Source organism: Oncorhynchus masou, chromosome 13 (genome assembly GCF_036934945.1).
Source record: "Oncorhynchus masou masou isolate Uvic2021 chromosome 13, UVic_Omas_1.1, whole genome shotgun sequence".
NCBI lineage: Eukaryota > Metazoa > Chordata > Actinopteri > Salmoniformes > Salmonidae > Oncorhynchus > Oncorhynchus masou.
The window spans coordinates 9122307-9265534 of NC_088224.1; the positions used below are offsets into that span (position 1 = coordinate 9122307).

General features: G+C 45.6%; 6 protein-coding genes across 7 annotated transcripts; 4 read left to right on the forward strand and 2 right to left on the reverse strand.

Annotated features, from left to right (window-relative positions):
• Nucleotides 1-5390: 5390 nt before the first annotated feature.
• On the reverse strand, nt 5391-8558 carry ppp1r11 (protein phosphatase 1, regulatory (inhibitor) subunit 11). Its single transcript, XM_064982884.1, has 3 exons — nt 8269-8558; nt 7783-7891; nt 5391-7600 (listed from the first exon to the last, which is right to left on the reverse strand). The coding sequence occupies exons 1-3, from the start codon at nt 8344-8346 to the stop codon at nt 7416-7418; spliced, it is 372 nt and encodes a 123-aa protein (XP_064838956.1). The 5' UTR covers nt 8347-8558; the 3' UTR covers nt 5391-7415.
• Nucleotides 8559-8563: 5 nt separating this feature from the next.
• Nucleotides 8564-40070, forward strand: vars2 (valyl-tRNA synthetase 2, mitochondrial). Its single transcript, XM_064982885.1, has 30 exons — nt 8564-8831; nt 9226-9414; nt 9510-9591; nt 10184-10284; nt 10929-11050; nt 11266-11332; nt 11433-11530; nt 12285-12366; nt 12830-12949; nt 13387-13495; nt 13687-13779; nt 14029-14115; nt 14924-15051; nt 15152-15255; nt 17062-17143; nt 17631-17707; nt 18057-18147; nt 18265-18358; nt 25489-25559; nt 25815-25940; nt 26709-26813; nt 31522-31590; nt 31825-31903; nt 32792-32922; nt 34771-34923; nt 35120-35392; nt 37406-37517; nt 38255-38457; nt 38543-38692; nt 39943-40070. Exons 2-30 carry the CDS (start codon nt 9229-9231, stop codon nt 40030-40032), a joined length of 3285 nt encoding a protein of 1094 aa, XP_064838957.1. The 5' UTR covers nt 8564-8831; nt 9226-9228; the 3' UTR covers nt 40033-40070.
• Nucleotides 40071-43547: 3477 nt separating this feature from the next.
• On the forward strand, nt 43548-61843 carry mgat1b (alpha-1,3-mannosyl-glycoprotein 2-beta-N-acetylglucosaminyltransferase b). 2 transcript variants are annotated; one of them, XM_064982886.1, is made up of 3 exons: nt 43548-43935; nt 52201-53494; nt 59971-61843. In XM_064982886.1, the coding sequence occupies exons 2-3, from the start codon at nt 52628-52630 to the stop codon at nt 60670-60672; spliced, it is 1569 nt and encodes a 522-aa protein (XP_064838958.1). In that variant the 5' UTR covers nt 43548-43935; nt 52201-52627; the 3' UTR covers nt 60673-61843. The 2 variants fall into 2 exon arrangements, with proteins under 2 accessions (XP_064838958.1, XP_064838959.1); XM_064982887.1 differs by lacking the exon at nt 43548-43935 and adding an exon at nt 44452-44524.
• Nucleotides 61844-64080: 2237 nt separating this feature from the next.
• On the reverse strand, nt 64081-82028 carry ddx39b (DEAD (Asp-Glu-Ala-Asp) box polypeptide 39B). The gene is made up of 11 exons (XM_064982888.1): nt 81945-82028; nt 78033-78244; nt 74804-74931; nt 74508-74600; nt 74223-74406; nt 73988-74106; nt 68308-68439; nt 67253-67362; nt 66983-67127; nt 64852-64999; nt 64081-64617 (listed from the first exon to the last, which is right to left on the reverse strand). The coding sequence occupies exons 2-11, from the start codon at nt 78241-78243 to the stop codon at nt 64601-64603; spliced, it is 1287 nt and encodes a 428-aa protein (XP_064838960.1). The 5' UTR covers nt 78244; nt 81945-82028; the 3' UTR covers nt 64081-64600.
• Nucleotides 82014-85421, forward strand: polr1h (RNA polymerase I subunit H). The gene is made up of 5 exons (XM_064982889.1): nt 82014-82113; nt 82362-82485; nt 83292-83392; nt 83700-83809; nt 84005-85421. Exons 2-5 carry the CDS (start codon nt 82368-82370, stop codon nt 84027-84029), a joined length of 354 nt encoding a protein of 117 aa, XP_064838961.1. The 5' UTR covers nt 82014-82113; nt 82362-82367; the 3' UTR covers nt 84030-85421.
• An 8421-nt stretch (nt 85422-93842) lies between these two features.
• Nucleotides 93843-119894, forward strand: sh3bp5lb (SH3-binding domain protein 5-like, b). The gene is made up of 6 exons (XM_064982890.1): nt 93843-95156; nt 95548-95610; nt 96584-96712; nt 112531-112692; nt 117916-118089; nt 118572-119894. Exons 1-6 carry the CDS (start codon nt 94863-94865, stop codon nt 119205-119207), a joined length of 1458 nt encoding a protein of 485 aa, XP_064838962.1. The 5' UTR covers nt 93843-94862; the 3' UTR covers nt 119208-119894.
• Nucleotides 119895-143228: the final 23334 nt, after the last annotated feature.

Below are 143228 nucleotides of genomic sequence, written 5' to 3' on the forward strand. Positions count from 1 at the left end.
AGTGATACCACCGTTGTCGTCTAGGGCCCAGTGATACCACTGTTGTCGTCTAGGGCCCAGTGATACCACTGTTGTCGTCTAGGGCCCAGTGATACCACCGTTGTCGTCTAGGGCCCAGTGATACCACTGTTGTCGTCTAGGGCCCAGTGATACCACCGTTGTCGTCTAGGGCCCAGTGATACCACCGTTGTCGTCTAGGGCCCAGTGATACCACCGTTGTCGTCTAGGGCCCAGTGATACCACCGTTGTCGTCTGGGGCCCAGTGATACCACCGTTGTCGTCTGGGGCCCAGTGATACCACCGTTGTCGTCTGGGGCCCAGTGATACCACCGTTGTCGCCTGGGGCCCAGTGATACCACCGTTGTCGTCTGGGGCCCAGTGATACCACCGTTGTCGCCTGGGGCCCAGTGATACCACCGTTGTCGTCTGGGGCCCAGTGATACCACCGTTGATCCTGGGGCCCAGTGATACCACCGTTGTCGCCTGGGGCCCAGTGATACCACCGTTGTCGTCTGGGGCCCAGTGATACCACCGTTGTCGTCTAGGGCCCAGTGATACCACCGTTGTCGTCTAGGGCCCAGTGATACCACCGTTGTCGCCTGGGGCCCAGTGATACCACCGTTGTCGTCTGGGGCCCAGTGATACCACCGTTGTCGTCTGGGGCCCAGTGATACCACCGTTGTCGTCTAGGGCAGTTCTATTCACAGTTCTATTGTTACAGAATCCTGTTTCCCTCGAGTTAGACTTCTTTTACATTAATTTTGTTTTGTTCAGACGAACTTTTGAATATCTACTTGACAGATACCAGCACCTTTTTTTTCAGGTTTCTTTCAAAGCTTATATTGATTGTGTTGTTGTTAGTTTTGGGACATAAGGTTTATTTGCCTTGTATTTAATTTCCTGTGCCTTAATATTTAGTAGTATGCCTTATTATATTATTCCTGTCTTTCTCCATCATAATCAGTGTTAATTGCATTGTAAGTAAACTACACATTGAACATGTATTTATCTGTTTTGTCACACGTATGTTCCTGTTTGAAAGGTACGCTACAGTCTTAGAAACACAACCGGTTAAAAAAATATATATATTTATCTTTATAATTGACCTTACAATTGTCCAGTAGCAAGTTTTGCACAATCACATAGAAACCAACAGTGATGCTCAGGAACACTAATTCTACCTGCAAGATTTTTGTCTCAGCATGTCACAATCTGTAGTATGCATGTGTAGGAAGAGGATTCTAACCAGTGGAGTCTGGTGGGAGGAGCTGTAGGGGGGCGGGCTCATTGAAACGGAATAAATGGAACGTATAGAAACCACATTTGACTCCATTCCACAATTCCATTTCTGCCATGACAATGAGCCCGTTCTCCTAGAGCTCCTCCCATTGGTTCTCACCCACAATGCCCCTGTATTCTAAAAGCTTTGAAGAACATTTCTCGTTTCTACAATGGCCTTTCCCAGATATTTTTGTATTTGTAATATAACATACAGCTATCACAACTTCACAGTGATGCGGAAAGTTATGAGAGATATATATATATATATATATATATATATATATATATACTCATTGTGTGCTGATAATGGGACCTGTAAACAGTGATACCACATCGGTGATTCCTCTCTGCCTTTTATCTCTTGTGTTTAAATGTCATGTTTTGACTTGTTACTCCACATGTTCTTTACAAAGAAAGATGTCCCCACCCCCCAAAGACAAGTGCTGGATCACTGTCAAAATGATAAGGCAGCAACACTTCAACATGAAAACCCACCAGGGCCACGTTCAGTTGATCAAACGTTGCAGGTAGAAATGTGACGAATAGAGCCGCCAAGGATTCCTTGTTCTACGTTTCAGAGAGGCGTGTTTGTTCGACATGTATTTCTATCGTAACGTTCCACGACGGGTCATTCTGAACGCATCCCATGTCAACGTTGTGTTTTGTAAAGGGAACAGATGTGTAATGTAAACAATGTGTTGAGAAAATTAACTTTGGACCTGATACTGTCCTAGATGTCTATACCCATTACTGTACTGTATACTGACTCAGCCTGAAATATTTCCACTGGGTAAATAAATAAAGATGTGGCATTTTTTTTTTTTTTAAAGGTTGCATTGCTGAATCTCAGAATTTATTTAATTGGCTATGCCATGTGTGTGCTAATTTAGCTTTTAATACGCATGGTTCTCATTCCATAACACATTTGTAACTATAGGGATCTCCTATCTAATAAACAAGGTGTACGTCCCAAAATACACCCTATTATCTATATAGTGTACCAGAGACCTGGTCAAAAGTAGTGCACAATAGGGAATAGGGTGCTATTTGGGATACACTATAGGGAATGCGGTGCTATTTGGGATACACTATAAGGCATATGGTGCTATTTGGGATACACTTGGGAATACGGTGCTTTTGGGATACTCTATAGGGAATAGGGTGCTATTTGGGATACACTAAGGCATACGGTGCTATTTGGGATACACTAGGGAATACGGTGCTATTTGGGTTACACTAGGGAATAGGGTGCTATTTGGGATACACTATAGGGAATACAGTGCTATTAAGGATACACTAGGGAATAGGGTGCTATTTGGGATACACTATAGGGAATACGGTGCTATTTGGGATAAACTATAGTGCATACGGTGCTATTTGGGATACACTATAGGGAATACGGTGCTATTTGGGATACACTATAGGGTATACGGTGCTATTTGGGATACACTATAGGGTATACGGTGCTATTTGGGATACACTATAGGGAATACGGTGCTATTTGGGATACACTATAGTGTATACGGTGCTATTTGGGATACACTATAGGGAATACGGTGCTATTTGGGATACACTATAGGGTATACGGTGCTATTTGGGATACACTATAGGGAATACGGTGCTATTTGGGATACACTATAGGGTATACGGTGCTATTTGGGATACACTATAGGGAATACGGTGCTATTTGGGATACACTATAGTGTATACGGTGCTATTTGGGATACACTATAGGGAATACGGTGCTATTTGGGATACACTATAGGGTATACGGTGCTATTTGGGATACACTATAGGGAATACGGTGCTATTTGGGATACACTATAGGGAATACGGTGCTATTTGGGATACAATATAGTGTATACGGTGCTATTTGGGATACACTATAGGGAATACGGTGCTATTTGGGATACACTATAGGGTATACGGTGCTATTTGGGATACACTATAGGGAATACGGTGCTATTTGGGATACACTATAGGGAATACGGTGCTATTTGGGATACACTATAGGGAATACGGTGCTATTTGGGATACACTATAGGGTATACGGTGCTATTTGGGATACACTATAGGGAATACGGTGCTATTTGGGATACAATAAGGTGTATACGGTGCTATTTTGGATACACTATAGGGAATACGGTGCTATTTTGGATACACTATAGGGAATACGGTGCTATTTTGGATACACTATAGGGTATACGGTGCTATTTTGGATACACTATAGGGAAAACGGTGCTATTTTGGATACACTATAGGGTATACGGTGCTATTTGGGATACACTATAGGGTATACGGTGCTATTTCGGATACACTATAGGGAATATGGTGCTATTTGGGATAAACTATAGATAATAGGGTGCTATATGCATCCAAGGCCATGTGTCAGGTATTGGGAGCGCTGTGTCAATAGGATTCAGACTTTTAGCAGCAGGACAGAGAAACACCAGAATAACCTCACTGATGCCATCAGAACAGGTCCCTGAATGTGACCTGATTATATTACTTATTTTTACTACTGTCTCCATGGCCACCAACCACTAATTCAGTCTTCCTCTGTGTTGACCTACTTTGTGAACTACAGTGAGATGAAGTAACTAAGGTACAGTACTGGAAACCTGAACTATCTTGTAGGTGGCGTTGATGGGAGATGTATTCATTAGTGCTCACTGTAGCAAAACATGTTGCAATGAAAGTGAGCGTTTCTTACTGAACATGTTCTGGTAGTCTCTCCTTCTTTCGGCCTGTTTGCTCCCATTTGGTTCCTAGTGAATATACCCCTGGCCTGAAATATCTCAGGTGGGGTTGTTGGGAGATGGTCCACAACTAATAGAATAATAAACCCATGTTGACATTTCCATGCAGTCTTGAAGAATCAATAACATGCACAAACATCTCATGTTCATCTCATGTAAGACACTTGGACAAAGTGATTTCAACACAGTTCAAACCTTGTTTTTATTCACATTAAATCTGCTCTCATATGATTTATTTTATGTACAGAAAGGTGCTTCACCAATACAGTAACATTGTACGTGTGTATCTGTTATAGAAAATGGTGGCTGTGGTGGGATAGTGTGTAATGCTTTATACATAGAGGTTATGTTGTCACAGATCAAGCACAGTAGTAGTAGTATCGTGTTTGGAACAACGGAGGATGAAGCCCTACACAGTGAAATGTTGTCAGTGGAGACATGAACACAGCCTGAGTGAGCAATTCATCATGCACCTTCTCCCTATTCATTAAAATACTATCTCTCCCATGCCTTTAGTTGAACTGTCTGATCCGGACTACTGTATACACGGTTCTCCAACATGTTATCATTTAAGGGCATGTTTTGTTCTTGATTGCAGGAAATGGCAGTTACAGGTGTTCAAAAAAAAAGTTACTCAGCAGCACCACTTAATCCCGGGGAGAACCTTGCCTGTATACCATGTGTTGTCCGACTTACTCGATTCTCAGTGTAGTACTGAATGTACGCAGCAGCACCAAATAAATGTAATTTCTCTCATCTCGTTGAAAAAAATATTTTTCTTCTGCTGATCACAGCAGATAAAGTGCCAATAGGTATGATGCAAAAGCCTAGAACTTCCAAAGGCAACTTTCTTTCCATAAACCAATCAGCATGCAGCTTTAGTTAGTGCCAACATTGCCCTAGTGCATTCCTTCTCAGAGGGGGATAATTCATTAAATGACCAAAAAAAAAGGATGTGTGATTTGTGAGCTTTTTTTCTGATTCTTATAAGTTGACATCTCTCATCTCAAACCTCATAAATACAAAATAAATATTTTTATCCTTTCAATATCTTCTCTTGAAACATTATTAGAAAGAATGTTTGACATCTCAGAATTTAAGGCAATTTGCCACCAATTCTGTTCTTATTTGAAGTGCCGAGACTGATGTACTCAACCCTCCTGAGGATTGTCCGTAAAGGATGGACAGACTACACTGCATCAACACATTTTGCACTCAACTAAAAGGTGATACGTAATGACTACAGCAATTTCACGTGAAAATAAGAATAACAAGACCAGCTTATCTCAAAACTTCTCCTGAAAACGGTGTCCCACAAAAAACATATACAAAAATAAAACCGGTCCTAAATACTCCCTAAAAATCTTTAATGTTTACTGATAGTTTATGTAAAACAATGTGTCCATAAAACAAGAAGTGATTGCTGTTTAAGTATTATTGTAGGTTTTTAAAACCATTACTTTGAAACAGAGATAAAAATAATAATTATAAAGCTTGTGAAAGTATTCATCCCCTTGTGCATTTTTCCTATTTTGTTGCCTTACAACCTGGAATTAAAATGGATTTTGGGGGGGGGGGGGTTTGTATCCTTTGATTTACACAACATGTCTTCCACGTTAAAGATGCAAAATATTTTTGGGTGTGAAACAAACAAGAAATAAGACAAAAAAAAATGAAAACTTCAGCGTGCATAACTATTCACCCCCCCCCAAAGTCAATACTTTGTAGAGCCACCTTTTGCAGCAACTACAGCTGCAAGTCTCTTGGGGTATGTCTCTATAAACTTGGCACATCTAGCCACTGGGATTTTTGCCCATTCTTCAAGGCAAAACTGCTCCAGCTCCTTCAAGTTGGATGGGTTCCGCTGGTGTAGAGTAATCTTTAAGTCACACCACAGATTCTCAATTAGATTGAGGTCTGGGCTTTGACTAGGCCATTCAAAGACATTTAAATGTTTCCCCTTAAACCACTCGAGTGTTGCTTTAGCGGTATGCTTAGGGTCATTGTCCTCCTTGGATGGTGAACCTTCGTCCCAGTCTCAAATGTCTTCAAGACTGAAACAGGTTTCCCTCAAGAATTTCCCTGTATTTAGCGCCATCCACCATTCCTTCAATTCTGGCCAGATTCCCCAGTCTCAGCCGATGGAAAACATCCCCACAGCATGATGCTGCCACCACCATGCTTCACTGTGGGGATGTTGTTCTCGGAGTGATGAGGTGTTGGGTTTGCGCAAGACGTAGCATTTTCTTTGATGGCCAAAAAGCTAAATTTTTGTCTCATCTAACCAGAGTACATTCTTCCATATGTTTGGGGAGTCTCCCACATGACTTTTGGGTTATCTTTGGTCTCCTTGTTGCCTGTCTGAATAATGCCCTCCTTGCCTGGTCTGTGAGTTTTGGTGCGTGGCCCTGTCTTGGCAGGTTTGTTGTGGTGCCATATTCTTTCAATTTTTTAATGATTTTAATGGTGCTTCGTGGGATGTTCAAAGTTTCTGATATTTAAAAAAAATACTTTGTACTTCTCCACAACTATGTCCCTGACCTGTTTGGATCGCTCCTTGGTCTTCATGGTGCCGCTTGTTTGGTGGTGTTGCAGACTCTGGGGCCTTTTAGAACAGATGTATGATCTCAGTAGATATATGACAGATCATTTGACACTTAGATTGCACACAGGTGGACTTTATTTAACTAATTATGTGACTTCTGAAGGTAAATTGGTTGCACCAGATCTTATTTAGGGGCTTCATAGTAAAGGGGGTGAATACATATGCACCACTTTCACGTTTTTTGTTTTTGAAACAAGTATTTTTTTTTTCATTTCACTTCATCAATTCGGACCATTCTGTGTCTGTCCATTACATGAAATCCAAATAAAAATACATTTAAAATGTCAGGTTATAATGGAACAAAATAGAAAAAATGCCAAGAGGGGTGAATACTTCTGACCAGGGCCGTATATAGGGAACAGGGTGTCACTTGGGACCCAGACCTAGTGGTAGCCTGGGTACTACACTATATGCACTCTACAATGTTACATAATGATATTTCCAAATCCTTGTTTGACAAGAAGGAACACTGTCTGGCACTCAGGCTAAGATACTGACACATAATTAAGTAAAATCAAGTATTACGACAAATCAATAAATAAGGATAATTATTATTTATAAAAATAAGGAAAATGATTGATAAGAAAAAGGGGTACAGGCAGAAATATAGGCTCTCTCCCTCCCTCAGTTTTATCTTCTTCTTGTCCTTTTCCTCTCAGTACTGCAGTGACTGAACTAAATGAGTGTGTGTGTGTAGCAGTATAATGTGTCATTGTCATCGACTGAAGAATCCCTATGCTCCATTCCCACCTCAGCACCATTCCTAATCATTAGTGGGCATGTGATCCCCCAGAGCTTGGAGGAATCGTACTCCCCCCACCCCCTCCTCTGTGTCCATGCCTGCCGTCTTTCCCATGTCCCAGAATGCAGTGTGCACTTCCACAGCCCTCGTCATCTCCCTCACTCTCAGAGGAGGACTCCCCAAACTGTTTGGGCTTCTCGTAGACGCAGCAACCTGGGGGAGGGGTCAAGAATACTCAGTCATCAGCCACCAATAATATCTAGAACTGCAGCATGCACAGGCCTGTGTAAATAACATCACCCTCAGGTATCTATTGCAGAGAGCCAGCTGGGACGATGACAGAACAGGTGACTGCATCTGAACAGTCGGGAAACAGGTGGGAAATGGACACTCACACTTGGAGGACCTCCTTCCCAGATGCTCGTTGTCCACTGTGTCGCTGGACCACTCCACCTTCTTGTCAGTCTTTCTCTTCCTCAGCTTGATGGTCAGGCTACGTCCCTCCTGAGAGACACGCAGAGAGGAGCCTGTTTTTGAGATTCACCTTCATACACATAACAGGCAATGGGTGTTTCTCTTGTCAACAGGGCCGTGTAGCCAGTCAACATCATATTTACGTGTACAACTGGCAATGTACTAAACTTGACAGCTAGGCTAGATCAAGTGAAGTAAGATAAAATAATTTCGTCATGATTCTATGAGCGAGCTAACGGTTATTATGACTGTGGTGCTAATGTTAACTAGCTAACTGTAGTTAGTTAAAATACCTAGCTAACGTTAGCTCCAATCTTTGGTGCGGCCACATGATGCATATCTACCTAGTTATTATCCTTCTTCATCATATTATTCGCTAATTATAGCAGTTTCTATAGCTAGCTTACCTGCTGGGGCGGTGGCGGTGTGTCAACTTGAACGGTCTCCGTTATCGTCTCGCTAGAAGTACCTGGCGCCTCCGCCATCCTGATATTAACCTGTCGGTTCTGAACTCGCACCAGCTGTCAACAAGCGAAATGTCAACTGACGTTATTTTATGAACAACAATCACTCTGTTTCTTCAATCCGACACGTTGAGTCGAATTAATCGTGATCAACCCTGTCGAGATACTCTGACTCCTCGTTGGACGTTCGACGAGAAGATTTTTGGGGGAAGGAATTTCCAGACGGACCACTTCCAGTTGCTCCCCGCACAAACGAGTCCGGTGGGGAACATTGAGCTTGATGCACTTTTGCTATGGTTGGGACACGAAAGACATAGCTAGTCAATAAGAAATTGTAAAATCTGTTTAGGCTATCAGTTCTACATAATTCATAAAGTGTTTGATAAAGTGTCAAACAAATTACAATTAAGATATAGTGAACAAATGAGTATATTCTCCGTTCGGTCGTAGTTGAAAGGTCGCAGCTTGTTTAACATGTCTGCGCCCACGAGCACGTCATCTTGAAGGTAGAGCACATATTATTTATCATTCATTGGAATAATGTAGTCAACAGCGCTCAATCAATATATATTATTATGAGTATGACTATAAAACAGCAATGTAGCAAAGTGACAGAAGTCTCTGAAGAGGTGCATTTAAAATATTATTCTCTTGAGTCTGTTTTACCCCAATGTATCACCTAGCTTCAATCATCATTCATGCACTTATCCAGGCAGCGTAATTCGCAAACAGAAAGCAAATGCCTAGACCCATGGCATGTTTGAAATGGATGATTGGAATAGATTTGAAAATGTCTTTAACATTTTTCCAATGAAGGGTCTCCTAGACTCACGTCGTCTATGGGAAATCACTGGCTGCCTTATTTGCTTTGCTTTCATTTTCTCTTGATTTGTTTTGCAGGAGATGTGGAGGTCCGCTTGTGGCCTCTCTGTGAGGGCAGCAGAGAGGGCAATACACAGACAATGTTCACGTAGGCTCTATTCTCACAATGCGGAAAAACCTCCTCCTCAATCTACTCCCAGGACCCAGGCGGAGAAAGAGAGGCGGAGGAGAGATAAGGAGGAGGCCATACTGAGCAGTCAACACAACGTAGGTGACCTCACTCCTAGTTAGTGGACTCTTACACATAACAAACAAAGACATAGACTTGTTTTGTTTTACATGAAAGTTAAATCCATTTTCAGAATGTTGAAGATCAAGGAATGAAATGGAGTGAGAAAGAGAGGATATCGTACAGTGTTTCAACACCTCCTGGAGAGAAGAAAGGTAATGAATGTCCCAAAGACTTTAGTGATGGAGGACAAAATGGATACAGTTACATATCAGCATATTATTTTTGAAGATATATATTGTATCGTTTTGACAATATCGCAATAATATTTTTTACGCTAGTTGGCAATACTCCCGGATTTTTCCTTCATAGTTTGTTTTCCATCTTCTTTCTAAATAGGGAGCCAATGTGTTTTCAGCACTTTATTTCTGTGACTGATCAAAACTCGTTCTCATGTCTCTGTCTTGTCCCTCTGCAGCAGACATATGGTGAGCAATATGTTTGTAACATCAAATCTCAATAAAAATCACAGTATCGAATTGTAATACATACAGAATCAGGAGAATCGCAATACATATTGTTTCGGCACCAAAGTATCGTGATAATATCGTATCGTGAGGTCCCTGGCAATTCCTAGTCCTAAAAGACTTCCACCCACCCTTACGTCCTGTCATGAACGCAGAGATCAGGCTGGTTTCACTGGGATAATACAACAAGTGGTCTATTGACGCACTCGCCTTGCTCCCGTGTGGCAACACTCTCTCGCTAAATAAATTCCTCTCTTGTTCCTCACCGTCCCTTGTTTAGACACCACCCTGCCCTTCCCTTCGTCCTACAGCCCGGAGTATGTGGAGACCAGTTGGTACCCGTGGTGGGAGAAGGAAGGCTTCTTCACCCCAGAGATCAATGTAAGAGAATAGAGCATCATAATAAGCCATATTTCAAACTGCCTGATGATGCTCCCGTGTTAGGAACAATCCATCCAGATAACACAGCTCTAATAACAATCCATCCAGATAACACAGCTCTAATAACAATCCATCCAGATAACACAGCTCTAATAACAATCTATCCAGATAACACAGCTCTAATAACAATCTATCCAGATAACACAGCTCTAATAACAATCTATCCAGATAACACAGCTCTAATAACAATCTATCCAGATAACACAGTTCTAATAACTATCTATCCAGATAACACAGCTCTAATAACAATCTATCCAGATAACACAGCTCTAATAACAATCTATCCAGATAACACAGCTCTAATAACAATCTATCCAGATAACACAGCTCTAATAACAATCTATCCAGATAACACAGCTCTAATAACAATCTATCCAGATAACACAGTTCTAATAACTATCTATCCAGATAACACAGCTCTAATAACAATCCATCCAGATAACACAGCTCTAATAACAATCTATCCAGATAACACAGCTCTAATAACAATCTATCCAGATAACACAGCTCTAATAACAATCTATCCAGATAACACAGCTCTACAATGCCCATGTTGTTATTTTTGTTGTTGTATCAACGTTTAGGATGGACTGCCACATGCTGTGAATCGCTCCTTCTCAATGTGTATCCCTCCGCCTAATGTGACTGGCACGCTGCACCTCGGCCATGCACTCACAGTGGCCGTAGAGGATGCATTGGTCCGCTGGTAACTATTTCTCACGGACAATAATAGAATCAGTCGGTTTAGAGATGTTTATTTTTTTGGCTGAAATGAAATGGCACCGCATCAAATTCCTATCTGTCGTATGAGATCTCTCAGAGCTGAAATGTGTTACTTTTTGAATGGCTAATGTATTTGACATGTTTTAGGAGATGTGATGAAGTGTATTGTTGTACTGATTGAATGTGTGGTTGTATCAGGAGGAGGATGCAGGGCTACAAAGTTGTCTGGGTACCAGGCTGTGACCATGCAGGCATCGCTACACAGGTATGTCTCCCTGACCTGACTATCCATATTATCTTTCACATTTGCTTCTCTTTCAAGCTAAATGTAAAACCCGTGTCCAACCTTCTGGTCTTAATCTCAGACGGTGGTGGAGAGGAGGTTGTTTAGGGAACGAGGGAAGCGAAGACAGGACCTCAGCAGGGAGGAGTTTCTAAAGGAGGTGTGGACGTGGAAGAAAGAGTGAGTATGAGGTCCCTTTCTGTCCTCTTGTTATTCATCTCTCTCTCCTTTTTTCTCTCTCTTTTTCTCTTTTTCTCTCTTTCTCTCTCTTTTTCTCTCTCTCTTTTTCTCTCTCTTTTTCTCTCTCTTTTTTCTCTCTTTTTCTCTCTCTTTCTCTCTCTTTTCTCTCTCTTTTTCTCTCTTTTTCTCTCTCTCTTTTTCTCTCTTCTCTCTCTCTCTCTTTTTTTCTCTCTCTCTTTTTCTCTCTTTTTCTCTCTCTTTTTCTCTCTCTCTCTTTTTTTCTTTCTCTCTCTCTTTCTTCTTTTTCTCTCTCTCATTTTCTCTCTTCTCTCGATCCTTTTCTCTCACTCTCTCTCTCTCTTTTTCTCTTTTTCTCTCTTTCTCCTTTTCTCTCTCTCTCTCTTTTTCTTTTTCTCTCTCTCTCCTCTGCCTGCTGTTCTCTGACACTGCTTTCCACTGTCATTAGTAGAATCCTATAACTATCCATCTTCTTAATGAGATAAAGCAAGATGATTCTATTTTCACATTTGGTTCTGTCTGTGTGTTCTAGTAAGGGTTCTGTCTGTGTGTTCCAGTACGGGTTCTGTCTGTCTGTGTGTTCCAGTACGGGTTCTGTCTGTGTTCCAGTACGGGTTCTGTCTGTGTTCTAGTATGGGTTCTGTCTGTGTTCTAGTATGGGTTCTGTCTGTCTGTGTGTTCTAGTAAGGGTTCTGTCTGTGTTCTAGTATGGGTTCTGTCTGTGTGTGTGTTCCAGGAAGGGAGAGGAGATCTATCACCAGCTGAGGAAACTTGGTGCGTCTCTGGACTGGAGCAGAGCCTGCTTCACCATGGATCCAGTAAGACAGTAATATTACACTACATCATCACAGACTCACTGGCCTTGTGGTTAGAATGTCCGCCCTGACATTGGATGGTTGGGAGTTCGATCCCCGGCCAAGTCCTACCAAAGACAGTAAAAATGGGACCCTATGAGTCTCTGCTCAGCACTCAGAATTAAGGAAATAGATTGGAGATACGGCACTGTCCAGGGGGTGTTCATCAGAAACAGGAGATAGACTAGTGTCCTGTCCAGGGGGTGTTCATCAGAAACAGGAGATAGACTAGTGTCCTGTCCAGGGGGTGTTCATCAGAAACAGAAAGCAAGTCTTGTCTACTTATATACCACACTGTTATAGTATTGTTATTGTAGTATGTTATGTTATTGATGTCGTTATCACATACAGGTTATGTTATTGTCCGTTCTTCTGCTCAGCTCTTTCTTCCCGTGTGTACGTACCTTTTGTGTGTGGGTGTTTTCAGGGCTTCAGCAGTGCTGTGACCGAGGCCTTTGTAAGGCTGTGTGACTCTGGTCTGATCTATCGCTCAGAGGGGCTGGTCAACTGGAGCTGTGCTTTGGAGTCGGCCATCTCTGATATAGAGGTTAGTCTATCATCTCTGATATAGTCTATCATCTCTGATATAGTTTATCATCTCTGAGATAGTATATCATCTCTGATATAGTATATCATCTCTGAGATAGTATATCATCTCTGAGATAGTCTATCATCTCTGAGATAGTATATCATCTCTGAGATAGTATATCATCTCTGAGATAGTCTATCATCTCTGAGATAGTCTATCATCTCCGAGATAGAGGTTAGTCTTAACTATTAGACGAGACCCTCTACTCTCTTAGTGTTAGCATGTCACTTTAGCAACAACATCATCTTTGCTATGTGCTACAGAAAATGATGTACAGCTTCAGTTTGTACAAATTATTGTCTGCAGTTAAATAAGATGTTATTTTCAAATTGTTAACTTGAGATGATGAATCATCGTGGTGTTTTATATGAGAGATGTATTGACGCTTCCTGCAGGTTGACTCCAAGCAGCTGTCTGGCAGAACCATGTTGTCTGTCCCTGGCTACCAGAACAGGGTGGAGTTTGGGACCATGGTCACCTTCAGCTACCCTATAGACGGCCAGGGTGAGTGGTTGGGTTGAGTCCCAAATGGCACCCTATTTAGGGCTCTGGACAAAAGTAGTGCACTGTGTAGGGAATAGGGTGCCATTTGAGATGTAATCTCAGTATCTGGGTTGTGATCCTCCTGTATGTCTGCTGTTGTCTGGGATTTCTCCCATCTTTCCTGTTGTTTATACTCTCTTTCTCTTTATTAGATGGAGAGGTGGCAGTGTCGACCACTCGTCCTGAGACCATGTTGGGTGATGTGGCCATCGCTGTGCATCCTGAGGACCCTCGATATCAGGCTAGTATACTTCAGATTAAATCCTGAGGACCCTCGATATCAGGCTAGTATACTTCAGATTAAATCCTGAGGACCCTCGATATCAGGCTAGTATACTTCAGATTAAATCCTGAGGACCCTCGATATCAGGCTAGTATTCTTCAGATTAAATCCTGAGGACCCTCGATATCTTTATTGTACCACTGTGTATGATTACTAGTTGTCTTTTAGCTGAGACTTCTAAATGTTTCACTCCTATTTGTCTTGCAGGCAGTTCATGGTAAACAGTGCAGACACCCATTCGCTGACCGACTCTTACCCATCATCACTGACACTATGGTGGACATGGAGCTGGGTACAGGTACAGGAACGGTCTTGATGGAATTTGAACAGCAATGTGTCAGGAACAAGAACAAGCTAGTTATGCTAAAGGCTGTTATGGTACAAAACAAAGATCATTCTGAAAACCATTCCTTCTTTATTGTTCTCTCTGTCCTGTCTGTGTCTCTCTCTCTGTCTGTGTCTCTGTCTCTCTCTCTCTCTCTCTGTCTGTCCTATCTGCCTGTCTGTCTCTCTGTCTGTCTCTGTCCTGTCTGTCTGTCTCTCTCCCTCTCTTTCTCTCTGGCTGTCTCTCTCTCTCTCTGTCCTGTCCGTCTGTCTCTCTCTCTGTCCTGTCTATCTGTCTCTCTCTCTCTCTCTCTCTCTCTCTGTCTGTCCTATCTGCCTGTCTGTCTCTCTGTCTGTCTCTGTCCTGTCTGTCTGTCTCTCTCCCTCTCTTTCTCTCTGGCTGTCTCTCTCTCTCTCTGTCCTGTCTGTCTGTCTCTCTCCCTCTCTTTCTCTCTGGCTGTCTCTCTCTCTCTCTGTCCTGTCCGTCTGTCTCTCTCTCTGTCCTGTCTATCTGTCTCTCTCGCTCTCTTTCTCTGTCTGTGTCTCTCTCTCTGTCTGTGTCTCTGTCTCTCTCTCTCTCTCTCTGTCTGTCCTATCTGCCTGTCTGTCTCTGTCCTGTCTGTCTGTCTCTCTCCCTCTCTTTCTCTCTGGCTGTCTCTCTCTCTCTCTGTCCTGTCCGTCTGTCTCTCTCTCTGTCCTGTCTATCTGTCTCTCTCGCTCTCTTTCTCTGTCCATCTGCGTCTGTCTCTGTCTGTCCGTTTGTTTCTGTCTGTGTTTCTCAGGTGCTGTAAAAGTTACTCCAGCTCACGACCACACTGACTTCCTGCTTTCCCAGCGGCACTCTCTTCCTCGCCTCACTGTGATTGGAGGAGACGGCACAATGACCCCTCTCTGTGGCCAATGGCTGGAGGTACACTATCTCATCCAGAGATTGTTGCTGTCGGTTACTGTGATTTGTCTGGCAGTTGCGTAACATCTGAGAGATATCTAATCTTTCCCTCCCATCACAGGGAGTGAAGCGTTTTGATGCCAGAGAACAAGTGATCGATGCGCTGACAGAGAAGATGCTGTTCAGAGGGAAAAGGGATCATGCCATGTCTTTACCTGTCTGCAGGTAGAGGGAGACATTCACTGTCTGTTCCCTCTCTCTTGAGACAGAAAGGGTGTTCGAATCACATCGTGTAGTGCCCTGATAATGTAGCGCCCTGATAATGTAGTGCCCTGATAATGTAGTGCCCTGATAATGTAGCGCCCTGATAATGTAGTGCCCTGATAATGTAGTGCCCCGATAATGTAGCGCCCTGATAATGTAGCGCCCTGATAATGTAGTGCCCTGATAATGTAGTGCCCTGATAATGTAGCGCCCTGATAATGTAGTGCCCTGATAATGTAGTGCCCTGATAATGTAGCGCCCTGATAATGTAGTGCCCGATAATGTAGTGCCCCGATAATGTAGTGCCCTGATAATGTAGCGCCCTGATAATGTAGCGCCCTGATAATGTAGTGCCCTGATAATGTAGCGCCCTGATAATGTAGTGCCCTGATAATGTAGTGCCCTGATAATGTAGAGCCCTGATAATGTAGAGCCCTGATAATGTAGCGCCCTGATAATGTAGTGCCCTGATAATGTAGTGCCCTGATAATGTAGTGCCCCGATAATGTAGTGCCCTGATAATGTAGTGCCCTGATAATGTAGTGCCCTGATAATGTAGCGCCCTGATAATGTAGCGCCCTGATAATGTAGCGCCCTGATAATGTAGCGCCCTGATAATGTAGCGCCCTGATAAGGTAGTGCCCTGATAAATCAAACCCAGATTATGGGATAAATTAAAAAGATGATTACTTTTGCAGTGAAAGACAGTATGTTTACAAGTGACATATAGGACAGAGGGTTTTTTCAGTTATCCCAGAAGCTGTTTTGATTTAGTCAGTAATCTATATGTGGACAGAAGCTGTTTTGACTTAGTCAGTAATCTAATATGTGTACAGAAGAGATATGGGTTTGATGTGGTTACCTGCTGTTCATCCAGAATGCCCACCTCCTGCAATTTCACATAGAAATCCAATCAGTTTCCCAAAATGAACTGAATAACAGAACGGGTAACACGCCAGGATAACATGCCAGGGGAACACGTAACACGTCAGGGTAACACGTCAGGGTAACACATAACACGTCAGGGTAACACGTCAGGGTAACACATCAGGGTAACACGTAACACGTCAGGGTAACACGTCAGGGTAACACGTAACATGTCAGGGTAACACGTCAGGGTAACACGTAACACGTCAGGGTAACACGTAACACGTCAGGGTAACACGTAACACGTCAGGGTAACACGTCAGGGTAACACATAACACGTCAGGGTAACACGTCAGGGTAACACATCAGGGTAACACGTAACACGTCAGGGTAACACGTCAGGGTAACACGTCGGGGTAACACGTAACACGTCAGGGTAACACGTAACACGTCAGGGTAACACGTAACACGTCGGGGTAACACGTCGGGGTAACACGTCGGGGTAACACGTCGGGGTAACACGTCGGGGTAACACGTCGGGTAACACGTAACACGTCAGGGTAACACGTAACACGTCAGGGTAACACGTAACACGTCAGGGTAACACGTCAGGGTAACACGTAACACGTCAGGGTAACACGTCAGGGTAACACGTCAGGGTAACACGTCAGGGTAACACGTAACACATAACACGTAACACGTCAGGGTAACACGTAACACATCAGGGTAACACGTCAGGGTAACATGTCAGGGTAACACGTCAGGATCGTCAGCATCTTGTTTACTATCCTACTGACCTCACCATAGAGTTAAGGCCACACCCAGTTGCTATGTTAAAGCTTTTTTTGTCTTATTCTGCTAATTATTTCTCTTGTCCTCTTTCCCCCTCCTGTGTGTCAGTCGTTCTGGGGATGTCATTGAACCTTTGTTGAAGAAGCAGTGGTTTGTGCGTTGTGGAGAGATGGCCCAGAGAGCCATACAGGTGATTGGACTGTCTCTTTGTGTTGTAGTATTTGCTGTAGGTCACCTCAGCCTGTCTGCTTCAGTGGCACCCTATTCGCTACATAGTGCACTGCTTTTAACCACTGCCCTGTGTAGGTGAGAGGGTCTGTTTATCATTTGAACATGTCAATGAAGAGGATGTAATGCATGGCGCTGACTCTCTCTCCCCTTCTTTCTCTCTCTCTCCCCTTCTTTCTCTCTCTCTCCCCTTCTTTCTCTCTCTCTCCCCCTCTTTCTCTCTCTCTCCCCCTCTTTCTCTCTCTCTCCACCCTCTTTCTCTCTCTCCCCCTCTTTCTCTCTCTCCACCCTCTTTCTCTCTCCCCCTCTTTCTCTCCTTTTCTTTCTCTCTCTCTCTCCACCCTCTTTCTCTCTCTCCCCCTCTTTCTCTCTCTCTCCTCTCTCTCCCTCTCTTTCTGTCTCTCTCCCTCTCTGTGTGTGTCTCTCTCTCTCTCTCTCCTCTCCCTCAGGCAGTAGATGAGGGACAGTTAGAGATCATTCCTCACTTCTACGCCAAAACATGGAGTAGCTGGCTCTCCAACATCAGGTCAGTAAGAGTGGAGAAAGTATAACTTTTCTAAATATCAAAAGGTCCCCCCCACTGGACCTAGCTGCAAGATTCTCAGCAGGAGAGAGAAATAAGCAGGACATCTGGAATCTTCCAACTAGGATGTCAGTCACAATTATATTCCAAACTGAACTGAACAATAGCGTGACGTGTGAGAGAAGCAACAACCTGTCTGTTTGTTTGTCTTCCTGTTGGACTAGCAACACCGGGCCCCGACATCTTCATTGTTTTATTGTTGCTTTTTCACCCCTTAGTGTTATTAAAATAGTCCTTGTTATGACTTACGTGGTTTTAACAATGTGATGCCTGTTTGTGTTTTCCACGTCAGTGATTGGTGCATATCCAGGCAGCTTTGGTGGGGTCATCAGATTCCAGCCTATCGAGTGACTCTCTCAGATTCCACTGACATTCAGGAGGAGGTGCACTGCATGTTTCAGGCTGGATTTCACGCTCTCACAGTCACACTTATCAACGAATTGCAGTCATATTTTTGTATTGTAAACAACGTTATTTATTGTGTGTGTTATTTTCCTCAGGAGCTCTGGGTCTGGGGCAGGAGTGAGGAGGAGGCCAGAGAGCGGGCTGCTGGAAAATATGGAGTGACTGCTGACACCATTACACTGACTCAGGGTGACTGCTGACACCATTACACTGACTCAGGGTGACTGTTGACACCATTACACTGACTCAGGGTGACTGCTGACACCATTACACTGACTCAGGGTGACTGCTGACACCATTACACTGACTCAGGGTGACTGCTGACACCATTACACTGACTCGGGGTGACTGCTGACACCATTACACTGACTCAGGGTGACTGCTGACACCGTTTCACTGACTCAGGGTGACTGCTGACCCCATTACACTGACACCATTACACTGACTCGGGGTGACTGCTGACCCCATTACACTGACTCAGGGTGACTGCTGACACCATTACACTGACTCAGGGTGACTGCTGACACCATTACACTGACTCAGGGTGACTGCTGACACCATTACACTGACTCAGGGTGACTGCTGACACCATTACACTGACTCAGGGTGACTGCTGACACCATTACACTGACTCGGGGTGAATGCTGACACCATTTCACTGACTCGGGGTGACTGCTGACACCATTACACTGACTCGGGGTGACTGCTGACCCCATTACACTGACTGCTTGACTGCTGACCCCATTACACTGGCCCCATTACACTGACTCGGGGTGACTGCTGACCCCATTACACTGACTCAGGGTGACTGCTGACACCATTACACTGACTCAGGGTGACTGGTGACACCATTACACTGACTCGGGGTGACTGCTGACACCATTACACTGACTCAGGGTGACTGCTGACACCATTACACTGACTCAGGGTGACTGCTGACACCATTACACTGACTCATGGTGACTGCTGACACCATTACACTGACTCAGGGTGACTGCTGACACCATTACACTGACACCATTACACTGACTCGGGGTGAATGCTGACACCATTACACTGACTCGGGGTGACTGCTGACACCATTACACTGACTCGGGGTGACTGCTGACACCATTACACTGACTCAGGGTGACGGCTGACCCCATTACACTGACTCGGGGTGACTGCTGACCCCATTACACTGACTCAGGGTGACTGCTGACACCATTACACTGACTCAGGGTGACTGCTGACACCATTACACTGACTCGGGGTGACTGCTGACACCATTACACTGACACCATTACACTGACTCGGGGTGAATGCTGACACCATTACACTGACTCGGGGTGACTGCTGACACCATTACACTGACTCGGGGTGACTGCTGACACCATTACACTGACACCATTACATTGACTCGGGGTGACTGCTGACCCCATTACACTGACTCAGGGTGACTGCTGACACCATTACATTGACTCGGGGTGACTGCTGACACACCATTACACTGACTCAGGGTGACTGCTGACCCCATTACACTGACTCGGGGTGACTGCTGACCCCATTACACTGACTCAGGGTGACTGTTGACACCATTACACTGACTCAGGGTGACTGCTGACACCATTGCACTGACTCAGGGTGACTGCTGACCCCATTACACTGACACCATTACACCGACTCAGGGTGACTGCTGACACCATTACACTGACTCAGGGTGACTGCTGACACCATTACACTGACTCAGGGTGACTGCTGACACCATTACACTGACTCAGGGTGACTGCTGACACTATTAAACTGACTCAGGGTGACTGCTGACACCATTACACTGACTCAGGGTGACTGCTGACACCATTACACTGACACCATTACACTGACTCGGGGTGAATGCTGACACCATTACACTGACTCGGGGTGACTGCTGACACCATTACACTGACTCAGGGTGACTACTGACCCCATTACACTGACCCCATTACACTGACTCGGGGTGACTGCTGACCCCATTACACTGACTCGGGGTGACTGCTGACCCCATTACACTGACTCAGGGTGACTGCTGACACCATTACATTGACTCGGGGTGACTGCTGACCCCATTACACTGACTCGGGGTGACTGCTGACACACCATTACACTGACTCAGGGTGACTGCTGACCCCATTACACTGACTCGGGGTGACTGCTGACCCCATTACACTGACTCGGGGTGACAGCTGACACCATTACACTGACTCGCGGTGACTGCTGACACCATTACACTGACTCAGGGTGACTGCTGACACCATTACACTGACTCAGGGTGACTGCTGACACCATTACACTGACTCAGGGTGACTGCTGACACCATTACACTGACTCAGGGTGACTGCTGACACCATTACACTGACACCATTACACCGACTCAGGGTGACTGCTGACACCATTACACTGACTCAGGGTGACTGCTGACACCATTACACTGACTCAGGGTGACTGCTGACACCATTACACTGACACCATTACACTGACTCGGGGTGAATGCTGACACCATTACACTGACTCGGGGTGACTGCTGACACCATTACACTGACTCAGGGTGACTGCTGACCCCATTACACTGACTCGGGGTGACTGCTGACACCATTACACTGACTCAGGGTGACTGCTGACACCATTACACTGACTCAGGGTGACTGCTGACACCATTATACTGACTCAGGGTGACTGCTGACACCATTACACTGACTCAGGGTGACTGCTGACACCATTACACTGACTCAGGGTGACTGCTGACACCATTACACTGACTCAGGGTGAATGCTGACACCATTACACTGACTCAGGGTGACTGCTGACACCATTACACTGACTCAGGGTGACTGCTGACACCATTACACTGACTCAGGGTGACTGCTGACACCATTTCACTGACTCAGGGTGACTGCTGACACCATTACACTGACTCAGGGTGACTGCTGACACCATTACACTGACTCAGGGTGACTGCTGACACCATTACACTGACTCAGGGTGACTGTTGACACCATTACACTGACTCTGGGTGACTGCTGACACCATTACACTGACTCAGGGTGACTGCTGACACCATTACACTGACTCAGGGTGACTGTTGACACCATTACACTGACTCAGGGTGACTGCTGACACCATTACACTGACTCAGGGTGACTGCTGACACCATTACACTGACTCAGGGTGACTGCTGACACCATTACACTGACTCAGGGTGACTGCTGACACCATTACACTGACTCGGGGTGACTGCTGACACCATTACACTGACTCAGGGTGACTGTTGACACCATTACACTGACTCAGGGTGACTGTTGACACCATTACACTGACTCAGGGTGACTGCTGACACCATTACACTGACTCAGGGTGACTGCTGACACCATTACACTGACTCAGGGTGACTGCTGACCCCATTACACTGACCCCATTACACTGACTCAGGGTGACTGCTGACACCATTACACTGACACCATTACACTGACTCGGGGTGAATGCTGACACCATTACACTGACTCGGGGTGAATGCTGACACCATTACACTGACTCGGGGTGACTGCTGACCCCATTACACTGACTCAGGGTGACTGCTGACACCATTACACTGACTCAGGGTGACTGCTGACACCATTACACTGACTCAGGGTGACTGCTGACACCATTACACTGACTCAGGGTGACTGCTGACACCATTACACTGACTCAGGGTGACTGCTGACACCATTACACTGACTCAGGGTGACTGCTGACACCATTACACTGACTCAGGGTGACTGCTGACACCATTACACTGACTCAGGGTGACTGCTGACACCATTACACTGACTCGGGGTGAATGCTGACACCATTTCACTGACTCGGGGTGACTGCTGACACCATTACACTGACTCGGGGTGACTGCTGACCCCATTACACTGACTGCTTGACTGCTGACCCCATTACACTGGCCCCATTACACTGACTCGGGGTGACTGCTGACCCCATTACACTGACTCAGGGTGACTGCTGACACCATTACACTGACTCAGGGTGACTGGTGACACCATTACACTGACTCGGGGTGACTGCTGACACCATTACACTGACTCAGGGTGACTGCTGACACCAATACACTGACTCAGGGTGACTGCTGACACCATTACACTGACTCATGGTGACTGCTGACACCATTACACTGACTCATGGTGACTGCTGACACCATTACACTGACACCATTACACTGACTCGGGGTGAATGCTGACACCATTACACTGACTCGGGGTGACTGCTGACACCATTACACTGACTCGGGGTGACTGCTGACACCATTACACTGACTCAGGGTGACGGCTGACCCCATTACACTGACTCGGGGTGACTGCTGACCCCATTACACTGACTCAGGGTGACTGCTGACACCATTACACTGACTCAGGGTGACTGCTGACACCATTACACTGACTCGGGGTGACTGCTGACACCATTACACTGACACCATTACACTGACTCGGGGTGAATGCTGACACCATTACACTGACTCGGGGTGACTGCTGACACCATTACACTGACTCGGGGTGACTGCTGACACCATTACACTGACACCATTACATTGACTCGGGGTGACTGCTGACCCCATTACACTGACTCAGGGTGACTGCTGACACCATTACATTGACTCGGGGTGACTGCTGACACACCATTACACTGACTCAGGGTGACTGCTGACCCCATTACACTGACTCGGGGTGACTGCTGACCCCATTACACTGACTCAGGGTGACTGTTGACACCATTACACTGACTCAGGGTGACTGCTGACACCATTGCACTGACTCAGGGTGACTGCTGACCCCATTACACTGACACCATTACACCGACTCAGGGTGACTGCTGACACCATTACACTGACTCAGGGTGACTGCTGACACCATTACACTGACTCAGGGTGACTGCTGACACCATTACACTGACTCAGGGTGACTGCTGACACTATTAAACTGACTCAGGGTGACTGCTGACACCATTACACTGACTCAGGGTGACTGCTGACACCATTACACTGACACCATTACACTGACTCGGGGTGAATGCTGACACCATTACACTGACTCGGGGTGACTGCTGACACCATTACACTGACTCAGGGTGACTACTGACCCCATTACACTGACCCCATTACACTGACTCGGGGTGACTGCTGACCCCATTACATTGACTCGGGGTGACTGCTGACCCCATTACACTGACTCAGGGTGACTGCTGACACCATTACATTGACTCGGGGTGACTGCTGACCCCATTACACTGACTCGGGGTGACTGCTGACACACCATTACACTGACTCAGGGTGACTGCTGACCCCATTACACTGACTCGGGGTGACTGCTGACCCCATTACACTGACTCGGGGTGACAGCTGACACCATTACACTGACTCAGGGTGACTGCTGACACCATTACACTGACTCAGGGTGACTGCTGACACCATTACACTGACTCAGGGTGACTGCTGACACCATTACACTGACACCATTACACTGACTCAGGGTGACTGCTGACACCATTACACTGACTCAGGGTGACTGCTGACACCATTACACTGACACCATTACACTGACTCGGGGTGAATGCTGACACCATTACACTGACTCGGGGTGACTGCTGACACCATTACACTGACTCAGGGTGACTGCTGACCCCATTACACTGACTCGGGGTGACTGCTGACACCATTACACTGACTCAGGGTGACTGCTGACACCATTACACTGACTCAGGGTGACTGCTGACACCATTATACTGACTCAGGGTGACTGCTGACACCATTACACTGACTCAGGGTGACTGCTGACACCATTACACTGACTCAGGGTGACTGCTGACACCATTACACTGACTCAGGGTGACTGCTGACACCATTTCACTGACTCAGGGTGACTGCTGACACCATTACACTGACTCAGGGTGACTGCTGACACCATTACACTGACTCAGGGTGACTGCTGACACCATTACACTGACTCAGGGTGACTGTTGACACCATTACACTGACTCAGGGTGACTGTTGACACCATTACACTGACTCTGGGTGACTGCTGACACCATTACACTGACTCAGGGTGACTGCTGACACCATTACACTGACTCAGGGTGACTGTTGACACCATTACACTGACTCAGGGTGACTGCTGACACCATTACACTGACTCAGGGTGACTGCTGACACCATTACACTGACTCAGGATGACTGCTGACACCATTACACTGACTCAGGGTGACTGCTGACCCCATTACACTGACTCGGGGTGACTGCTGACACCATTACACTGACTCAGGGTGACTGTTGACACCATTACACTGACTCAGGGTGACTGCTGACACCATTACACTGACTCAGGGTGACTGTTGACACCATTACACTGACTCTGGGTGGCTGCTGACACCATTACACTGACTCAGGGTGACTGCTGACACCATTACACTGACTCAGGGTGACTGTTGACACCATTACACTGACTCAGGGTGACTGCTGACACCATTACACTGACTCAGGGTGACTGCTGACACCATTACACTGACTCAGGATGACTGCTGACACCATTACACTGACTCAGGGTGACTGCTGACCCCATTACACTGACTCGGGGTGACTGCTGACACCATTACACTGACTCAGGGTGACTGTTGACACCATTACACTGACTCAGGGTGACTGTTGACACCATTACACTGACTCAGGGTGACTGCTGACACCATTACACTGACTCAGGGTGACTGCTGACACCATTACACTGACTCAGGGTGACTGCTGACCCCATTACACTGACACCATTACACTGACTCAGGGTGACTGCTGACACCATTACACTGACTCGGGGTGACTGCTGACCCCATTACACTGACTCGGGGTGACTGCTGACCCCATTACACTGACTCGGGGTGACAGCTGACACCATTACACTGACTCAGGGTGACTGCTGACACCATTACACTGACTCATGGTGACTGCTGACACCATTACACTGACTCAGGGTGACTGCTGACCCCATTACACTGACTCAGGGTGACTGCTGACACCATTACACTGACTCAGGGTGACTGCTGACACCATTACACTGACTCAGGGTGACTGCTGACACCATTACACTGACTCGGGGTGACTCACCTTAATAAGTCTGTCTGTCAGGAGATCTGCTTTGCTGCCGTCACATAAACCCATTTAATCGTTTGTAGCCCAACAATGACTCAGAGTCCCTGTGGTGCCACACTATCACAAGCCTGTTCTGTTGTTGTTGTTTTTTTCGATTGGCTCGTTTACACCCTCTCTCTCTCCATGTCAGACCCTGATGTATTGGACACCTGGTTCTCCTCAGGGCTCTTCCCATTTGCCATGTTGGGCTGGCCACAGCAGGTACTTGACTTGCATTTCCTCCCCATATGTTTCACTTTTCACAAACAAAGAAAAATCTGTGTCCCAATTGGCACCTTTTCCCCATAGGGCTATGGTCTAAAGTAGTGCACTATGTAGGGAATAGGGTGCCTTTTCAGGCATCCATTGTATTGTCTAGGACTCATGACATCAACCAGTAAAATATGCCCCATATAGTGCCCACACTTCCTCATGCTTACTTGACGTGTTGTGTCCCCTACAAATATGCCCCCACAGACAAGTGACCTGAGGCAATTCTACCCCAACACTATCCTGGAAACAGGAAGTGACCTCATCTTCTTCTGGGTGGCCAGGATGGTGATGCTTGGCACAGAACTGACTGGGCAGCTACCCTTCAAACAGGTAGCGATACTAACATCAACGTGGTCCGACATTAACGACAACGTGGTCCGACATTAACGACAACGGGGTCCGATACTAACGACAACGGGGTCTGACATTAACGACAACGGGGTCTGACACTAACGACAACGGGGTCTGACATAAACGACAACGGGGTCTGACATAAACGACAACGGGGTCTGACATTAACGACAACGGGGTCTGACATTAACGACAACGGGGTCTGACATTAACGACAACGGGGTCTGACATTAACGACAACGGGGTCTGACACTAACCACAACGGGGTCCGACGTTAACGACAACGGGGTCTGACATTAACGACAACGGGGTCCGATACTAACGACAACGGGGTCTGATATTAACGACAACGGGGTCCGATACTAACAACAACAGGGTCTGATACTAACGACAACGGGGTCTGACATTAACGACAACGGGGTCTGACACTAACCACAACGGGGTCCGACATTAGCGACAACGGGGTCCGATACTAACGACAACGGGGTCTGACATTAACGACAACGGGGTCTGACATTAACAACAACGGGGTCTGACATTAACGACAACGGGGTCTGACATTAACGACAACGGGGTCTGACATTAACGACAACGGGGTCTGACACTAACCACAACGGGGTCTGACATTAACAGTGCTTGATAACAACAACAGAGTATAAATTAGAGCCCCTATTCTTACTCTCTCTCTGTCTCCCTCCCCATCTCTCTATTTCTCTCTCCCTCCCTCTTTCTCTCTCTCTCTCCCAGGTGCTCCTCCACTCTCTGGTGAGGGATAAGCATGGCAGGAAGATGAGTAAATCTCTGGGAAATGTCATCGACCCTTTAGATGTTATCTCTGGCATCTCTCTGGAGGTACACACACGGTCAGACCTGTTCAGCCTGGCCGGGAGACAGAGGACTTGTTAGGAGTAACGACAGAGGACTTGTTAGGAGTAACGACAGAGGACTTGTTAGGAGTAACGACAGAGGACTTGTTAGGAGTAACGACAGAGGACTTGTTAGGAGTAACGACAGAGGACCTGTTTGGAGTAACGACAGAGGACTTGTTAGACAGAGGACTTGTTAGGAGTAACGACAGAGGACTTGTTAGGAGTAACGACAGAGGACTTGTTAGGAGTAACGACAGAGGACTTGTTAGGAGTAACGACAGAGGACTTGTTAGGAGTAACGACAGAGGACTTGTTAGGAGTAATGACAGAGGACTTGTTAGGAGTAACGACAGAGGACCTGTTAGGAGTAACGACAGAGGACTTGTTAGGAGTAACGACAGAGGACTTGTTAGGAGTAACGACAGAGGACTTGCTACGAGTAACGACAGAGGACCTGTTAGGAGTAACGACAGAGGACCTGTTTGGAGTAACGACAGAGGACTTGTTAGACAGAGGACTTGTTAGGAGTAACGACAGAGGACTTGTTAGGAGTAACGACCGAGGACTTGTTAGGAGTAACGACCGAGGACTTGTTAGGAGTAACGACCGAGGACTTGTTAGGAGTAACGACAGAGGACTTGTTAGGAGTAACGACAGAGGACTTGTTAGGAGTAACGACAGAGGACTTGTTAGGAGTAACGACAGAGGACTTGTTAGGAGTAACGACAGAGGACTTGTTAGGAGTAACGACAGAGGACTTGTTTGGAGTAACGACAGAGGACTTGTTAGGAGTAACGACAGAGGACTTGTTAGGAGTAACGACAGAGGACTTGTTAGGAGTAACGACAGAGGACTTGTTAGGAGTAACGACAGAGGACTTGTTAGGAGTAACGACAGAGGACTTGTTAGGAGTAACGACAGAGGACTTGTTAGGAGTAACGACAGAGGACTTGCTACGAGTAACGACAGAGGACCTGTTTGGAGTAGCGACAGAGGACTTGTTAGGAGTAACGACAGAGGACTTGTTAGGAGTAACGACAGAGGACTTGCTACGAGTAACGACAGAGGACTTGTTAGGAGTAACGACAGAGGACTTGTTAGGAGTAACGACAGAGGACTTGTTAGGAGTAACGACAGAGGACTTGTTAGGAGTAACGACAGAGGACTTGTTAGGAGTAACGACAGAGGACTTGTTAGGAATAACGACAGAGGACTTGTTTGGAGTAACGACAGAGGACTTGTTAGGAGTAACGACAGAGGACTTGTTAGGAGTAACGACAGAGGACTTGCTAGGAGTAACGACAGAGGACTTGTTAGGAATAACGACAGAGGACTTGCTAGGAGTAACGACAGAGGACTTGTTAGGAATAACGACAGAGGACTTGCTACGAGTAACGACAGAGGACCTGTTTGGAGTAGCGACAGAGGACTTGTTAGGAGTAACGACAGAGGACTTGTTTGGAGTAGCGACATCTATTAGAACACTAAATCATGGTGGTGGAAGGACATTACTGCCACAGAATTGATCATCTTGTTCTGGGCTGTAAAAACAACAGGGAGAGAGAGAGAGAGGAGGGTGAGGAGAGTAGAGGATGTCTTGCTGCAGTGGAAATATGCTCTTGGCAATCTGCCCTGTAGTGGGGGCTCTCCCACTCTAAAATTTTACTTAGCATGATTAAAAAGTAATGACGTATTACAAAAGCTCACTGTCTCTCCCACTATTTATGTCTTCTCTCTCTCCCACTATTTGTCTTCTCTCTCTCTCTCCCACTATTTATGTCTTCTCTCTCTCTCCCACTATTTATGTCTTCTCTTGCTCTCTCTCCCACTATTTGTCTTCTCTCTCTCTCCCACTATTTGTCTTCTCTCGCTCTCTCTCTCTCTCTCTCTCTCTCTCTCTCTCTCTCTCTCTCTCTCTCTCTCTCTCTCCCACTATTTGTCTTCTCTCGTTCTCTCTCCCACTGTATTTGTCTTCTCTCTCTCTCTCTCTCTCTCTCTCTCCCTCTATTTATGTCTTCTCTTGCTCTCTCTCTCTCCCACTATTTGTCTTTTCTCTCTCTCTCTCCCACTATTTATGTCTTCTCTCTCTCTCCCACTATTTATGTCTTCTCTCTCTCTCCCACTATTTATGTCTTCTCTCTCTCTCTCTCCCGCTATTTGTCTTCTCTCTCTCTCTCTCTCCCACTATTTATGTCTTCTCTTACTCTCTCTCTCTCCCACTATTTATGTCTTCTCTTGCTCTCTCTCTCCCACTATTTATGTCTTCTCTTGCTCTCTCTCTCTCCCACTATTTATGTCTTCTCTTGCTCTCTCTCTCTCCCACTATTTATCTTCTCTCTCTCTCCCACTATTTGTCTTCTCTCGCTCTCTCTCCCACTATTTGTCTTCTCTCGCTCTCTCTCCCACTATTTATGTCTTCTCTCTCTCTCTCTCCCACTATTTATGTCTTCTCTCTCTCTCTCCCACTATTTATGTCTTCTCTTGCTCTCTCTCTCTCCCACTATTTGTCTTCTCTCTCTCTCCCACTATTTGTCTTCTCTTGCTCTCTCTCTCTCCCACTATTTATGTCTTCTCTCTCTCTCTCTCTCTCTCTCTCTCTCTCTCTCTCTCTCTCTCTCCCACTATTTGTCTTCTCTCGTTCTCTCTCCCACTGTATTTGTCTTCTCTCTCTCTCTCTCTCTCTCTCTCCCTCTATTTACGTCTTCTCTTGCTCTCTCTCTCTCCCTCTATTTATGTCTTCTCTTGCTCTCTCTCTCTCCCACTATTTGTCTTCTCTTGCTCTCTCTCCCACTATTTGTCTTCTCTCTCTCTCTCTCCCACTATTTGTCTTCTCTTGCTCTCTCTCTCTCCCACTATTTATGTCTTCTCTTGCTCTCTCTCTCTCCCACTATTTATGTCTTCTCTCTCTCCAACTATTTGTCTTCTCTCTCTCGCTCTCTCTCCCACTATTTGTCTTCTCTCGCTCTCTCTCCCACTATTTGTCTTCTCTCTTTCTCTCCCACTATTTATGTCTTCTCTTGCTCTCTCTCTCTCCCACTATTTGTCTTCTCTTGCTCTCTCTCTCCCACTATTTGTCTTCTCTTGCTCTCTCTCTCTCCCACTATTTGTCTTCTCTTGCTCTCTCTCTCTCCCACTATTTGTCTTCTCTCTCTCTCCCACTATTTGTCTTCTCTCTCTCTCCCACTATTTGTCTTCTCTTGCTCTCTCTCTCTCCCACTATTTATGTCTTCTCTTGCTCTCTCTCAAATTCAATTCAGGGGGCTTTATTGGCATGGGAAACATGTTTACATTGCCGAAGCAAGTTGAGTAAATAATAAACAAAAGTGAAATAAACAGAATATGAACAGCAAACATTACACTCCAAAAGAATCAAGACATTTCAAATGTCATATTATGTATATATACAGTGTTGTAACGATGTGCAAATAGTTATTAAAGTACAAAAGGGAAAATAAATAAACATAAATATGGGTTGTATTTACAATGGTGTTTGTTCTTCACTGGTTGCCCTTTTCTTGTGGCAACAGGTCACAAATCTTGCTGCTGTGATGGAACACTGTGGTATTTTACCCAGTAGATATGGGAGTTTATCAAAATTGGATTTGTTTTCGAATTCTTTGTGGATCTGTGTAATCTGAGGGAATTATGTGTCTCTAATATGGTCATACAATTGGCAGGAGGTTAGGAAGTGCAGTTCAGTGTCCACCTCATTTTGTGGGCAGTGTGCACATAGCCTGTCTTCTCTTGAGGCTACCGTAGGCAGACATGGCTCTATCTCAGCAAGGCTACTGAGTCTGTACATAGTCAAAGCTTTCCTTAAGTTTGGGTCAGTCACAGTGGTCAGGTATTCTGCCAATGTCTACTCTCTGTTTAGGGCCAAATAGCATCCTAGTTTGCTCTGTTTTTTTGTTGATACTTTCCAATGTAGCTTTTTGTTTTCTCATTATTTGATTGGGTCTAATTGTGCTGCTGTCCTGGGGCTCTGTGGGGTGTGTTTGTGTTTGTGAACAGAGCCCCAGGACCAGCTTGCTTAGGGGACTCTTCTCCAGGTTCATCTCGCTGTAGGTGATGGCTTTGTTATGGAAGGTTTGGGAATCGCTTCCTTTTAGGTGGTTGTAGAATTTAATGGCTCTGTTCTTGGTTTTTATAATTAGCGGGTATCGGCCTAATTCTGCTCATTATTTGGTGTTTTACGTTGTACACTGAGGATATTTTGGCAGAATTTTGGTGTTTGTCCCATTTTGTGAATTCTTGGTTGGTGAGCGGACCCCAGACCTAACAACCATAAAGGGCAATGGGCTCTATGACTGATTCAAGTATTTTTAGCCAGATTCTAATTGGCATGATGAATTATATGTTCATTTTGAGGCCATAGAAGGCCTTTCTTGCCTTGTCTCTCGGATCGTTCACAGCTTTGTGGAAGTTGTGCAGAAGGTCTAGGTGCTGCTGTAGGCCCTCCTTGGTTGGTGACAGAAGCACCAGATCATCAGAAAACAGTAGACATTTGACTTCAGATTCTCGTAGGGTGAGGCCGGGTGCTGCAGACTATTCTAGTTCCCTCGCCAATTCGTTGATATATATGTTGAAGAGATTGGGGCTTAAGCTGCATCCCTGTCTCACCCTACAACCTTGTGTTTGTGTGTTTTTTTCCTCCAATTTTAAACCACACATTTGTTCTCCCCCCTCCTCAGAGGCTCCAAGAGAAAGTGGAGGAGGGCAACCTTGATCCCCGTGAGAGCATGGTCGCCATGGAAGCGCAGGTCAGTCAGTTGCCCACCGCCGTCCCTCGACCCCCCTCCTCTCAGTCATTTGTTCCGTCTGAGTGGGGCATGTTCATTGACTTCCTCTGTGCTCTCTCTCTGACTGTGTCCCGAATGGCACCCTGTTCCACATGACCAAAGCCCTAAAGTAGTGTGCTGAATAAGGGACTTAAGGGTGCCATTTTGGGATACACAGCCCCTGACTCCTGTCTCTCTGTCCCCTATGGCGTCCAGAGGAAAGACTTCCCTAAGGGGATCCCAGAGTGTGGTACTGACGCGCTCCGCTTCGCACTCTGCTCTTACAAGGCCCAGGGTGAGTGACTCTGCTCTTACAAGGCCCGGGGTGAGTGACTCTGCTCTTACAAGGCCCGGGGTGAGTGACTCTGCTCTTACAAGGCCCGGGGTGAATCACTCTGCTCTTACAAGGCCCAGGGTGAGTGACTCTGCTCTTACAAGGCCCAGGGTGAGTGACTCTGCTCTTACAAGGCCCAGTGTGAGTGACTCTGCTCTTACAAGGCCCAGTGTGAGTGACTCTGCTCTTACAAGGCCCAGGGTGAGTGACTCTGCTCTTACAAGGCCCAGGGTGAGTGACTCTGCTCTTACAAGGCCCAGGGTGAGTGACTCTGCTCTTACAAGGCCCGGGGTGAGTGACTCTGCTCATACAAGGCCCAGGGTGAGTGACTCTGCTCTTACAAGGCCCGGGGTGAGTGACTCTGCTCTTACAAGGCCCGGGGTGAGTGACTCTGCTCTTACAAGGCCCGGGGTGAATCACTCTGCTCTTACAAGGCCCAGGGTGAGTGACTCTGCTCTTACAAGGCCCAGGGTGAGTGACTCTGCTCTTACAAGGCCCGGGGTGAGTGACTCTGCTCTTACAAGGCCCAGGGTGAGTGACTGCTCTTACAAGGCCCAGGGTGAATGACTCTGCTCTTACAAGGCCCAGGGTGAGTGACTCTGCTCTTACAAGGCCCAGGGTGAGTGACTCTGCTCTTACAAGGCCCAGGGTGAGTGACTCCCTGAGTCTCCCTCACGTCAGGTGTTTTATCTGAGGAAAGAGGTCTATTTGTCAAACTCCAGGTCTCTTTGTAGTTTTTTTTCTTGAGAATAGCCGAGGTCGTCTTCCAAAGTCCTGACAACAAATAACAACAGTTTGTTTCCATAGCAACAATTTCACTGTCTCTCTCTCTCTCTGTCCGTCCATCAGGTGAGGACATCAGTCTATCCGTGTCCCAGGTGCTGAGCTGTAGACACTTCTGTAACAAGATGTGGCAGACAGTGAGATTCACGCTGGGTGTCCTGGAGGACCGAGGGGCTGAACTGGGAACAGTGGAACAGGTAATGGGTTAGATTTATACCGTAGCGGAACACCAACAGACATGACAATATTATATCGCTGTTGCTGTCACATTAATGTCACTGGGAGACTAAAGTGAAAATGTGACTGTGGAAGTTAAGATTCTCTCTGTAATAATCACTGATTTTTCCAGTCATTTATATTCCTTAATTCCTGTTTGTTATAAACTAGGTTTCCATCCATTGGTTGAGGGGCATAAAGATGGCAGCCATCTTAACACAAATTCCTCGTTTTGCTCGTTCTCTCCGTATCGTTCATTTCTCTCCGTTACTCTTCTTTTTTTTTGTCGGGTCATTAACATGATCCCTTATTTTTAGCTTCCAGATGCCAGGCAATTAGAAGAAGAATAAAAAAACGAAACTGTAGATTTTTTTGATTGGCACATTGAACCATGTCGCATGCCATAGTTTAAACAGTCAATGGGTAGTGCTTTTAAACAATTACGTCATATCTTTTAATTCTGACATTTGTATGCACTTTCACCATTGGCCGACGGATTTTCATGCATATATATTCTAAAATCCGCATAAAAACAGTACATATCTTCCCAGCAGAGATTTTTTTATTTTTTTTTAAACCTTTATTTAACTAGGCAAGTCAGTTAAGAACAAATTCTCATTTTCAATGACGGCCTAGGAACAGTGGGTTAACTGCCTGTTCAGGGGCAGAACGACAGATTTGTACCTTGTCAGCTTGGGGGTTTGAACTTGCATCCTTCCGGTTACTAGTCTAACGCTCTAACCACTAGGCTACCCTGCCTCCCCATTAAATGAACTGGTTGCAGATAACAGGATGTGATGACGGAGAGCACATACATTCCCATGTAACGAATAAAGAAAATACAAGTTAAATGGCTTTCCATCTCATTTATAACCCTTCTGATCATTTTGTTCCAAAACAAATGGCTCACTCTGGTCTCGGTACGTGTTCTCTAGCCAACAGCTCACAGATACAGGCTACCTACACGAAGACATTATTACGGACAAAAGAGAAAGATGACTTCTATTGTCAAAAGGCAGGCAAGCATCGACTCATCGTAACTTATTTCATCTGTAGCCTCGTCAACTGCATGGTTTCCCGAGTCGTAGTGGGAGGACAACACAACATATCGTTGTGTGACTACAAGTTTACTTTGATGTGATGGTTATGATATCAATATTTGCGCATAAAGGAATTTCCACCGCCATTTCCTTCATTTTATAGATGCAAAAAGATCCCACGTTGTTTAGCGTATTTTGTTTTGTTGACATTTGAAAAGTTTACTGACACATGTTCTGTTTCCATCAGGCCTGTTGTGACATTTTCTATCAGACATTTTTACTAGCATAAAAAGGTGGGATGGAAACCTGGTAATAGCTGGAAATATATATTGTAAATATGACTCTCTCTCCCTCTCTCTCCTTCCCTCCGTCTCTATCTCTCTCTCTGTCTCTTTCCCTCTCTCTCTCTCCCGCTGTCTCTCTCTCCCTCTCTCTCATTCCCTCTCTTTCTCTCCCTTCCTCTCTCTCTCTCTGTCTCTTTCCCTCTCTCTCTCTCCCCCTCTCTCTCTCCCGCTGTCTCTCTCTCTCTTTCCCTCTCTCTCCTTCCCTCTGTCTCTCCCTCTCTCTCATTCCCTCTCTTTCTCTCCCTTCCTCTATCTCTCTCTCTTTCCCTCTCTCTCTCTCCCCCTCTCTCTCTCCCGCTGTCTCTCTCCCTCTCTCTCTTTCCCTCTCTCTCTCCCCCTCTCTCTCTCCCGCTGTCTCTCTCCCTCTCTCTCTCCCTCCCTCTGTCTCTCCCTCTCTCTCCTTCCCACTCTTTCTCTCCCTTCCTCTATCTCTCTTTCTGTCCAGACCTCTCCTCTGAACAGTATGGACCAGTGGGTTTGTTCTCGGCTCTATAGCACGGTGCTCCAGTGTGAGCAGGGCTTTGAGAGATATGAACTCCACTCTGTTACCGCTGCCCTGCACTCCTTCTGGCTGCACAGCCTCTGTGACATCTACCTGGTGAGGAGAATCTGTCATGGACTGTAGTTTAGTAACGGACATCAAGGACTGAGGAGAAACTCTCTGTCTTCTCTCTAACTGTGTCTTCCCCTGATCTCTACAACTCTTTCTATCTAACTTCCTCTCTCTCTCTCTGTCTCTCTCTCTCTCTCTGTCTCTCTCTCTCTCTCTCTCGCTCTCTCTGTGTGTGGTGTAGGAGTGCATCAAGCCAGTGCTGAGCCAGGACTCTGGCGCCGGGGCGTTGGGTCTGATCGACACAGTGCACACTGGGAGAGGTAGCCAGAGAGAGAAGCAGGTGGTCAGGGCTGTTCTCTACCACTGTGTGTCTGTCTCTCTGGCCCTCCTCTCTCCCTTCATGCCCTTCCTCACTGAGGAGCTGTGGCAGAGGCTCTACCTTCTCAGGGGAGAGGGTGGTGATAGCGCCGGAGCTAGCTTGTGTCTACAGCCATACCCACAGTCTTCACAACTGGTAAGAGAGTAGTAGGGGGGAAAGAGGTGTCCTAGTCAGTTGCACAACTGAAATGTAAACTCAGCAAAAAAAGAAACGTCCTCACTGTCAACTGGGTTTTATTTTCAGCAAACTGAACATAAGATTCAATAACTGAGACATAAACTGAACAAGTTCCACAGACATGTGACTAACAGAAATGGAATAATGTGTCCCTGAACAAAGGGGGGGTCAAAATCAAAAGTAACAGTCAGTATCTGGTGTGGCCACCAGCTGCATTAAGTACTGCAGTGCATCTCCTCCTCATAGACTGCACCAGATTTGCCAGTTCTTGCTACTTTTCCACCAAGGCACCTGCAAGTTCCCGGACATTGCTGGGGGGGAATGGCCCGAGCCCTCACCCTTCGATCCAACAGGTCCCAGACGTGCTCAATGGGATTGAGATCCAGGCTCTTCCCTGGCCATGGCAGAACACTGACATTCCTGTCTTGCAGGAAATCACACACAGAACGAGCAGTACGGCTGGTGGCGTTGTCATGCTGGAGGGTCATGTCAGGATGAGCCTGCAGGAAGGGTACCACATGAGGGAGGAGGATGTCTTCCCTGTAACGCACAGCGTTGAGACTGCCTGCAATGACAACAAGCTCAGTCCGATGATGCTGTGACACACTGCGCCAGATCATGACGGACCCTCCACCTCCAAATCGATCCCGCTCCAGAGTACAGGCCTCAGTGTAGCGCTCATTCCTTCGACGACCATCACCCCTGGTGAGACAAAACCGCGATGTGTCAGTGAAGAGCACTTTTTTTCCAGTCCTGTCTGGTCCAGCGACAGAGAGGACTGGTGAGGACCTGCCTTACAACAGGCCTACAAGCCCTCAGTCCAGCCTCTCGCAGCCTATTGCGGACAGTCTGAGCACTGATGGAGGGATTGTGCGTCCCTGGTGTAACACGGGCAGTTGTTGCCATTCTTTACCTGTTCGGCAGGTGTGATGTTCAGATGTACCGATCCTGTGCAGGTGTTGTTACAAGTGGTCTGCCACTGCGAGGATGATCAGCTGTCCATCCTGTCTCCCTTTAGCGCTGTCTTAGGCGTCTCACAGTACGGACATTGCAATTTATTGCCCTGGCCACATCTGCAGTCCTCATGCCTCCTTGCAGCATGCCTAAGGCACGTTCACGCAGATGAGCAGGGACCCTGGGCATCTTTCTTTTGGTGTTTTTCAGAGTCAGTAGAAAGGTCTCTTTAGTGTCCTAAGTTGTCATAACTGTGACCTTAATTGCCTACCGTCTGTAAGCTGTTAGTGTCTTAACGACCGTTCCACAGGTGCATGTTCACTAATTGTTTATGGTTCATTGAACCAGCATGGGAAACGTGTTTAAACCCTTTAAAATGAAGATCTGTGAAGTTATTTGGATTTTTTACGAATTATCTTAGAAAGACAGAGTCCTGAAAAAGGGACGTTTCTTTTTTTGCTGAGTTTATGTAGATACTAATATATACACATGCGCACACACCCACACACACTCACTTTATACCCATTTATGTCCATACTGGTGTGGGGTTTATAGCACTTGTATAACTATAAAACTACTGACTAGAAAGCTGAATGAAATCCTATTGGCTATAGAGCTGTGAGGATCATTACACTTATGAGGCTTGGACACTTAGAAAAAAAGTTGCTATTTAGAACCTAAAATGGTTCTTTGGGCTGTCCCCATAGGAGAACCTTTTGAAGAACCCAATTTTGTGTACAGGTAGAACCCTTTTGGATTCCATGTAGAACCCTTTGTGTAAAGGGTTCTACCTGGAACAAAAAAAGGTTCTATTATGGGGACAGCCGGAGAACCATCTTAGGTTCTAAATAGCACGTTTTTTTCTAGGAGTGTACTATGGTAATGTCATTAGTGCTGAGAAACTAATGGTCACATCTGTGGTTTTGGTTTCTCTTCTTCCTTGGTTTGTTTTTTTACCTCTCTCTCGCTCCCATCTATCTCGCTCCCTCTTGTTATTTCTGCTCAACTTCCTGCCAGGCACACTGGCACTTCCCCCAGGAGGAAGCAGACTTCACTCTGGTCCAGGAAGTGGTGAGAGTAGCCAGGTCCCTCAGGGCCCAGTGTGGCATGACCAAGGAGAAGCCTGACAGTACGTCACAGTCACATCAATGTCACAACTGAACTCAACTGGATAGAGAAATGTTGTCTATTGGCCTGGTATTGGATAAGTTGTTGTCTCACAGATTTAGTAGTCGACCACACAGAGATTTGACAGGTGAACTGTAACGGTGCTTCAATGTGACCATTGCATGGCCTACGTGGTTATATAAGCCGAGGTGTAAACTCCAGAGATCCTGATCGAAATCTGATCTATGATATGTAGCATCCCTCTGAAAAACTCATTCTGCCTTGTTCCACTGGATGTCAGAAGGTGAATTCACCAATTTGTAAGTCGCTCTGGATAAGAGCGTCTGCTAAATGACTTAAATGTAAATGTAATGTAAATGTGAACGTTATAATTATCATGTAAACAGTGTTCTCTCTCTCTCTCTCTCTCCGTCTGAGCATCACAGTGGACTGTATGTGTTAGTTCTAGATGAACCAGTGTATTCACCCTGGCTGGGCCATTTCATTCCGACTGTACGTCATAACAGTGTCATCAACATGACAAAGCCTTCTACACATAAATGATTATGTTTCCTATCTGTTCTCGTGAAGGCTGGACAAAAAAACCTGATCTAAATATATGTTTACGATATGGACCATCTTTCTGCCAGGCTATTTCATGGCATGATTCTTTTTTGGAATGTATATGAATATCATAATAATGATTATTATTATTTATAATCATGTATACTAATAAATCGCATTTCCTCTGTGTTCCAGTGTGGGCTGTGTGTTCGCCCAGCCAAGCCCAGATCCTGGTCCACTTTGGCCCTGCTGTACGGACCCTGGGCCGAATCACCAAGCTCCACCTCCACTGTCCTCAGGGGGCCGGCTCCCTGTCCTTCCCGTCGGCTCCCCCTCCCCCTAAAGGCAGTGCTGTGGGTGTGGTCGACCACTCCTGTCAGTTACACCTCAATGTTCAGGTAATCATTCGGCTTCAGTGTAATCTCACAGATTTCTAGAAATGGTGGATTGTAATATGGTGCTGAGTTGTTTGCCTTCTTCCAGGGCGGTGTGAATGTGAGCAAACTTAGTCTCCAGCTCTCCCAACGCAGAGAGAAGCTCCTGTCTAAACTGGAACAGTCCCTCTCTCGAACCCGTGTGCCAAACTACTTACAGAAGGTTCCAGAGCGAGTGAGGATAGAGACAGAGAACAGAGTAAGATATAAAAACTGGGAAGTGTGTGCATGAAATGTGGCAAGGGTGTGTGTTTTGTGAGATAAAACGGGCCGATGACAGAATTCCTCACACACTCACTTTATTTTATTATTTATTTTACCTTTATTTAACTAGGCAAGTCAGTTAAGAACAAATTCTTATTTTCAATGACGGCCTAGGAACAGTGGGTTAACTGCCTGTTCAGGGGCAGAACGACAGATGTACCTTGTCAGCTCGGGGGTACTTGCAACCTTCCGGTTACTAGTCCAACACTCTAACCACTAGGCTACACTTGCCACAGTCCCCTGTGACCAACACAACAGAATGAGCTATATGGCATGTTGGGAGATCTCCCTGGACGATGGGACTTTTAACTCTCATAGTTTGCTCGTGTTATTGATCCTTGTCTTTGTAATCATTGCTGATGTTTGTGATGATAAAGTACTACTGACTCTAGTTTATTTATTTATTTATTTAACCTTTTTATTTAACCAGGTAGGAAAGTTCAGAACAAGTTCTCATTTTACAATTGCGACCTGGCCAAGATAAAGCAAAGCAGTTCGACACATACAATAACACAGAGTTACACATGGAGTAAAACAAACATACAGTCAATAATACAGTATAAACAAGTCTATATACGATGTGAGCAAATGAGGTGAGATAAGGGAGGTAAAGAAAGAAAAAAAAAGGCCATTTTGGCGAAGTAAATACAATATAGTAAGTAAAACACTAGAATGGGAGATTTTCAGTGGAAGAATGTGCAAAGTAGAAATAAAAATAATGAGTTGACGGACCTCTCAATATTAAATAGATTTACCATTTTAATTCAGGCATGGAAATCACGAATTCGGTAGCCTAGCAATACATTTTTAGTATGCGTAGTATTGGGACATTAGATAGTCCAGTATTTGCATACCATAGAAAAATAAACATGTGCACGATCTCACAATAACAACCTTTTTGTATTTGTCACGTGAGCAACCTTGCTTTCATCCTGTGATCAAATGGTGTTGATGTAAACTGGAGCAAAATGGCCGACATACCAGCATGTCTACTGTTTACATCCAAAATGGCATCCTATCACCTCATAAGGCTCTGCTCAAAAGTAGTGCACTATATAGGAAATAGGGTGCCATTTGGGATGTAAACCATTTGATGAAGATGTTCTTGAAAGAGACTTTGCTTTTGTATTTCTGTTAAATGATCTGCCTTCATTCCCTCCCCCACAATGGAATGTATCTGTTTAGATCTCAGCTTTGGAGCAGGAGCTGAGGAACATGGAGGAGCAGCTGTCAGCACTACAGGGACCTCCAAAACACAACTCTGGTCAAAAGTAGTGTACTATGTAGGGTTCCCACAGTCAAAGTTAAATAAATTTTTTTTAAAAAAGAACATTTTTTGTTTTCATTCATTTTTTTAAAATTGGGGTTAGGAATAAGGTTAGCAGTGTGGTTAAGTTTAAAATCAGATTTTAAGAAGATACATTTTAGAACTAGGCGTGGTTAACTAGTGATGATCACTGTGAGGAATAGGACCCTGGTCCAAAGTAGTGCACAACGTAGGGAATAGGGTGCCATTTGAAACACAATCACATGGACATGGACAACTTGACTGTCTACAGTGTCTGTCTGCAGGGATTCAACTCTGGATCGGACATGGATTATATCAATCATGGACTACCAGGTTTTCTTCCATTGAACACCAAGAACTGCAGGCCCTGGAATAATTACAGTGGTCACCCTACCCCTAACTACAGTGGTCACCCTACCCCTAACTACAGTGGTCACCCTACCCCTAACTACAGTGGTCACCCTACCCCTAACTACAGTGGTCACCCTACCCCTAACGACAGTGGTCACCCTACCCCTAACGACAGTGGTGACCCTTGCTTGGAGTCAAGCCATATAGGCATGAATGTAAAACAATACATTATTCAAATAATACCACTTGTCTGTCATCAAAAAACAGCATACTCTATCCCAGGGTTCCCCAGCCGAATTTGGCCCGCTGGTGATTTTTTTTTGGCCCCCCCAGATTCCAAGCAAAAGTGTTTAAATGTTGTTGTTTTTTTGTTTTTTTTACATAAAAGGCTATAAAACATTTACATTTACATTTAAGTCATTTAGCAGACGCTCTTATCCAAAGCGACTTACAAATTGAAAAAAACACCAGAACATCAGCTCCAAGTTATATTAATTTTGGAAATGTGTTAAAGTATTCCCACGTATAACAGAGATGTTATCAAATACAAATGTAAGCAAAGGTTTGACATGATTGTTTTAGTCAAATATTACACAGAACAAAAAGAATGTATGCAACATGTAGTGTACCAACAAAGTGTTGGTTTCATGAACTGAAATAAAATATCCCTGAAATTTTCCATATGTACAGAAAGCTTATTTCTTTAGAATTTCGTGCACAAATTTGTTTACATCCCTGTTAGTGAGCATTTCTCCTTTGCCAAGATAATCCATCCATCTGACAGCTGTGGCATATCAAGAAGCTGATGAAACATTATGATCATTATACAGGTGCACCTTGTGCTGGGGACAATAAAAGCCCACTCTAAAATGTGCAGTTTTGTCACAACACAATGCCACAGATGTCTCACATTTTGACGGATCGTACAATTGGCATGCTGACTGCAGGAATGTCCACCAGAGCTGTTGCCAGATAATTTAATGTTCCTTTCTCTACCAGAAGCTCCGTCCAACATCGTTTTAAAGAATTTGGCAGTACGTCCAACCGGCCTCACAACCGCAGACCACGTGTAACCACGCCAGCCCAGGACCTCCACATCCGGCTTCTTCACTTGCGGGATCGTCTGAGACCAGCCACTCGGACAGCTGATGAAACTGTGGGTTTGCGCAACTGAATTTCCTAGTTCCGACTAGCACGTGAACGCGGGATCTCATGGCGTGGACGAGATTGGTCGACAGTCTGCTGGGAGGAGCGTTGTACGTTACTCCATACATTTTCCACAGAGATTCTTATCTCCTTTTCTAAAATCTCCGTCAAAGCTCCTTTGAATTCAATTAAATTCAAAGTGCTTTATTGACATGTGAAACATATGTTTACATTGCCAAAGCTGTATCTGTCTGTTTCCCAATTTCACTAGTTGCACAGTCAAAATTTGACGTATAGTAAACATTCATGAAAACAAAAAATGTGCCTTTTGGTCTTCATTTAAGGTTAGGGTAAGGCATAAACTAGCAGTGTGGTGGAGGTTAGGTTATAGTCCCCTTGTCTTAAGGGTAAAAAAATTATCCACCTTCACTAGACCCCCAAAATAAAGCAGCTTAAAATCACATATTAAGAAGATCAATAGTCGAAATGGGTGGGGTTTATGACTAGCAACGTTTTTTTTTAGAATATATACTATGGACAATTGAGCTAGATGGTACAATAGCATATTACACAAGGACCTTAAGGGACATACATACACTTATAATTCTATTCTGTGGGCAGTTTTGGCAACTCCGTTGACAGTTTCTGAACTCAAGAGGCACAACATCGCGAGACTTCCGGAAATGTTTGCGAAACAGGGTTTGAGAAGAGAACAATTCTTTCTTAGTTAATTTTCTCGAAATCTAAAGGCATAACCTATAGATTCAAGCCAATGTCTTAAGTAGTTGGACATGTTATTACTCCAACTTCGTGAAAGTGTCACAGGTTTTAATTTCCGTCAAAAACAACTATCTCGAATGCGTGGCTTTGGTTTGACGGCATGCACAGTTTCGGCCTGAGACGACCTTCAGACCCTGCTGTGTTTGTACGCATGAGCTCAGCGAGATAATTTCGTGTGTGATAGGCAGAAACTGCTTCTCCAATAGAAATCCCCCATCTTCGAACTGTACTGTCAAGGATTTGTATAACTAAACCAAGATAGATCACAGCTTGTCGTTTCCAAAGGGAACAGATGAGTCATAGTGGGCAGATCAAGCAAGGCAGAGCGAGCGAGATCCAAATGTCCCGTTCTAGAAAATATCTGCATATTTCCATGAGAAAACACTCCTGAAATTCGCGTGTGCAATATTTCAATTCGTCTTTGAACTCCTAAACAACGCGCTTTTAAAAAACTTTGACAAAGGCGGAAGTTTACAAATCTTAGTCCACTATATGCATAACAGATTCTAGTTTGGGAAACAGAACTGTATTGAGATCAAATGTTTCATCGTTGAGAAAATTTTGCAGAATGTAGGACAGAATCCAACTTCTCCGACTGGGCGCCAGTTGGCTTCCTCTCACTACCATATTTGGCAGTGAGTGGAAACGCCAAACGGATGCTTCATATTTATACATCTAGTGAAATCTGTCTCGTTGTTCTGTGGTACTGTCTTTGGCCTACTTGCTTGCTGACCATAGTCACAACAGGGGTGTATTCATTACGCCAATGACGTTACAAAACGTTCCGTCTGTTGAAAAATGTTCAAAGTGAAAACATTTTCCAACTATAAAAAGGTAGGTCTCTCCCCGTTTTACTTTCTTGCTGTTTGGTTCTTAAACGGTAAACGGTTTCCGTTGCAAGACGTAATGAATACACCCCAGATAGCAGAAAAATTGCCAATTTCGCGGGAGCGCCACCGCCCTTATGACGGTTGTCATGGCACTTTGTTGCTAGGGAAAATTGTACAGGGGACGAGGATGAAAGCGGAAGTTAGAAAGGATAAAGCTTTTAGTCAGATTAACGTCAAATTTGACTTTTCGCAGCAGGTTAGAATTTACGCAGCAGGTAAAGATAATTAAGGTAAGGAAAAGGGTTGGGGTTATGTAAAATTAAAAACAATAAGACACTTTTACCGTTCATTTGACAAAAGCTGGATCCCTTCTTGCCATGACCAGGGGGCGTGGCCTTGCTTAACGAGTCAATCCGGAAGTAGTATGGAGCGTGTAAAATTCGGTGGTGTCAAATGAAAAATACCGTCAAGAGCCAGTGAAACACACATACTGGCTTGGACGGATTGGTAGGAGAACAGTGGTGAAAAGGACGATGCATATCGCAAGTCTCGGTGAATTCCTATGTTGATAAATAAATCAATTGAACACATCCAGCTAAATGTCAGATCCAAGAAAGAGGGGAGGAAATGTGGACTGGACATGCAGTGAGGCACTGACACCGGTGGGCAAAACGTTGAGGAATTAAAGTGAGAGTGAAGCCGATCAACTGAAACCATTCTTCGACATCCAAACTGGCTTTCCAGATAGCAAGCAACACGTCCTACCGGGGCAAATTACAAAAGGTGAGGTGGAAATTGTACTCTTTGCTTAGCTAACGTTAGCTGTCTGAAGCTAGCTTGATCAAGTTGACTTGATTTACCTAGCCGTGAGCTCGGTCGTTATGGAATAAGCTCGCTAACATTTGATTTATGAAAAGGTCAATTGCTTGCTTGGCTAGCTAGGATGTAAGCTAACTAACGTCATTGATATGGACATCTTCAAGTATTGCAATTTCCAAACATTTAACTCAACCACGGATACAGTTCAGTTGTCTTGACTGGCTTCAACTTGCTTTTCTTAAATACCGATGACCAGTTTAGTTTAGTAGGCAACTCTTCTCCAATACACATTTACTTTAATAACAAACCTGATTCCAGGAAGGCTAGTCCTTTTTAGTTGAACTTCGACCTTCTAATTTTAGTTTTAACCTACCAGGTACTTACACGTTTCAGAGAGGGAGGGAAGGGAGGTTGGCGTTTCAAATGGCTCTGTTCGTGACGATGAGCAACAATTCCCCCCCCAACTCATTTTCTCCCACCCCCTTCGTTGTCCTTTAAACTTTCTGATGTGTTGAGAGAGAGCAACTGGGAGAACGAGACAGCTCTGCTTCAGGTACCGAGTAGAACAATACTTTTCACACCCTTTGGCACCTCCTTTCAAACCTGACTTTCTCCTTGGGCTTTTGTGTAACTTGTCTCTTACAATGCTACCATAGATTGTCAAGTTATTACCCTCTTAACTGTTTGTCTACCCACAAGTCTATGCTGTCTACTCATCTGTCCCCGAACCCCAACACCTCTAGTGCAGTACCTCCTTTTTTCTCTCTTTTCGTTTTTCCCTAAACTACTTAATTCAGTCGTTCACTCACCCTATAACTGTCTACGTGTTTAAAGCCATGTGTTTCTGATGTAATGTTAACATTGTGTGTGTGTTCTCGTGAGGATCAACTGGATTAGATTTACTGTAGCTCTTGGTGTCCCAGGGTGAGATGGGTAGATTAGCCTCTTCAACTCTGTTGAATTTGTTCTCGTTTTTGAGCACCCAGGAAATGAGGCTCACCAATTACCTCAACGATATACATTTCCTGAAAGTCAAAAGTAAATGTAGTCCTTTTTAGCCTAGCTTTTCAACCATGAATATATGGAGTACAGATTTTAAAGTTGGTGTAGGATTCAGTAGCACATTACTCAACCAGACCAGGACATCTCCTCTAAATTAGTTTGTACTTAGTCCGATTGCAATGCTTACAAGATTATTGTTATCACCTGTAACTGGTTTAGACACCTTGAAAGTCTCCTGTTAGGATATACAGTGTACTGTTGGGGGGGCTACCCCCACCCTACCCTGGACTCAATCGATCCCCTTATCCAAATTGATACCCTCTTCCCTATGTCTATCCGTCTGCTTAGATGCAATGTTTTCGGTAACTGTTGCGCGTCATTTCTACCCATGTCAAAACTTGGCGTAAAACACGCCCACGGGTAACCTAGCAACAGTCAAAGCCGCGCTGATTGGTCAGAGTTCGGGACGTTCGCTGTGAGCGAGGGAACAACGCTCAAGATAAATTCCCCACGAACCGAGCGGTTTGTTATACCGACCGCGGTTACCTGTTTCTTGGCCTCGTTTTGAATTAAGTTCAACTAAAAAGGTCACGTACCTCTCTAAAAGATAGCTCCATTGAGTCACTATTACTGACAATCAATGTAATGTTAGATATATCTTTGCCCATTCAGCGAAAGCTAGTTGTACAACATCTCATTCAGTACAGCATCTCATTCAACTACCACAAATGTCATTAAGGTAAGTATCTCAAAACCCTTTAGATAACTTAGTGTGGTTAGGCTGGCTGAAATTAATTTGGTATTTTATTTAACCAGTCACTAAAAAGCTACATAGTTTAATGCAACTTCGTAACCAAATTCGGTAAAATGGCGAAGTATGGATGGCAATGTAGTACCATGGCAGGGTAGCCGAGTGGTGAGAGCGTTGGACTAGTAACCGGAAGGTTGCAAGTTCAAATCCCCGAGCTGACAAGGTACAAATCTGTTAACCCACTGTTCCTAGGCCGTCATTGAAAATAAGAATTTGTTCTTAACTTCTTGAAACTCCCCATCCCGGATCCGGGTTTGTGACTAAAGCCTCAGGCTCATTAGCATAACGCAACGTTAACGATTTCTGAAAATCGCAAATAAAATGAAAATAATGCGTCTGCTCTCAAGCTTAGCCTTTTCTTAACAACACTGTCATCTCAGATTTTCAAAATATGCTTTTGAACCATAGAAATTGACTAATTTGTGTAAGAGTAGGCAAAGCTAGCATAGCATTTTGAGTAGCATTTAGCACGCAACATTTTCACAAAAACCAGATAACCAAATAAATAAAATCATTTACCTTTGAAGAGCTTCTGATGTTTTCAATGAGGAGACTCTCAGTTACATACCAAATGCGCAGTTTTTCCTGAAAGCGTCTGTGTGTAGGAGAAATCGTTCCGTTTTCTACATTGCATCTGGCTACCGAAACGAACCGAAAATTCAGTCACCTACAACGTAAAACTTTTTCCGAATTAACTACATAATATCGACCGAAACATGGCAAACGTTGTTTGGAATCAATCCTCAAGGTGTTTTTTCACATATCTCTTCATTGATATATCGTTCGTGGAAGCTTGCTTTCCTCTCTGAATCCCATGGAATAATACTGGCAGCTGACTTTTGCGCACCAATTTCGGCGCAGGACACCGGGCGGACACCTGGTAAATGTGATCTCTTATGGTCAATCTTCCAATGATCTGCCTACAAATACGTCACAATGCTGCAGACACCTTGGGGAAACGACAGAAAGGGTTGACTCACTCCTCTCGCGTTCACAGCCATATAAGGAGACAATGGAAAACAGAGCTTCAAAAATCCTGCTCTTTTCCCGGATGCCGTCTCATCTTGGTTTTGCCTGAAGCTCACGTTCTAGGGCACGCACAGAAAATATCTTGGTAGTTCTGGACACGTCAGAGTGTTTTCTTTCGAAAGCTATCAATTATATGCATAGTCGAGCATCTTTTTGTGACAAAATATCTTGTTTAAAACGGGAACGTTTTTCATCCAAAAATGAAATAGCGCCCCCAGAGCATCAACAGGTTAACTGACTTGCATAGTAAAATAAAGGTAAAATAAAATGTTTCTCTGTTTTTGGTGGGGATTCCCTCTCTGGCGTTCTTCCTCCTTTACTTCTCACTCTGACCAATCAGCACGGCTTTGAATGTTGCTAGGTTACCCGTGGGCGTGGTTTAGCACCAAGTTTGACGTGAATAGAAAAGCACGCACCTGTTCCCTCATGTCGCTATGTCTGCTAGATACAGTGTTCTCAGTTCTCAGGACCAAGGCCTGTTGAAAGGATTCTCTTGGATGCATTAAATTGTCAAATGTTTTCTGTGATATTTAGGCCTTATTTGATTGGATTTGACTTCTCAGTCATTTGAAAGCTGTCCAAATATGATCCCTGACCTGGTTATGAGGCTTGGATATTATTTGGACAGCTTGTTGCCATTGAAATGCTCACTCCGTGAGTATTTACAACATTCTAAAACCAAATGCAAATGGTGCCATGTTTGTCTGAGGCTCTTTAAATCTTCAGCATATTGATTGTGTGCAGTGCTCTCTTCTCACATTAGGTTGATTGTCATAATATTTGACTGAATAATAGTGAGTAATGAATCGCATAGCCTATTTCCTCACTTCAATTTATTTGACCTTTTATTAAACTAGACAAGTCAGTTGAGAACAAATTCTTATTTGCAATGACGGCCTACCCCGGCCAAACCCTAACCCGGACGATGTTTGTCCAATTGTACGCCGCCCCTTGGGACTCCCAATGATGGCCGGTTGCGATACAGCCTGGAATCGAACCAGGGTCTGTAGTGACACCTCTAGCACTGAGATGCAGTACCTTAGACTACTGCGGCACTCGGGAGCCCCAATAATCTCAGTACCTTTTTTTTTTCTTCTCTAAGCTTTAACAGCTAGTAAGTACCAGGGGTGCGACACGTGTTCTCTGCCTATCATACCATCTGGTATGTTGGTTTATGACCTCGTGATCAGTTATTGACAACAAACCCTGTTCAAACAGAAATACTTAAAAAAAATCACAAAAAAAATCAATCTGAATACAACTTTAAAGCTTTGTAAATCTATGCCAATAATCAGAGTGATATAGACCCAGTCATACAGGAGCTGGGTATTGGGATTTACCATGCTACCTAAGACTATTGAAATCCATCAAATGTATTGATAAAGCCCTTTTTTTACATCAGCACATGTCATAAAGCGCTGTATAGAAACCCAGCCTAAAAGAGATGCACCCTAAGCTCATCCACTGAAACGGTGCACATTCTGTCCCTCTGGTCCCGAACTCTGTCCCTGAAGACTGCATAGGCAGGTTTAATATATTATTAGGGGGATTCTTAGGTAGGAAACTCCTTACATTGTTTTATTTTTTTTATTTTTTTTGTGGGGGGGGGGGGTGCATCCCAAATTGCACCCTATTCCCTATTATGTGCACTACTTTACACCAAGGCCTATAGGGTAGTAGTAAACTACTTTAAACCAAGGCTCATATATTAAATATAGGACATTTGCAGGGTTTGGTGGCAACAGCAGCAGGGTGGAGTTATAGAGGTGTTATGAATCTTTGTTTACGTCGTCAAGATACGTTGTTAATCTAGTTTATGCTCCTCATCTGGAGAAATCTGCTGGTGGTGGACCATAACGAGAGGTCCTCCAGTGTCCCTCATCTGGAGAAACCTGCTGGTGGTGAACCACAAGGAGAGGTCCTCCAGTGTCCCTCATCTGGAGAAACCTGCTGGTGGTGAACCACAAGGAGAGGTCCTACAGTGTCTGATTCCCAGATTGCATCATATTCCCTATATAATGCACCACTTTTGACCGGGGACCATAGGACTCTGGTCAAAGCAGTACCATCTGGGACACAGTGTGTTTTGTCTTTCCCAGAAGGCTGAAACTGCCATCTCTTTCGTGTTGTTTGTTTCCAGCAACAAAGACATGAGAGGGACCAAAGTGATATTTATTAAGCGCCGTGCATTAGCTTTGACTGTGATCCAATCAAATCTTAGTTGTCACATGCGCCGAATACAACCTTACCGAGAAATGATTACTTCAGTCAGCTCCTCAGTCAGGACTACTGTTGCTACGGATGCTGGCTGGTATACACTATATGAGTATGTGGACACCTGCCTGTGGAACGTCTCATTCTAAAATCATGGGCATTCATATGGAGTTGGTTCCCGCTTTGCTGCTATAACAGCCTCCACTCTTCTGGGAAGGCTTTCCACTAGATGTTGGAACATTGCTGCTATAACAGTGTCCACTCTTCTGGGAAGACTTTCCACTAGATGTTGGAACATTGCTGCTATAACAGCCTCCACTCTTCTGGGAAGACTTTCCACTAGATGTTGGAACATTGCTGCGGGGACTTGCTTCTATTCAGCCAAGAGCATTAGTGAGGTCGGGCACTGATGTTGGGCGATTAGGCCTGGCTCGCAGTCAGCGTTCCAATTCAACCCAAAAGGTGTCCGATGGGGTTGAGGTCAGGTCTCTGTGCAGGCCAATCAAGTTCTTCCACACCAACCTCAACAAACCATTTCTGTATGGACCTCTTTTTTTTCACCTTTATTTAACTCGGCATGTCAGTTAAGAACAAATTCTTATTGTCAATGAACAGTGGGTTAACTGCCTGTTCACGGGCAGAACGACAGATTTGTACCTTGTCAGCTTGAGGATTTGAACTTGCAACCTTTCAGTTACTAGTCCAACGCTCTAACCACTAGGCTACCCTGCCGCCTCTACACTCTAACCACTAGGCTACCCTGCCGCCTCTACACTCTAACCACTAGGCTACCCTGCCGCCTCTACACTCTAACCACTAGGCTACCCTGCCGCAACCTTTCTCTACACTCTAACCACTAGGCTACCCTGCCGCCTCTACACTCTAACCACTAGGCTACCCTGCCGCCTCTACACTCTAACCACTAGGCTACCCTGCAAGGGGGTATTGTCATGCTGAAAGGATGGTGCATAGTCAGTAGTACAACTGAAATGTGTCTTCCGCATTTAACCCAACCCCTCAGAGTGGTGTGGGAGGCTGCCTTAATCGACATCCACGTCTTCGGCACCCGGGGAACAGTGGGTTAACTGCCTTGCTCAGGAGCAGAATGACAGATTATTACCTTGTCGGGGATTCGATCCAGCAACCTTTCAGTTACTGGCCCAATGCTCTAACCACAAGGGTCTTCCCCCAAACTGTTGCCACAAAGTTTGAAGCTCAGAATCATCTAGAATGTCATTGTATGTTGTCGCGTTATTATTTCCCTTCGCTGGAACGAAGGGGCCTGAACCATGAAAAACCACCCCAGACCATTATTCCTCCTCCACTTAACTTTACAGTTGGTGTTTTGCATTCGGGCAGGTAGAGTTCTCCTGGCATCTGCCAAACCCAGATTTAGTTTGTCGGACTACTAGATCGTGATTAATCACTCCAGAGAACGCGTTTCCACTGCTCCAGTTCAATGGTGGCGAGCTTTACACCACTCCAGCCAACGGTTGGCATTGCGCATGCTTATCTTAGGCTTGTGTGCGGGTGCTCGGCTATGGAAACCCATTTCATGACGCTCCCGACGAACAGTTCTTGTGCTGATGTTGCTTCCAGAGGCAGTTGGGAATTCAGTAGTGAGTTTTGCTTCAGCAATCGGCATTCCCCTTCGGTGAGTTTGTGTGGCCTACCACTTCGCGGCTGAACCGTTGTTGCTCCTAGACGTTTCCTCTTCACAATAACAGCCCTTACAGTTGACCGGGGGCAGCTCTAGCAGGGCAGCAATATGACAACTGTCCTGTTGGAAAGGTGGCATCCTATGACAGTGCCACATTGAAAGTCACCGAGCTCTTCAGTGAGGTCATTTTACTGCCAGTGTTTGTCTATGGAGATTGCATGGCGGTGTGGTTGATTTTTTTTATACACCTTCAGCCACACCCGTTTATGAAACCACTTATTTGAGGGATATCCACATACTTGCGTGTGTATATGTCCATCCTATATATTAGTGTGTGTGTGTTATCCCATGTTAAATGATTTGAAAAGGGATCCTCTGGTTACTGTTAACAGGCTTTTAAAATCTCTATTGAATAGAAAAGGATGGTTTTAGCCTAGGTTTCTGGACATTAGGCTAACAGTTTGGTTCAACACCGAACGCCACAACGACAGTCTGCAGAAGTACTTCAGCTTGAATTTGTGCCGACAGGATGTCCTGTGATACTCGGGCCGACGGGGTCCCGTTCCCCCTGTGATACTCGGGCCGACGGGGTCCCGTTCCCCCCGTGATACTCGGGCCGACGGGGTCCCGTTCCCCCTGTGATACTCGGGCCGACGGGGTCCCGTTCCCCCCGTGATACTCGGGCCGACGGGGTCCCGTTCCCCCTGTGATACTCGGGCCGACGGGGTCCCGTTCCCCCTGTGATACTCGGGCCGACGGGGTCCCGTTCCCCCTGTGATACTCGGGCCGACGGGGTCCCGTTCCCCCTGTGATACTCGGGCCGACGGGGTCCCGTTCCCCCTGTGATACTCGGGCCGACGGGGTCCCGTTCCCCCGTGATACTCTGGCCGACGGGGTCCCGTTCCCCCGTGATACTGGGCCGACGGGGTCCCGTTCCCCCGTGATACTCGGGCCGACGGGGTCCCGTTCCCCCGTGATACTCGGGCCGACGGGGTCCCGTTCCCCCTGTGATACTCGGGCCGACGGGGTCCCGTTCCCCCTGTGATACTCGGGCCGACGGGGTCCCGTTCCCCCTGTGATACTCGGGCCGACGGGGTCCCGTTCCCCGACGGGTACATAACATGTTTGATACGTTCAGCTGTACAGTGATCTTAAGAAGGGCAGTGAAAATGAAGCTGTTCCCGTACTCAACCTCACAGGGTGATTCATTAGCACAGCTTGATTCGTAGGCTCAACACACAAAATAGTTTTATGGTGACACTGGTGAGCGATGAGGCAACAGCCGCAAGATTCGTGGTTGGCCCATCCCCTAATGAACAGTTTGGGTCTTGTTCTGATTCTGCTCAACGACAGTCAGCGATTTCTAGATGATAGAACTCCAGTAATAACCCAATCTGTCCAGAAATACACTCGTTTTAGTCTAGGAGGCACTGATGTCTTGGATCATATCGTGCTTGTTTATTTCAGAAATGTACTAAATTGATGCTAACAGTTTCTCTGTCCTCTGTTTCAGGATGATGGTTGAGGGATAACGTCAAGGACTGTCAGCCCCTCCACCCCAACGTGACCCTGGTTATCTTATCCAAACACCCCTTTTCCCCCTGTTTTTCTCAATTTCCTCTTGCCCCAACTCATTCTCCAGTCCCGCTGTTTCATGGAGGAGAGCCAAACCGATACAACAACACACCGGGTTAATACTCACGTCTCTGCAATAGAGGTTCTGGATCATTCTCCTGTCATGTTATCGATCAGACTCAATGATTGGATGAGCAGTAAGGATCACGTGATCAGACCACTGTTCTCTCCACCTCTATTGGACATCTTCTCTTTCTCATCTTTGTGATTGATTTGGACCCCATTGGCTGTTGTCATTTCAACTCTGTCCCCCCTCCGCTGTTTTCTTTTCCTCACTGCAGTCTATCCTCTGATGTCATTGGGCCATGGTTCGCAAGAGAGGTTCCCTTATCTTGTGTGGAGCTTTCCTATTCGTCGCCTGCAATGGCTTGCTTCTCCTTTTCCTTTGGGGACGGCCTCCCATTGGTCGACTTGGGGAGGGGGGAGGGGCTGAGCCAGGGGGAAGGGAAGAGTGGGGAGTGGCCAAAAGAAAAGGGGGTGGGACTAATCTGGCTGGTGAGGTGATCCGATTGGCCGAGGAGGTAGAATCGGAACTCGAGACCCAGAAGGAACTTCTGAAGCAGATTCAGAGTCACAGGTCACTGTGGGAAAAGAGGAGAGGGATGGGAAAAAGACGGATGGATGGAGGGAAGGTAGAAAATAAAGAGGAACACAAACCGCCGCCACAGTTGCCTCCAGTACCTCCAAAGGACGATTCAGAGAACAAGGACCCAAGTCAAGAAAAAAATAAACAGGAATTTATTGTTGCAGCAGTCCCAGACCTTAAAGTAGACACTCAACCGGACAATGACATAAAAGAACTGAACTACACCAAATTGGAAGTAACTGTCACCAGTCCACAAGTTGTCATTCCCATATTGGTCATCGCCTGTGACAGGGTGACCGTGAAAAGGAGTCTTGACAAATTGATCCAATACCGCCCCTCTGCAGAACTCTATCCAATCATAGTTAGCCAGGACTGCGGCCATGCTGAGACGGCCCGTGTGATTGGCTCGTATGGCAGTCAGGTGACTCACATTAGCCAACCAGACCACTCGGACATCCGGGTACGGCCGGAGCACAGGAAGTTCCAGGGTTACTATAAGATTGCCAGACACTACCGCTGGGCCCTCAACCAGGTGTTCGACACACTCTCTCACTCCACCGTGGTGATCGTGGAAGATGACTTGGAGGTAAGTGAACAGGAACTGAAATCTATACACCACCTGTCTGCATGCACTGTAATTGAGGAATGGATTTAAAGTGCAGCTAGCAAGCAATCGAAGTATCTAGTAGCCTTGCATGAGCTTGTGGCTCATAGGAGTCTTTCTCCTGTTTTCTGGAGCATGAAGCACCTTGATGGACAGAACACGTGTATCGCAGGGCATTGGGTCCCATTTTTACGACAGAACACGAGTGTATCGCAGGGCATTGGGTCCCATTTTTATGACAGAACACGAGTGTATTGCAGGGCATTGGGTCCCATTTTTACGACAGAACACGTGTATCGCAGGGCATTGGGTCCCATTTTCACGACAGAACACGAGTGTATCGCAGGGCATTGGGTCCCATTTTTCACGACAGAACACTAGTGTATCGCAGGGCATTGGGTCCCATTTTCTTTTTTACAACCTTTTGGTATGACTCGGCTGGGAATCGAACTCCCAACCTCCGGTGCGGACACTCTAACCACAAAGCCTGTTGGTCAGTTTAGTATTCGTATAAAGCAGCACGAGATTCATCAACGAGGCCTAAGTGATGAATCCACTGTGTGTTTTAGTTGCACTGCCAGCATCCAGCCCCGGTGTTATTCCCAGAACCGTCATTTCTTTAAGGGAACGACGACCCTGTGGCCTACAACAAAACACGAAGTGCTCCGTTTGCAGCACCGAGCTTTAACCCGCCCCGCCCGCAACGGGCTAAATATGCCTTCTATCTGCCTGCTCAGCACATTCCATAGGGTTATATGGGAAAGTATTTAATTCCATCTGGCTCACATTGACTTTTGGGATAATAATGATGATAAAAGTTGATCCGACTATGTCCCTCATTTGCACAGCCCTTTCATTGGGATAACCTAAAACATAGCTTTTGCATTAAACATTTCTTTTTATGGCCTCACACCACTAGTTTATTGGTCTAGGGCAATGCCGTCGGGGGTATGCCAAATAAAAATGTGATTAAAATCAAAAATATTTTTAAATCTTCACATTTTCAAACGGTTACATTTATATTTTCCCACGGGGGCTATACATTTTTGATGAGTTTTTTTCTCTCTCTCGCCTAAGTAGCCTCGTTTCACTGCCAAAAATACAATTCAACCATCTAGTGTTGAGCAAAATAACAACGTCAAATACAGGTAGCCTAGTGAAATGAACATCCAATCACATTACCCGTTAGTCATCCAATCACATTACCCGTTAGTCATCCAATCACATTACCCGTTAGTCATCCAATCACATTACCCGTTACTCTCTCACAGGAAACCTTCAGTCTTATCATGTTTCGTTCCTAAAATGTCTGCACATTTGGAAAAATAAGCCACGGGAGTTTTTTTGAGCGAGAATAAAGACAACTTTCGAGTAGCAAGACATGTAAAAAAGCAACATATGCCATTTTAATAAGAATGGGCTAGAAGTGTCTTTATATGGTGAGCTACTGAGTGGTTTGGACAGGCGAGCCCCATACTATTGTGGAGGACTTAATCCTTCCTGCTATCACGGATATGGCCGGGACATTTCTGGGGGAAAAGGCCCCAAAAACTATACAATGACTTCATCAAACACATCAGTGACATGGCAGGAGATGTGTGCGAAGCAGTAATTCTTTCAAAACAAACCAGTGAATTATATGAGTTCCAGCTGGATGAGTCAACATGCGTGACGTGCCTGGCACAGCTCCTGGTATATGTCCGTTTCGTTTATGGGTGGTCAATTAAGGAAGACATTTCTCTCCTGGAAAACAGGACAGGATATTTTTAAAGTACTGGACAGCTTTGTAACATCAAATGGACTTTGGTGGTCAAGATGTTGGTATCTGTACTGATGGCGCGAAAGCCAGGACAGGGAGACAAGGTGGAGGGGTAACACTCATGGATGCAGTTGCTCCCGACTCCACTTGGGTACACTGCAGCATCCGCAGAGAGGCTCTCGGGTACACTGCAGCATCCGCCGAGAGGCTCTCGGGTACACTGCAGCATCCGCCGAGAGGCTCTCGGGTACACTGCAGCATCCGCCGAGAGGCTCTCGGGTACACTGCAGCATCCGCCGAGAGGCTCTCGGGTACACTGCAGCATCCGCAGAGAGGCTCTCGGGTACACTGCAGCATCCGCAGAAAGGCTCTTGCTGCCAAATGAAAACCTGACTGCTTGAAAGACGTTTTGGACACTACAGTGAAAAAAAAAATGGTTAACCCCTGAACTCGTGTATTTTCTGCACTATGCAATGAGTTTTTAAATTTTACCTTTATTTTACTAGGCAAGTCAGTTAAGAACAAATTCTTATTTTCAATGACGGCCTAGGAACAGTGGGTTAACTGCCTGTTCCGGGGCAGAACGACAGATTTGTACCTTGTCAGCTCAGGGGTTTTAACAAATCAAATCAAATTGTATTTGTCACATACACATGGTTAGCAGATGTTAATGCGGGTGTAGCGAAATGCTTGTGCTTCTAGTTCCGACAATGCAGTAATAACCAACAAGTAATCTAACTAACAATTCCTAAACTACTGTCTTATACACAGTGTAAGGGGATAAAGAATATGTACATAAGGATATATGAATGAGTGATGGTACAGAGCAGCATAGGCAAGATACAGTAGATGGTATCGAGTACAGTATATACATATGAGATGAGTATGTAAACAAGTGGCATAGTTAGTGGCTAGTGATACATGTATTACATAAGGATGCAGTCGATGATATAGAGTACAGTATATACGTATGCATATGAGATGAATAATGTAGGGTAAGTAACATTATATAAGGTAGCATTGTTTAAAGTGGCTAGTGATATATTTACATCATTTCCCATCAATTCCCATTATTAAAGTGGCTGGAGTTGAGTCAGTGTCAGTGTGTTGGCAGCAGCCACTCAATGTTAGTGGTGGCTGTTTAACAGTCTGATGGCCTTGATAGAAGCTGTTTTTCAGTCTCTCGGTCCCAGCTTTGATGCACCAGTACTGACCTCGCCTTCTGGATGATAGCGGGGTGAACAGGCAGTGGCTCGGGTGGTTAATGTCCTTGATGATCTTTATGGCCTTCCTGTAACATCGGGTGGTGTAGGTGTCCTGGAGGGCAGGTAGTTTGCCCCCGGTGATGCGTTGTGCAGACCTCACTACCCTCTGGAGAGCCTTACGGTTGAGGGCGGAGCAGTTGCCGTACCAGGCGGTGATACAGCCCGCCAGGATGCTCTCGATTGTGCATCTGTAGAAGTTTGTGAGTGCTTTTGGTGACAAGCCGAATTTCCTCAGCCTCCCGAGGTTGCAACCTTCCGGTTACTAGTCCAACGCTCTAACCACTAGGCTACCCTGCCTCCTCTACACTCTAACCACTAGGCTACCCTGCCGCCTCTACGCTCTAACCACTAGGCTACCCTGCCGCCTCTACGCTCTAACCACTAGGCTACCCTGCCGCCTCTACACTCTAACCACTAGGCTACCCTGCCGCCTCTACACTCTAACCACTAGGCTACCCTGCCTCCTCTACACTCTAACCACTAGGCTACCCTGCCGCCTCTACGCTCTAACCACTAGGCTACCCTGCCGCCTCTACGCTCTAACCACTAGGCTACCCTGCCGCCTCTACGCTCTAACCACTAGGCTACCCTGCCGCCTCTACACTCTAACCACTAGGCTACCCTGCCGCCTCTACACTCTAACCACTAGGCTACCCTGCCGCCCCGATACAGTGCCTTGCAAAAGTATTCATCCCCCTTGGCGTTTTTTTTCTTTCTATTTTATTGCATTACAACCTGTAATTTAAATGTATTATTATTTGGATTGACACAAAATAGTCCAAATTGGTAAAATGAAAAAAAAAAAAAAAGTATTCAAAAACTCTTAAGCAGGAAAGTGGTGGGTGTATACAGTATGTATTCACCTCCTTTGCTATGAAGCCCCTCAATAAGATCTGGTGCAACCAATTACCTCCAGAAGTCACATAATTAGTTAGACTGCACACAGGTGGACTTTATTTAAGTGTCAAATGATCTCAGTGTGTGTGTGCAATTGAGAATCTGTGGTGTGACTTAAAGATTGCTGTTCTCCAGCGGAACCCAACCAACTTGAAGGAGCTGGAGCAGTTTTGCCTTGAAAAATGGGCAAAAATCCCAGTGGCTAGATGTGCCAAGTTTAAAGGGACATACGCCAAGAGGGGGGGGGGGGGGGGATAGTTTTGCACGCTCAAGTTCTGTATTTTTTTGTCTTATTTCTGGTCTGTTTCACAATGAAAAATATGTTGTATCTTCAAAGTGCAAGTTGTGTAAATCAAATGGTGCAAACCCCCCCCCACAAAAAAATCCATTTTAACTCCAGGTTGTAAGGCAACAAAATAGGAAAAATGCCAAGAGGGTGAATACTTCCATAAGTCACAGTAGGAGCTCTGTCACTTCCAACGAGCCGGGTTGTGACAAACTCACTCATTCTTATGTTTAAAAAAAAAATGTGTCAGTGTTTGGCAGGCTTACAATGATGGCAAAAAAAACAACATTTGAGAGTGCTCTGACCCTGGTGCTAGAGGGGGTATGCAGCTGGAGGTTGAATGTTTGAAGGGGTACATGACTATAAAAAGTTTGGGATCCACTGGTCTAGGGTAAGGACTAGTCTAGGGTAAGGACTAGTCTATTGGTCTAGGGTAAGGACTAGTCTATTGGTCTAGGGTAAGGACTAGTCTAGGGTAAGGACTAGTCTATTGGTCTAGGGTAAGGACTAGGGTAAGTACTAGTCTATTGGTCTCGGGTAAGGACTAGTCTATTGGTCTCGGGTAAGGACTAGTCTATTGGTCTCGGGTAAGTACTAGTCTATTGGTCTAGGGTAAGTACTAGTCTATTGGTCTCGGTAAGGACTAGGGTAATTATTGGTCTAGGGTAAGGACTAGTCTAGTGTGACCAGTGGTTAGCCACAGTAGGCTCTGTTCTGTTTCGGCCCAGTGAAGCCCATCATTAAGAGCCCTCTATAAACATCTGTGGATCATTTTAGCAGGCGCTTTTATCCAAAACTACTTAGTCAAGCATGAATACATTGTTTGTATGGCTGGTCTTTAGTGGGAATCGAACCCAAAATCCTGGCCGTTTAGATCACTAAACTGACCTCAAGCCAGTAGATGAATCATGATGAACCAAGATGGACAGAGAAGGGTGCACCGTAGGGACGGAGCGAGTGGACATTTGTAATCCTGGTTTGTGTTCCCCGACGAGCAGATTTTTAACTGATTTTAGTGGATTAACCACGTTGACACCCGGCAGAGACAAAGACAAACCCTCCATCCTGCCCCCCCCCATTTAATTCAGACCCAAGCTGTGTCCCAAATGGCATCCTATATAGTGCAGCCCTATCTTTTAAACAGGAACCATAGGGCTCTAGTCAAAAATAGTGCACTATATAGGGGGATAAGGTTCTATTTGAGACGCTAGTCAAATGAAACTGCTGGCTGGCTGAACAAATGGTCTGGAAACAAACCGCGGCGGCAGAATTCGTCACGAGAGATACAGGAAATGACCAAATCAGAGTTTTTACCATAAAAGGGGGGAGGGGGGAGGGGGGGGGGATACCTAGTCAGTTGTACAACTGAAATGTCTTCTTTTAACCCAACCCCTCTGACTCAGAGAGGTGCCGGGGGGGGGGCTGCCTTAATCAACATCCACGTCTTCAGCGCTCGGGGACACGAGTCACCAGTTAAAAGCTTCTAGGCTAAACTTTGCTCCCTTAAATCAAACATTGAGAAACCGAGGGGGGGAAATGTACTGGGAACTGTGTCCACTTATGTAACTGTTCTCGCAGTTGCTTTTCTTCATATTGTGACCACCAGCCTGAACACACATTTATCATGTTCGCTTTGGTTAGTCATTTCATGTTGACATACTATTGGCATTGTATTAATTGAACTTTGAACTCATTCATTGAGGCTCCTATTGGTTGTTTATCAAGCCTGCTCAAGTTGGGGCGGCAGGGTAGCCTAGTGATTAGAGCGTTGGACAAGTAACCGGAAGGTTGCAAGTTCAAACCCCCGAGCTGACAAGGTACAAATCTGTCGTTCTGCCCCTGAACAGGCAGTTAACCCACTGTTCCTAGGCCGTCATTGAAAATAAGAATTTGTTCTTAACTGACTTGCCTAGTTAAATAAAGGTAAAATAAATAAAAAGTTGTCATTAGGCTTGTATTGCATGGATTCGTACCGCAGATGCAGTTTTCACAGCCAGTTGATTGTTGACGAGCAGAAACAAACGTGTTTGGTAGTGTTGGTTATCGTTTGGCATTACAATGAGTGACTCATAGATGACACGATAGCACAAAACAGATCTGGGACCAGATTACAGCTTTCATAATTACGAATAGTGGTGCAGGATATTTACTGAATAATTCTTTTTTTTATAACTGGAAGGAAAAACGTACTAAGACAAGTTATCCTGCTGTAAAACAATGACTTATCCACAGCTTCTCTGTCCCGTCCCAGGTGGCCCCGGACTTCTTTGAGTACTTCCGCGCCCTGCACCCCATCTTGACCTCTGACCCCACCCTGTGGTGTGTGTCTGCCTGGAACGACAACGGCAGAGATGGCCTGGTGGACCCTGGGAAGGCGGACCTCCTCTACAGGACAGACTTCTTCCCGGGGCTGGGCTGGATGCTGCTGAAGGACGTCTGGGCAGAACTAGAACCCAAGTGGCCCACGGCCTTCTGGGACGACTGGATGCGTCACCCCGAGCAGCGTAACGAGCGCTCCTGCATCCGCCCAGAGATCTCCAGAACTATGACCTTCGGACGCAAGGGTGTCAGCTTGGGTCAGTTCTTTGACCAGTATCTGCGTTATATTAAACTCAACACTGACTTTGTGCCTTTCACCAAACATGATCTGTCTTACTTGATGAAGGAGAACTTTGACGTGAACTTTGTGAAGGAGGTTTACAGCGCCCCCCTAGTTAAAATAGAAGAGCTACAACAAGGGGGAGGTTTGAAGGACATGGGTCCGTACCGGGTGCAATATTCCAGCCGGGAGAGTTTTAAAGTCATGGCTCGTAACTTAGGGGTTATGGATGACTTGAAATCGGGGGTTCCCCGTGCAGGGTACAGGGGCGTGGTCAGCTTCCTGTCCCGTGGACGACGGGTCTTCTTGACCCCACCTGAAGGATGGACAAAGTACGACGTCAGTTGGAGCTGAGAGGTTCGGACAGAACGTAGTGTGAATGGTATCGAAGACCGACTTGAGAAACACCCTCTCAAACCAAAGAAAACAAGGTCACAGGAAGAAACGGGAGCTAAACCAAACAGACAGGCTTGGTGGGTGAAGGGATTTGACATGTGGTAGAAGTAGTTTGGGTAATAGACAGGAGGAGTAAGGCACTCCTTGTTTTATGAGTTAACCTGAATGCAGTGTAACACAGGGCACAGCCCAGGGAGTGAAACCACAAAGTCTCTCACAGAAAGTAAGAAATCATTTAGTGCTTGGTTGTTCTCCTGCTAGAGCTTATCTAGGAAAGGTTTACTGTTTGCTTCAACACAATGTCTTAAACTGACTCTAAAGTTCTGGACAACCACAAGTTTGATTACATTGATTGATTGGGAGCTCAGAGATGAGCTTTTTGTCTTGTTCCCCGTGTCACCAGGTCTTTTAAAGGAGGCCAAACCCCTCTCTGGTCACATCCCAAATCGCACCCTTTTCCCTATTTAGTGCACTACTGTTGACCAGGGCCCATAGGGAATAGGGTGCAATTTGGTACAGCTTATGTCTACATTCTACTTTAAAAGAACTTGCAGTATTCTACTCACTCAAAGTGAATGAGGTCAAAATATTAGCTAGACTGGTATTAATTGAGTATTATAAATTTGATTGTCAAATTTGGTTTATTCATTTAATGTTTGTGGGGGGCAAATTTTATTTAGCTATCTCGTAAATGGTTTATAAAGAGATTCTTCAGATAGTCAGAGGTTCATATTGCCATGCAGCGCACCAATTTAAACACATCGTATGTGACATTCTGTTGATGTTGGGTTTATCCCAAACGGTACCTCGTTCCCTAGAAAGGGAAGAGGGCCATTTGGGATGCAGAGCATGACTATACTTGAGCCCGACTATACTTGAGCCCGACTATACTTGAGCCCGACTATACTTGAGCCCTTTCCAAGCGGTGGTATTCTACAGTAAGGTTTGTTGAAAAACCAATGATTATGATTTCTCTTTTCTTTCTTCATTTACATGATGGGTGATACATTTCATGTACTGTATTTAGTCCTGGGGTGATTGATTCATATGTCCTTGTGGTGGAGAAAAACAAACACTGCCTGATGTGTTACTAACTTTAATACGTTGCAAATAAAACTGACTATTTTGATATTTGTCCTCGTCTTGAGTGTCAGCAGTTTTCCAGACTAGTGACCCAACGGCTCTTAAGTCTTGTTCCTGGTCTTTTCCCACTTGTGCCTGTAACCTCTTCTGTGTCCCAAATGGCACCCTATTCCCTATATAGTGCACTACTTTAGACCAGAGCCCTATGGCCTAATATAGGGTGTCATTTGGAACGTAACCCAGGCTCGGTTATCCCTTCCCGGTCCACTCTATCCTGTTGACTTCCTGCCCTATCTTCCTTCCTGTTTCATAAACAATCTGATCACTTTCACAATCCAGATTAGAAGAGCCTAGAGATCAATTTGAGGTGCCTCAGCAAGCAGATTTTGACAAACGGGCCATGGAGGACAGTATTTTATGACTATTGGCCAACCAACCGTTGATAACCTGAGATATTTATCTGCACTCCTAAGGATTGTGTCCGCAGTCTCCCGTCATTTCAAATCAAGCTCAAGGCTTACATGCCCAATACTTCTAAGTACATTTATGAAATTATTTTTGCTTTCTTTGTCCGTTACTTATAGGTTGGCAATGGACAGAACGGCAGAATTTTGAGCGTCTGCTGGCCTAAAGTGCTGTAACACCACTGAGCAGAGTACCTGCTGTGAATTGCAAACCAATTTTACATCTAGTAACGATGAGGGTGATTCTTGTAACACACTGCGCTGCACCAACAATCTGTCTGGTGACGTTTCTGCTTTAGGCTATAAGAGCTACTGTACTTTTACCTTGTATCAGTCTCTGTGACAGTGATCTAATGTAGCAGTCTCTGTGACAGTCTGATCTAATGTATCAGTCTCCGTGACAGTGATCTAATGTAGCAGTCTCCGTGACAGTGATCTAATGTATCAGTCTCCGTGACAGTGATCTAATGTATCAGTCTCTGTGACAGTCTCCGTGACAGTCTGATCTAATGTATCAGTCTCCGTGACAGTGATCTAATGTGTAGCAGTCTCCGTGACAGTCTGATCTAATGTGTAGCAGTCTCCGCGACAGTCTGATCTAATGTGACAGTCTCCGTGACAGTGATCTAATGTATCAGTCTCTGTGACAGTGATCTAATGTAGCAGTCTCTGTGACAGTCTGATCTAATGTATCAGTCTCCGTGACAGTGATCTAATGTAGCAGTCTCCGTGACAGTCTGATCTAATGTATCAGTCTCCGTGACAGTCTGATCTAATGTATCAGTCTCCGTGACAGTCTGATCTAATGTATCAGTCTCCGTGACAGTGATCTAATGTGTAGCAGTCTCTGTGACAGTCTGATCTAATGTATCAGTCTCTGTGACAGTCTGATCTAATGTGTATCAGTCTCCGTGACAGTCTCCGTGACAGTGATCTAATGTATCAGTCTCTGTGACAGTCTGATCTAATGTGTGTCAGTCTCCGTGACAGTGATCTAATGTATCAGTCTCTGTGACAGTGATCTAATGTATCAGTCTCCGTGACAGTCTGATCTAATGTATCAGTCTCTGTGACAGTCTGATCTAATGTATCAGTCTCCGTGACAGTGATCTAATGTATCAGTCTCCGTGACAGTCTGATCTAATGTATCAGTCTCTGTGACAGTCTGATCTAATGTATCAGTCTCCGTGACAGTCTGATCTAATGTATCAGTCTCCGTGACAGTGATCTAATGTATCAGTCTCCGTGACAGTCTGATCTAATGTGTATCAGTCTCCGTGACAGTCTGATCTAATGTATCAGTCTCCGTGACAGTCTGATCTAATGTATCAGTCTCCGTGACAGTCTGATCTAATGTATCAGTCTCCGTGACAGTGATCTAATGTATCAGTCTCCGTGACAGTGATCTAATGTATCAGTCTCCGTGACAGTGATCTAATGTATCAGTCTCTGTGACAGTCTGATCTAATGTATCAGTCTCCGTGACAGTGATCTAATGTGTATCAGTCTCTGTGACAGTCTGATCTAATGTGTATCAGTCTCCGTGACAGTGATCTAATGTATCAGTCTCCATGACAGTGATCTAATGTATCAGTCTCCATGACAGTGATCTAATGTGTATCAGTCTCTGTGACAGTGATCTAATGTAGCAGTCTGATCTGTCATGCCCGGCAGATGAGGTTGTTTCTACATTCAGGCAGTGTTAAGCCTTGGCAGGTAGTTGTTTGTCCATCGGTATATTTTCCCGACTGTGGCATACACCTCAAGACAGGGCAATGACAGGACAAGATTAGCTGTTGGGACAAGAAGACGCAGCAAGTTTGTATAGAGTCAAACATATTTATGAATCCACATTTGAGCGCAGAACAGCGCTTGTTCAGAGTCTCTCTTCAAGTCCTTCCATGTAACGTCCCTCTTCTTGTCCACGAGAAACTACCGCTTGGTAACTGGCTGACTATTTTCACAGGCTATAAAAATGCAGCATTCACAATCCAAATGACAAGGTAAATAAAATGCAAAAAATAAATAAATAACTCAAATATTCAGTGACAGCTACCTAGTCTAGATAAATACAACAAAACAATATTAAACAAATGGCATGGGAAAAAGGCCTGACAATGTAACCAAACCTTTCTTTCCACAGAAGGCGCTATTTCACAGTAGTCCTAATTTAGTCATTCTGAAGGGGGGGCGAATGAATGCCAGCAGATTTAAAAAGAAATCATTCTTACTGTATTGTACTGTTTGATTGGATAATAGTTGATTTGACCTTTAGTTATCAGTGTTAGAAAGGTCAAATATGAGTCGCAATGTCCGCTGGGTAATAGATCTGGTCTTCTTTACCGGGTTGGTTCAACTGAGAAGACAGGAAGTAAAACGGGACAAGTTAAAGCAAAAAAAAAAAACACGTCACTTGATCATCTTCTATAATCCACTGATAATAAAATACAGATGTTTCCAACACAATCCATTTCCTAATAAGCAACATTACTGCGGCAGGTAGCCTAGTGATTAGAGCGTTGGGACTTGCCGAGTATAATACTCTAAATTCACAGACAACCAAGGCTAATTGGAACCAAGCAGCACTTACTGTAAGATGAGATGTCTATCTCATCGGGCAGCTCGCTGATGTTCACCTCGAATCGGTCCTGGACGTCGTTAAGGGTACGGGCATCCATCTCATCAGACACAAATGTGATGGCCAGGCCTTTGGTGCCAAACCGGCCCGCCCTGGCAACCTGATGAGTAAGACGCACACAAACAACTTCAAAAAGGGCTTTATAACCAAGTAACCTTACGCTGCTACCAGTAAGACAAAACAACCTGTATCAGCGTGTTTGAAGGGGGTACAGCTGAGCAAGGCGAGGCTCAGAATTACTCATCTACATCACATTTTTTTTTTTTTACCTTTATTTTACTAGGCAAGTCAGTTAAGAACAAATTCTTATTTTCAATGACGGCCTAGGAACAGTGGGTTAACTGCCTGTTCAGGGGCAGAACGACAGATTTTGTACCTTGTCAGCTCGGGATTTGAACTTGCAACCGCCCCGGTTACTAGTCCAACTGCCCTGCCGCCTCTAACCACTAGGCTACCCTGCCGCTCCTAACCCTCTACGCTCTAACCACTAGGCTACCCCTGCCGCGCTCTAACCACTCTAACCACTAGGCTACCCTGCCGCCCTCTACGCTCTAACCACAGGCTACCCTGCTGCCCGCCCCTACGCTCTAACCACTAGGCTACCCTACGCCCTACGCTCTAACCACTAGGCTACCCTGCCGCCCTACGCTCTAACCACTAGGCTACCCTGCCGCCCCTACGCTCTAACCACTAGGCTACCACTAGGCTGCCCTGCCGCCCCTACGCTCTAACCACTAGGGCTAACCCGCCCCTACGCTCTAACCACTAGGCTGCCCTGCCGCCCCTACGCTCTAACCACTAGGCTACCCTGCCGCCCCTACGCTAACCCTGCTACCCTGCCGCCTCTACGCTCTAACCACTAGGCTAACCACTAGGCTACCCTGCCGCCCCTGCCTCTAACCACTAGGCTACCCTGCCGCCCCTACGCTCTAACCAACCACTAGGCTGCCCTGCCGCCCCTACGCTCTAACCAGGCTACCCTGCCGCCTAACCACTAGGCTACCCTCTAACCACTAGGCTACCCTGCCGCCTCTACGCTCTAACCACTAGGCTACCCTGCCGCCCTACGCTCTAACCACTAGGCTACCCTCTACGCTCTAACCACTAGGCTACCCTGCCGCCTCTACGCTCTCTAACCACTCTAACCACTAGGCTACCCTGCCGCCCCTACGCTCTAACCACTAGGCTAACCACTAGGCTACCCTGCCGCCCTGCTCTAACCACTAGGCTACCCTGCCGCCTCTACGCTCTAACCACTAGGCTACCCTGCCGCCCTACGCTCTAACCACTAGGCTACCCTGCCGCCTCTAACCACTCTAACCACCACTAGCTACCCTGCCGCCCTGCTCTAACCACTAGGCTACCTGCCGCCTCTACGCTCTAACCACTAGGCTACCCTGCCGCCTCTACGCTCTAACCACTAGGCTACCTGCCGCCTCTACGCTCTAACCACTAGGCTACCCTGCCGCCTCTACGCTCTAACCACTAGGCTACCCTGCCGCCTCTACGCTCACTAGGCTAACCCTGCCGCCTCTACGCTCTAACCACTAGGCTACCCTGCCGCCCTACGCTACCCTACCCTGCCGCCTCTACGCTCTAACCACTAGGCTACCCTGCCGCCTCTACGCTCTAACCACTAGGCTACCACCTGCCCCACCTAACCACTACACTCTAACCACTAGGCTACCTGCCGCCTCTACACCCTGCCGCCTCTACGCTCTAACCACTAGGCTGCCCTGCCGCCTCTACGCTCTAACCACTAGGCTACCCTGCCGCCTCTACGCTCTAACCACTAGGCACCCTGCCGCCTCTACGCTCTAACCACTAGGCCACTAGGCTACCCTCCGCCTACCCTACACTCTAACCACAGGCTACCCTGCCGGCTAGGCTACCCTGCCCCTGCCTAACCACTAGGCTACACTCTAACCACTAGGCTACCCTGCCGCCTCTACACTCTAACCACTAGGCTACCCTCCGCCTCTACACTCTAACCACTAGGCTACCCTCCGCCTCTACACTCTAACCACTAGGCCATCCTGCCGTCATGAATAGTAGACAGTCTTTAATAGTCTACGGGACTTACCCTGTGCAGGTACGTGTCAGAGTCCTCCGGCATGTCGTAGTTGAAGGCGATGTTGACCCTCTCGATGTCCATCCCTCTGCCAAACAGGTTGGTGGCCACCAGGATGCGTCTCTGAAAATCTTTAAACTGTTGGTAACGAGAGAGACTGGGGAGAAAGTTTAGAAAAAGAGATGGGTAATGACCAAGCCAGATCAATCACTTACTAGTATTCATGTTCAATATAATACAGACAAAAATAGAACCACACACACACACCAACTATCTACGTACCGTTCCTCCTGAGGCATCCCGCGGTGGATGGCAATAGCCGGGAAGTTCTGCTCAACCAAAAGCTGGGCCAGAGCCACACAGCGCTGCACGGACTTCACAAAGATCACCACCTATAATAACACATAATATCACTACACACACTGGGCCAGACCAACACAGCGCTGCACGGACATCACACCAGGTGGAAACACCACCACTACAGTCAATTGCATTTTTATATTCAAAATTTGACTTGTCTCGTCAGCGTTTTTGTTTTCCCTGAATTTCCTGCCATTATGTACCACGGTGGAACATGAAACACATGTTGAACTAAGACATTGCCTACACACACTATTTGCATACAAACACTTGCCCAGCTAGCAATTACTTTGTTCCTGTTTCTTGTGCCATGTGCCTCTGTGGAACACCATAATTAATTCCAGTACCTGGTTTAACATCATAATTAATTCCAGTAGCTGGTTTAACATCATAATTAATTCCAGTAGCTGGTTTAACATCATAATTAATTCCAGTAGCTGGTTTAACATCATAATTAATTCCAATGCCTGGTTGAACATCATAATTAATTCCAGTAGCTGGTTTAACATCATAATTAATTCCAGTACCTGGTTTAACATCATAATTAATTCCAGTACCTGGTTTAACATCATAACTAATTCCAGTACCTGGTTTAACATCATAATTAATTCCAATACCTGGTTTAACATCATAATTAATTCCAGTACCTGGTTTAACATCATAATTAATTCCAGTACCTGGTTTAACATCATAATTAATTCCAGTACCTGGTGGAACATCATAATTAATTCCAGTACCTGGTTTAACATCATAATTAATTCCAGTACCTGGTTTAACATCATAATTAATTCCAGTACCTGGTTTAACATCATAATTAATTCCAGTACCTGGTTTAACATCATAATTAATTCCAATACCTGGTTTAACATCATAATTAATTCCAGTACCTGGTTTAACATCATAATTAATTCCAATACCTGGTTTAACATCATAATTAATTCCAGTACCTGGTTTAACATCATAATTAATTCCAGTACCTGGTTGAATTCCAGCACGTCGAGGAGATCAAAGAGCTTCCTGTTCTTCTCGTTGTCCTTCAGTTTGACGTAGTACTGCTGCAGCCCGTGGAGAGTCAGCTTGGTCTCATCATCAACAAAGATTTCCATCGGCTGGGTGGAGCAAGCAAGGGGTGGGACAGGGTTAGGGAAGGAGGGTTGGAGAGGGGTGAGGCGTGTGGAGGGAAGGTTGGGGAATCAGGTAGAAGCGTGAGGAGAGTTAACGGGGGGGGGATGACAGAGTATTTCACGTGTTGTGAAGGGTTTTGAATGGTTGGTCCAGTTTTGTGAGGGACAGAGGAGTTGTATGTACATATAGTAATACGGTAGATTGATACACCATCAGGAGAGGGAAGGGAAAGTAAACAGGAAGTGAAAGGTTACCAGAGAACAGTGGTTAAAGTGACCAGGATTAGGTGAATCAGAGAGACATGATGAAATCCAGGGAAATAGAGAGAGAGGGGATAGGGAGTTAGAGGGACACCAAAGGTTTGAAGTTCACACACACACACCCCCAGACACCCCCTCCAGACAAACAGCCAGCCAGACAGACAGGCGAGCGGACGCACACACACACACAGGACACCAATTCAAATACTGATGCAACAGACAAACATCGCTCACCCTCACTAGTCACTACTGTCCAACACAACACTTGCAAAAAAATAAAAACAAATGTCAACCGAGAAGCCATAGTGATCAGATGAAATTGCAAGTTATTGTAAACCATAACCACAAGTAATACATTAATGCTGTAATGTCCATGAATACAAAAAGCCTGGCCCTCGTTGGAATAACTATAGCTGCTCCGTTGGACGTGAGATCGATTCATCTTCACAACACACTCGTCTACACACCACTTCGACTCAGTCTCCCTGGCAGCAGCTGTGTCTCACTAAACAATGAGGAAACAGTCTGTCAATTCGACGATCCACACGATCAAATCAGGGACATCATTGACTGTGAGGCTGTACATCCCAGTCGACCAACTCATCAATCCAATTATATCAAAGACGTCTAATAAAAATGATCCTCAAGTTTATTATTGCTGTCATCTAACATTCACTCAGTGTGTCATCTCAATCACTGTCATCTAACATTCACCCAGTGTGTCCTCTCAATCACTGTCATCTAACATTCACTCAGTGTGTCCTCTCAATCACTGTCATCTAACATTCACTCAGTGTGTCCTCTCAATCACTGTCATCTAACATTCACTCAGTGTGTCCTCTCAATCACTGTCATCTAACATTCACTCTGTGTCATCTCAATCCCAGTCTGTTACCAGGCGAAGGGTTTTAGGGAGCTGCATTTTCTTCTCTTTTCTGTTCATAGTCTATTTTTCATATGACCACAGGGCTCTTCTACCCTTAGCTACCTCTTCAATTATTTCAGAGTTACCTGTAACAGGAGACAGCTCTGTGTACCGTCTAGATTCATGGTAACACGAGACAGCTCTGTGTACCGTCTAGATTCATGGTAACACGAGACAGCTCTGTGTACCGTTTAGATTCATGGTAACACGAGACAGCTCTGTGTACCGTCTAGATTCATGGTAACACGAGACAGCTCTGTGTACCGTCTAGATTCATGGGAACACGAGACAGCTCTGTGTACCGTCTAGATTCATGGTAACACGAGACAGCTCTGTGTACCGTCTAGATTCATGGTAACACGAGACAGCTCTGTGTACCGTCTAGATTCATGGTAACACGAGACAGCTCTGTGTACCGTCTAGATTCATGGTAACACGAGACAGCTCTGTGTACCGTCTAGATTCATGGTAACACGAGACAGCTCTGTGTACCGTCTAGATTCATGGTAACACGAGACAGCTCTGTGTACCGTCTAGATTCATGGTAACACGAGACAGCTCTGTGTACCGTCTAGATTCATGGTAACACGAGACAGCTCTGTGTACCGTCGAGATTCATGGTAACACGAGACAGCTCTGTGTACCGTCGAGATTCATGGTAACACGAGACAGCTCTGTGTACCGTCTAGATTCATGGTAACACGAGACAGCTCTGTGTACCGTCTAGATTCATGGTAACACGAGACAGCTCTGTGTACCGTCTAGATTCATGGTAACACGAGACAGCTCTGTGTACCGTCTAGATTCATGGTAACACGAGACAGCTCTGTGTACCGTCTAGATTCATGGTAACACGAGACAGCTCTGTGTACCGTCTAGATTCATGGTAACACGAGACAGCTCTGTGTACCGTCTAGATTCATGGTAACACGAGACAGCTCTGTGTACCGTCTAGATTCATGGTAACACGAGACAGCTCTGTGTACCGTCTAGATTCATGGTAACACGAGACAGCTCTGTGTACCGTCTAGATTCATGGTAACAGGAGACAGCTCTGTGTACCGTCTAGATTCATGGTAACAGGAGACAGCTCTGTGTACCGTCTAGATTCATGGTAACACGAGACAGCTCTGTGTACCGTCTAGATTCATGGTAACACGAGACAGCTCTGTGTACCGTCTAGATTCATGGTAACACGAGACAGCTCTGTGTACCGTCTAGATTCATGGTAACACGAGACAGCTCTGTGTACCGTCTAGATTCATGGTAACACGAGACAGCTCTGTGTACCGTCTAGATTCATGGTAACACGAGACAGCTCTGTGTACCGTCTAGATTCATGGTAACACGAGACAGCTCTGTGTACCGTCACATCTCCCTCCTCTTTTCTCTCTTCCATCCACACTGCCTTCCTACCATTCCTCTCTCTCTCTCCCCCCTTTCTTCACGTCGGGGTGTTCTGTCTTGTCACTCCCTCTGTCTGGACAGTGGGTTAGACAAGGTTCATGTCTGTGATTTATTACCAAGGCGTCCTGATGCTTGGGTGGCAGCTTATGGACGAAATAGCGGCCATTTTCCCTTGTGAAACGGGTGTCATGTTCCTACAGGGTGAACAGTTCATCTCCAGACAGTTACTTCAATTCCATTTCAAAGCAGACTGGCTGATGAAGAGGTAATGGGGACATTTTGGCTCGGCTCAGCGGACCTACGCAATTTCACTGCGCTTTCTTTCCGCTTTGTTGGGAAACTAATGAACTACAGCGACCCAGAGAGCCAGGTAGGGTCCACATCATGAACTACAGCGACCCAGAGAGCCAGGCAGGGTCCACATCATGAACTACAGCGACCCAGAGAGCCAGGTAGGGTCCACATCATGAACTACAGCGACCCAGAGAGCCAGGTAGGGTCCACATCATGAACTACAGCGACCCAGAGAGCCAGGTAGGGTCCACATCATGAACTACAGCGACCCAGAGAGCCAGGCAGGGTCCACATCATGAACTACAGCGACCCAGAGAGCCAGGCAGGGTCCACATAATGAACTACAGCGACCCAGAGAGCCAGGCAGGGTCCACATCATGAACTACAGCGACCCAGAGAGCCAGGCAGGGTCCACATCATGAACTACAGCGACCCAGAGAGCCAGGCAGGGTCCACATCATGAACTACAGAGACCCAGAGAGCCAGGCAGGGTCCACATCATGAACTACAGCGACCCAGAGAGCCAGGCAGGGTCCACATCATGAACTACAGCGACCCAGAGAGCCAGGCAGGGTCCACATAATGAACTACAGCGACCCAGAGAGCCAGGCAGGGTCCACATCATGAACTACAGAGACCCAGAGAGCCAGGCAGGGTCCACATAATGAACTACAGCGACCCAGAGAGCCAGGCAGGGTCCACATAATGAACTACAGCGACCCAGAGAGCCAGGCAGGGTCCACATCATGAACTACAGCGACCCAGAGAGCCAGGCAGGGTCCACATCATGAACTACAGTGACCTAGAGAGCCAGGCAGGGTCCACACAATGAACTACAGCGACCCAGAGAGCCAGGTAGGGTCCACATCATGAACTACAGCGACCCAGAGAGCCAGGCAGGGTCCACATAATGAACTACAGCGACCCAGAGAGCCAGGTAGGGTCCACATCATGAACTACAGCGACCCAGAGAGCCAGGTAGGGTCCACATCATGAACTACAGCGACCCAGAGAGCCAGGTAGGGTCCACATCATGAACTACAGCGACCCAGAGAGCCAGGTAGGGTCCACATCATGAACTACAGCGACCCAGAGAGCCAGGCAGGGTCCACATTATGAACTACAGCGACCCAGAGAGCCAGGTAGGGTCCACATCATGAACTACAGAGACCCAGAGAGCCAGGCAGGGTCCACATAATGAACTACAGAGACCCAGGCAGGGTCCCCTTCTTTCACTCTCCAGAGCTTGGCTCGTCAGTCTTCCTTCTCATTTCTCTAAGCTTGTGTTATTTGTTTGACTGAGGTTCTTTGGGATACTTCGTCTTTACATGTAATTTTTAATTTTACCTTTATTTAACCAGGCAAGTCAGTTAAGAACACATTCTTATTTTCAATGACGGCCTGGAACAGTGGGTTAACTGCCTGTTCAGGGGCAGAACAACTGATTTGTACCTTCCGGTTACTAGTCCAACGCTCTAACCACTAGGCTACCCTGCCGATCTCTCTCGTGCCAAATGAGCGGTTACAGACCTCTCTCTTTCAACTACAGGGCAGTGAACCGGGGGGGTTACGAGCGGCTTAGAGCAGAGCGTACACACTCATGCAAACCTGGGAAAACAGTTTCCTTAATAAATAAAAGGTTAATCGAGACAAATTGTTTTATGCTTGGTGACATCAGGGAGGTCAGCATAGTGACATCAGGGAGGTCAGCATAGTGACATCAGGGAGGTCAGCATAGTGACATCAGGGAGGTCAGCATAGTGACATCAGGGAGGTCAGCATAGTGACATCAGGGAGGTCAGCATAGTGACATCAGGGAGGTCAGCATAGTGACATCAGGGAGGTCAGCATAGTGACATCAGGGAGGTCAGCATAGTGACGACAGGGAGGTCAGCATAGTGACATCAGGGAGGTCAGCATAGTGACATCAGGGAGGTCAGCATAGTGACATCAGGGAGGTCAGCATAGTGACATCAGGGAGGTCAGCATTGTGACATCAGGGAGGTCAGCATTGTGACATCAGGGAGGTCAGCATTGTGACATCAGGGACGTCAGCATTGTGACATCAGGGACGTCAGCATTGTGACATCAGGGACGTCAGCATTGTGACATCAGGGACGTCAGCATTGTGACATCAGGGACGTCAGCATTGTGACATCAGGGACGTCAGCATTGTGACATCAGGGACGTCAGATTCGTAACGTACAGACTTAAAAACTGGACCTATTTCCACCTGGATGACCGTGTTAAACTTCACGAAGAAGAAAGACTTCATACATTTCAGTTGAACAGCACAAGCTAGTCTATAAAGGACAGTCCATTAACACATGACATCCTGGTGTAAGGTCAGGCAGTACACTACTAGTGTAAGGTGTTAGTGTACCGAGTTAGTGACCTAGCATAGGCCATCCGCACTGAACTAAGGCCTTCCTACGTCAGTGGGGCTGTCACTTCCCTTATAGGAGGTGAGACTGTCTGGCATATAGAAAGACAGCTCTGTCTCTCTCATATCAGACTCGGGATGGGGGGGGGGGTAACTCCTCCACCCCCCGTTACCCGCCAGGCAAGGCAGATCAAGGGGGATCGGTGGAGGGTGTGGAGGAAGGAGAGGCGTGGTGCACGCAAGAGGAGAGGAGGTGTATTTACATCTTGCATGAACTTTCGGCAGACGGGGCGGATCTCTTTGCTCAGGGTGGCGCTGAACATCATGACCTGTTTCTCATGGGGGGTCAGACGAAGTATCTCCTGGACGTCTCTGCGCATGTCTGAGGGAGAAAGGGAGGGGGTTTTGTAAATGATGTTAGATCTCCTAGAATGTAAATACGAGTAGATGATTCATCTACAGTGGTGTGCTGTCCAATCTTCAACGATTCAGACTCACCGAGTTGTTCCAACATTTTGTCACACTCGTCCAGGATGAAGTGTTTGATGTGTCGCAGGTTGAGGGTCTTGTTGCGGATCAGGGCCAAGATTCGCCCCGGGGTCCCCACCACCACATGGGGACACTCCTTCTTCAACACCTCTTCGTCCTTCTTTATAGACAGGCCACCGAAGAACACTGCCACCTGGTGGGAGAGATGGGGAGAAAAACAGTGGAGGAAGAACTGAACTGTGTCGTTATTATCCAGACTGGAGGTTAAGGGGGTCCGGGTGGTAATTTGTGTACCTTGATAGTCGGCATGTATTTGGAGAATCTCTCATACTCTTTGCTGATCTGAAACGCCAGCTCTCGAGTGTGACACATCACCAGCACGGACACCTAAACAAAGAGAGAAGGGTGGCCAGGGCGGGTAGTTTAATGCATTAGAAAGCTTAGTACTTCACAGACTGACGGACCAAGACCACGACAACAATGCTAACTCTATAAACAGTCCAGAGTGACAGACTGAAGGAAGCGGAGAGAGAGAGGAGAAAGGGAGAGTGAGAGAGTGGGAGGGAGGGTGAGACAGAGAGTGAGATTACTTGTCCAGTGACAGGCTCCAGCTGCTGTAGGGTGGCCAGGACAAACACGGCCGTCTTGCCCATACCAGACTTAGCCTGGCACAGCACATCCATACCCAGGATGGCCTGAGGGATGCATTCATGTTGAACTGAAAGGAAAATAGTCATACAAAATTAAGAATGAATATTAAAAAAAATGGTAATAAATTGTATAGTAATTACTTCAGAACCAACTAAATCAAAAACACAACGTACCAAATCATGATGCTATTACTTCGTGTTTATAGTTTGAAAGTTGATACAGTACTTTGACATGATTAATCGTGGCACTTTGTCTTGAAGACGTTCACTAGGACCCAAACAGGCCGAAACAGAAAGGGGCCTACCTGAACTACATGACCAATAAGAAACCATCAAAGTTTCGTGTGAAGCGTTTTCCGTTGCCAAACATTTTGCTAAAAAGTGTGCACTAGAGGTCGACCGATTAATCGGAATGGGCAATTAATTCGGGCCGATTTAAAGTTTTTCATAAATACTGATTTCCGATTGTTATGGACGCCGATATATATATTTTTTAACACATTTATTTAACGAGACAAGTCAGTTAAGAACACATTATTTTCAATGACGGCCTAGGAACAGTGGGGTTAACTGGCCTAGGAACAGTGGGTTAACTGGCCTAGGAACGGTGGGTTAACTGGCCTAGGAACGGTGGGTTAACTGGCCTAGGAACGGTGGGTTAACTGGCCTAGGAACGGTGGGTTAACTGGCCTAGGAACAGTGGGTTAACTGGCCTAGGAACAGTGGGGTTAACTGGCCTAGGAAGGGTGGGGTTAACTGGCCTAGGAACAGTGGGTTAACTGGCCTAGGAACAGTGGGTTAACTGGCCTAGGAACAGTGGGTTAACTGGCCTAGGAACAGTGGGTTAACTGGCCTCGGAACAGTGGGTTAACTGGCCTAGGAACAGTGGGGTTAACTGGCCTAGGAAGGGTGGGTTAACTGGCCTAGGAACAGTGGGGTTAACTGGCCTAGGAACAGTGGGGTTAACTGGCCTAGGAACAGTGGGTTAACTGGCCTAGGAACGGTGGGTTAACTGGCCTAGGAACAGTGGGTTAACTGGTCTAGGAACAGTGGGTTAACTGGCCTAGGAACAGTGGGGTTAACTGGCCTAGGAAGGGTGGGTTAACTGGCCTAGGAACAGTGGGTTAACTGGCCTAGGAACAGTGGGTTAACTGGCCTAGGAACAGTGGGTTAACTGGCCTAGGAACAGTGGGTTAACTGGCCTAGGAACAGTGGGGTTAACTGGCCTAGGAAGGGTGGGTTAACTGGCCTAGGAACAGTGGGGTTAACTGGCCTAGGAACAGTGGGTTAACTGGCCTAGGAACAGTGGGGTTAACTGGCCTAGGAACAGTGGGGTTAACTGGCCTAGGAACAGTGGGGTTAACTGGCCTAGGAACAGTGGGGTTAACTGGCCTAGGAACAGTGGGTTAACTGCCTCGTTCAAGGACAGATTTTCACATTGTAGGCTCGGGGGATCCATTCTTGCAACCTAACGGTTAACTCGACCAACGCTCCAACCACCAGCCTCTCATTGCACTCCATGAGGAGCCTGCCTGTTACGCGAATGCAGTAAAAGCCAAGGTAAGTTGCTAGCTAGCATTAAACGTATCTTATAAAAAACAATCAATCATAATCACTAGTTATAACTACACGTGGTTGATGATATTACTAGTTTATCTAGCGTGTCCTGCGTTGCATATAATTGATGCAACGCTGGGGGATGATTTAACAAAAGCGCATTTGCGAAAAAAGCACAATCGTTGGACGACTGTACCGACCCATAAACACCAATGCCTTTCTAAAAAAATCAATACACAGAAGTATATATTTTTAAACCTGCATATTTAGCTAAAAGAATTCCAGGTTAGCAGGCAATATTAACCAGGTGAAATTGTGTCACTTCTCTTGCGTTCATTGCACGCAGAGTCAGGGTATATGCAACAGTTTGGGTCGCCTAATTTGCCAGAATTTTACGTAATTATGACATAACATTGAATGTTGTGCAATGTAACAGGGATATTTAGACTTAGGGATGCCACCTGCTAGATAAAATACCTAACGGTTCCATATTTCACTGAAAGAATAAATGTTTTGTTTTCGAAATGATAGTTTCTGGATTCGACCATATTAATGACCAAAGGCTCGTATTTCTGTGTGTTATTATAATTAAGTCTGATTTGATAGAGCAGTCTGACTGAGCGATGGTAGGCAGCAGCAGGCTCGTAAGCATTCATTAAAACAGCACTTTTGTGCGTTTTAATTTTACCTTAATTTTATTTTACTAGGCAAGTCAGTTAAGACGTTTGCCAACAGCTCTTCGCAAGCACAGCGCTGTTTATGACTTCAAGCCTATCAGCCTCATGGCTGGTGTAACCGATGTGAAATGGCTAGCTAGTTAGCGGGGTGCGCGCAAATAGCGTTTCAAACGTCACTCGCTCTGAGACTTGGAGTAGTTGTTCCCCTTGCTCTGCATGGGTAACGCTGCTTCGAGGGTGGCTGTTGTCGTTGTGTTCCTGGTTCGAGCCCAGGTCGGAGCGAGGTGAGGGACGGAAGCTATACTGTTACACTGGCAATACTAAAGTGCCTATAAGAACATCCAATAGTCAAAGGTTAATGAAATATAAATGGTATTGAGAGAAATAGTCCTATAAATACTATATTAACTACAACCTAAAACCTCTTACCTTGGAATATTGAAGTCTCATGTTAAAAGGAACCACCAACTTTCATATGTTCTCATGTTCTGAGCTTTTTTACATGGCACATATTGCACTTTTACTTCTCCAACACTTTGTTTTTGCATTATTTAAACCAAAATGAACATGTTTCATTATTTATTTGATGCCAAATAGATTTTTATTGATGTATATATATTAAGTTAAAATAAGTGTTCATTCAGTATTGTTGTAATTGTCATTATTACAAATACATTAAAAAATAAAAATATGGCCGATTAAATCGGTATCTGCTTTTTTTTGGGTCCTCCAATAATCGGTATCTGCTTTTTTTTGGGTCCTCCAATAATCGGTATCGGCGTTGAAAAATCATAATCGGTCGACCTCTAGTGTGCACTAATGAATACGACCCAGATCTGTGATCTCTGTGCTGTGTATGGTGTTATGGGATACGTCTGGGTGCGTGTGTGTGTGCGCGTGTGCGCGTGTGTAATAACCTAACTTGTACTACTCACCCTCAGAGGGATGCTCAAAGCCACAGTCCACTATCGCCCTCAGCAGCTCAGGCTTCAACAGGAAGTCTCTAAACCCAGACGAATGGATGGACACATAGGAGCCCTTCACACGCTCCTTTTTAATGGACAGAATATCCCCTCCTGATAGATCTCCCACCACATCGTCCTCTTCGTAGTCCAAGAGCTCATTCTCCACATCCTGCTCAGTCATCCTGGTAGGTAGGTAGGTAGGTAGGTAGGAGACAAGACCAGACCAGACAGTCAGACAAATAGTCATCATAAGCAGGTCCCATCAACCTGTCAGTACATAACAAGTAACAAGGAGATACTTTCAACCAATCAGTGCCTTCGGAAAGTATTCAGAACCCTTGACTTGTTCCACATTTTGTTACGTGACAGACTTATTCTAAAATTGATTTAATTGTTTTTTTCCGCCCTCAATCAACACACAATACCCCATATGGGGCGGCAGGGTAGCCTAGTGGTTAGAGTGTAGAGGCGGCAAGGTAGCCTAGTGGTTAGAGTGTAGAGGCGGCAGGGTAGCCTAGTGGTTAGAGCGTTGGACTAGTAATTGAAAGGTTGCAAGTTCGAATCCCCGAGCGGACAAGGTACAAATCTGTCGTTCTGCCCCTGAACAGGCAGTTAGCCCACTGTTCCTAGGCCGTCATTGAAAATAAGAATTTGTTCTTAACTGACTTGCCTAGTAAAATAAACCTGTTTTTGCCCTGTCATATTATATTATATTATATTATATATATATATATATATATATTGACAGGGCAAAAACAGGTTTAAGAAATTAAAAATAAACTGAAATATGACATTTACATAAGTATTCAGACCCTTTACTCAGTACTTTGTTGAAGCACCGTAGGCAGCGATTACAGCCTTGAGTCTTCTTGGGTATGACACTACAGAGGCTACAAGCTTGGCACACCTGTATTTGGGGAGTTTCTACCATTCTTCTCTGCAGATCCTCTCAAGCTCTGTCAGGTTGGATGGGGAGTGTTGCTGCACAGCAACATTCAGGTCTCTCCAGAGATGTTCGATCGGGTTCAAGTCTGGGCTCTGGCTGGGCCACTTCAGGACATTCAGAGACTTGTCCCGAAGCCACTCCTGCATTGTCTTGTCTGTGTCCTTAGGGTTGTTGTCCTGTTGGAAGGTGAACCTTCACCCCGGTCTGAGGTCCTGAGCGCTTTGGAGCAGGTTTTCATCAAGGATCTCTCTGTACTTTGCTCCGTTCATCTTTCCCTCAATCCTGACGAGTCTCCTAGTCTCTGCCACTGAAAAACGTCCCCACAGCATGATGCTGCCACCACCATGCTTCACTGTAGGGATGGTGCCAGGTTTCCTCCAGACGTGACGCTTGACATTCAGGCCAAAGAGTTCAATCTTGGTTTCATCAGACCAGAGAATCTTTTTTCTCATGGTCTGAGAGTCCTTTAGGGGCCTTTTGGCAAACTCCATGTGGGCTGTCATGTGCCTTTTACTGAGGAGTGGCCTCCATCTGGCCACTCTACCATAATGGCCTGATTGGTGGAGTGCTGCAGAGGTGGTTGTCCTTCTGGAAGGTTCTCTCATCTCCACAGAGGAACTCTGGAGCTCTGTCAGAGTGACCATTGTGTTCTTGGTCACCTCCCTGAGCAAGGCCCTTCACCCCCGATTGCTCAGTTAGGCCGGGCGGCCAGCTCGGTGTCTTGGTGGTTCTAAACTTCTTCCATTTAAGAATTTGAGGCCACTGTGTTCTTAGGGACCTTCAAATGCTGCTGCTGCTGCAAAAAAAAAAAAAAATTGTACCCTTCCCCGATCTATGCCTTGACACGATCCGGTCTCGGAGCTCTACGGACAATTCCTTCAACCTCATGGCTTGGTTTTTGATCTGACATGCACTGTCAATTGTGTGACCTTATATAGACAGGTGTGTGGCTTTCCTAATCATGTCCAATTAATTGAATTTACCACAGGTGGACTGCAATAAAGTTGTAGAAACATCTGTGTCTGTCATTGTAGTGTCCAGAGCATGGAGGCGCTACCAGGAGACAGGCCAGTACATCAGGAGACGTGGAGGAGGCCGTAGGAGGGCAACAACCCAGCAGCAGGACCGCTACCTCCACCTTTGTGCAAGGAGGAGCAGGAGGAGCACTGCCAGAGCCCTGCAAAATGACTTCCAGCAGGCCACAAATGTGCATGTGTCTGCTCAAACGGTCAGAAACAGACTCCATGAGGGTGGTATGAGGGCCCGACGTCCACAGGTGGGGGTTGTGCTTACAGCCCAACACCGTGCAGGACGTTTGGCATTTGCCAGAGAACACCAAGATTTGCAAATTCGCCACTGGCGCCCTGTGCTCTTCACAGATGAAAGCAGGTTCTGAGCACTGAGCACGTGACAGAGTCTGGAGACGCCGTGGAGAACGTTCTGCTGCCTGCAACATCCTCCAGCATGACCGGTTTGGCGGTGGGTCAGTCATGGAGTGGGGTGGCATTTCTTTGGGGGGCTACCTCCATGTGCTCGCCAGAGGTAGCCTGACTGCCATTAGGTACCGAGCTGAGATCCTCAGACCCCTTGTGAGACAATATTCTGGTGCGGTTGGCCCTGGGTTCCTCCTAATGCAAGACAATGCTAGACCTCATGTGGCTGGAGAGTGTCAGCAGTTCCTGCAACAGGAAGGCATTGATGCTTTGGACTGGCCCCCCCGTTCCCCAGACCTGAATCCAATTGAGCACATCTGGGACATCATGTCTCGCTCCATCCACCAACGCCACGTTGCACCACAGACTGTCCAGGAGTTGGCGGAGGAGGAGATCCCTCAGGAGACCATCCGTCACCTCATCAGGAGCATGCCCAGGCATTGTAGGGAGGTCATACAGGCACGTGGAGGCCACACACACACTACTGAGCCTCATTGTGACTTGTTTTAAGGACATTACATCTAAGTTGGATCAGCCTGTAGTGTGGTTTTCCACTTTAATTTTGAGTGTGATTCCAAATCCATGGGTTGATAAATTTGATTTCCATTGATAATTTTTGTGATTTTATTGTCAAGCACATTCAACTATGTAAAGAAAAATGTATTTAATAAGAACATTTCATTCATTCAGATCTAGGATGTATTATTTTAGTGTTCCCTTTATTTTTTTAGCAGTATATATATATATATATATATATATTTTTTTTTTAGAGAGAGAGATAGAGGTTTATTTAACTAGGCAAGCCAGTTAACAAATTCCTATTTACAATGACGGCCGACCCTGGCCAAACTCGGACAACGCTGGGCCAATTGTGCGCCGCACTATGGGACTCCCAATCACGGCCGGAACCAGGTACTGTAGTCTTGCACTGAGATGCAGTGCCTTAGACCGCTGCGCCACTCGGGAGCCCCTATGTGTGTGTATATATAACACATATCTATTTTCCGGACTCTGATATTGCTAGTTCTGATATTTTTTAGGATGATGTGTGTATTTGTTTTTTTTATTGCGCTGTTGGAGCTAGAAACAAACATTTCGCTGCACCTGCAAATCTGTGTAGCTAACGTTACGCGGCCATATCTTTCATTTGATGCTAAACTGTGGTGATGATGCTGATAATGATGAGAGGGTTAGAAAAACAAGTTTCATTTCATGCCATCTTCATTTCTATTTATGACAAGTTGTGGAATTAAATAAGTAAATGTACTCGTAACTAACGCTATTCATTTGGGCTGTTAGCTTATCACGTGTGTCAACATGAGTAACGTTAGCTTGCTAGCCGTTAGCAAACACGACTCATGAGTTGGCTGGTCTAGCTAGTTAGCTTCTTAAGCTTGTCAAGATTTCTACCTAGCTATTCTACACGATGTGCAACATATGGAAAATGTATTGTACAGACAATAAATACATATTAAATACATATTCCTAGTGAGCATTGTTTACCTTATTCGTTGTGAAGAAATGTATCTGAAGCGTTTGCAAATGAGAGCTATCGTTTCGTTAAAACGCAATCAACGTGCGACTGTGCGCATGCGTTGAATGTCCGCGACCTGCGACATTTGGCTTGGAAACACTTCGGAAAGGTTCTCTAACGTCGAGGTTTAAAAAGAAGGTGAGATTGGGAACTGCGCTGAAACTGGTATCGGGAAATATTTTTGTTTGACAGCAAGCGATGTGTACACATTTTATTGTTTTAAATAAGTACAGTATTAGTTAAACACGTGTTGACTGGCTAACTATAGCTAAATAATGGCCAGCCAGCTAGCAAGCAACGTGACTAACTAACCTAGCTCTATCTCATGGCCAAACCCACGAAAGGTTGCTGACAATGTTCGCTGAAATACTTTTCCCTCCCCATAGCCAGTGATGTCGTGTTTCAGTGGAGATCCCAACTTCTGTCCTGAGTGTGGGAACGTACTGCCTCTACCTGGGCTGCAGAACACAGTCTCCTGTCCACGCTGTGCATTCAGTTTACCTGTCAGCGGTGAGGATGGCCTGTTTGTTGTCATCAGTCAAATGTCCCTGTTATAAATCATGTTGTAGCCTACTAACAGACAGAATCGTTATCCAAAGGGGGCTACCAGTCTGTTTGTGCTTTCATGCCAATTGCTTGTCACATCGGGGACTCCCGAGTGGCGCAGCAGTCTCAGTGCTCGAGGCGTCACAACAGACCCCGGTTTGATTCCAGGCTGTATCACAACCAGCCGTGATTGGGAGTCCCATAGGGCGGCGCACAATTGGCCCAGCGTCGTCCGGGTTTGGCCGTCCTTGTACATTTTTTTTTATTTATTATACCTTTAATTAACCAGGTAAGCAAGTTGAGAACAAGTTCTCATTTACAACGGCGACCTGGCCAAGATAATGCAAAGCAGTGCGACAGAAACAACAACACAGAGTTACACATGGAATAAACAAGCATACAGTCAATAACACAATAGAAAAAAATAAAGTCTATATACAGCGTGTGCAAATGGCGTGAGGAGGTAAGGCAATAAATAGGCCATAGTAGCGAAGTAATTACAATTCAGTAAATTAACACTGGAGTGATAGATGAGCAGATGGTGATGTGCAAGTAAAACTACTGGTGCAACTAAGACTTTGTTCTTAATTGACCTGCCTCGTTAAATAAAATCAAAATCATCATGCCAAGCATGTTTGTCTTGACCAAGACGAGCAGTGGAGTTGGCAAGAGCACACAGATCTGACACCAGACAGTTTCCTTTATCAATTTGATATTTTCATAAGTATGTGACCCACGATGTAACTGTGTTTTTGTGTCGTCGTTTTCAGAATTTTCAGGTCAAGAGATCAGGTCTTCTGTTGTCTTTAATCCTCTCGAAGGGTCCTCTGTTGCTGTGGAAGAGGAGGACTCGGAACTCAAGGGGGCTGTGGTAGGCATTCATTTCAATGAAGTTCCTATTCATGAAATGATCAATGGTCCCATTTTTTAAAACTAGGGAAATCAAATTGAAACATGGAGTGACAGAGTAATGTTATACTTTATCAATACTCGAGAAACTCCATTTAGGCGATGTTCTGTCTGTAACCTCTATAAATGTATGTTCTGTCTGTAACCTCTAGAAATGTATGTTCTCTCTGTAACCTCTACAAATCTACACAACGTAACCGTGTAATAAAACTACTGTTATATATCAGTGTATGTTCTGTCTGTAACCTCCTCAAACTCTTGCATTCTAGATTGACAGACGCTGCTCTCGCTGCAATAAAGAAGGGATGGTTTATCACACCAGACAAATGAGATCTGCAGATGAAGGACAGACGGTCTTCTTCACCTGTATACACTGCAGGTACATCTCACTAACCCTAATCCTAACCAATTCACCAAGGCTATTCTGAGCCTGTTCTCACCACCAGATTCATCAATCTATTCCATTTTATGTTGTTCTGCACCACACTATGACAAGCACTTTACCCCACAAACTTTATGTAGTCCACATGTTAATTTATGACTGGATATGTTCTGATTTAATTTCTGCATTCAGATACCAGGAGAAAGAGGACTCCTGAGAAGAGATGGAGATGCTTCCCCTGGACCTCCATCAATATTCTCCTCCTCGCTTTTGTCTGTAAACAAGAATGTGTTTCCCCTGGACCTCCATCAATATCCTCCTCCTCGCTTTTGTCTGTAAACAAGAATGTGTTTCCCCTGGACCTCCATCAATATCCTCCTCCTCTCTTTTGTCTGTAAACAAGAATGTGTTTCCCCTGGACCTCCATCAATATCCTCCTCCTCTCTTTTGTCTGTAAACAAGAATGTGTTTCCCCTGGACCTCCATCAATATTCTCCTCCTCTCTTTTGTCTGTAAACAAGAATGTGTTTCCCCTGGACCTCCATCAATATCCTCCTCCTCTCTTTTGTCTGTAAACAAGAATGTGTTTCCCCTGGACCTCCATCAATATTCTCCTCCTCTCTTTTGTCTGTAAACAAGAATGTGTTTCCCCTGGACCTCCATCAATATCCTCCTCCTCTCTTTTGTCTGTAAACAAGAATGTGTTTCCCCTGGACCTCCATCAATATTCTCCTCCTCTCTTTTGTCTGTAAACAAGAATGTGTTTCCCCTGGACCTCCATCAATATCCTCCTCCTCTCTTTTGTCTGTAAACAAGAATGTGTTTCCCCTGGACCTCCATCAATATTCTCCTCCTCTCTTTTGTCTGTAAACAAGAATGTGTTTCCCCTGGACCTCCATCAATATCCTCCTCCTCTCTTTTGTCTGTAAACAAGAATGTGTTTCCCCTGGACCTCCATCAATATTCTCCTCCTCTCTTTTGTCTGTAAACAAGAATGTGTTTCCCCTGGACCTCCATCAATATTCTCCTCCTCTCTTTTGTCTGTAAACAAGAATGTGTTTCCCCTGGACCTCCATCAATATCCTCCTCCTCTCTTTTGTCTGTAAACAAGAACGTGTTTCCCCTGGACCTCCATCAATATTCTCCTCCTCTCTTTTGTCTGTAAACAAGAATGTGTTTCCCCTGGACCTCCATCAATATCTTCCTCCTCTCTTTTGTCTGTAAACAAGAATGTGTTTCCCCTGGACCTCCATCAATATTCTCCTCCTCTCTTTTGTCTGTAAACAAGAATGTGTTTCCCCTGGACCTCCATCAATATTCTCCTCCTCTCTTTTGTCTGTAAACAAGAATGTGTTTGATCTATGTAATGCAAACTTGAGTTCTTATTGGAGAAAGCACAATTGGTATGCTATTCCTTGCTCTTCGTTACTTGTAATGATGCTTAGGATAGTCGCTCCGGGGTGCTAAGCATTTCAATGGTTTGCCTTTACTGCATCAGTTAGATTGCATCTGCAGCATTTTGAATGAGGGTTGAATACTGATGTCTGATGTTTGTCTGTGGAGATTTTCAAGTGTGATTTGTGTGATTAAAATATTTGTCTTTAGAACATGTTTGGTTGCTTTTCTCCTTTCTACCTTTTGTCAATGTCAGGTAATGTCAGTGAATTTGCCTCAACATATGTTTACAACTGTGTATATTAACAAAATAATTTTGTTCGTCTCTATTTAAGTAAAAAAAAATACTACATTTATATTTCACTGTGATGTTGAGTGCGGCAAAAGCAGTTGCTCCAATCTGAAGGCTCCCCTTGTGGAGGTCTGAATCACGTGGCCATCCAACATGGCGTCAATTACCTTTTTGTAAACTTGGAAGATGCTTTATTTGTTGGGACTTTGTAGATTTCTAGGAATTATTTACGCCATTTATGATAACCCTCAGGTAAAACATTCTCCTTGATAGTTAAAAATAAATGTAAAATGCTTGTTTGAACCACAAAATCCTGTGAAAACACACTTTCAACCTTGTATTAGCTAGCTAATGTTCTATACATCAGACTTGCGTCATGAGTGTAGCTACGCTGGAGGAGGAGCAACTACCAATCATCTCCCGCTTCTTCTTCTTGTCCTTAGCAGAAGATGAAGCTGTGCGCGCAGTTACAATGCAAGAACGTCCATGAGTATTTCAATGGAGTCGAGCCCTGAGATCATGGACCGGTTGTACCACATGACTAGCTTTCTACATGTGCAGGATCAGTCCATTTAACAATCCTACTAAAGTAACTTTAAAATATGACATGCAAGTTTGTTTTATTTAACTTGGCAAGTCAGTTAAGAACAAATTCTTATTTACAAAGACGGCCTACCGGGGAACAGGGAACACCTTGTTCAGGGGCAGAGCGACATATTTTTACCTTGTCAACTCGAGGATTCAATCCAGCAACCTTTCGGTTACTGGCCCAACGCTCTAACCACTCGGCTTCTTACAAATGAATCTGTAATGCACATATTACCATGCATTATTACTTCTAACACGTTTGGAGCAGAACACAGACTGTCTACACATTTAGCGTGATGATCTGGATTTTGGGTTGTACAGGTGTTGTGCCGAAAATCTCCCCACTGCCAGAACCCCCCTTCTAATTTCCTTAATTAGGTGGCTAGAGTCAAATACTTTCTGTGGCACACTTCAGAGTCAAACACTTTCTATAGAACAAACTTCAAGTCAGGATAGGCAACCGAAATTAATAATTTGTGTATGTGCTATATTAAACATGGAGGGAGTAAAATGTTGGCAAGCAATAAACATTTCAGAACAACTATAGCTGAATTATTATCCTTACACTTTAAAAAAAAAAATACTAGTCGAATAAGACATGGGAGAAATGACGAATCTCAAATATAAAATACATTTTTATTTGTTTAACACTTTTTTGGTTACTACATGATTCCATGTGTTATTTTGTAGTTCTGATGTCTTCACTATTATTCTACAATGTAGAAAATAGTAAAACTGAAGAAAACCCTTGAATGAGTGTTCTAACTGTTGATCGGTAGTGTATACTAACACATACTCTCTTCATTTCTTGCCATTCGTATTTTACTATGACTATTTTACCTGTGTTGTTTTTGTGTTAAAGTTAAATTTGTGAATATAATTTCTCTGTTTCAAAGTGTTTTCATAATGAAAGTCTACCAAATATTCATTCAAATTTCTATATTCCTATCTAAATACTTCTGTTCTTCTCATTTTCATCCTCCTGTATCCTACATTTCTTACCCACCTCCAGTGAGCCTGGAGATGCCCCCTGTATCACCTCAGCTGGAACTGGAGAGGCAGTGTCCAGGAGCAGGAGTTCCTGGACACTGCCACTGCCGCTCCTGCTCCTGCTCCCGCTCCCGGACACTGCCTCTCTGGTACCTCATGCTACAGTACCTCAACACTGCACATGTATGTCCTTAAAACATAGGTATTGTCACGCCCTGATCTGTTTCACCTGTGCTTGTGCTTGTCTCCACCCCCCTCCAGGTGTCGGCCATTATCCCCTGGGTACTTATATCTGTGTTTTCTGTCTGTCTGTTGCCAGTTCGTCTTGTTTGTTCAAGCCTACTAGCGGGTTGTCTCAGCGCCTGGGTGTCCCTTGGTTTCTTGTCCTCCTAGGTTTTGACCGTTCCTCGCCTGACCTGGAGTTTGCCTGCCGTCCTTGCACTTTTGCACCACCTGTGGATATTTGACCCCTGCCTTGACCTGTACTTTGCTTGCCCCTGTGGTTACAATAAACATTGTTACCTCAACACTGTCTGCACTTGGGTCTTACCTTGATTTGGCTTGTCACCAAAAACACTCCTAAACTTCTACAGGTGCACAATCGAGAGCATCCTGTCGGGCTGTATCACCGCCTGGTACGGCAACTGCTCCGCCCACAACCGTAAGGCTCTCCAGAGGGTAGTGAGGTCTGCACAACGCATCACCGGGGGCAAACTACCTGCCCTCCAGGACATCTACACCACCCGATGTTACAGGAAGGCCATAAAGATCATCAAGGACATCAACCACCCGAGCCACTGCCTGTTCACCCCGCTATCATCCAGAAGGCGAGGTGAGTACAGGTGCATCAAAGCTGGGACCGAGAGACTGAAAAACAGCTTCTATCTCAAGGCCATCAGACTGTTAAACAGCCACCACTAACATTGAGTGGCTGCTGCCAACACACTGACTCAACTCCAGCCACTTTAATAATTAATAATTGTGACTAGTGATACTTTAAACAATGCCACTTATGTTTACATACCTTACATTACTCATCTCATATGTGTGTATATACTGTACTCTATACCATCTACTGCCTATGCCGTTCGGCCATCGCTCATCCATATATTTATATGCACATATTCTTATTAATTCCTTTACACTTGTGTGTGTAAAAGGTAGTTGTTGTGAAATTGTCAGATATTACTGCATGGTCGGAACTAGAAACACAAGCATTTCGCTACACTTGCACTAATATCTGCTAACCATGTGTATCAGACCAATAAAATTGGATTCTTGATAGGTAATCTGCCAGGGTTAACTTTAGCCGTTAATAGCCGGCTTTTGTCCAATGCATTTTTTTGGAAAAGCAGATAAAATTGGTGCCAGCCAATTGTCCAGGAGAAGAAGAAACAATCCCAGTGTGAAATAATGCATTTTAGCCTCTTCATTGATGGAAATACATTTCGCTGGTCATGCTTATCGGCCTGTAGGTTAATATGCATAATTTAATGTAATTAAGCTGGCGCATGTGGACACTATATTCGTTATGTATTTTATCACACGCATACACATACAGAGCCTTTATTGAAAATCTATCAGAGAGGCAAGAGCTGCGGCTGCAGCATCTTGTGGTGCGTTCAAGAAAACTGGAAAAATACGAGGTCAAATCATGACGCCAGTGATTGTTCGGTCGGAAAGTTGGAGCTCTAGAAAGAGTCCCGAGTTGGAATTCCGATCAAAAAATATTTTTACCAGTCAGAGCTCGTTTTTTCAGTTCCCAGTGGTTTTGAACGCGGAATCAAACAGAGCCGGTCTTCCGTTGCCATCAGCGCATCCCACATCACTTTGCAATGAGCTGAAGGCAGTATGCATTCTGAAAACATATACGTAATTGTCTGAAACCTGAACGTTTTGATACATATTATGAGGCATGTCTTGCTTTGCTTCAAAGTAGCCTTTTATATCTCCTCTCGACATCTTTCTAACTGATATTTTCATCGCTATCACATGTTCTTTGCGGTTTTGACAACGGTGTTTTCCGCTAATTGCATTATTGAACAAGCGTAGCACACTGCTTGTTGTGTGTTGCTGTGCTTATAGTGTGCATAAATAATAGTTTATCACCATTTTAAGCTAAACGTTATCTGTTGCATTACACATTGCTTTTTAATGTAGCCTTGGCCTACTGGTTGTATGAATTTGGGATCTATCGTCCCACAACTGTTCCAGAGTCAGTTTGGAATAGGCTATTTCTTTCTTGACAAGCTGACCAACACAATAGGTAGGCTAAACGTTTCTACTATAGTATATTGACATAGGCTAGTGCTTTTGCTGTTCGTTAGTCGCTTTGTTGGCCGAGGAAGAGTAAATATGGACAGTTATTCTGACAAGTTCAAAGTGCACATCAGAATTCGGTAAGAAGGAGCGCACATAGTTGCATCTTCTAAATGGGTGGACGTCCTAATCAGGTTACGCACCCAAAGCATATGGGTCAGGTTCACACACACAGCTTCGCTTCCTGTAATGTGCTTGCCTTTCGTAGTATATTATTCTCTTCCTTCAGACTCGGCGAAATCCTATCGTTCTTATTCCAACTCGGTTTCTCCCCACTTGGCAGAGTGTAAACACTGACACAGCGGATTTACATGCATTAATGTAGAACATTAAACTTCCACAATTGATTGATTGCAGTTATTTTTTTATTACATTTTTATTTAACTAGGCAAATCAGTTAAGATCAAACCCTCCCTTAACCCGGACGACGCTCGGCAAATTGTGCGCTCTATGGGACTCCCGATCACGTCTGGTTGTGAAATCCCAGGATCGAACCAGGGTCTGGTTGTGACACCTCTAGCACTGAGATGCAGTGATTTAGGCCACTCGGGAGCCTCAACATGCTGTGTTATGCAAAGAGTAACATCTCCTAATCATGGTCTGGATTAGTTGACTACTTGAATATTCTGCTCACAATCTAACTAACCACTAACTTTAAGTCACTGCTGTAGCACTGGGCCACGCTATTTAGCGCGCACTGCTAATGTAACGGATGTGAGACGGCTGGCTTAGCTGCAAGGGTGACTGTTGTTGATGTGTGCAGAGGGTCCCTGGTTCGCGGTATGGGCGAGGGGACGGTTTAAAATTATACTGTTACACTAACTAGCTAGCCATTTCACATCCGTTACACCAGTTTAGACCTAAAGAAAAAGCAGAGTTTAGATTGAATAGCACACTATCTACTGTCCCTGTCCTCTGCCTCTGTTTCCCGTCTCTGTCGTCTCTTCAGAGGAAGTCTAGAAGGTACTACCCCCACCAGGCTGCCTGCGTCAGCTGGCGTCTCCGCCAACTCTTCCTCCACCGCTATGGATGCTGCCCCAGGGACTGGAAATTCAGGTTTCACCGTAGTGGGAATTAACTATCACCTCTATCCGAATACGAGTATGAGCAAACTACAGCCTTGTTATAACATTTATTAAATTGTTTCTCCCCCCCCCCCCATCAATCTACACACATAATGACAAAGCAAAAACAGGATTTTATTTATTTTTGGCAATTTATAAAAAATTTAAAACTGAAATATCACGTTTCCATAAGTATTCAGACCCTTTACTCAATACTTTGTTGAAGCATCTTTGGCAGTGATTACAGCCTTGTGTCTTCTTGGGTATGACACTACAAGCTTGGCACACCTGTATTTGGAGAGTTTCTCCCACTCTTCTCTGCAGTTCCTCTCAAGGTCTGTCAGGTTGGATGGGGAGTGTTGATGCACAACTATTTTCAGGTCTCTCCAGAGATGTTCAAGTCTGGGCTCTGGCTGGGACACTCAAGGACATTCAGAGACTTGTCCCAAAGCCACTCATGCATTGTCTTCTGTGTCCTTAGGGTTGTTGTCCTGTTGGAAGGTGAACCTTCACTCCAGTCTGAGGTCCTGAGTGCTCTGGAGCAGGTTTTCATCAAGGATCTCTTTGTACTTTGCTCAGTTCATCTTTGTCTCTATCCTGACTTGTCTCCCAGTTCCTCCCCACAGCATGATGCTTCCACCACCATGCTTCACCGTAGAGATGGTGCCAGGTTTCCTCCAGAAGTGATGCTTGGCGTTCAGGCCAAAGAGTTCAATCTTGGTTTCATCAGACCAGAGAATATTTTTTTCTCATGGTCTGAGTCTTTAGGTGCTTTCTGGCAACTCCAAGTGGGCTGACATGTGCCTTTTACTGAGGAGTTGCTGCCATCTGGCCACTCTACCTAAATGGCCTGATTGGTGGAGTGCTGCAGAGATGGTTGTCCTTCTGGAAGGTTCTCCCGTCTCCACAGAGGAACTCGAGAGCTCTGTCAGTGACTCTCGGGTTCTTGGTCACCTCAGTCTTCAGTTTATTTGTGTTTTGTTTTCACTGTTATACATGGTTGTTCTGTGTGGGAAAGTATTCATGTGTGTGTTTCCATGCTGTGTGTTTTAGTTGATTGTGATACTGCACACAAATTGGTGGTCTGTTTATAATATTGTCCCCCCTTCCATCTCTTTCTCCACACCTCTCTCTTGTCCCCCCTTCCACCCTCTCTTTCTACACCTCTCTCGCTTGTCCCCCCTTCCACCCTCTCTTTCTACACCTCTCTCGCTTGTCCCCCCTTCCACCACCTCTCTCTCCACACCTCTCTCTCCTCAGCCCGTTTTACTGTTTTGATGACATTAATAGCTGACCTACCAGTCTGGGGCTACTCCCACACTAGAGGCTCATCCTTACATTACCATGCTAGACTAGTGTGTTCCAAATGGCATCCTATTACTTAAATAGTGCACTACATAGGGAACAGGGTGCCATTTGGGACAAGCCTTAACTTCTACCTGCTCTCTTTGTGTCTCTCAGAACCCAGTCCTGCCCCCCTCCCCCACACACAATCACAGACTATGGGCGCTGGAGAGAGATTGACAACAGTTCACTGAGGGTGAGGCCGTGTGTGTGTTTAATACAAGCTTTCACAAGTAGGTTCTCTTATTTCTTTTAATTTATTGTGATGAATATTGTCCGTCCCAACTAATGGTTGGTGAGATCATGCTCTCTCACCCAGGGGAAACCAGTGTCTCTTATCTCTGGTAATAACCATATGAGACATGCAGTTAATAGGAATTCAGAATCAGTTGCTGGGAAAAACAGGCCGTAAGACTTCAGTGCTTTGAAATGTAACCCGTTTGAGTGCTGAGCTGGGATCAGGTCCCCTCTATCCATGTTAATATTAGTCATTGTGATCTAAAATATATATATATTTTTTTTTCTCTGTGTAGGAAAGTCTTGGCGGCCTTAGTGTTTTTTTTCGGGTCACCTAGGGTGTAAATGTAAATTATTTATTAATGAAAATGTTTTCATTTTAAACTTAAGACTAAAACCAGATATAAAGTAGAAAATATAATGGATATATATTATTAATAAGATAATCTTTGAGAATTTACAATCACCGGAAAGAAAAGAGAAACCCGTACACTGCTCTTGCTCGTGCCATTGGCCACGCCCACCACCTATGTCCCACTTTGACCCATAAAAAATCCTGACTCCCTACTCTGAGGCACTTTCTAAATACAGGCCCCAGGCCTGTATTTTCTCCTGCATTGTCCAATGAATCTCTAGCTACTCCCCGATGACTTATAAAGTTGATTGATCTCTTTTGGCTTCATTTTCTTCCCCAGTAGGTTATAACTGACATAAGGTGGCCTGTCCCTGTAGGATAACACTCAGTCAATACAGGCTGTGTTGTGAGCTGTAACCCCTGCGCTCAGATGTGCTGTAAACTGGAATAGAGTGAAAGGGTATTGATGTCATCTGCCAGCGACCTGCGTCTGACTCATTCTTTCTGTGTCTCTCGCTCCTCTCTACTGTACCTCCCGTCCTCTCTACCTCTCTAACAATCTGTCCATCTCAGGAGTGCTGTATAACCAGTTCATCTCCCAGGCTGACTTTGAGGTGTGAAGAGACAGGGCTCAGGTCAGATATCTTGTTGTTTTATTTTCTGTGTCTCTCTCTCTCTCATATATATGTATGTGTATATGAACGTTATTGTAATGAAACAAGGGAGGAACTTGAGGTCTGAGGTGTGATTCCAACCTATGATGTTGGCTCCAGCTCAAGAGACATCACCGCTGCTTTCTTGTGGGGAGCAGTGATTAACCGTGCATAATAAAATGTATAAATGAATTAGCCTGGCTACCGTCTTCTATCCATCCTCTGACGTTTTTGAACCAATAAAACGGGTGGTAGATCAACAAACGTTAGAATTCCATTTCCATCAAATTTTCCAGGGGCGGCAGGGTAGGCTAGTGGTTAGAGCGTTGGACTAGTAACTGGAAGGTTGCAAGTTCAAATCCCCGAGCTGACAAGGTACAAATCTGTCCTAGGCCGTCATTGAAAATAAGAATTTGTCCTTAACTGACTTGCCTGGTTAAATAAAGGAAAAATTAATCATTAGCCTGACATGTAGCAATATTGTCTGACCTTTCTGGTCAAAAGTAGTGCACTACATCAGGTGCTATTTTTGGGGCGCAGGCTCGTGTCTTATCACTTTTAACACACAATTCTCTCTGTCTGTATCTGTTCTCCAGGGGCTGCCTGCTGTGGCAGAACGTGGCTCAGAGTGATTGTGGTTTCCCCCGCAGGGACACGGCAAAGTCAAGAGGTTCTGGAAATGAGTCACACTTGCCCCTTCTGTGTTATCATGAGAAAGGGATTACGAGAGGAAAACAGAAGGGGCATGAGAGGGATCAAGAGGAAAAGGAATAAGGGGAGATATATATATATTAAATTATATTTTTCCATAATGTGTTGGCTAGGAAAGACTGGTACCCAGGCTCCAGTGACTGGTCTTGGGAAAGACAAAATGGAGTAAGCAACTGCTTTATTTTTGTTGTTGATATGTCTCCTTTTGGGTTGGTGGGACAAATGATATGAAAAAGTGTAAGACAGCCTGCAATGCCTGTAATTTTATGCGTTACCAGAACTTTTCAGACATGAGTTGTATGCATTTCCTGAGTGGCGCAGTGGTCTAATGAACTGCATCTCAGTACAACGAGGCTTAACTACAGACACTCTGGTTCGATTCCAGGCTGTATCACAACCGGCAGTGAGTTCCATATGGAATTGTCTGGGTTTGGCTGGTGTAGGCCTTCATTGTAAATAAGAATTTGTTCTTAACTGACTTGCCTAGTTAAATAAAGGTTCAGTAAATGTAATTGCAGAAGAGCCATGCATAACAATGTGGGGATTTAACACGCAAGTCTGCTATTAAATGCACTTAACGTTTTTTTTAAATACTGTATGATATGATTAAATCAAACATATCAATGAAACCATTTAAAAAAATGTTCACAGCTGATACATTCGACGCCAAGTGCTATCAACACAGGGCAGGGGAGTGATACAAAGCTTGTTTGATAGCCATATACATGTTTAATGCTTTCAAACTTGTTTTTTGCTGATTTTTATCGTCATTATGACAAGAAGTCAGAAGGACCGGTTTGTCTAAAATAATTGTACTGGTTCAAGCTACGGGACAAATCATGTAATGACGTAATCTGGTGTAAGTGGAGCTACATTTTGAGTTCGTCACCTACCTGCAAATTCATTGCGATACCAGCTAATAGCTAGCTAACCGTAGCTAGTTATCCAGCCAATTAAAGCAATGCCTTGATGACAGCAGTTAGCTAACAACAGAGACCTAGCTGCTAGTTTAGCTAGGAATAGTTGCTCATTGCAAACGTGAATTTCCGACATGTGGTGCACGTAGCACGTATTTGTACATTTATACGACTTGCATAAATGGATGCTTCACCTCTGGGCGAGCAAACCCCCGAAACACAGTCGGCCACGAATGGAACCAGGGAGCTCGCGTGAAAGTCCATTCGGTTCCGGGGGTCCCGATCGGTCGGACATACGCGAGGAGACCCCCGGCGAAGAGGCTGAGGATGGGGACAACAGCATACTGAGAGAAGGGGGAGGGAACGAAAACACTCTGGACAACATGAAAACAGAATGTGAGGATGATGACACTGGGGAAAATGTTGATGCTGCTAATGAAGAAGGCAAATATGAAGAGGAATTGGACCCTAGAATTCAGGCAAGTTTAGAATGTTATTAAACGTGTCTGTAGTACAGCAGCCTGTACAGTATCTGACTCATGTTTCTCATTGCAAACCCATACTGCTTATATTCTGCTGTCAATATAGCGACATCAGCTGTACATAACCATAGACCAAACCAAATGTCAGTATGGCAGACTCTTGCATCATTTTGCTTAAATGCAATTTAAATGCCACATCTGCATTACAAATGGCTTCCACAATTTCACAGGGATTTATTTAATACTTATTGTAATGAAGTTTATGGCCAGGCCAAACCCAATTTGAAACATTCTCTCTTATTGTGATGAAGGCCAGTCCCAATACTAAATCTTTACCCTTTTTTTTGTTCTCTCTCTCTCTCTCTCTCTCTCTCTCTCTCTCTCTCAGGAGGAGCTAGAGCACCTCAATCAGGCCAGTGATGAAATTAACAAGCTGGAACTGAAACTGGATGTGAGTGAGTTTTTTGGTCAGCTAGCCTCATAACCCAGAATCAAATCTAACGTCTGAGGAGTCTAGTCTGTTCTGGGACAAATAGACCTATCAGCCACACAACCCAACATAAAACATTAAAAACACCTGCTCTTTCCGTGACCGACTGACCAGGTGACTCCAGCTGAAAGCTATGATCCCTTATTGATTTGATTGACACTTCAATCGGTGAAGATAAAGGGAAGGAGAGAGGTTCAAGAAGGATTTTTAAGCCTTGAGATAATAGAGACATGGGTTGTGTATGTGTGGCCTTCTGAATGGCATACAAGAACTGCAACACTGGGTTTTTCCACGCTCAACATTTTCCCATTGTATATCAAGAATGGTCCACCATCCAAAGGACATCCAGCCAACTTGACACAACTGTGGGGAGCGTTGGAGTCAACATGGGCCAGCACGCTTTCGACATGCCCCAATAGGGGAAAAGGGGAAGGTGTTCCTAATGTTTGGTATACCCAGTGTATGCTAGTGCTATACTTTACAATGTCTTTCTTGGGGCCTACTCACTCTTTCTCTTGGTGTTGACATAGATAATGTCATGGGGCGGCAGGGTAGCCTAGTGGTTAGAGCGTTGGATTAGTAACCGAAAGGTTGCAAGTTTGAATCCCCGAGCTGACAAGGTACAAATCTGTCATTCTGACCCTGAACAGGCAGTTAACCCACTGTTCCTAGGCTGTCATTGAAAATAAGAATTTGTTCTTAACTAACTTGACAAGTAAAATAAAGGTAAAATTAAAAAAACAAATGTGATTCAGGTCTCGTCAACACACTCTTAATTCACTGCACACAACAGGAGATTACTTACTTCCCAAGCCTCAAGGTCTAATGTGAAGACCTCTTGAGGATGTTATTGGAGTGATATAATTTGATGGTAGCCTATCAATTACAGTACTGAGCTATGAGGTTAACTGGGGAATGTCTCTCTCCCCTTCAGGATGCAAGGTCCAGCTACAGGAGGATCCTCACTGACTCAGCCAGGAAGCTCAATGCTCAGGGCTCCCAGTTAGGGACCTGCATTGAGAAGGCCAGGCCCTACTACGAAGCCCGCAGACTAGCCAAAGAGGTTGGTGTTTGTGTGGGGTTGTGTGTCGGACTGGATGTGTGTTTTGAGTGGTGTTTGGGTGCATCGAAAGGTTTTTAATATTATCTCTGGTGTGGCAAAATAGCCATTTAGTTACCCAGCCTCTGTCAACCTACAGTGCCTTCGGGGAAAGTATTCAGACCCCTTGACTTCAATCGACACACAGTACCACATAATGACAAAGCAAAAACAGTTTTTTGGAAAAATGGTGCCGAAGAACATGGCTGACATTTTACATTCTCCAACAATTGTGCTATTTTATGTTTTTTTTTGTGTTTTGTGTAACTTTATTTTTTTAGCTTATTGTGTACGTAATGTTGCTGCTACCGTCTCTTATGACCAAAAATAACTTCTGGACTTCAGAAAAGCGATTACTGGGCCTCCCGGGTGGCGCAGTGGACTAGGGCATTGCATCGCAGTGCTAGCTGTGTCACTAGAGACTCTGGGTTCGCGTCCAGGCTCCTTCGCAGCTGGGCCTTGACCAGGAGGTCCGTGGGGTGACGCACGATTGACCTAGCGTCGTCCGGGTTAGGGAGGGCTTGGCCGGTAGGGATATCCTTGTCTCATCGCACACTAGCGACTTCTGTGGCGGCCGGGCGCAGTGCGCACTAACCAGGTCGCCAGGTGTTTCCTCCGACACATTGGTGGTTGGATGCGCGCTGTGTTAAGAAGCAGTGCGGCTTGGTTGGGTTGTGTTTCGGAGGACGCATGGCTTTCGACCTTCATCTCTCCCGAGCCCGTACAAGAGTTGATGAGACAAGATATTAACTACTAACAATTGGATACCACGAAAAGGGGGTAACATTTTGTGTTTTAAAGATAAGTGATCACTCACCACTGACTGGAAGAAAAATGTTCATTTAACGAGTCCGACGAGATGGATATCCTGCTTTCTTTCACTGGAACAGGCCCAGATCCACGCCTTTCACTGGAACGGGCCCAGATCCACGCCTTTCACTGGAACAGGCCCAGAACCACGCCTTTCACTGGAACAGGCCCAGATCCACGCCTTTCACTGGAACAGGCCCAGAACCACGCCTTTCACTGGAACAGGCCCTGATCCACGCCTTTCACTGGAACAGGCCCTGATCCACGCCTTTCACTGGAACAGGCCCAGATCCACGCCTTTCACTGGAACAGGCCCAGATCCACGCCTTTCACTGGAACAGGCCCAGAACCACGCCTTTCACTGGAACAGGCCCAGATCCACACCTTTCACTGGAACAGGCCCAGATCCACTCCTTTCACTGGAACAGACCCAGATCCACACCTTTCACTGGAACAGGCCCAGATCCACGCCTTTCACTGGAACAGGCCCAGAACCACGCCTTTCACTGGAACAGGCCCAGATCCAAGCCTTTCACTGGAACAGGCCCAGATCCACACCTTTCACTGGAACGGGCCCAGATCCACGCCTTTTGCGTGAAGAAAAGGGGACGCAGAGCGGGGATCCTTCTGAGAATCCGGAGGCGAGCGAGTAAACTCCCAATGTCTTCCGTTCTTGCTAACGTACCAATCATTGGAAAATAAAATTGATTACCTACTATAGAGATTATCCTACCAACGGGACATTAAAAACTGTAACATCTTATGTTTCACTGAGAAGTGGCTGAACGAAAATACGGACAATGTAGATCTAGCGGGATTTTCAATGCGCCGGCAGAACAGAGACGCTACCTCTGGTAAGATGATGAGTGGGGGGGGGGGTGTGTCTTTTTGTCAATAACAGCTGGTGTGCGATGTCTAATATTTAAAAAAGTCTCGGTATTGCTCGCCTGAGGTAGAGTACCATATGATAAGCTGCAGACCACACTATCTACCAAGAGTCCTCATTTGTATTATTCGTAGCGGTCTATTTACCACCTCAAAACGATGCTGGCACTAAGACCGCACTCAACGAACTCTATAAGGCCGTAAGCAAAGAAGAAAGAAAATGCTCACCCAGAAGCGGCGCTCCTAGTGGCCGGGGACTTTAATGCAGGGAAACTTAAATCAGTTTTGCCAAACTTTTACATGCTGGGGGGGGATCCTAGACCACTTTTACTCCACACACAGAGATGCATTCAAAGCTCTCCCCCGCCCTCCATTTGGCAAATCTGACTAATTTTATCCTCCTGATTCCTGCTTACAAGCAAAAACTAAAGCAGGAAGTACCAGTGACTCGCTCAATACGGAAGTAGCCAGATGGTGTGGATGCTACGCTACAGGACTGTTGCTAGCACAGACTGGAATATGTTCCGGGATTCATCCAATGCCATTGAGGAGAACACCACCTCAGTCATCGGATTCATCAATAAGTGCATCAATGATGTCATCCCCACAGTGACTGTACGTACATATCCCAACCAGACGCCATGGATTACAGGCAATATCCGCATCGAGCTAAAGGCTAGAGCTGCTGCTTTCAAGGAGAGGGAGACTAATCCGGACCCTTATAAGAAATCCCGCTATGCCCTCAGACTAACCATCAAACAAGCAAAGCATCAATACAGGATTAAGATTGAATCCTACTACACCGGCTCTGACGCTCGCTGGACGTGGCAGGACTTGAAAACTATTACGGACTACAAAGGGAAACCCAGACGCAAGCTGCCCAGTGACGCGAGCCTACCAGACGAACTCAATGCCTTTTATGCTCGCTTCGAGGCAAGCAACACTGAAGCATGCATGAGAGCACCAGCTGTTCTGGATGACTGTGTGATAACACTCTCGGTCGCCGATGTGAACAAAACCTTTAAACAGGTCAACATTCACAAAGCCGCTGGGCCAGACGGATTACCAGGACGTGTACTCAAAGCATGCACGGACCAACTGTCAAGTGTCTTCACTGTGTGCTTAGTGTGTTTCACGGGAAAGTCTAAACTTGTTGTATTCGGCGCATGTGGCAAATAAAGTTAGATTTGCAGAAATGTTTGCTAATTTATTACAAATAAACTGAAATATGACATTTGCATAAATATTCCGACGTTTTACTCAGTACTTTGAAGCATCTTTTGCAGTGATTACAACCTCGTCTTCTTGGGTATGACGCTACAAGCTTGACACCTGTATTCAGGGAGTTTCTCCCACTCTTCCCTGCAGGCCCTCAAGCTCTGTCAGGTTGGATGGGGAGCGTTGCTGCACAGATATTTTTAGGTCTCCAGCGATGTTCGATCAGGTCCTGAGCGCTCTGGAGCAGGTTTTCATCAAGGATCTCTCTGTACGTTTGCTCCTTTCATCTTTCCCTCAATCCTGACTAGTCTCCTAGCCCCTGCCACTGAAAAACATCCCCACAGCATTACGCTAACACCACCATGCTTCACCGTAGGGAGGGTGCCAGATTCCCTCCTGATGTGTCGCTTGGTATTCAGGCCAAAGAGTTCAATCTTGGTTTCATCAGACCAGAGAATCTTGTTTCTCATGGTCTGAGAGTCTTTAGGTGCCTTTTGGCAAATTCCAAGTGAGCAAACTCCAAGTGTGCCTTTTACTGAGGAGTGGTTGCCATCTGGCCACTCTACCATTAATACCTAATTGGTGGAGTGCTGCAGAGATGGGAGAACCCTCCAGAAGGACAACCATCACCAGAGGAACTCTGGAGCTCTGTCAGAGCGACCATCATATTCTTGGTCACTTCCCTGACCAAGGCTCTTCTCCCCCGATTGCTCAGTTTGGCCGGGCAGCCAGCTCTAGGAAGAGTCTTGGTGGTTCCAAACTTCTTCCATTTAAGAATGATGGAGGCCACTGTGTTCTTGGGGACCTTCAATGCTGCAGACATTTTTTGGTACCCTTCCCCACATCTGTGCTTCGACAAAATCCTGTCTTGGAGCTCTACGGGCAATTCTTTCAACCTTATGGCTTGGTTTTCGCTCCTCTGACATGCACTGTCAACTGAGGGACCTTATATTGACAGGTGTGTACCATTCCAAAATCATGTCCAATCAATTGAATTAACCACAGGTGAACGCCAATCAAGTTGTAGAAACATCCCAAGGATGATCAATGGAAACAGAATGCACCTGAAAGCTCAATTTCAAGTCTCATATCAAAGGGTTTGAATACTTATGTAAATATGGTATTTCTGATTTTAATACATTTTATATAAAAACTGTTTTCGCTTTGTCATGATGGGGTATTTTGTGTGTGTGTGTATTGCTGAGGACTTTTTTTAAAGGTATTTAATCCATTTTAGAATAAGTGTGTATCATAACAAAATGTCAAAGGGTTTGAATACGATCCAAAGGCACTGTATATTTGCATAACTTAATCCACACACATGAATGTGTAAAAAAACAAAAACAACAACATTTCATTAAGATTCTTATATGAATTTAACCTTCCAAGTTGTTGTTATAGACGTAGTACATGAAGCCGCCTAATGAGTCATCCTTATTGATTACGTAAAACATTTAACCTTTGGAAGGTGAACTTTTCACCCCAGTCTTGAGGTCCCTCGGTGAAACGGGGCGCGAGTGCCAGTCCATGTTTAATCAGCGTTGCGAAGGCTATTTCCAAACGGTAATTAGAACTAATGGAAATATTTTGTGTAACCCTCAGGGATCTAATTGAAACCAATTAAGTAAATCATGGATTGGAAATGTGATCTGGTTAGCAGCAACCAACCTCACGGCCAATGCAGCAGAGGAAAGACACTGGGATCAGCATTTCTTCTAGACATCTGTCTGTGTCTGTCTGTGTCTGTGTCTGTCTGTGTCTGTCTGTGTCTGTGTCTGTCTGTGTCTGTGTCTGTCTGTGTCTGTGTCTCTGTCTGTCTGTGTCTGTGTCTGTGTCTGTCTGTGTCTCTGTCTGTGTCTTTGTCTGTGTCTTTGTCTGTGTCTGTCTGTGTCTTTGTCTGTGTCTGTGTCTGTCTGTGTCTGTCTATGTCTGTCTGTGTCTGTCTGTGTCTGTCTGTGTCTGTCTGTGTCTGTCTGTGTCTGTCTGTGTCTGTGTCTGTCTGTGTCTGTGTCTGTCTGTCTGTGTCTGTCTGTGTCTGTCTGTGTCTGTCTGTGTCTGTCTGTGTCTGTCTGTGTCTGTCTGTGTCTGTGTCTGTCTGTGTCTGTCTGTGTCTGTCTGTGTCTGTGTCTGTCTGTCTGTGTCTGTCTGTGTCTGTCTGTGTCTGTGTCTGTCTGTCTGTCTGTGTCTGTCTGTGTCTGTCTGTGTCTGTGTCTGTCTGTGTGTCTGTCTGTGTCTGTCTGTGTCTGTCTGTCTGTGTCTGTCTGTGTCTGTCTGTCTGTCTGTCTGTGTCTGTCTGTGTCTGTGTCTGTCTGTGTCTGTCTGTGTCTGTCTGTCTGTGTCTGTCTGTGTCTGTCTGTGTCTGTCTGTGTCTGTCTGTGTGTCTGTGTCTGTCTGTGTCTGTGTCTGTGTCTGTCTGTGTCTGTGTCTGTGTCTGTGTCTGTGTCTGTGTCTGTCTGTGTCTGTCTGTGTCTGTGTCTGTGTCTGTCTGTGTCTGTCTGTGTCTGTGTCTGTGTCTGTCTGTCTGTGTCTGTCTGTGTCTGTCTGTGTCTGTCTGTGTCTGTCTATGTCTGTCTGTCTGTCTGTCTGTGTCTGTCTGTGTCTGTCTGTGTCTGTCTGTGTCTGTCTGTGTCTTTGTCTGTGTCTGTTTGTCTGTCTGTGTCTGTGTCTGTCTGTCTGTCTGTGTCTGTGTCTGTGTCTCTGTCTGTGTCTGTCTGTGTCTGTGTCTGTCTGTGTCTGTGTCTGTCTGTGTCTGTGTCTGTCTGTGTCTGTGTCTGTCTGTGTCTGTGTCTGTGTCTGTCTGTGTCTGTGTCTGTCTGTCTGTCTGTCTGTGTCTGTCTGTGTCTGTGTCTGTGTCTGTCTGTCTGTGTCTGTCTGTCTGTCTGTGTGTCTGTGTCTGTGTCTGTCTGTGTCTGTCTGTGTCTGTCTGTGTCTGTCTGTGTGTGTCTGTGTGTGTCTGTGTCTCTGTCTGTGTCTGTGTCTGTCTATGTCTGTGTCTGTCTGTGTCTGTCTGTGTCTTTGTCTGTGTCTCTGTCTGTGTCTGTGTCTGTGTCTGTCTGTGTCTGTGTCTGTCTATGTCTGTCTGTGTCTTTGTCTGTGTCTGTCTGTCTGTGTCTGTCTGTGTCTGTCTGTGTCTGTCTATGTCTGTCTGTCTGTGTCTGTCTGTCTGTCTGTGTCTGTCTGTGTCTGTCTGTGTCTGTCTGTGTCTTTGTCTGTCTTTGTCTGTCTATGTCTGTCTGTCTGTGTCTGTCTGTCTGTCTGTCTGTGTCTGTCTGTCTGTGTCTGTCTGTCTGTCTATGTCTGTCTGTCTGTGTCTTTGTCTGTCTGTGTCTGTCTGTGTCTGTATGTCTGTGTCTGTCTGTCTGTCTGTCTGTGTCTGTCTGTGTCTGTCTGTGTCTGTCTGTGTCTGTCTGTGTCTGTCTGTCTGTCTGTCTGTCTGTCTGTGTCTGTCTGTCTGTGTGTCTGTCTGTGTCTGTGTCTGTGTCTGTGTCTGTGTCTGTCTGTGTCTGTGTCTGTGTCTGTCTGTGTCTGTCTGTGTCTGTCTGTCTGTGTCTGTCTGTCTGTGTCTGTCTGTGTCTGTCTGTGTCTGTCTATGTCTGTCTGTGTCTGTCTGTCTGTGTCTGTCTGTGTCTGTCTGTGTCTGTCTGTGTCTGTCTGTGTCTTTGTCTGTGTCTTTGTCTGTCTATGTCTGTGTCTGTCTGTGTCTGTCTGTGTCTTTGTCTGTCTGTCTGTCTGTGTCTGTCTGTGTCTGTGTCTGTCTGTGTCTGTCTGTGTCTGTCTGTCTGTGTCTGTGTCTGTGTCTGTCTGTGTCTGTCTGTGTCTGTGTCTGTCTGTGTCTGTCTGTCTGTCTATGTCTATGTCTGTCTGTGTCTGTCTGTGTCTGTCTGTCTGTCTATGTCTATGTCTGTCTATGTCTGTCTGTGTCTGTCTGTGTCTGTCTGTGTCTGTCTGTGTCTGTCTGTGTCTGTCTGTGTCTGTCTATGTCTGTGTCTGTCTGTGTCTGTCTGTGTCTTTGTCTGTGTCTCTGTCTGTGTCTGTGTCTGTGTCTGTCTGTGTCTGTGTCTGTCTGTCTGTCTGTGTCTGTCTATGTCTGTCTGTGTCTTTGTCTGTGTCTGTCTGTCTGTGTCTGTCTGTGTCTGTCTGTGTCTGTCTATGTCTGTCTATGTCTGTCTGTCTGTGTCTGTCTGTGTCTGTCTGTGTCTGTCTGTGTCTGTCTCTGTCTGTCTGTGTCTGTGTGTGTGTCTGTCTGTCTGTCTGTGTCTGTCTGTGTCTGTCTGTGTCTGTGTGTGTGTATGTCTGTCTGTCTGTGTCTGTGTGTGTGTATGTCTGTCTGTCTGTGTCTGTCTGTCTGTCTGTGTCTGTGTGTGTATGTCTGTGTCTGTCTGTGTCTGTGTGTGTGTCTGTGTCTGTCTGTGTCTGTCTGTGTCTGTCTATGTCTGTCTCTGTCTTTGTCTGTCTGTGTCTGTCTGTGTCTTTGTCTGTCTATGTCTGTCTGTGTCTTTGTCTGTCTATGTCTGTCTATGTCTGTGTCTGTCTCTGTCTGTGTCTGTCTCTGTCTTTGTCTGTCTATGTCTGTCTATGTCTTTGTCTGTCTGTGTCTGTCTGTGTCTGTCTGTCTGTCTGTCTGTCTGTCTTTGTCTGTCTATGTCTGTCTGTCTGTCTGTCTGTCTGTCTGTGTCTGTCTGTGTCTGTCTGTCTGTCTATGTCTGTCTGTGTCTGTCTGTGTCTGTCTGTCTGTCTGTCTGTCTGTCTGTGTCTGTGTCTGTCTGTCTGTGTCTGTCTGTCTGTCTATGTCTGTCTATGTCTTTGTCTGTCTGTGTCTGTCTGTGTCTGTTTGTGTCTGTCTATGTCTGTCTGTCTGTGTCTGTCTGTCTTTGTCTATGTCTGTCTGTGTCTGTCTGTCTCTGTCTCTGTCTATGTCTGTGTCTGTGTCTGTCTATGTCTGTCTATGTCTTTGTCTGTGTCTCTGTCTGTGTCTCTGTCTGTGTCTTTGTCTGTGTCTGTCTGTGTCTGTCTGTGTCTGTCTGTGTCTGTCTGTCTGTGTCTTTGTGTGTCTGTCTGTGTCTGTCTGTGTCTGTCTGTCTCTGTCTGTGTCTGTGTGTGTCTGTCTGTGTCTGTCTGTGTCTGTCTGTCTGTGTCTTTGTCTGTCTGTCTGTCTGTCTGTCTGTCTGTCTATGTCTGTCTGTGTCTGTCTGTCTGTCTATGTCTGTCTGTGTCTGTCTGTGTCTGTCTGTGTCTGTCTGTCTGTCTGTGTCTGTGTCTTTGTCTGTGTCTTTGTCTGTGTCTTTGTCTGTGTCTGTCTGTGTCTGTGTCTTTGTCTGTCTGTCTTTGTCTGTGTCTGTCTGTGTCTTTGTCTGTCTGTGTCTTTGTCTGTCTGTCTCTGTCTGTGTCTGTGTCTGTCTGTGTCTGTCTGTGTCTGTCTGTGTGTCTTTGTCTGTGTCTTTGTCTGTCTGTCTGTGTCTGTCTGTGTCTGTCTGTGTCTTTGTCTGTGTCTGTCTGTCTGTGTCTGTCTGTGTCTGTCTGTGTCTGTCTGTGTCTGTCTGTGTCTGTGTCTGTGTCTTTGTCTGTGTCTTTGTCTGTGTCTTTGTCTGTGTCTGTCTGTGTGTCTTTGTCTTTGTCTGTCTGTGTCTTTGTCTGTGTCTGTCTGTGTCTTTGTCTGTGTCTGTCTTTGTCTGTGTCTGTCTGTGTCTTTGTCTGTCTGTGTCTTTGTCTGTCTGTGTCTCTGTCTCTGTCTGTGTCTGTGTCTGTCTGTGTCTGTCTGTGTCTGTCTGTGTCTGTCTGTGTGTCTTTGTCTGTGTCTTTGTCTGTCTGTGTCTGTGTCTGTCTGTGTCTGTCTGTGTCTGTCTGTGTCTGTCTGTGTCTTTGTCTGTGTCTGTCTGTCTGTGTCTGTCTGTGTCTGTCTGTGTCTGTCTGTGTCTTTGTCTGTGTCTTTGTCTGTGTCTTTGTCTGTGTCTGTCTGTGTCTTTGTCTGTGTCTGTCTTTGTCTGTGTCTGTCTGTGTCTTTGTCTGTGTCTGTCTGTGTCTTTGTCTGTGTCTTTGTCTGTGTCTTTGTCTGTGTCTTTGTCTGTGTCTGTCTGTGTCTTTGTCTGTGTCTGTCTGTGTCTTTGTCTGTGTCTGTCTGTGTCTTTGTCTGTGTCTGTCTGTGTGTGTCTGTGTCTGTCTGTGTCTTTGTCTGTGTCTGTCTGTGTCTGTCTATGTCTTTGTCTTTGTCTGTGTCTGTCTGTCTGTCTGTGTCTGTCTGTGTCTGTCTATGTCTTTGTCTGTGTCTGTCTGTGTCTTTGTCTGTCTGTCTCTGTCTGTCTGTGTCTGTCTGTCTGTCTGTGTCTTTGTCTGTCTGTGTCTGTCTGTGTCTGTCTGTGTCTTTGTCTTTGTCTGTCTATGTCTGTCTGTGTCTGTGTCTGTCTGTGTCTTTGTCTTTGTCTGTCTGTCTGTCTGTCTGTCTGTCTGTCTGTGTCTGTCTGTGTCTGTCTGTGTCTGTCTGTTGTCTTTGTCTGTGTCTGTCTGTGTCTGTGTCTGTCTGTGTCTGTCTATGTCTGTCTGTCTGTCTGTCTGTCTGTCTGTCTGTCTATGTCTGTCTGTGTCTGTCTGTGTCTGTCTGTGTCTGTGTCTGTCTGTCTGTGTCTGTCTGTGTCTGTCTGTGTCTGTCTGTGTCTGTCTGTGTCTGTCTGTCTGTCTGTGTCTGTCTGTGTCTGTCTCTGTCTGTGTCTGTGTCTGTCTGTGTCTGTGTCTGTGTCTGTCTGTGTCTGTCTATGTCTGTCTGTGTCTGTCTGTGTCTGTGTCTGTCTGTGTCTGTCTGTGTCTGTGTCTGTCTGTGTCTGTCTGTGTCTGTCTGTGTCTGTCTGTGTCTGTCTGTGTCTGTCTGTGTCTGTCTGTGTCTGTCTGTCTGTCTGTGTCTGTCTGTGTCTGTCTGTGTCTGTCTGTGTCTGTCTGTCTGTGTCTGTTGTCTGTCTGTGTCTTTGTCTGTGTGTCTGTCTGTCTTTGTCTGTCTGTCTGTCTTTGTCTGTCTGTCTGTCTGTCTGTCTGTGTCTGTCTGTGTCTGTCTGTGTCTATGTCTGTCTGTGTCTGTCTGTGTCTTTGTCTGTGTCTGTCTATGTCTGTCTGTGTCTGTCTTTGTCTGTGTCTTTGTCTGTGTCTTTGTCTTGTCTTTGTCTTTGTCTGTGTCTTTGTCTGTGTCTTTGTCTGTCTGTGTCTGTCTGTGTCTGTGTCTTTGTCTGTCTGTGTCTATGTCTGTCTGTGTCTATGTCTGTCTGTGTCTGTCTGTGTCTTTGTCTGTCTGTGTCTATGTCTGTCTGTGTCTGTCTGTGTCTTTGTCTGTGTCTGTCTGTGTCTTTGTCTGTGTCTGTGTCTGTCTGTGTCTTTGTCTGTGTCTGTCTGTGTCTGTCTGTGTCTGTCTGTGTCTGTGTGTCTGTCTGTGTCTTTGTCTGTGTCTGTCTTTGTCTGTCTGTGTCTTTGTCTGTGTCGTCTGTGTCTGTCTGTGTCTGTGTCTGTCTGTGTCTGTCTGTGTCTGTCTGTGTCTTTGTCTGTGTCTGTGTGTGTCTCTGTCTGTCTGTGTCTGTCTGTGTCTGTCTGTGTCTGTGTCTGTGTCTGTCTGTGTCTATGTCTGTGTCTTTGTCTGTGTCTGTCTGTGTCTGTGTCTGTCTGTGTCTGTCTGTCTTTGTCTTTGTCTGTCTGTGTCTGTCTGTGTCTGTCTGTGTCTTTGTCTTTGTCTGTCTGTGTCTGTCTGTGTCTGTCTGTGTCTTTGTCTTTGTCTGTGTCTGTCTGTGTCTGTCTGTCTGTGTCTGTCTGTGTCTGTCTGTGTCTGTGTCTTTGTCTGTCTGTGTCTGTCTGTGTCTTTGTCTGTGTCTATGTCTGTGTCTTTGTCTGTGTCTGTCTGTGTCTGTGTCTTTGTCTGTGTCTGTCTGTGTCTGTCTGTGTCTTTGTCTTTGTCTGTCTGTGTGTCTGTCTGTGTCTGTCTGTGTCTTTGTCTGTGTCTGTGTCTGTGTGTGTCTGTGTCTGTCTGTCTGTCTGTGTCTGTCTGTGTCTGTCTGTGTCTGTGTCTGTGTCTTTGTCTGTCTGTGTCTTTGTCTGTGTCTGTCTGTGTCTGTCTGTGTCTTTGTCTGTGTCTGTGTCTCTGTCTGTCTGTCTGTGTCTGTCTGTCTGTCTGTCTGTGTCTGTCTGTGTCTGTCTGTGTCTGTCTGTGTCTTTGTCTGTCTGTGTCTTTGTCTGTGTCTGTCTGTGTCTTTGTCTGTCTGTGTCTTTGTCTGTCTGTGTCTTTGTCTGTCTGTGTCTTTGTCTGTCTGTGTCTTTGTCTGTGTCTATGTCTGTCTGTGTCTTTGTCTGTGTCTTTGTCTGTGTCTATGTCTGTGTCTGTCTGTGTCTTTGTCTGTGTCTGTGTCTGTCTGTGTCTTTGTCTGTGTCTATGTCTGTCTGTGTCTTTGTCTGTGTCTGTCTGTGTCTTTGTCTGTGTCTATGTCTGTCTGTCTGTCTGTGTCTTTGTCTGTGTCTGTCTATGTCTGTCTGTGTCTTTGTCTGTGTCTTTGTCTGTGTCTTTGTCTGTCTGTGTCTGTCTGTCTGTGTCTTTGTCTGTCTGTGTCTATGTCTGTCTGTGTCTATGTCTGTCTGTGTCTGTCTGTGTCTTTGTCTGTCTGTGTCTATGTCTGTCTGTGTCTGTCTGTGTCTGTTGTCTGTGTCTGTCTGTGTCTTTGTCTGTGTCTGTCTTTGTCTGTCTGTGTCTTTGTCTGTCTGTCTGTGTCTTTGTCTGTGTCTTTGTCTGTCTGTGTCTGTCTGTCTGTGTCTTTGTCTGTGTCTGTCTTTGTCTGTGTCTATGTCTGTCTGTGTCTGTCTGTGTCTGTCTGTGTCTTTGTCTGTGTCTGTGTCTGTCTGTGTCTATGTCTGTCTGTGTCTGTCTGTGTCTGTCTGTGTCTGTCTGTGTCTGTCTGTGTCTTTGTCTGTGTCTATGTCTGTCTGTGTCTTTGTCTGTGTCTATGTCTGTGTCTGTGTCTGTCTGTGTCGTCTGTGTCTGTCTGTGTCTTTGTCTTTGTCTGTCTGTGTCTGTCTGTGTCTGTCTGTGTCTGTCTGTGTCTGTCTGTGTCTTTGTCTTTGTCTGTGTCTGTCTGTGTCTGTCTGTCTGTGTCTGTCTGTGTCTGTCTGTGTCTGTCTGTGTCTGTCTGTGTCTGTCTGTGTCTTTGTCTGTGTCTTTGTCTGTGTCTTTGTCTGTGTCTGTCTGTGTCTTTGTCTGTGTCTGTGTCTGTCTGTGTCTGTCTGTGTCTTTGTCTGTCTGTCTGTCTGTCTGTGTCTGTCTGTCTGTCTGTGTCTGTGTCTGTGTCTGTGTCTGTGTCTGTGTCTGTCTGTGTCTGTCTGTGTCTGTCTGTGTCTTTGTCTGTGTCTGTGTCTGTCTGTGTCTATGTCTGTCTGTGTCTTTGTCTGTGTCTGTCTTTGTCTATGTCTATGTCTGTCTGTGTCTTTGTCTGTGTCTATGTCTGTCTGTGTCTTTGTCTGTGTCTGTGTCTGTGTCTATGTCTGTCTCTGTCTGTCTGTGTCTCTGTCTGTCTGTGTCTGTCTGTGTCTGTCTGTGTCTGTCTGTGTCTGTCTGTGTCTTTGTCTTTGTCTGTCTGTGTCTGTCTGTGTCTGTTTGTGTCTGTGTCTTTGTCTGTCTTTGTCTGTCTGTGTCTGTCTGTGTCTGTGTCTGTCTGTGTCTGTGTCTCTGTCTGTGTCTGTGTCTGTGTCTGTGTCTGTGTCTGTCTGTCTGTGTCTGTCTGTGTCTATGTCTATGTCTGTCTGTGTCTTTGTCTGTGTCTATGTCTGTGTCTGTCTGTGTCTGTGTCTGTCTGTGTCTGTGTCTGTCTGTGTCTGTCTGTGTCTTTCTGTCTGTGTCTGTGTCTGTCTGTGTCTTTGTCTCTGCTTAAGGAGACTGGCACTGTGTGACCAATGTTATGAAAATCTACATTTGCCTTTTTGGAAAGTATTCACACTCGTTGACGTATTCCACATTTTGTTGTTTTACAGCTTCATTTTAAAATTGATTAAATTGAGATGTATTTTCTCTGGCTTATACACCAACCCCATAATGTCAACGTGGAGTTACAGGGCCTTCAGAAAGTATTCACACCTCTTGACTTCTTCCACATTTTGTTGTGTTACAGCCTGAATTTATAATGAATATAATAGTTGTGATTATCTATTTTGAATTCAGGCTATATCTTTTTTTTTTTTTTTTTTTCCTCACCCATGAACGCTCAAATACCCCATAATGACAAAGTGAAAACATGTTTTTTTGTTTTGTTTTTTAATTTTGCAAAATGTGTTAAATGAAATACTTAATTTACATAAGTATTCACAGCCCTGAGTCAATACTTTGTAGAAGCACCTTTGGCAGCGATTACAGCTGTGAGGGTTTCTGGGTAAGTCTCTAAGGGCTTTCCACACCTGGATTGTGTAACATTTTCCCATTATTCTTTTCAAAATTCTTCCAGCTCTGTCAAATTGGTTGTTGATCATTGCTAGACAACCATTTTCAGGTCTTGCCATAGATTCTAGTAGATTTAAGTCAAAACTGTAACTCAGTCACTCAGGAACATTCACTGTCTTGGTAAGCAACTCCAGCTGTTTTAGGTTATTGTCCTGATGGAAGGTGATTTCATCTCCCAGTGTCTGGTGGAAAGCAGACTAAACCAGGTTTTCCTCAAGGATTTTGCCTGTGCTTAGCTCATTTACGTAGATCCTGAAACTCCCCAGGGCTTAACGATTACAAGCATACCCATAACATGATGCAGCCATCACTATGCTTGAAAGTCTGGAGAGTGGTACTCAGTGTTGTATTGGATTTACCCCAAACGTAATGCTTTGTATTCAGGACATAAAGTTAATTTCCTTCCCACATATTTTGCATTATTACTTTAGTTTCTTGTTGCAAACAGAATGAATGTTTTGGAATATTTATATTCTGTACAGGCTTCCTTCTTTTCACTTTGTCAGTTAGGTTAGTATTGTGGAGTAACTACAATGTTGTTGATCCATCTGTGGTTTTCTCCTATCACAGCCATTTAAACTCTAATTGTTTTAAAGTCTCCATTGTCCTCATGTTGAAATCCCTGAGCAGTTTCCTTCCTCTCCGGCAACTGAGTTAGGAAGGACGCCTGTATCTTTGTATTGATACACCATCCAACGTGTAGTTAATAACTTCACCGCTCAGAGGGAAATTCAGCGTCTGCTTCTTTATTTAATCTACCAATAGGGGCCCTTCTTTATTTGATCTACCAATAGGTGCCCTTCTTTGCGAGGCATTGATAAAAAACTCCCTGGTCTTTTATGGTTGAATGTGTTTTTTGAAATTCACTTCTCGACTGAGGGAACTTACAGATAATTGTATGTGCGGGGTACAGAGTTGAGGTACTCATTCAAAAATCATGTTAACCGCTATTGTGAGTCTCTTATGCAACTTATGTGACTGGCTAAGCACATTTTTTGTCCTCCAACCTATTTCCGTTTGCCATAACAAAGGGGTTGAATACTTCTTAACTCAAGACATTGCAGCTTTTCATTTTTCAATCCACTTTGAATTCAGGCTGTAACACAACAACATGTGGAATAAGACAAGGGCTGTGAATACTTTCTGAAGTAGCGGAGAAAAGTAGAGAGAAGGTCGGTATAATTTCCCCTTTAGATGTTAACTACGAAGACGTCTATTCAGGAGACAAGACAACCAAGCACTTTTTGTTGTTGTGTGATTTAAAAAATATATATAAATATTTATTTATTTATTTATATATATATATATTTATTTATATATTTATTTATATTTATATATTTTTTATTTATTTATATATTTATATTTATTTATATATATTTATTTACATTTATTTATTTTTATTTATTTATATTTATATATATATTTATATATATTTATTTATTTATTATTCTGTCCACAAAACAGTTGCTTGGTTTGACCTGGCACACGTCTGACTGCTATTGAGCGAGACAGACAGTCAAGGGAACCGTGACACAAAAAATTATTATAACTGGTGTTCAAGAGTGAAGCAGTCATCAATCTTTGCCTGACGACCCTAAACTTTGGGCAACCTTGTGCGTCTATCCGGCCCCGCCCCCTCCTGCTGTTGCGGCCTCTCTCCGGCCCCGCCCCCTCCTGGGATTCTGAGTCACCTTGTGCGTGTTCCAAATGGCACCCTTTTCCATTTATAGTGCACTACTTTTGACCAGGGCCCTAAGGGTAGTAGTGCACTATATATAGGGAATAGTGTGCCACTTGGGACCGAAACCTCGTCTCGAAGTGCCCCTCTCTTTCTCCCTAAACCAACATGGACAAATCTTCCCCCTCTCTGGCTTTGACATAATTTACCAACTGGAATGACTAGAATACGATGAGGATCAGCTATTTTCATGGTTCACTTCTCTATGATTTGTAGCTGTTGCTGCCGTCTTCTTGTTTTATAGCTGGTGATGGGGAGACTTCCTGTCACCACCAACATCATTCTCCTGATTTTTAGAGGCTAATCCTAACTTCCATTTAAATCAGATTTTAATTTAGTCCTGGATTGATGTCAATGGGAATTACATTTGAACGTTACTGTAAGTAAGGATTCGCCCCTTAGTAATTGGTTTGTCGTCTGGTTGGTTGTGGTGTTCTTTACTGAACTATGATTGGTTGTGTGGTGTTCTTTACTGAACTATGATTGGTTGTGTGGTGTTCTTTACTGAACTATGATTGGTTGTGTGGTGTTCTTTACTGAACTATGATTGGTTGTGTGGTGTTCTTTACTGAACTATGATTGGTTGTGTGGTGTTCTTTACTGAACTATGATTGGTTGTGGTGTCTCTCTTACTATGATTCATTGTAGTGTCTTTAGCTGAACTATGATTGGTTGTTGTTTTCATAGGCCCAGCAGGAGACGCAGAAGGCAGCGTTGCGGTATGAGAGGGCCGTCTCCATGCATACGGCCGCCAGAGAGATGGTGTACGTGGCAGAGCAGGGGCTCCTGGCAGACAGGAACACTCTGGACCCCACCTGGCAGGAGATGCTCAACCACGCCACCTCCAAGGTACAGAGAGAGAGGAGGGGGACCTCCAAGGTACAGGGAGAGAGGAGGGGGACCTCCAAGGTACAGGGAGAGAGGAGGGGGACCTCCAAGGTACAGGGAGAAAGGAGGGGGACCTCCAAGGTACAGGGAGAGAGGAGGGGGACCTCCAAGGTACAGGGAGAGAGGAGGGGGACCTCCAAGGTACAGGGAGAGAGGAGGGGGACCTCCAAGGTGCACAGGGAGAGAGAGGAGGGGGACCTCCAAGGTACAGGGAGAGAGAGGAGGGGGACCTCCAAGGTACAGGGAGAGAGGAGGGGGACCTCCAAGGCGCGCAGGGAGAGAGGAGGGGGACCTCCAAGGCGCGCAGGGAGAGAGGAGGGGGACCTCCAAGGCGCGCAGGGAGAGAGGAGGGGGACCTCCAAGGCGCGCAGGGAGAGAGAGGAGGGGGAGCTCCAAGGTGCTCAGGGAGAGAGGAGGGGGACCTCCAAGGCACAGGGAGAGGACAGGTCGTAGCTGTGGCAGACCAGGAGTGCTGATCTCTGAAGTGCTTTATGAATACAGGACCAGGGCTATTCAACTCTGGTTCTGGTGGGACAAAACAACACCTCTGGTTTCATTTTCTCCTTCTAATCAGCGACTGATTCAGACGTGGTATGGCAGGTGAGGGGTTAACTACCAGGTAGAAAGAAAAACCCATTAGAACTTCAACCCAAAGTCCAGGAGTTTCTTTGTCCTAGACAGTGAGAACTTGTGGCTAATAGTGCTGAGAGTTTAGTGTTATTTTGAGGTCCGTTTGTTTGATTATTATTTTTAAATATCAAGGTTTTCAATTTCAGTTTTGACAACAACAACAACAAAAATCAACAAATGTATTATGAAAAATTGACATTAAAATGATTTTTTTTTTTTTAATGGAAATTCCAAAGGCCAAAATAGTGAACATTCAATTGCCAAAACGTTGAAAATATTCCCATGTATCTGTCAGGTCCACGTGGGGTAGACCCCTATTATTTTTAATGTCCTACTCGACTCTGCTCAGGCAAGCAGCGTTATCTCTGTGTTCCCCACGCTGTACTGTCTTTAGTCATCTTATTTAGCCTGTCTAACGATGCTGCAGAGCTGTCTGACCAAGTCATTTCTCTACTTCTTCAAAGTAGATGAGGTATACTTTCACAAACTGTCTCTATCCCTCTCTCTCATCTTTGTGTTGTTTACAGTCTCTATCCCTCTCTCTCATCTTTGTGTTGTTTACAGTCTCTATCCCTCTCTTTGTGTTGTTTACAGTCTCTATCCCTCTCTTTGTGTTGTTTACAGTCTCTATCTCTCATCTTTGTGTTGTTTACAGTCTCTATCTCTCATCTTTGTGTTGTTTACAGTCTCTATCTCTCATCTTTGTGTTGTTTACAGTCTCTATCTCTCATCTTTGTGTTGTTTACAGTCTCTATCCCTCTCTTTGTGTTGTTTACAGTCTCTATCCCTCTCTTTGTGTTGTTTACAGTCTCTATCCCTCTCTTTGTGTTGTTTACAGTCTCTATCCCTCTCTTTGTGTTGTTTACAGTCTCGTACAGTCTGTCTAATTTAAAGGTAGCAGGCGTGAAAGTGTATCCATCTCTGTCCGAGACGGAAATAACAGGCGCAATGGATTATGGTCATGTAGTTAATTACCACGTTTGTTGTTGAACTAGGTTGAATATTTGCCTAACTCCCTTCAGCGTACCATATAGTTCTTGACTTCTCTCTAGAGAAACAGCGCGTCGGGCTGAAAAACCCCAGAACTAAATTGAATTCAAATAATTTAACCGACATCGGTCAATTAGTTTAATAACCACAAAGAAAAATGAAATTTCAGTTAATCGCTCAGCACTAGTGGCTAAAGCTATTATCTATGGTAGACCGTTTAAGAAGACCGAGGATAGGTTTATGGTAGACCGTTATGAAGACAGAGGACGGGTCTATGGTAGACCGTTTAAGAAGACCGAGGATAGGTCTATGGTAGACCGTTAAGAAGACCGAGGACGGTCTATGGTAGACCGTTAAGAAGACCGAGGACGGGTCTATGGTAGACCGTTAAGAAGACCGAGGACGGGTCTATGGTAGACCGTTAAGAAGACAGAGGACGGGTCTATGGTAGACCGTTAAGAAGACAGGTCTATGGGTCTATGGTAGACCGTTAAGAAGACAGAGGACGGGTCTATGGTAGACCGTTAAGAAGACAGAGGACGGGTCTATGGTGGTTTAAGAAGACCGAGACCGTTAAGAAGACAGAGGACGGGTCTATGGTAGACCGTTAAGAAGACAGAGGACGGGTCTATGGTAGACCGTCAAGAAGACAGAGGACGGGTCTATGGTAGACCGTTAAGAAGACAGAGGACGGGTCTATGGTAGACCGTTAAGAAGACAGAGGACGGGATGGACGGGTCTATGGTAGACCGTTAAGAAGACCGTTAAGAGGACGGGTCTATGGTAGACCGTTAAGAAGAAGACAGAGGGACGGGTCTATGGTAGGGTTAAGAGGACGGGTCTATGGTAGAAGAGGACGGGTCTATGGTAGACCGTTAAGAGGAGGACTATGGGTCTATGGTAGACGTTAAGAGGACGGGTCTATGGTTAAGAGGACGGGTCTATGGTAGACCGTTAAAGACGGGTCTATGGTAGACGGGTCTATGGTAGACCGTTAAGAGGACGGGTCTATGGTAGACCGTTAAAGAAGACCGTTAAGAGGACGGGTCTATGGTAGACCGTTAAGAAGACAGAGGACGGGTCTATGGTAGACCGTTCAGAGGACAGGTCTATGGTAGACCGTTAAGAAGACAGAGGACGGGTCTATGGTAGACCGTTAAGAAGACAGAGGACGGGTCTATGGTAGACCGTTAAGAAGACAGAGGACGGGTCTATGGTAGACCGTTAAGAAGACAGAGGACGGGTCTATGGTAGACCGTTAAGAAGACAGAGGACGGGTCTATGGTAGACCGTTAAGAAGACAGAGGACGGGTCTATGGTAGACCGTTAAGAAGACAGAGGACGGGTCTATGGTAGACCGTTAAGAAGACCGAGGACGGGTCTATGGTAGACCGTTAAGAAGACAGAGGACGGGTCTATGGTAGACCGTTAAGAAGACAGAGGACGGGTCTATGGTAGACTCTCTTTCTCACGGACTGATTCAGACCTGGTACAGAGATGTTCTCTGTACTAGACAATGACAGAAGGTAGTGTGAACGGCCCAGTACATCACCGGGAACAAGCTTCCAGCCATGCAGGACCTCTATACCAGGCGGTGTCAGAGGAAGGCCCTAAAAATTGTCAAAGACTCCAGTCACCCTAGTTATAGTCTGTTCTCTCTACGACCGCACGGCAAGCGGTACAGGAGCGCCAAGTCTACGACCAAAAGGCTCCATAACAGCTTTCACCCCCCAAGCCATAAGACTCCTGAACAACAAATCAAATGGCCATCCGGACTATTTACATTGACCCCCCCCCAAGGGGTTCCTGTACCCCTTGTATATAGCCTCGTTATTTTTTATTTTTTTACTTTAGTTTATTTAGTAAATATTTTCTTAACCAACAATGCAGTTCAAGTCATTGAGTTAAGGGCTTGTAAAGTAATCATTTAAGGTAAGTAAGGTGTTGTATTGGGTGCATGTGACAATTTGATTTGATGAACCAGTCCTGGAGTTGATTATCTCTACTAGATAATCACTAGCTTACTAAAGCTTCTCTATGGTAGATGGTGAATGATGGTGTGAGAACTATCAATCTCTTCATCCTACAAGTAGTTGAATCAGGTTCCCGTGTGTAACGTTAAGCCTCTTCGTCGGAGTGGATGTTTTAAGGGTGTCTGTTTACTATGTCTCCCAGCATGGTGCAGGGGGATGGACACTCTCTCTGTGCTTAATTCATGTGGACCAGTACTCTTTGTAAAGATCAAGGTCGGACGTCCTCATGTAATGGAGTGCCGCTATTCTGTTCTGCTATGGAAGTGATTCACAGGCCACTTAACGTGTCTATCTCTTTTTTGTTTTTAATTTTACCCCTTTTTCTCCCCAATTTCGTGGTATCCAATTGTTTATTTTAGTAGTTACTATCTTGTCTCATCGCTACAACTCCCGTACGAGCTCGGGAGAGACGAAGGTGGAAAGTCCTCCGATGCACAACCCAACCAAGCCGCACTGCTTCTTAACACAGCGCGCATCCAACCCGGAAGCCCGCCGCACCAATGTGTCGGAGGAAACACCGTGCACCTGGCAACCTTGGTTAGCGCGCACTGCGCCCGGCCTGCCACAGGAGTCGCTGGTGCACGATGAGACAAGCCCTCCCTAACCCGAACGACGCTAAGTCAATTGTGTGTCGCCTCACGGACCTCCCGGTCGCGGCCCGTTACGACAGAGCCTGGGCGCGAACCCAGAGTCTCTGATGGCACAGCTGGCGCTGCAGTACAGCGCCCTTAACCACTGCGCTGCACCTGGGAGGCCGAAGAGAGGGACTCTCACCCAGGTATTATCATCACCTAACAGCTGGTTGGGCTGCTGATGTGAGGGTTGGTGCGAGGGACGGTGCGAGGTGAAATAACTGTTTCTTTTCTCCTTGTAAAAGTGCCAGTGTGTTGATGCTGATGATTGATGGGGAAAGAGACACCTAGAGAGTGACGACAGGTTGATGCTGATGATTGATGAGGACAGAGACACCTAGAGAGTGACGGCAGGTTGATGCTGATGATTGATGGGGACAGAGACACCTAGAGAGTGACGACAGGTTGATGCTGATAATTGATGGGGACAGAGACACCTAGAGAGTGACGCCAGGTTGATGCTGATAATTGATGGGGACAGAGACACCTAGAGAGTGACGCCAGGTTGATGCTGATGATTGATGGGGACAGAGACACCTAGAGAGTGACGCCAGGTTGATGTCCAAAGGCATGACCGACGGCTGCTGATGGTGTGTGTGTGTGTGTTTCCCCAGGTTAACGGGGCAGAAGAGTGAGCGGCTGCTGATGTGTGTGTGTGTGTGTCCCAGGTGTGTGTGTGTGTGTGTGTGTGTGTGTGTGTGTGTGTGTGTGTGTGTGTGTGTGTGTGTTTCCCAGGTGAACGAGGCTGATGGTGTGTGTGTGTGTTTCCCAGGTGAACGAGGCTGATGGTGTGTGTGTGTTTCCCAGGTGAACGAGGCTGATGGTGTGTGTGTGTGTGTGTGTTCCCCAGGTGAACGAGGCTGATGGTGTGTGTGTGTGTGTGTGTGTGTGTTCCCCAGGTGAACGAGGCAGAGGAGGAGCGGCAGCGGAGTGAGAGGGAGCACCAACGGGTCACTCAGCTGTGCCAGGAGGCAGAGCAACGTGTCCAGACCCTCCAGAAATCCCTCAAGAGGTTCATCATCAAGTCCAAACCTTATTTCGAGCTCAAGGCTCAGTTCAACCACCTACTAGAGGTGAGTAGCCTCGTCTCAGACAGAACGACCCATAGGACAAGAAGCTTATCTCTCTAAATGAGTTCACGATCGTACTCGCTGTAGGATAGTCAGTACATTCTAACTGTCTCAATGTGATGTTACAGCAGTGTGATGTTACAGCAACAGTTCAACTGCTTGCGTTGTGTTACTCTGAGTCCACTATAAAGCTGCGGTGTCCCTCATGGTTTGGTGCTACGACCATTCTCTTTCTGATCGGCCATGTTTTAAGCAACACGTTAGTTTGAGAAGCTCCGTTTTTAATTTCAACGAAACCAGTGCATGAAGCAGACCGGCTCCGCGAGAGGCTCGCGCTGCTCAGCATTAAAAATAACACTGTTCTATTTTCAAGATTTCGACAAGCGGGCTCACCCAAGAACACTTACTTAAAAAAAATAAAAAAAATACAGTGAAACATTTTTGGGGTACAAATCCTGTTTACTTCAACTTCCTTTTTTTTACAGGAGCACAAGGCAAAGGTGGTGCAGCTGGAAGAACGCGTTGCAAGGGTAAAAATGCGCTACTCCGTCGCCCTGCGCAACCTGGAGCAAATCAGCGAACAGATCCATGCCCAGAGGGGGCGTGTCCGAGCCACCAGGGCCCGCCCCGTAGCCTGCAGTGGGCGGAGCTCCCCAGTGGGGGCGGAGGCTGAGGTCAAAGCTGCTGTCGGGGTTCAGGTTGGAGGAGCATGTGGCGGAGGAGGAGGGTTGGAGGAGAAGGACTGGGCTGATGGAGAGAAGACCAGGCAGTGGGTGGAGAGACACAGAGAGCAGGGCTGGGGTCACAGGGAGAGGGGGGAGGCAGGGTCAGACTCCATGTCTGTCATCAGCCTCCAGACCATCGCCTCGGACCTGGAGAAGTGCGACTCGGTGGGGCACCTGGGGGACCTGAGTGACGTTAGCAGCCTGATGGGAGAGGACTGGGAGAGGCACCGTTCCCTGATGGCTGAGGACAGAGATAGGAACCCAAGGGCAGAGGAGAGAGTTGTGAGGGAGGTGAACATCACTGCTCCAAGGCAGGATAGATTGGAGGTGGTGAGGGGGGTGAGAGGGAGACAGGAGAGCTTTGTCAAGCAGCACCACAGAAGTGTGAGTTTGTGAGACCAGAATAGAAGGCACTGTGTGATGAATGATCAGATAAAGGAATGAAATCGAGAGAGAGAGCAAAGAATACAGACGGCAATTGTGGAAGTTCTGTTTGAGGGATTGAAATGTAGAACACTGACAATGAGTCCCAAATAGAACCCTATTCCCTACATAGTGCACTACTTTTGACCAGGGCCTATAGGGAATAGGTTGCAATTTGGCACACAACCCTGCATCATTGTGACACTGCAGAGGGGAGTACCAGGGAAGTGGAGGGTGGCTGGTACATCATGCACACACAGAGAGAAGAAGAAGAAGAAGAAGAAGAAGAAGAAGTAGTGTCAGGCGATTCACTAGGTTCCTTGTGGGACTTGTAGTTCCTACACTCTAATCTGTCTATTGTTCAACACCAGTAAGATATCAGTGACCTGAGGTAAAGCTAGTTTTAACACAGTTCTGTGTGTAAATACAGAGACATAATAGATAACTTTACTTACAGTTTCACATGCAGCTGAACATTTTAATCAGCAGTTTATTTTATCAATGCTATTTCGATTTTGACATTAGTCCCTTTAAAAAGGCCTTTGTGCTTTTTTCCCAAATTGATTGAATTGCCACAGAATTCGTTTTCCGCTCGTCCTTGGAATGAACCAAAGGTGTTGATACAAGCAATACTGCTCTCTCTCTCTCTCTCTCTCTCTCTCTCTCTCTCTGTCTCTCTGTCTCTCTGTCTCTCTCTCTCTCTCTCTCTCTCTCTCTCTCTCTTTTTCTCTCTCTCTGTCTCTCTCTGTCTCTCTGTCTCTGTCTCTCTCTCTCTCTCTCTCTCTCTCTCTCGTAAAAATAGATTTTAAAACATTTTAGTTATTAGACCTGTTTTGTGTTTTTACCCCAGTAGAATGTTCTGGAAATGTTCCCAGCACATCGAGGGCCAACGGCTCCCTCAGACACCAGACTGTAGTCTCTGTCGCTCACATTGACCCTTCTCTGACCTCTCACAATCCCTGCTTTCTGTCAGGAAGAAAACAAATGTGTCTGCTATCCTGATCTGACACAAGAATGTGTGTCCAAAATGGGACCCTATTCCATATGTAGTGCACTACTTTTGACAAGGGCACATTTTGGGCTTTGGTCAAAAAATAGTGCACTATATAGGGAATAGGGTGACATTTAGGACACATACAAGATGTTACACTGCGTGGTGGGAAATAGTTCTAATTAACACATTTTTAGTATTGCGTAAACCATAAAGAACTTTCTTTTTTTTTGAGGAACATCAAAAATAAGATTTTTAATTTTACTCAAATGTATTTTAAGTGCCTTTGACCCTCCTAATTAAAAAAAAATATATATATATATATATATATATTTTTTACATATTCTGAGTGTAATGCCCCTTTAATGTCTTTGATGACATTTTTTTGTAATCAGGGAATCCCAATTCTAACCATTAATTATTTAATTTCTTAACTTCACTAAAAATTGTCAAACAGTTTTCATTGTTTTAGATTTAAATACTTTACCTGTGTTTTACCATAGTTAACATTGTTGACAAATGTACCTGCATGTCACCTACTCTTAGCGCCACTAAATTGTGTTGTAGTGCAACGCCTGGGTGTAGTAGATGGCTACGTTGTTTTTGTATCAGGGTTTTCACTTCCTGGGGTTATTTTTGAACCAGTTTCTTCTCTTGTTCATTTTGTACCTGTTGACGGGTACCTTACCTTGATTTTATTGATCTCACCAGACACGGACACTAAATCACTACACTAGAGAGACACAGAGAAGGAAGGAGTTAGGGAGTTAGGGAGTTAGGGAGTTAGAGAGATGGTATTTACTGTTAATGTACTTTAATGTTTTGTTCATGTTAAACCAGTGCCATTGATTTGAATATTTTGACTGTTTGAAAGTGGATTTGCACATGATCACTTGTGGAGTGTTGTTTTTCCCTTCTTCCACTCCTTACCCCTTCGCCATCCGTCGTTCACCCTCGTTACCTGGCTGTTCCCTCCTCTTAACCTGGTCAGTATCACATCCGTTGTTCACCCTCGTTACCTGGCTGTTCCCTCCTCTTAACCTGGTCAGTATCACATCCGTCGTTCACCCTCGTTACCTGGCTGTTCCCTCTTAACCTGGTCAGTATCACATCCGTCGTTCACCCTCGTTACCTGGCTGTTCCCTCCTCTTAACCTGGTCAGTATCACATCCGTTGTTCACCCTTGTTACCTGGCTGTTCCCTCCTCTTAACCTGGTCAGTATCACATCCGTCATTCACCCTCGTTTCCTGGCTGTTCCCTCTTAACCTGGTCAGTATCACATCCGTCGTTCACCCTCGTTACCTGGCTGTTCCCTCCTCTTAACCTGGTCAGTATCACATCCGTCATTCACCCTCGTTTCCTGGCTGTTCCCTCTTAACCTGGTCAGTATCACATCCGTCATTCACCCTGGCTGTTTCAAGGCTGTTCCCTCTTAACCTGGTCAGTATCACATCCGCTGCTCACCCTCATTATCTAGCTGTTCCCTCCTCTTAACCTGGTCAGTATCACATCCGTCGTTCACCCTCGTTACCTGGCTGTTCCCTCCTCTTAACCTGGTCAGTATCACATCCGTTGTTCACCCTTGTTACCTGGCTGTTCCCTCCTCGTAACCTGGTCAGTATCACATCCCGTTGTTCACCCTCGTTTCCTGGCTGTTCCCTCTTAACCTGGTCAGTATCACATCCGCTGTTCACCCTCGTTTCCTGGCTGTTCCCTCCTCTTAACCTGGTCAGTATCACATCCGTTCGTTCCCTCACCCTCGTTTCCTGGCTGTTCCCTCCTCTTAACCTGGTCAGTATCACATCCGTGGCGTTCTCCCTAACCTGGTTATCTAGCTCTTCCCTCCTCTTAACCTGGTCAGTATCACATCCGTTGTTCACCCTTGTTACCTGGCTGTTCCCTCCTCTTAACCTGGTCAGTATCACATCCGTCGTTCACCCTCGTTTCCTGGCTGTTCCCTCCTCTTAACCTGGTCAGTATCACATCCGTCGTTCACCCTCGTTACCTGGCTGTTCCCTCCTCTTAACCTGGTCAGTATCACATCCGTCGTTCACCCTCGTTACCTGGCTGTTCCCTCCTCTTAACCTGGTCAATATCACATCCGTCGTTCACCCTCGTTTCCTGGCTGTTCCCTCCTCTTAACCTGGTCAGTATCACATCCGTCGTTCACCCTCGTTACCTGGCTGTTCCCTCCTCTTAACCTGGTCAGTATCACATCCGTCATTCACCCTCGTTTCCTGGCTGTTCCCTCCTCTTAACCTGGTCAATATCACATTTGCTGACTTGTGGTCAGTTTGTGGGTCACACCCAAATGGCACCCTATTCCATATATATATATATTTTTTTTAACCTTTATTTAACCAGGCAAGTCAGTTAAGAACAAATTCTTATTTACAATTACAACCTAGGAACAGTGGGTTAACTGCCTGTTCAGGGGCAGAACGACAGATTTGTACCTTGTCAGCTGAGGGATTTGAACTTGCAACTTTCCGTTTACTAGTCCAATGCTCTCGTCCACTTCTAATCCACTAGGCTACCCTGCCGCTAGGGCCCATAGGACCCTGGTCTAAAGTAGTGCACTATGTAGGGAATAGGGTGTGTGAAATATTAGTGGACGATCTTCTCATTTGCCTGCTCCACTTGACACCGTGTTTTAGTTGTTCATGTAAATGGATTTGCATCCCAAATACAGCAGTAGTATATTCCCTACGTAGTGCACTACTTACGTGCCCTCGTCAAAAGAAGTGCACTATATAGGGGAATATGATGGCATTTTAAATAGTGGATGTATTATAATACTAATTATATGAATGTTAACTTATTAATCATGTACATGTTAATTTATGGAATGATGCTGTTGCAACTATTAAACTTTGATTTTAACACAATGTTTAATATTTTTAATCTCTAGAAGGCTTCTGTGGAAAGGGGGGGGTAATCTGGGTAAAGTCATATAGCCCAAAATAGAAAAGCTGATGGTCTCTCCCAAAAAGATTGCCCACATTGAAAACTTGTTTCAGTCTCGTTTTTGCATCTATTATTTGTTTTGATTTAGAATCATTTCAGACTACCAACTATGACTTCAGCTCTTCATGTGTGCCGAAGCATTGATGCATAACGTGTATTTTGTAATCCCAGTAAAGACACATTCATTTGCAGATCCTTGTACTCATTGTCATAAGCAGTTGCCACTGTTGTATTGCATAAGAGTCTTATCAATTTTAGTTTTCCACACGCCAGTACACTTTCTGTAGAATTGTTACAACCACCCCTGGAGGCAGAGTTAGTGTAGCGTGATATTATGTGGGCCTCTATTGTGATCTGCAGTCGGAGAGAAACACAGGGTTGAAATATCACAACAGTCATGGTAACAGCATCCTGCATGGTATGTCTGTCTACTCTGTGAAACTGAATACAAATGACACATAGGCAGTTCCAAATGGCACCCTATTCCCTATACAGTTGTGGCACAAATAAAAGTTGAGAATGACACAAATATTATTATTACTAAATATTAAGTCTGCTGTCTCAGTTTGTATGATTGCAATTTGTATATACTCCAGAATGTTATGAAGAGTGATCAGATAAATTGCAATTAATTGCAAAGTCCCTCTTTTCCATGCATATTTACTGAATCTCAAAAAAACATTTCCACTGCATTTCAGCCCTGGCACAAAAGGACCAGCTGACATCATGTCAGTTATTCTCTCTTTAACACATGTGTGATTGTTGACAAGGACAAGGCTAGAGATCACTCTGTCATGCTGATTGTGTTCGAATAACAGACTGGAAGCTTCAAAAGGAGGGTGGTGCTTGGAATCATTGTTCTTCCTCTGTCAACCATGGTTACCTGCAAGGAAACACGTGCCGTCATCATTGCTTTTGCACAAAAATGGCTTCACAGGCAAGGATATTGATGCCAATAAGATTGCACCTAAATCAACCATTTATCGGATCATCAAGAACTTCAAGGAGAGTGGTTCAAGCACCAAAACTGTCTCCTAAAGTTGATTCAGCTGCAGGATCGGGGCACCACTAGTACAGAGCTTGCTCAGGAATGGCAGCAGGCAGGTGTGAGTGCATCTGCACGCACAGTGAGGCAAAGACTTTTGGAGGATGGCCTGGTGTCAAGAAGGGCAGCAAAGAAGTCACTTCTCTCCAGGAAAAACATCAAGTACAGACTGATATTCTGCAAAAGGTACAGGGATTGGACTGCTGAGGACTGGGGTAAAGTCTTTTCTCTGATGAATCCCCTTTCCGATTGTTTGGGGCATCCGGAAAAAAGCTTGTCCGGAGAAGATAAGGTGAGCACTACCATCAGTCCTGTGTCATGCCAACAGTAAAGCATCCTGAGACCATTCATGTGTGGGGTTGCTTCCCAGCCAAGTGAGTGGGCTTACTCACAATTTTGCCTAAGAACACAGCCATGAATAAAGAATGGTACCAACACATCCTCCGAGAGCAACTTCTCCCAACCATCCAGGAACAGTTTGGTGACGAACAATGCCTTTTCCAGCATGATGGAGCACCTTGCCATAAGGCAAAAGTGATAACTAAGTGGCTCGGGTAACAAAACATCAGTATTTTGGGTCCATGGCCAGGAAACTCCCCAGACCTTAATCCCATTGAGAACTTGTGGTCAATCATTAAGAGGTGGGTGGACAAACAAAACCCCACAAATTCTGACAAACTCCAAGCATTGATTATGCAAGAATGGGCTGCCATCAGTCAGGATGTGGCCCAGAAGTTAATTGGACAGCATGCCAGGGCGGATTGCAGAGGTCTTGAAAAAGAAGGGTCAACACTGCAAATATTGACTCTTTGCATCAACTTCATGTAATTGTCAATAAAAGCCTTTGACACTTATGAAATGCTTGTAATTATACTTCAGTATTCCATAGTAACATCTGACAAAAATATCTGAAGATACTGAGGCAGCAGACATTGTGAAAATGTATATTTGTGTCATTCTCTAAACTTTTGGCCACGACTGTATAGTGCCCCTATGGGCTCTGGTCAAATGTAGCAAACTATATTTAATCTTTATTTAACGAGGCAAGTCAGTTAGGGAACAAATTCTTATTTACAATGACGGCCTAGGAACAGTGGGTTAACTGCCTTACTCTGAGTCAGAACGACAGATTTTTACCTTGTCAGCTTGGAGATTCAACCTAGCAACCTTTCGGTTACTGTCCCTACACTCTAACCACTAGGCTACCTGCTGGTTACTGTCCCAACGATCTCACCACTAGGCTACCTGCTGGTTACAGTCCCAACGCTCTAACCACTAGGCTACCTGCTGGTTACTGTCCCTACACTCTAACCACTAGGCTACTGTTCCCTACACTCTAACCACTAGGCTACCTGCTGGTTACTGGCTCTAACCACTAGGCTACCTGCTGGTTACTGTCCCTACACTCTAACCACTAGGCTACCTGCTGGTTACTGTCCCTACACTCTAACCACTAGGCTACCTGCTGGTTACTGTCCCTACACTCTAACCACTAGGTCCTGCTGGTTACACAACTCTAACCACTAGGCTACCTGCTGGTTACTGTCCCTACACTCTAACCACTAGGCTACCTGCTGGTTACTGTCCCTACACTCTAACCACTAGGCTACCTGCCGTCCCTACACTCTAACCACTAGGCTACCTGCTGGTTACTGTCCCTACACTCTAACCACTAGGCTACCTGCTGGTTACTGTCCCAACGCTCTAACCACTAGACTACCTGCTGGTTACTGTCCCAATGCTGCAACGGGAGAGAGGGAGGAAGAGTAGTTAAAGATGTGTGGGAGGTGATAATTGACATGTGATTGTGAAGGGGGAAAAAACAAGGGGGATGGGCAAGTCGAGGCGTGAAAATTACAGACTGTAATTTTGGGGGCCGTGGCAAATAGCAAAGTGACAAATGATTGGAGGGTAAGCCAATCACAAGGGACTTCTGTAAAAACTATAGCAGGGGCAAAGGTGACAGCTCTGCTAAGATCGAGACAAACTCAACTACCCTTCGAAGAGCTTTAGGGTGTCACCCAAATGGAGCCATATTCCATTCATAGTGAACTACTTTTGACGAAGGCCCATATGTAGGGATGAGGGTGCAATTTGAGATACTACAACCCAGGTCTTCAATGAGCACGGTTACATGCACAAAATAATATGATTATTGTGGATAGATTCATATAATAGCTAGTTTAAAACGTTTACAAGCTTCGGAAGAAGAACGATTTCCATAATAATGGACACATGGCTCTGATAGGCTACTGAAAATCGCCAATAAAAAGAAACATTCTACCACATCATCCATGTCATCCATGTTATTCTTAAGAAGCATTCTTGATTCTGAGTTCAGACATATATAAAGTTTGTATGTGAAAACTACTCACTTCTATGACGCATACATTCAGTTCCAAACACACTTCACTCGCGCTCATCCACCTCTGGCCTGCTCGCCTCCCTACCACTGAGGAAGTACAGTTCCCGCTCAGCCCAGTCAAAACTGTCCGCTGCTCTGGCCCCCCAATGGTGGAACAAACTCCCTCACGACGCCAGGACAGCAGAGTCAATCACCACCTTCCGGAGACACCTGAAACCCCACCTCTTCAAGGAATACCTAGGATAGGATAAAGTAATCCTTCTCACCCCCCCCCCCTTAAATGATTTAGATACACTATTGTAAAGTGGCTGTTCCACTGGATGTCAGAAGGTGAATTCACCAATTTGTAAGTCGCTCTGGATAAGAGCGTCTGCTAAATGACTTAAATGCTAAAGTGGGAGGCTGGTGCTTTGCACATGTGCAGATCAAATCCTCCGCTGGAACACCGATTATTCAGAAGTACAGGCCAAATAACTAATAATTAGAAAGATCACTAAGAAAACCAGATGCTTTAATCTGCGTATGTTTACTTTGATTTTCACCTTACACCGATTAAGATAAGCAGAGTAAGATGTTTACATGACTATCTCATAATCTCCCTCCTGCCATGATCAGTTTAATAGGAAATTATTACTGTGCATGTGAACGTACTCATTGAGTATTTGAGAGGCAAAAAGGAGAGATTTGATATCTATTTTCATGTTCTGATAAACGTACCTTTCAGCACCACATTCTAGAACTGTCCTTCAGCACCACATTCCAGAACTGTCCTTTCAGCACCACATTCTACAACTGTCCTTTCAGCACCACATTCTAGAACTGTCCTTTCAGCACCACATTCTACAACTGTACTTTCAGCACCACATTCTAGAACTGTCCTTTCAGCACCACATTCTACAACTGTCCTTTCAACACCACATTCTACAACTGTCCTTTCAGCACCACATTCTACAACTGTCCTTTCAGCACCACATTCTACAACTGTCCTTTCAGCACCACATTCTACAACTATCCTTTCAGCACCAGATTCTAGAAATGTCCTTCAGCACCACAATCTACAACTGTCCTTTCAGCCCCACATTCTACAACTGTCCTTTCAGCCCCACATTCTATAACTGCCCTTTAAGCACCACATTCTAGAACTGTTCTTTCAGCACCACATTCTACAACTGTCCTTTCAGCACCACATTCTAGAACTGTCCTTTCAGCACCACATTCTACAACTGTCCTTTCAACACCACATTCTACAACTGTCCTTTCAGCACCACATTCTACAACTGTCCTTTCAGCACCACATTCCAGAACTGTCCTTTCAGCACCACATTCTACAACTGTCCTTTCAACACCACATTCTACAACTGTCCTTTCAGCACCACATTCTACAACTGTCCTTTCAGCACCAGATTCTAGAACTGTCCTTCAGCACCACAATCTACAACTGTCCTTTCAGCACCACATTCTACAACTGTCCTTTCAGCACCAGATTCTAGAACTGTCCTTCAGCACCACAATCTACAACTGTCCTTTCAGCCCCACATTCTACAACTGTCCTTTCACCACCACACTCTACAACTGTACTTTCAGCACCACATTCTAGAACTGTCTTCAGCAGAACTGTCCTTTCAGCAGCACATTCTTTCAGCACCACATTCTAGAACTGTTCTTTCAGCACCACATTCTAGAACTGTCCTTTCAGCACCACATTCTAGAACTGAGAACTGTCCTTTCAGCCCCACATTCTACAATTGTCCCACCACATTCTACAACTGTCCTTTCACCACCACATTCTAGAACTGTCCTTTCCACACCACATTCTAAAACTGTCCTTTTAGCACCACATTCTAGAACTGTCCTTTCAGCAGCACATTCTAGAACGGTCCTTTCAGCACACATTCTAGAACTGTTCTTTCAGCACCACATTCTAGAACTGTTCTTTCAGCACCACATTCTAGAACTGTCCTTTCAGCACCACATTCTAGAACTGTCCTTTCAACACCACATAGAACTGTCCTTTCAGCCCCACATTCTAGAACTGTCCTTTCAGCACCACATTCCAGAACTGTCCTTTCAGCCCCACATTCTAGAACTGTCGTTTCAGCACCACATTCCAGAACTGTCCTTTCAGCCCCACATTCTAGGACTGTCCTTTCAGCCCCACATTCTAGAACTGTCCTTTCAGCACCACATTCTAGAAATGTCCTTTCACCACCACATTCTAGAACTGTCCTTTCACCACCACATTCAGCCCCAATTCTAGAAATGTCCTTTCACCCCCACATTCAGCCCCACATTCTAGAGCTGTCCTTTCATTCTAGAACTGTCCTTTCAGCACCACATTCTAGAACTGTCCTTTCACCACATTCAGCACCACATTCTAGAAATGTCCTTTCACCACCACACTCTACAACTGTACTTTCAGCACCACATTCTAGAACTGTCCTTTCAACACCACATTCTAGAACTGTCCTTTCACACCACATTCTACAACTATCCTTTCGGCACCACATTCCAGAACTGTCCTTTCAGCACCACATTCTAGAACTGTCCTTCAGCACCACAATCTACAACTGTCCTTTCACCACCACACTCTACAACTGTCCTTTCACCACCACACTCTACAACTGTACTTTCAGCACCACATTCTATAACTGTCCTTCAGCACCACATTCTAGAACTGTCCTTTCAGCACCACATTCTAGAACTGTCCTTTCAGCACCACATTCTACAACTGTCCTTTTTCAACTGTGATTTCAGCACCACATTCTAGAACTGTCCTTTCAGCACAACATTCTAGAACTGCCCTTTCAGCACCACATTCTAGAACTGTCCTTTCAGCACCACATTCTAGAATAACTAGAACTGTCCTTTCAGCACCACATTCTAGAACTGTCCTTTCAGCACCACATTCTAGAACTGTCCTTTCAGCACCACATTCTAGAACTGTCCTTTCAGCACCACATTCTACAACTGTCCTTTCAGCACCACATTCTACAACTGTCCTTTCAGCACCACATTCTAGAACTGTCCTTTCAGCACCACATTCTAGAACTGTCCTTTCAGCACCACATTCTTTCAGCCCCACATTCTATAACTGCCCTTTCAGCCCCACATTCTAGAACTGTCCCTTCAACACCACATTCTAGAACTGTCCTTTCAGCACCACATTCTACAACTGTCCTTTCAGCACCACATTCTAGAACTGTCCTTTCCACACCACATTCTAAAACTGTCCTTTCAGCCCCACATTCTAGAACTGTCCTGTCAGCCCCACATTCTAGAACTGTCCTGTCAGCCCCACATTCTAGAACTGTCCTTTCAGCACCACATTCTAGAACTGTCCTTTCAGCACCACATTCAGCCCCACATTATAGAGCTGTCCTTTCAACATTTATAGAGCTGTCCTTTCAACATTTATAGAGCTGCCCTTTCAACATTATAGAGCTGTCCTTTCAACATTTATAGAGCTGCCCTTTCAACATTATAGAGCTGTCCTTTCAACATTATAGAGCTGTTCTTTCAGCACCACATTCCAAAGCTGTTCTCAGATATATTCAACATGTCATGTGTCCTCCCCAGCCTGCCACCCCTGCCTTCCCAGCCTACCCTGCTTCCCCAACCCCCCCAGCCTACCTACCCAGCCTCCACTGCCCCTCTCCCACCTACCCAGCCTACCCTGCCAACACAGAGCCAGAAGTCCTCTTAACCGATTTTGCTATCCAAACTGAAGAAACAATGAATGATAAACCTGATCATCCCTGCAATGACAATAGGGGGCCAAAGCTGCTGATGCTTGTCCTCCTCTGCAATACAATAACCAGGATGTGTCCCAAATGGCACCCTATTCCCTATGTAGTGCACTACCGTTGAGGCCTCTGGTCAAAAGTAATGCACTACATAGGGAATAGGGTTGCATTTGAGACTCATACTGTGAAGCTGCAGCTAGCCAGCCAGCCCCAAACCTGCCAGCCGCAGAATAAGTTTATAATACTCATAGAATGACTACATACATCAAACTGACACTCGACAAGTGGGGAGAAAAGAGGATGAGACAGAAGAGGGAGTTGATTGGTCAGTTGCTGTTAGGCATCAACTCGGCATAGGCAGAGGTCTGGCGCTATTTATCTTGGATGCGTGCACCCCATCTGTCTTCCCGTCAGCCAATAAGCGCTCTAATTTCTCCCACCACTATCTCTAGTGAATAACGGGGCCCATCGTCATGTAGTGGGGCTGTAGGGGTACACGGAACTCTACTGCAGATAAGGGAGGAAGAGTTCGCGTTGAGTCTCGCCCAGTGACGTCGTGAGTGAGGGACATTGTGGAGAGCGAAGAGAAGAGAAGGAAAACGCAGGGATGTGCATATATGCGTGTGTGTGTGTGTGTGTGTGTATGTGTGTGTGTAGGCTATCGTGCTTTCCCCGAGTGAACATTTTACACCCGTCAGAAATACAGCGAGTTTTTTCCCCAATTTGGGTCAGAGAATAGACGTATTGCAGTCTTAGTTTTAGGGTTTTGGGGAAAATGTGTTTGCACAAAAGCACACTTTTACACACACTGCTGTCGTCATTTGCTGTTTAATTTCTCCCTAAGAATCGAATTCGACGGAAACATGGCAATTGAACGGGCGTCTAGTACTTGTAAGTATGATTATAGTGACCAATAGGCTACAGTAATCGCACCTAAACTTGGTAATGATTGTATGCACGCGTTGGTTAACTTTGATGGACTATTGATACATTTCTTTGCATTCAAATCGACGTTTTGTCAGCGATCTAAATACCAAGCAATATGAATTTATGACAACAGTAGGCTACTTAATCAACATTCGGCTATCTACAGCTTTGATTTCTAAGCGAGACTGTTAATGTATGCATGGAGACAATTATAGGCTAAACGCAGCATTTGACAACAGCGCCATTAACATATATATATTTTTTTCAATAGCGTCTCAGTAGCCTACTGGTTCAGATTCGGACAGATTGAATATTTATTGGTTGTGGTGGCCATTCGCTCTTGCGGGCACGTGCATACACATTGATCCTCACACACGCAAACACACACCTTTTCACACACGCCTCAGCACGGACGCTGGATGTACATCAACCAAGACTCTTTTTTTTTGGGATCATCTTCCTCGTCAACTGTCATCCCGAGCCAGCAGCTGAACAGTGCGGCAGTAAGTTTGGACATTTCAGTTCTCTCATCCTAGTCCCGCAGTGCTCCATCATTTCATATTCCCTCCCTCCCTTTATCTATCTTCCTTTCATTGTCATCGTTTAATTCTTCCTCATCATGATGAAATACATGTGTGTGGTATTGGCCTGTTATCGCCTCTTTTTGGATTGTGACTGTCAAAAGGTGCTATTTTATTGCTGTGACAACAGACACCCGTTCAACATAGAATGAAATGCTCGCTGTGTTTATCTGTTAGTGTCCTCCAACAGCCATGGATAAGCCTGGCTCTGGTCTCCCTAGACTGTCAGAGGGGCTAATGTATTGCTGTGACAACAGACCAGTTCTAGGTATTACCTTTCGTCATAGTTTTTGATCGAAATGATGTGACAATAACAATACAGTCCACATGTCGGGTGTTGCCTTGACAACACTCACTGACCTCTTCAACTTGTGTTTTTTTGCTCTCCGCAATTAGCCCTGTAAACAGGACCATGTTACATGTATCTGCTGTGGGCTTCACATGTTGGTGGTTGATTGATGGCCATCACATTAGAATACAGTTAGAATATTTCATGGCAGACCTGTACCACTGGCTGAAATGTCGTCCAACTCTGCTTTCATCGGTTCAAGTTACTACTGAATTCCAGCCCTCGAGGCGCGACGTACTGCTGGTTTACATCCCCGGTAGTTAATCGATCAATTCATGTAATTGTTTGGCCAGATAGTTCTCACACCTGGTGTCCCAGGTGTGACTCAATCAGCACCTGCGGTAAAGGAATGAAAACCAGCAGGCAGTTCATCCAACGTCTCTCTCCATTGTCCTGAAATGCCCGTAAATGACAAGTTGCTGTCCGTTGTGCTGAAATTCGTGTAAGACAACAGCTTTGTCAGTCATGACTTCCAGTATCTCTTCTGAATGTCGAAAAAAATTGGCACAGCTTGTAATTGAATCAATCACAATGGGCCACTATTGTTTTGGTGCTTATGTAGCCATAGTGTGTGTGTCTCTGTGTGAACGTTACATTTGAAAGTGAGAGGGTGAGAGAGAGGGGGGAGACAGACGAGAGAGAGGAAGGATAGAGATGAGAGAGAGATGAGAGACAGAGACGAGAGAGGAGGGGTCGAGATGGAGAGTTTGTGATAGAGGGGGTTAAATGTAAACAATTTTGTGTGTCTGATTTGAGACAGTGTGTGTCTGATTTGAGACAGTGTGTGTTTGTATAAGTAGCAGAGCGTGCGAGTGTATGTGTTCCAGACAGTGTGTGCCTGATTTGAGACACTGTGTGTCTGATTTGAGACAGTGTGTGTTTGTATAAGTAGCAGAGCGTGCGAGTGTATGTGTTGCCAGACAGCTATCTACAACCTGGTTTTCTTCTCCCACTTTAATTGAGATGAGATCAGGCTTGCATTCTCAGGCCCTGTTTGTAGATGTGAAGCCCCATCCACATCTTGTCATGTATCTCTGTGTAGGACTTATTGGTGCCTACGTATTCCATTGTGCTCTACTGCTATTCTGACTGAGCACTCTGGATTGTATGCGCTTGTTTGATTCGGGCCAGATACGGTTGTAAAACTTCACTGTCTTGCGTTGCCAGTACACCTTCTATCATCACAGTCGGCAGTAGGCTAGTCCTTCTCTCCTCCTACTGCTGACTGTAGATATGTCTGTTTGATTCTGCCAGATACCCGTTGTCTATTTGTCCATGCTGTGTAAAGTACCTGAGAGATTGTCTTGCAGATTCGTTGTGTTAAGATGCCAGAGTCCTCCAAGTCACGTTCTGTTGCGCCTTTTTAGGATAATGTGTTGGTTACTACAGACCATGGTCAAAAGTAGTGCACTATACAGGGAGTAGGATGCCATTTGGGACGTTGGCTGTGTGTATGCAGGCTGTGTGTATGCTGGCTGTGTGTATGCAGGCTGTGTGTATGCTGGCTGTGTGTGTGCAGGCTGTGTGTATGCTGGCTGTGTGTGTGCAGGCTGTGTGTGTGCAGGCTGTGTGTATGCTGGCTGTGTGTATGCTGGCTGTGTGTATGCTGGCTGTGTGTATGCAGGCTGTGTGTATGCTGGCTGTGTGTGTGCTGGCTGTGTGTGTGCAGGCTGTGTGTATGCTGGCTGTGTGTGTGCAGGCTGTGTGTGTGCAGGCTGTGTGTATGCAGGCTGTGTGTATGCTGGCTGTGTGTATGCAGGCTGTGTATGCAGGCTGTGTGTATGATGGCTGTGTGTATGCAGGCTGTGTGTGTGCAGGCTGTGTGTATGCAGGCTGTGTGTATGATGGCTGTGTGTATGATGGCTGTGTGTGTGCAGGCTGTGTGTGTGCAGGCTGTGTGTGTGCAGGCTGTGTGTGTGCAGGCTGTGTGTATGATGGCTGTGTGTATGATGGCTGTGTGTGTGCTGGCTGTGTGTGTGCTGGCTGTGTGTATGTAGATAGTGTTAATTTGCGTTACCGTGGCAAAGTAAGGTGTTTATTCATCAGCGCTATAGCAACCCCCCGGGGAGAATGTGCAAGATAACGAACTCTCTTAATTAGGGCACTAATGAAGCATAGAGGGGTTCACCACAGTGTCTGTGTGTGTTTGCTGACAGAACAATATGTATTACATTAGGATGATGACAGAAACATTTGTTTAACCGTACATTACTGCAAAATATACGGTAACATACTGTACTGTTTTTTTTTACAGTAACTTACAGGTAACTAACTGGATGCCAGTAAGTTACCGTAAAAACAACAGGATTTTCCAGTGTAGGCTTGCGTCCTAAATGGCACTCTATTCCCTACATAGTGCAATACTTGTAACTCCCTATATGGGCCTTGGTCAAAAGAAGGGCACTATATAGGGAATAGGGTGCCCTTTGAGATGCTTCCCTATAGGACGAGGAGTTCCAGAATGCTGAGTTGGATGTAAAACACAGAGACTTCTTCAGTCCACTACCTGTCTGTGTGTTTCCACTCACGGTCTGTCACTAGACATTCATGAAATAGTAGACTACCACCAATGACCAGGCAATGTGTCCAGGCAGGATATCTCTCTCTCTCTCTCTCTCTCTCTCTCTCTCTCTCTCTCTCTCTCTCTCTCTCTCTCTCTCTCTCTCTCTCTCTCTCTCTCTCTCTCTCTCTCTCTCTCTCTCTCTCTCTCTCTCTCTCTCTCTCTCTCTCTCTCTCTCTCCCTCCCTCTGTCTCTCCCTTGCTCTCTCTCTTTAAATATATTTCTATACATATATCCTTTTATTCCAAACACCTGAGTGGCTCTGGGATATTTCTAATGAAAATCCTTCACTTTTATTTGAATGTGAGTGGCTTCTTCCAAGAGACTTAACTCTTGCTTTCAGATGAAAGGTCTAAGAGGATAAGATATAATATTGATTGGATTTCATTGACAGGCATATATGCATGATGAGACTATGGTCGTGTCCCCAAATGGAACACTGTTCCCTATACAGTGCACTACTTTTGACGAGAGCCCTATGGATCCCTGGTGAAAAGCAGTGCACTGCAAAGGGTATTAGGGATAGTTTCATCGTGCATACAGTCAGAGTGATTATGAATGAAAGGTTTTTCTCATTGGATATGTGGAAGAGTTAATGATGTCACAATGGGAAGTCTTGGAATTTTGACAAATCCCATGTTAATGGATGGAGTGAAAAAAAGATGACAAGAAGAAGTAGAAGCTGAAGAAGAAGCTGAAGAAGAAGAAGCTGAATAAGAAGAAGAAGCTGAAGAAGAAGAAGAAGAAGAAGCTGAATAAGAAGATGAAGCTGAAGAAGAAGAAGAAGAAGAAGAAGCTGAATAAGAAGAAGAAGAAGCTGAAGAAGAAGAAGCTGAAGAAGAAGAAGAAGCTGAAGAAGAAGAAGCTGAAGAAGAAGAAGAAGCTGAAGAAGAAGAAGCTGAAGAAGAAGAAGCTAAGTCAGCGTTTGCATCTCAAATGGTACATTATGTCCTTCTATAGTGCACTACTTTGGACCAAAAAGCCCTAATTAAGGAATAGGGTTCCCTTGTAGATGTGGCCAGTGAGTCAGGGAGTGAATGACCGAGGGTGAACAAGTGACTCCTCATTTAAGCTGTATTGAGTATGATTGACTGACTGAATAGAGCATGACAAACCCCTCCTTTTGCTAAAAGCTGCCAATCATTCCCTCCCTTTGCTTTGCTTCCCCTCTAGGGTCTGTACCAAATGTCATATTCCCTATGTAGATGTAGTGCACTACTACCCTATGCGTCCTGGTCAAAAGTACTGCACAACATAGGGAATAGGGTGCTATTTAGGATGCAAGCCCTGTTTTCTCAGGAGGGCCCCTAATGAAGTGGAGCATGTTAAACACAGATCACACATACACCGAGTGAGAAAGATACACACACACACACACACACACACACACACACACACACACACACACACACACACACACACACACACACACACACACACACACACACACACCCAGAGAAAGATACACACACACACACACCCACACACACACCCAGAGAAAGATACACACACACAGAGAGAAAGATACACACACACACACAGACCAAGTGTGTCTGTGGCCAAGACTGTAAATGGGCTATTTATCTTTTTGTAGGACATGAAGTGTACACTCTCGTCTAAAGTAGTGTACTATATAGGGAATAGGGTTCAATAGGGCTCTGGTCTAAAGTAGTGCGCTATATAGGGAATAGGGTTCCATAGGCCTCTGGTCTAAAGTAGTGCACTATATAGGGAATAGGGCCCTGGTCTAAAGTAGTGCACTATATAGGGAATAGGGCTCTGGTCTAAATTAGTGCACTATATAGGGAATAGGGTTCAATAGGGCTCTGGTCTAAAGTCGTGCACTATATAGGGAATAGGGCCCTGGTCTAAAGTAGTGCACTATATAGGGAATAGGGCTCTGGTCTAAAGTAGTGCTCTATATAGGGAATAGGGTTCAATAGGGCTCTGGTCTAAAGTAGTGTACTATATAGGGAATAGGGCTCTGGTCTAAAGTAGTGTACTATATAGGGAATAAGGCTCTGGTCTAAAGTAGTGCTCTATATAGGGAATAGGGCTCTGGTCTAAAGTAGTGCACTATATAGGGAATAGGATTCTGGTCTAAAATAGTGCTCTATATAGGGAATAGGATTCTGGTCTAATGTAGTGCACTATATAGGGAATATTGTGCCATTTGGGATGTACACCTTGGCTTTAGCGATAAATTATGTTTTCTTTCTTCCTCATTGTAGCTTCTAGAGCTCTCACACGCACACGCACACGCACACACACAGCTCTCTTGCTCTTCAGGGAACCGGACCAGAGGTGTTAGATATATGATTCAGGAAGTGTTTCTAAAGCGCTGCGGCTGCTGAATGACTCCCTCATCCAACTCAGAACCAGGACACTTCTAATTCATCTTCGCAGACAGACAGCGTAAGCCTGCAATAACATCTGTTAAACATGTGTATGTGACAAATAAAATGTGATTTGATTTAAGCCTCTTCGGTTGAGTCTTGTGACTCAGATATAAGGCCCAGGGGGCTCGTACTCAGTGTAGAAGATAGATAAATAGAAAGTTGGCTGGGGTTTTCCCCCCAAAGGATTATGGCAATGTTCAAGTGAAACCGGTAGTCAGTTTTCTGCTCTTATCTAAAGCTCTTGTTTTAGGGGCTTAAGCAGAGCTGGACTGGTGGTTTGTCCATTCAAAGTGCTCACTCAAGTGTGGCTGTAGAGGGGTTAATTCCCAAATGGCATCCCGTTCCCTATTTAGTGCACTACTTTTCACCAGTGCCCTATTGAACCGGGTCAAAAGTAGTGCACTTAAATAAGAAATAGGGTGCCATTTGGGACGCTAACCTGGATGATGAGCGATGGACTTGAGAGAGAACTGGAAGACTGTCTAGTCCTCATCACTTCTCTACTTCACTGAGCATCCCTTTTCTGTCTGGTTTACTCTCTTTCTCTCCCTCTCCCTCTCTCTCCCTCTCCCTCCCCCCTCTCTCTCTTTCCCTCTCCCCCCTCTGTTCTCCCTCTGTTCACCCTCTGTTCCCTCTGTTCTCCCTCTGTTCTTCCTCTGTTCTCCCTCTGTTTCCTCTGTTCCCTCTCTGCTCATCCTCTATTCTCTCTGTTCTCCCTCTGTTCCCTCTGTTCTCCCTCTGTTCCCCCTGTTCCCTCTGTTCTCCCTCTGTTCCCTCTCTGTTCTCCCTCTGTTCCCTCTCTGTTCTCCCTCTGTTCCCTCTCGGTTCTCCCTCTGTTCTCCCTCTGTTCTCCCTCTGTTCTCCCTCTGTTCCCTCTGTTCTCCTCTGTTCCCTCTGTTGTCCCTCTGTTCCCTCTGTTCACCCTCTGTTCCCTCTGTTCCCCCTGTTCTCCCTCTGTTCCCTCTGTTCCATCTGTTCTCCCTCTGTTCCCCCTGTTCCCTCTGTTCTCCCTCTGTTCCCTCTGTTCTCCCTCTGTTCACCCTATTTTCTCCCTCTGTTCCCTATGTTCTCCCTCAGTTGACCCTCTATTCACCCTCTGTTCCCTCTGTTCTCCCTCTGTTCCCTCTGTTCTCCCTCTGTTCTCCCTCTGTTCACACTCTGTTCACCCTCTGTTCTCCCTCTGTTCTCCCTCTGTTCTCTCTGTTCACCCTCTGTTCACCCTCTGTTCCCTCTGTTCACCATCTGTTCTCTCTGTTCTGTCTGTTTACCTCTGTTCCCTCTGTTCTCCTCCTGTTCTCTCTGTTCACCCTCTGTTCCCTCTGTTCACCCTCTGTTCTCTCTGTTCTGTCTGTTTACCTCTGTTCCCTCTGTTCTCCCTCTGTTCTCTCTCTGTTCACCCTCTGTTCTCTCTGTTCACCCTCTGTTCCCTCTGTTCACCCTCTGTTCTCTCTGTTCTCCCCCTGTTCCCTCTGTTCACCCTCTGTTCCCTCTGTTCTCTCTGTTCACCATCTGTTCTCTCTGTTCTGTCTGTTTACCTCTGTTCCCTCTGTTCTCCTCCTGTTCTCTCTGTTCACCCTCTGTTCTCTCTGTTCACCCTCTGTTCTCTCTGTTCACCCTCTGTTCCCTCTGTTCTCCCTCTGTTCACCCTCTGTTCCCTCTGTTCACCCTCGGTTCTCTCTGTTCTCCCCCTGTTCCCTCTGTTCACCCTCTGTTCCCTCTGTTCTCTCTGTTCACCCTCTGTTCCCTCTGTTCCCTCTGTTCACCCTCGGTTCTCTCTGTTCTCCCCCTGTTCCCTCTGTTCACCCTCTGTTCCCTCTGTTCTCTCTGTTCTCCCTCTGTTCCCTCTATTTCACCCTCTATTCACCCTCTGTTCACCCTCTGTTCTCCCTCTGTTCTCCCTCTGTTCCCTCTGTTCACCCTCTGTTCTCTCTGTTCACTCTCTCTTCTCTTTGTTCACCCTCTGTTCTCCCTCTGTTCTCCCTCTGTTCCCTCTGTTCACCCTCTGTTCTCTCTGTTCACCCTCTGTTCTCCCTCTGTTCTCCCTCTGTTCCCTCTGTTCACCCTCTGTTCCCTCTCTGTTCACCCTCTGTTCTCCCTCTGTTCTCCCTCTGTTCCCTCTGTTCACCCTCTGTTCTCCCTCTGTTCTCCCTCTGTTCCCTCTGTTCACCCTCTGTTCTCTCTGTTCACCCTCTGTTCCCTCTCTGTTCACCCTCTGTTCTCTCTGTTCACCCTCTGTTCCCTCTCTGTTCACCCTCTGTTCCCTCTCTGTTCACCCTCTGTTCTCCCTCTGTTCTCCCTCTGTTCCCTCTGTTCACCCTCTGTTCTCTCTGTTCACTCTCTCTTCTCTTTGTTCACCCTCTGTTCTCCCTCTGTTCTCCCTCTGTTCTCCCTCTGTTCTCCCTCTGTTCTCCCTCTGTTCCCTCTGTTCACCCTCTGTTCTCTCTGTTCACCCTCTGTTCTCTCTGTTCACCCTCTGTTCACTCTGTTCTCTCTGTTCCCTCTGTTCACCCTCTGTTCTCCCTCTGTTCCCTCTGTTCTCCCTCTGTTCCCCCTGTTCCCTCTGTTCACCCTCTGTTCTCTCTGTTCTCCCTCTGTTCCCTCTGTTCTCCCTCTGTTCCCCCTGTTCCCTCTGTTCTCCCTCTGTTCCCTCTGTTCACCCTATTTTCTCCCTCTGTTCCCTATGTTCCCCCTGTTCTCCCTCTGTTCTCCCTCTGTTCTCCCTATGTTCTCCCTCAGTTGACCCTCTATTCACCCTCTGGTCCCTCTGTTCTCCCTCTGTTCTCTCTGTTCACCCTCTGTTCACCCTCTGTTCTCTCTGTTCTCCCTCTGTTCTCCCTCTGTTCTCTCTGTTCACCCTCTGTTCTCTCTGTTCACCCTCTGTTCTCTCTGTTCACCCTCTGTTCACCCTCTGTTCTCTATGTTCACCCTCTGTTCTCTCTGTTCTGTCTGTTTACCTCTGTTCCCTCTGTTCTCCCTCTGTTCTCTCTCTGTTCACCCTCTGTTCTCTCTGTTCACCCTCTGTTCTCTCTGTTCACCCTCTGTTCCCTCTGTTCACCCTCTGTTCTCTCTGTTCACCCTCTGTTCTCTCTCTGTTCACCCTCTGTTCCCTCTGTTCTCCCTCTGTTCTCTCTCTGTTCACCCTCTGTTCTCTCTGTTCACCCTCTGTTCTCTCTGTTCACCCTCTGTTCCCTCTGTTCACCCTCTGTTCCCTCTGTTCACCCTCTGTTCTCTCTCTGTTCACCCTCTGTTCTCTCTCTGTTCACCCTCTGTTCTCTATGTTCACCCTCTGTTCTCTCTGTTCTGTCTGTTTACCTCTGTTCCCTCTGTTCTCCCTCTGTTCTCTCTCTGTTCACCCTCTGTTCTCTCTGTTCACCCTCTGTTCTCTCTGTTCACCCTCTGTTCCCTCTGTTCACCCTCTGTTCTCTCTGTTCACCCTCTGTTCTCTCTCTGTTCACCCTCTGTTCTCTCTGTTCACCCTCTGTTCTCTCTGTTCACCCTCTGTTCCCTCTGTTCACCCTCTGTTCTCTCTGTTCACCCTCTGTTCCCTCTGTTCACCCTCTGTTCTCTCTGTTCACCCTCTGTTCCCTCTGTTCACCCTCTGTTCACCCTCTTTTCTCTCTGTTCCCTCTGTTCACCCTCTGTTCTCTCTGTTCACCCTCTGTTCCCTCTGTTCACCCTCTGTTCTCTCTGTTCACCCTCGGTTCCCTCTATTCACCCTCTGTTCTCTCTGTTCTCCCTCTGTTCTCCCTCTGTTCCCTCTGTTCACCCTCTGTTCACCCTCTGTTCCCTCTGTTCTCCCTCTGTTCACCCTCTGTTCTCTCTGTTCACCCCCTGTTCCCTCTCTGTTCACCCTCTGTTCGATCTGTTCTCTCTGTTCACCCTCTGTTCTCTCTGTTCACCATCTGTTCCCTCTGTTCACCCTCTGTTCTCCTCCTGTTCTCTCTGTTCACCCTCTGTTCCCTCTGTTCCCTCTGTTCCCTCTGTTCCCTCTGTTCACCCTCTGTTCCCTCTGTTCCCTCTGTTCCCTCTGTTCCCTCTGTTCCCTCTGTTCCCTCTGTTCACCCTCTGTTCCCTCTGTTCCCTCTGTTCCCTCTGTTCCCTCTGTTCCCTCTGTTCACCCTCTGTTCCCTCTGTTCTCCCTCTGTTCCCTCTGTTCACCCTCTGTTCCCTCTGTTCTCCCTCTGTTCTCCCTCTGTTCTCCCTCTGTTCTCCCTCTGTTCTCCCTCTGTTCTCTCTGTTCACCCTCTGTTCTCCTCCTGTTCTCTCTGTTCACCCTCTGTTCCCTCTGTTCCCTCTGTTCCCTCTGTTCCCTCTGTTCCCTCTGTTCCCTCTGTTCACCCTCTGTTCCCTCTGTTCCCTCTGTTCCCTCTGTTCCCTCTGTTCACCCTCTGTTCCCTCTGTTCTCCCTCTGTTCCCTCTGTTCACCCTCTGTTCCCTCTGTTCACCCTCTGTTCACTCTGTTCTCTCTGTTCCCTCTGTTCACCCTCTGTTCACCCTCTGTTCTCTCTGTTCACCCTCTGTTCTCTCTGTTCACCATCTGTTCCCTCTGTTCTCCCTCTGTTCCCTCTATTTCACCCTCTATTCACCCTCTGTTCACCCTCTGTTCTCTCTGTTCTCCCTCTGTTCACCCTCTGTTCTCTCTGTTCACCCTCTGTTCCCTCTCTGTTCACCCTCTGTTCGATCTGTTCCCTCTGTTCACCCTCTGTTCAACCTCTGTTCCCTCTGTTCACCCTCTGTTCTCTCTGTTCACCCTCTGTTCACCCTCTGTTCACCCTCTGTTCTCTCTGTTCTCCCTCTGTTCACCCTCTGTTCTCTCTGTTCACCCTCTGTTCTCCCTCTGTTCTCCCTCTGTTCTCCCTCTGTTCTCTCTCTGTTCACCCTCTGTTCACCCTCTGTTCTCTCTGTTCACCCTCTGTTCTCTCTGTTCACCCTCTGTTCACCCTCTGTTCTCTCTGTTCTCCCTCTGTTCACCCTCTGTTCTCTCTGTTCACCCTCTGTTCTCTCTGTTCACCCTCTGTTCTCTCTGTTCACCCTCTGTTCTCTCTGTTCTCCCTCTGTTCACCCTCTGTTCCCTCTCTGTTCACCCTTTGTTCGATCTGTTCTCTCTGTTCTCCCTCTGTTTTCCCTCGTTCCCTCTGTTCCCTCTGTTCACCCTCTGTTCCCTCTCTGTTCACCCTCTGTTCCCTCTGTTCTCCCTCTGTTTTCCCTCTGTTCTCCCTCTTTTCCCTCTGTTCCCTCTGTTCTCCCACTGTTCCCTCTGTTCTCCCTCTGTTCTCTCTGTTCACCCTCTGTTCTCTCTGTTCACCCTCTGTTCACCCTCTGTTCACCCTCTGTTCTCTCTGTTCTCCCTCTGTTCACCCTCTGTTCCCTCTGTTCTCCCTCTGTTCCCTCTGTTCCCTCTGTTCACCCTCTGTTCCCTCTGTTCTCCCTCTGTTCTCTCTGTTCACCCTCTGTTCACCCTCTGTTCTCTCTGTTCACCCTCTGTTCTCCTCCTGTTCTCTCTGTTCTCCCTCTGTTCCCTCTCTGTTCACCCTCTGTTCCCTCTGTTCTCTCTGTTCTCTCTGTTCACCCTCTGTTCTCCTCCTGTTCTCTCTGTTCTCCCTCTGTTCCCTCTGTTCACCCTGTGTTCACCCTCTGTTCTCTTTGTTCACCCTCTGTTCTCCCTCTGTTCCCTCTGTTCCCTCTGTTCACCCTCTGTTCCCTTGTTCTCCCTCTGTTCTCTTTGTTCACCCTCTGTTCTCTCTGTTCACCCTCTGTTCACTCTGTTCTCTCTGTTCCCTCTGTTCACCCTCTGTTCTCTCTGTTCACCCTCTGTTCTCTCTGTTCACCCTCTGTTCCCTCTGTTCACCCTCTGTTCTCCTCCTGTTCTCTCTGTTCACCCTCTTTTCTCTCTGTTCACCCTCTGTTCCCTCTCTGTTCACCCTCTGTTCGATCTGTTCTCTCTGTTCTCCCTCTGTTCTCCCTCTGTTCCCTTTGTTCTCACTCTGTTTTCCCTCTGTTTTCCCTCTGTTCTCCCTCTTTCCCTCGTTCCCTCTGTTCCCTCTGTTCTCCCTCTGTTCCCTCTGT

Coding starts and splice junctions, on each gene's coding strand:
- polr1h (XM_064982889.1), top strand. CDS start 82,368: ATGTCGTGTTTCAGTGGAGATCCCAACTTCTGTCCTGAGTGTGGGAAC. Junction 83,393..83,699: donor CGGAACTCAAGGGGGCTGTG/GTAGGCATTCAT, acceptor CTTGCATTCTAG/ATTGACAGACGCTGCTCTCG. Junction 83,810..84,004: donor TTCACCTGTATACACTGCAG/GTACATCTCACT, acceptor TTCTGCATTCAG/ATACCAGGAGAAAGAGGACT.
- mgat1b (XM_064982886.1), top strand. CDS start 52,628: ATGGTTCGCAAGAGAGGTTCCCTTATCTTGTGTGGAGCTTTCCTATTC. Junction 53,495..59,970: donor TCGTGGAAGATGACTTGGAG/GTAAGTGAACAG, acceptor GTCCCGTCCCAG/GTGGCCCCGGACTTCTTTGA.
- ddx39b (XM_064982888.1), bottom strand. CDS start 78,243: ATGACTGAGCAGGATGTGGAGAATGAGCTCTTGGACTACGAAGAGGAC. Junction 74,932..78,032: donor CTTTGAGCATCCCTCTGAGG/GTGAGTAGTACA, acceptor TTTTCCTTTCAG/TTCAACATGAATGCATCCCT. Junction 74,107..74,222: donor CAAAATGTTGGAACAACTCG/GTGAGTCTGAAT, acceptor TTTCTCCCTCAG/ACATGCGCAGAGACGTCCAG.
- ppp1r11 (XM_064982884.1), bottom strand. CDS start 8,346: ATGGCGGAGGCGCCAGGTACTTCTAGCGAGACGATAACGGAGACCGTT. Junction 7,892..8,268: donor CACCGCCACCGCCCCAGCAG/GTAAGCTAGCTA, acceptor CGTGTCTCTCAG/GAGGGACGTAGCCTGACCAT. Junction 7,601..7,782: donor GGGAAGGAGGTCCTCCAAGT/GTGAGTGTCCAT, acceptor CCCCTCCCCCAG/GTTGCTGCGTCTACGAGAAG.
- vars2 (XM_064982885.1), top strand. CDS start 9,229: ATGTGGAGGTCCGCTTGTGGCCTCTCTGTGAGGGCAGCAGAGAGGGCA. Junction 17,144..17,630: donor TGGCCCAGAGAGCCATACAG/GTGATTGGACTG, acceptor CCTCTCCCTCAG/GCAGTAGATGAGGGACAGTT. Junction 25,941..26,708: donor GGCAGCTACCCTTCAAACAG/GTAGCGATACTA, acceptor TCTCTCTCCCAG/GTGCTCCTCCACTCTCTGGT.
- sh3bp5lb (XM_064982890.1), top strand. CDS start 94,863: ATGCTTCACCTCTGGGCGAGCAAACCCCCGAAACACAGTCGGCCACGA. Junction 112,693..117,915: donor TCAACCACGCCACCTCCAAG/GTACAGAGAGAG, acceptor TGTGTTCCCCAG/GTGAACGAGGCAGAGGAGGA. Junction 118,090..118,571: donor AGTTCAACCACCTACTAGAG/GTGAGTAGCCTC, acceptor TTTTTTTTACAG/GAGCACAAGGCAAAGGTGGT.